Source organism: Ochotona curzoniae, unplaced genomic scaffold (assembly GCF_017591425.1).
Source record: "Ochotona curzoniae isolate NIBS_2020 unplaced genomic scaffold, NIBS_Ocur_1.0 scaffold_2683, whole genome shotgun sequence".
NCBI classification, from domain to species: domain Eukaryota; kingdom Metazoa; phylum Chordata; class Mammalia; order Lagomorpha; family Ochotonidae; genus Ochotona; species Ochotona curzoniae.
The window spans coordinates 1,466,328-1,609,542 of record NW_024467100.1 but is presented as its reverse complement, the minus strand read 5'-3'; the positions used below and the strand labels follow the sequence as shown (position 1 = coordinate 1,609,542).

The 143,215-nt window shown below is 47.9% G+C and overlaps 1 protein-coding gene across 1 annotated transcript; it reads left to right on the top strand.

Moving 5' to 3' along the window:
• Positions 1 to 45,088: 45,088 nt before the first annotated feature.
• Positions 45,089 to 116,076, top strand: UCK2 (uridine-cytidine kinase 2). Its single transcript, XM_041003184.1, has 7 exons — positions 45,089 to 45,490; positions 105,293 to 105,452; positions 106,135 to 106,231; positions 107,196 to 107,338; positions 112,544 to 112,641; positions 114,556 to 114,604; positions 115,642 to 116,076. The coding sequence occupies exons 1-7, from the start codon at positions 45,392 to 45,394 to the stop codon at positions 115,779 to 115,781; spliced, it is 786 nt and encodes a 261-aa protein (XP_040859118.1). The 5' UTR covers positions 45,089 to 45,391; the 3' UTR covers positions 115,782 to 116,076.
• Positions 116,077 to 143,215: the final 27,139 nt, after the last annotated feature.

Here is a 143,215-nt window from a genome sequence, read left to right as displayed (position 1 = left end):
GTCCCATCAGGTGCCACTCTCTGTCTAGCCATGTCTGCCCCAGTCCTGATTCTCATGCTTACCAGTCAAAGTGGTAAGAGGTGCCATCTGTTTCCCTAATGGGCCCACTTCCACTCCTGGGTCCTGCATTCTCCAGGTGGTTCTGCAGTTTAACATGACAGAATTAGCCCTCCATGCCAGCATCTACCAGATGATGCTGCGCCAAAGCCCAACCAACCCACACCCACTTTGACTTATACATGCACCAGTAGGAACAGAGAACCCCGCTTAGCTTTTTTGTAATCCAGCCCACATGCAGGCCAACAGGTGTTGTAGCCCTGCCCAGCCTAGTCTACCCCCATCCCAACTCTGATGCTCACTAGATGGTCCAGCAGGAAAGTCCCTCCCCATGCGTCCCACATGTGCTGGTTGGGTGCTGTGGCCTGGCCTGGCATGGCCCAACTCACCTCTGCATTTGCCAGTGGGTGCTGTAGCCTAGCTAGGCTCGGCCCACCCCCAATTGCAGCTCAAGCTGGTGGGGACTACAGCCTATCCTAGCCCAGCCAGCCCCAAGTCCCGGCCCTCATGTGAACTGACATGTGTGTTTTTTTTTAAGATTTATTTTTTTATTTTTATTGGAAAGTCAGATATACAGAAAGGAGAGACAGAGAGGAAGATCTTCTGTCCCATGATTCATTCACCCAACGGGTGCAATAGTCGATGCTGGGTGCAGGGTCCCAAAGCTTTGGGCCGTCCTTGACTGCTTTCCCGGGCCACAGGCAGGGAGCTGGATGGGCAGCGGGGCTGCTGGGATTAGAACCGGCGCCCATATGGGATCCTGGGCTTGCAAGGCGAGGACCTTAACCACTGCGCCATCGCGCTGGGCCCATGACATGTGTTTTGACTGAACCCATTCTGACCCAAACTCCATTATACTGCTCAGATTCATCAGCAGATAATATAAACTGGCCCAGCTTGGTTCGTCCTTGACCTGCACCAAATGTATGCCAGTGGGTACCATTCCCTGGCCTGGTCTGGGATTCTCCCTTTCTTGGTTCTTGCACATACCTACAGGGACTATGTCCCAACAGAGGAGTTGCCCAAGCTCCTCCAACAGCTTTTTTCAATGCCAGATCTTGTGCACACTGATGGATCCTTGGCCCAGCGCATCTGCATCCTGTCCTAGCAGGAACAGTGACCTTTCCAGACTGGTCTTCACTCATACAGGTTTATACTGTTGGGTGTTACAGCTCTGCTAAGCCTGATCCTTCTCTCTGCAAATTTAACTTTCTGATTAAAAAAAAAGTTAACAACAACAACAACAAAAAAAGCACAGCACATCAAAGGGTAAAAGAGGGAAGGAAGGAATAGGTTCGTCCTTAATCTTCATCTTATTGCAATAACATATCTCAGAATACCAACTTAGCCTTCCCCCCAAAATAATTTGTTCTTGGCTTTTAAACATCTTGTGCATTTGATTTAAGCAGGGCAAAAAATGTTTCTTAATGAGGCAAATATCTCTATTTTGAGATAGAATATTCTTCACAATATACGGATCTCCCCCATCTGCAGGTAATGGCCTCGGTTGCCTTGTAATGTACGCTAGTGTTGCAATGCTGGCAGAAAAGTGGCCAAAGGCTGTTAAGCATTCTGGGCCTGGTTAATGCCAATTCTGTGTTAACTCTGCCAGTGTGCTAACATAATTGCCTATTCTATCCTAATTTCTCCTTCCTTTTTCTTTTTTTTTTTTCATGCTATCCTCCTTGTCAAAAGGGTCTTCTTCTCATTACAACCCAGCAAAACGGAAATCGTAACTGGATCATTCACACAATTTTTTTCCTTCGTATAACACCTAAACATTTTTTTTTGTACCTCTGAATATTCTGTCTTGAAAAACATTTTCTTCTCCAACACTAAAAGTGAAACCCTTCAGGATAATAGATAGCTTGGTATATTTGCATCCATCCTAGAGCCTAGAATCATGAAAAAATTTGCTGGGTTGTAATGAGAAGAAGGCCCTTTTGGCACGGAAGCATCAGGGTTATTTAAATGGTTGGGCTCCCATCATCCATACGAGATCTGAATTGAGTTCTTGACTCCTGGCTTCCCCCTGGCCTAACCCCACATGTCAAGTGCTTCCTGTTATACACATAAGCAGCAAGCAGAGTTTAAACATAGAACCTGGACTGAAACCCTGCTACTCAAAATGGGATGCAGTTATCCCAAGGGCCAGCTTAACTCCTACACCCAAGACCTGCCCCCCCATCCAGCCAAATATTTTCAAAGTGTTACATATATAAATGCATGCCACATATCCATATTTAAATAATTTTGAGACTGACACCATCGTGTGGAGGCCTAAACCTCTGACTGCAGCACCAGCATCCCTTAAGGCTACTGGTTGGAGATCCGGTTACTCTGCTTCCAATCCAACTCCCTGCCGATGCACATGGAAATGCAGTGGGAGATGTCCCAAGTGCTTGGAGCCACTGCACCCAAGTGGAAGACCTGGAACAAACCCCTGGATTCTTGCTTTGGCCTGACCCAGTCCCAGCTATTGTAGCTATTTTGGGAGTGAACAGCGGATGGAAAAACTCTGTCTTCCCCTTTCAATAACTCTGCCTTTCTTATTAATTAATTAATTAATCTTTGAAAAATATATTCACATAAATATATGCAAATATATGTGTATATATACATGTTATCCTTTAAAATTTTTTTTATAATAGACTTTAAAAAAAGATTTATTTTATTTTTATTGGAAAGTCAGATATACAGAGAGGAGGAGAGACAGAGGAAAACTTTCCGTCCAATGATTCACTCCCCAAGCAGCTTTTGCATATCCGAAGCCAGGAGCCAGGAGTCTCCTCCAGTACCCCACGTGGGTGCAGGGTCCCCGGGCTTTGGACCATCCTCGACTGCTTTCCCAGGCCACAAGCAGTGAGCTGGATGGGAAGTGGAGCCACCAGGGTTAGAACCAGTGCCCATATGGGATCTTGGTACCTGCAAGGCGAGGACTTTACCCACAAGGTTACTGCTCTAGGCCCATCTATTCTTTTTCTTTAAGATTTATTTTATTGTTATTGGAAAATCAGATATACAGAGAGGAAGAGAGACAGAGAGGAAGATCTTCCATCCGTTAATTCACTCTCCAAGCAGCCACAACAGCCGGAGCTGTGCCAATCCAAAGCCAGGAGCCAGGAGCATTTTTTGGGTCTCCCACACAGGTGCAGGGTCCCAAGGCTTTGGGCCATCCTCAACTGCTTTCCCAGGCCACAAGCAGGGAGCTGGAGGGGAATCAGGGTTGGCAGGACACGAACTGGTGCCCATATGGGAGCCCAGTGAGGACTTTATCTGCTAGACTACCGTGCCATGTCTTTTTTTCTTTTTTTTCCCCAAGATTTATTTACATATTATATAAAAAGCAAAGTGACAACAAAAGAAAGGGAAAGAGAGAGGGAGAGAGAGAGAGCGAGATCTTCCATCTATTGGTTCTCTCCCTAAATGTTGGCAGTAACTTTGTCTGGACCAGGTTGCCTCCAGGAGCTTTGGATGCCATCTGCTGTCCCACATGGATGGCAGGAACCCAAGTAATTGGGCCATTTTCTACTGTCTTCCTAGGAGCATCAGCACGAAAGCTAGATTTGATGCAGAATAGATAGTATTCAAACTTGGAGGTGGTGGACTAATCTAGTGCACTATATTTCCCACCTCATGATTTGCTAGTTTTTTTTTTTTAATACTCAGGACTTATTTATTTTTATTTACATAAACTAAATAATTTTCATATATTTCACAATACAGATTATAGTAACGTAGTTATATCCACCCACTCAAACTCCTAACCTCCCTCCTAAGCTCATTTCCCATTAACCCTTCTCTCGTTCATTTGGGGAGATCCCCCAAGAAACCTCTTCTGAAGTCATCTCAGATCTGAGTCTTGTGTGTGCTAGCCAATACAGGCTCCGGCTCAGTCCATCACCCACATCAGCCTACACACACAGGGATGGTTGCAGTTGCTGGGTCAGTTCCATCCCCAGCCCCATCTCTTATGTAAACCAATGGGTGCTAGTGTCCTGCCCAACCCTGCCCACCACACACTCGACCCTTATGTGCACCAGCAGGATCTGCAGCCTAGTCAGAGTGAAATCCAATAGCCCCCACTAGGCCTGCCCCCATCCCTGGTTTCTGTGCATGTCGGTATGTGCAGCAGACTGGTCCAGTATGTCTCACATCCCATTCAGCTCTCGTACACATCAATGGTCATTGAAGCCTAGCTCAACGGAACCAATCCCATTATCCAGCCCACACTCATGTTGGGAGATGCCACCTCTTATCTAGCCAGGCCTGCTCCCAGTCCCAGTTCTTATGCTCACCAGTGGGAATTGCAGACCATCAGACAGGTGCCTACAGTTTCCCTGCTGGGCCCACTCCTGGCCCTGGATCTCGCACTTTCCAGGTGATGCTTCAGTTTAGCTTGATACGATTTGCCCCCTAATCCCAGCACTTGCCAGCTAATGCTGTGGCAAAGCCCAATCAGCCTGCACTTACTCTGGCTCATGCATGTACCAGTGGGTATAGTTGGCTAGCCCAGCCTGGCTCTCCCCTTAACCCAGCTCACATGCAGGCCTATGGATTTTGTAGCCTTGCCTTGCCTGTCCTCCTCCAGTCCCAGCTCTCATGCTCACCAGTGGGAGCCCACACTGTTCCTTTCTACTGGACTTGCACCCCCAACTTCCAGGTCTCGTGTGTGCTGGTGGGTGCTGCAGCCTGGCCTGGCCCAGTCTGTCCCCAGTTCCAGCTCATACTATGGGTGCTACAGCCTAGCCCAGCCCAGCCAGCTCCCAGTCCAGGCCCTCATGTGAACTAACTGATATTGTGGGCCAATCTGTCCTGTCCTGCACCTCATCCTGGTTCTTATATCTGCCAGTGGATATTATAAACTGGCCAAGCCTGGCCTTGCCCCAGACCTGATTCACACATATGCCTAAGGGTACCATAACCTGGCCTGGTCTGGGCTGCTGACCACATTGATTCTTGCGCTCACCTGAATGGGGTGTGTCCTGACAGAAGAGTTCCCTAAGCTCCTCTGTCAGGTCTCCTCTCATTTGGCAGATCTCATGCACACTGGTGGGTCAGCCTGACTTGGCTCTCTTCCTGTCCTGGCAGAAACAGTGACCTTACCTGACTGGCCCACACTCATTCCGGTTATTACTGTTGGCTGCTACAGACCAGTCATCATGTTTGGCCCACATCCAGACTCAGCTTTTGCGTGGGTCAGCAGGGACAGAAACCTAGCCCAACTATCCTACATGCACCTTGGCTCTCACAAGCACCAGTGGGTGCTGGAACCTAGGCCTGTCTGACAAGCCCAGACCCAGCCTACATCTATGTTGAGGCACACTGCAGTCATGCCCAGCCTAGATTGCCACCCCCATTCAGGCTCTCATGCTCAGAAGTAGGAACTACAACCAAGCCAGGGCATCCCCTTAGCACCCCAACTAGGCCTGTTTCAAGTCACAGATCATACACATGCTAGTGGTTTCTTTGACCCAGCCTGGTGTGACCATCGCCCATTTTGGCCTTTGCCATCAGATGCGGCAGTCTGGCCTGGCCTGACCTGGCCTGGCCTGCCCCGAGTCCTAATTCTCGCTGATGAGTGTAAGCTAGCCTTTTCCCATCCCTGGCTCATGATAACTGATAGATGTGATAGCCTAGCTCAGCATGACCTGCACTCCAACCTGGCTCCTTTACCTGCCACTGAGCCCAAGGTTGGCCAGATCCCGCCCTGTCTGCCCCTCCTCCACCCCCAGGAACAACCCACACACTTGCCAACAGATGGAGCTGCCTTCCCAGACCTGATCAACATCAGGCCTGAATCATGTGCTCGCCAGATGGAGCTAGGGTCCACCAGGGGAGTTTCCCAAGTTCCTCCACCATGCCCACTCCCAGACACAGATCTCACATTGCCAGTGAGTGCTATAGCCTTACCAGCATAGTTTGCCCGCTCTATCTCGACACTTGTATGAGCTGGTGGATGTTGTGGTTGGGCCTGCCCTGTACCCTGTTCTTGGCTGTGCCTGTGGGTGCTTCAGTCTGGACCAGCCCAGCCTGATCCAACCCTAGTGCCCATGAGTATCGGAGGGCTCCTTAGTCATGCCCTGCTCAGCCATTTGCTACCCCCAGCTTTTGAGCAAACCAGTGGAAATTGTACTACAGGAGTGAGCCCACATATCCCCCGTAGTATCTGCCTCCAGACCTGACTCTTGCATGATGGCTTTTCTTGGCAAGCCTAATTAATGTATCCATTCCCTGCTACAATACTCACTGGCGGGTAGTGTGATGTAGCCCTGCCAGGTAGGCCCCCAACCCTAGCTTTAGTGTGTACCAGTGGCTGGTGGGTGGTGGTAGTCCATACTAACTAGCCCAGATCAGGTCTCCCACGTGGGTGGGCGCATCAGTCTGACCCAAAATGGTCCTCCAGCTTCCTCCATCCAAACGGTGCAGTCTCTGCCCCCTTGCTTACCTGCAAATACTGTAGCCTTGTCAGTGGAAATCCCTCAGAAATCATTCCTCACCTGTGACACACAGTCCTCCCTCCCACACATCCTCTTCCCCCCTTCCCTGGGCAGTCCACAGTCCCTGCCCCTGGGAATGCATGGGTTCCCCAGCCCAGTCTTCTGAAGCCCTGTCTTCTAGTTGGGTAGTATGCTGTCCTGCAGCTCAGCCCACTCATTCGTGTCCCAAGCTTCTGACCTGGGGACTTCACCCCTCCTCCCACTCAAGTTCCAAGCCCATTCAAAATTCCCCAAGCCTGAGTCACCAGCACACCATACCAGCATGCTAACCTAAGGCTCTCCCCTCCCCTCCCCCACCTTACCTGGGAACAAGCACTTGGGGGAATCCCCAGGCTCATTATGCTTGCCTGAGTGTGATCTCCCAGGACCTTTCACCCCTGCTGGTGCAATCACCCATGCCCTCTGTAAGTCTGCACCCCCATCCTCTACTGCTTTCCCATGAGCCCACCCAGCACCGGCTCCAAGGCAGGCACCTGTGCCAGTGCAAAATGGTATAGTTTCATTTCACTTCACAATCACAGTCTTTTTTTTTTTTTAAGATTTATTTGTTTATTGGAAAGTCAGACATACAAAGAGGAGGAGAGACAGAGAGGAAGATCTTCCGTCCGATCATTCACTCCCCAAGTGAGCACAATGGCCAATGCTATGCCGATCCGAAGCCGGGAACCAGGAACCTCTTCCAGGTCTCCCACATAGGTGCAGGGTCCCAAAGTTTTGGGCCATCCTTGACTGCTTTCCCAGGATACAAGCAGGGAGCTGGATGGGAAAAGGAGCTGCCGGGATTAGAACCGGCACCCATATGGGATCCCAGGCGTTCAAGGCAAGGACTTTAGCCACTAGGTCACGCCACTGGGCCCCAGAATCACAGTCTTAACATTCCATTAGGTAAAGATATTAACACAAAGCAAGTAGAAAAATAATCCTGCTATTTCTCTGTAGTGTAGACAAAGGCTATAAAGAATGATCAAATTCCAGGATGCCTGTATCACTCATGTATATTATATTTTTATATTCTGTGTATTGAAAATCAAAGATCAGGGAAAACATATGATACTTGTCTTGCTATGATTGGCATATTTCACAAAGCATGATGGTGTTTATTGGAATCATTTAGTCTCAAAAGACAAGATTTCATTCTTTTCATTACTGAATAGTATTCCATAGTGTATATATATATAACATATTTTCTTTTTTTTTTTTCTTTTTAAGATTTACTTATTTTCATTGGAGGGTAGGATTTACAGAGAAAAGGAGATACGGAGAGAAAAACCTCCCTCCCACCTGCTGGTTCACTCCCCATCTGGCCGCAGTGGTTGGAGATGAGCGAGTCTGAAACCAGGAGCCAGGAGCTTCCTCTGGGTCTCCCACATGGGTGTAAGGTCCCAAGACCTTGGCAATCCTGTACTGCTTTCCCAGGCCATTGCTAAAATTACCACCACAGGACCCAGTTACCACCCATTCTTATTAACCCTGAATGTAAATGGCCTAAACTCACCGATCAAACATCACAGATTAGTAGACTGGATTAAAAAGCAAAACCCACCTATTTCTTAACTACAAACATCTCACCAACAAAGATCAGCAGAAACTATATCTCATGGATTTTGATTTTTTTTTGTTAGTTTCATCTCTTCAAAATACTTTCTTATTAAATTCTTCACTGACTCAGATCATACAGAAGTATCATTTTCTGCAAGAAGGCTCCTGCTTTTCTTTTTCATTTCTTCAGGGACACTTTAGTCATTCAGTAGCACGTTATTTAACTTCATGATGTTATTAATTTCTTTTTTTCTTGTTGATTTTGATTTGTGGCTTTTCATTTAAGGGCATGTATAGTAACTATGTAATGGAGACTGTCATATCCAGATGTGAGGATACAATGCATTATGCATCTCTACTTCCAGATCAAAGATGGACTCCCAATGAAACTGTTAACTATGTCTTGACAATAGGATGCTGGACTTTCTGCCATTGTCCATGCCGAAAATGATGGACATATGACTGTGTATGAAGAACTATACTACAGTAATTATATAGGGAACTCAGTCAAGGGGAAAGGACTTGGGGAGGGGGTAAGGGAAAATCTTAAGGCCTATGGAACTGTATCTCAAAATAATAATAATAATATTAATAATAAAGTAAGACCACTTGAGCAGGACTCTCAGAGCATGCCACATTGGGGATCCTGGCATGGTTGGGAAGCTGGGTGTGGCTTCTTCCCTTATCTCTCTCCTTCCCCCAGATACAGGAAGGAAAGAAGAGAATGTCAAAACAGTGGTTTCACCCACTTTCCTCTAGTCCTTGACCCTCATACCCTAATCAAATGTGTAAAAATTATCAAAAGTAAAATTTATACAAATTTAAAAAATGAAAAAAGAAAGATACCTATTCATGTCCTTTGCCCATTTTTTTTTTTTGGTTGTTGTTTTAAAGATTTACTTATTCTTATTACAAAGTCAAGTATACAGAGGAGGAGAGACAGAGAGGAAGATCTTCCGTCCGAAGATTCACTCCCTAAGTGAGCGCAACGGCTGGTGCTGAGCTGATCTGAAGCCAGGAGCACAGATCATGTTCCAGGTCTCCCACATGGGTGCAGGATCCCAAGGCTTTGGGCCATCCTTGACTGCCCTCCCAGGCCACAAGCAGGAAGCTGGATGGGCAGCGGGGCTGCCGCGATTAGAACCAATGCCTATATGGGATCCTGGTGCTTTCAAGACAAGGACTTTAGCTGCGAGGCTCTGGCACCGGGCCCCTTTGCCCATTTCTTAACTAGATTTTTTGCTTTGTTGCTGTTGGATTTCTAGAGCCCTTTATACTAAGCTCCTGCTTGTTAATCTTCTATCAGTTGCATAGTTTGCAAATCTCTTATCACATTCTCTTGGTTATCTGTTCACTTTGTTAAGGGTTTTCTTTGCTTGATGTAATCTCATTTGTTCATTTTTGCTTTAGTTGCCTATGCTTCTGTAGTCTTTTTTGAGAAGTCTTTGCCTACACCCATGCCTTGCAGATTGTCCCTAAGGTTTTCCTCTAGTATTTTGATATTGTCAGGTCATAGACTTAGATCCTTGATTCATTTAGAGATGATTTTTATATAAGGTGTAAGTTAAAGTTAGTGATACCGTGTCATACTTTGGCACTTGTGGATCCATTTTTTTCCCAGCACCCTTGGTTGGTTTTGGTTCGCTTGTCAATATTAATTAACTGTAGACGTGTGAGTCCATTCCTGGCCTCTCTATGCTGGTCCATTGATGTATGTCCATTTTTGTGCCAAGACCAGACTGTTAGATTAATGTTGGCCTTCGGTACAGCTTGAAGTCTGGTATTGTGATGCCTCCAGCTTTGTTAAGTTTGCTTTAGCTATTTGGGGTCTCCTGTTTCTCCACATGAATTTTAGCATTTTTTCCCTTGGTCTGAGAAGAATGTTGTAGGTATTTTCATTGGGATCACACTGAATCTGTAAACTGTCTTGGTCGGATGGATGTTTTTATATTAATTCTACCAATCCATGAACAAGGAAACGTTTTCCCTGTTTTGATGTCCTCTTCTCTTTCTTTGTCTAATATTTTATAATTTTAATGGTAGAGATCCCTCACATTCTTCGTCAAATTTATTGATTAGGTTTATTCTTTCTCAGCCATAGCGCTTTTTGTTTGTATCAAGCCTGTTGGTTTTTGTGTGTTAATTTTGTATCCTGCAATGTTATCGAACTCGTATGAGTTCAGTAGTCTTGTTAGTGGAGTCTTCGAGTTCTCCTTGTGTAGAGAATCATGTCATCTGCAAAAAGGGGTAGGCTGACTTCCCCCTTTCGACTTATATCCTTTCGATTTCTTTGTCTTGCCTAATGGTTCTGGGTTAAAACTTCTAGGATTATATGGAAAATCAGTGGTGAGAGTGGACATCCTTGCCTGGTTCCAGATCTTAGTGCAATGCTCCAACTTTTCCCCATTCGATATGATGCTGGCTGTTTTCTCAAGTATTGTTTTGATTGTATTAAGGAGTGTACCTTCTAAACCCAATGTTCTCAAGATATTTAATCACAAAATAGTATGTTTTCTTTAAAGATTTATTTTATTTACATTGCAAAGTCAGATATACACAGAGAGAAGAGACAGAGAGGAAAATCTTGCATCCAATGATTCACTCCCCAAGGGATTGCAATAGCTGGTGCTGTGCCGATCCGAAGGAGAATCCAGGAACTTCTTCCAGGTCTCCCACGCAGGTGCAGGGTTCCAAGGCTTTGGTAGGTCCTCGACTGCTTTCCCAGGCCACAAGCAGGGAGCTGGATGGGAAGCAGAGCGGCTGGGATTAGAACCGGCTGCCATATGGGATCCTGACGCTTTCAAGACAAGGACTTTAGCCACTAGGCTCTGGTGCTGGGCCCTGTTGTTGTTTTTAATTTATTCTTATCATCCATTACATACTATGTATAGTACTTCCTTTCCCTTCCTGTTCTCCTTCCCTCTTTTCTAGCATTTGTCCCCTCCCTGTGTTTTACAATAATACAGTTCTGCTCTTTATGTGTGTAATGACATTGTAGGTATAGGCAATGGTAAAACGTCTAGTATCTTATTCTCAAGTATACATATAATATATTATCAGGGCCGAGTACAATAGCATAGCGGCTAAAGTCCTCACATTGAATGCGCCAGGATTTCATGTGGATGCCAGTTCTAATCCCGGCAGCTCCACTTCCCATCCAGCTCCCAGCTGTGGCCTGGGAAAGCAGTCGAGGATGGCCCAAAGCCTTGGGACCCTGCACCTGCGTGGGAGACCTGGATGAAGCTCCTGGCTCCTGGCTTTGGATTATTTCAGCTCCAGCTGTTACAGCCACTTGGGGAGTGGCTCTCTGCAAAACTCTTGGGGAGTTCCTCTGTCTCTCCTCCTCTATGTATATCTGATTATCCAATAAAAATAAATGAATCTTAAAAAAAAAATGAAACATTATTTGGTGCCAAAAAATGTGTGAAATTCATGTATACTTTTTGTATTACATAGATTTGGCATGTTTTTTTTTTTTTGTTTTAAAGATTTATTTATTGGAATGTCAGATGTATAGAGAAGAGACAGAGAAGATCTGCCATCCACTGATTCACTCCCCAACTGGCCCCAAAAGGCAGAGCTGAGTCAATCTGAAGTCAGGAGCCAGGAGCTCTTCTGAGTCTCCCACATGGGTGCAGGGTCCCAACGTTTTGGACCATCCTCCACTGCTTTCCTAAGCCACAAGTAGGGAACTAAATGGGAAGTGGGGCACTGGGACATGAACTGGCACCCATATGGGATCCTGGCCTGTGTATGGTTAGAACATTAGCCACCAGGCTATCGTATATGGCCCTGCAAGAATTTTTAAAATGTGTTGCATATTCACAAGAACTGAAAAAAAAATCTTCAAAAGACCTATTCGTATAACGATATTGGTAATAGCACTGTTTACAATAGCAAAGAGGGAGAAGCAGACAGATGTCCACCTGAAGATGAAAGGGTAAATATGATAATGAAACATGATTCAGCTTTCCTAACGAAAGGCATGTTTTAAAGGTATATCTCTCTTATTGATTTGAAATGGAAATAGACTGAAAGACAGAAAGACATCTTCCACAATCTGGTTTACTCCCTAAATGCCTGCAACAATCAGGGCGGGGCCAGGCTGAAGCCAGGAGCCAGGAGTCCCACCTGGATTTCCCCATGGATGGTGAGGGCCTTAATATTTGAGTCATCAATCTGCTGCCTTCAGGCGCTTCAGCTGGAAGCTGGATGAGAAGTGAAGCCGTGATGGCGAGCCAGGCATTCCGTGCAAGATGTGGGCGTCCCATGTGGCAGCTGAACTTTTTTGTTGTTGCTTTGCTTTTTTTTTTTTTTTTCTTATTTGTTTTTAAAACATCCACTGTTAAAACAGAAGGGAGTCCTAATACATGCCTTCACCAGGAGGCTCCTTGAGGATATTATGCTAAGGGTAATAATCAGCCACAAAAAAAAGACACATTCTGTGTCTTTCCACTTATAGGTGATAGCTACAGTGGTAAAAAGTTTACAAAAATAGAAAGTAGAATCGTGGTTTCCAGGGTCTGGAGGAGGGGGAGAAAGAAAAGTTGTCATCTAATGGGCACAGACATTCAAATACACAATATGAAGAAACTCTACAGATCTGTTTCACAGTAATATGAAAATAACAGTACTCATATGGACTCAGAAAGCTGGCTTGCTAAGTTTTATGATACTTGATTTTTGCTAACACACACAGAAAAAAATTTTAATGTTATGTTTGTGGGGTTTTATTTTGTGGCTCTCAAAGACTTTCAATATTTATAAAATTGCTGGAAAACCACGCACAATGTTGACAATAATCTACAATTTATCTCAACTTCTAGATTTTTGCATAGGTCATATATTCATTGGTTTAGAAACGGTGTAAAGAAGGTCAATGATGAATGTGAATTTAAAAATAAGGACTATTATTGCTTCCAATCTGCTACTGAAGTTCATTTAAAATGTCAAGAAAGAGGAAGAGCCAGCAGGTGGCTCAGCTGGCTAATGCTCTGGCCACAGGTGCTGGCATCCCACAGGAGCGCTGGTTCAGGTCTCAGCTGCTCCACTTCCCATCCAGCTCTCTGGTATTGGGCTGAGAAAGCAGCGGAGGGTGTCCCAGGACCCTGGGCCTTTGTACCCATATGGGAGAGCCAGAAGAAGTTTCTGGCTCCTGGCCTCAGATCACCTCAGTTCTGGCAATTGCAGCCTTTTGGGAAATGAACTAGCAGATGGAAGATATTTCTCTGTCTGTCCTTCTCTTTGTAAATATGCCTTTCAAATAAAAATAAGAAGTCAAACCACATAGCCTGGTAGTTAAGATGTCCATGTCCCATATTAGAATGCCCGAATTCAGTGCCTGGCGCTGGCTCCTTACACCAGCTTCTGAGCAGTGCAGTCCTTGGCAGGTAGCAGCGATGCCTCAAATCACTGGGTTCCTGCCACACGTGGAAGAGACCTTCATCATGTTCTGATTTCCAGGTTCAGCCATTGCTACCATTTGGGAAGTGAACCAGCATTTGTGAGCTCTGGAAGTCTAGTCTGTCTTTCTGTCTCTGAAATTAACAACAATAAATCAAAGAAGCAAAGGGCTAACCACTCAGGTGATTATGCTGAAGTGTATTCTCTGCCCAAAGATAGTTAGGGTGATTGTATCTCTTACTGTTTTTTCTTACACAAAGTTTCTAATTTTTGTTTTTTATTTCAAGATAAATTTATTTTTATTGGAAAGTTGGATATATAGTGAGGAGGAGAGACAGAGAGGAAGATCTTCCATCCATTGATTCACTCCCCAAGCAGCTGCAACTGTCGGAGCTGAGCAATCCAAATCCAGGAGCCCTGAGCCTGCTCCAGGTCTCCCACACAGGTACAAGGTTCCAAGGCTTTGGGCCGTCTTCCAGTGGTTTCCTAGGCCACAAGGAAGAGCTGGATGGGAAGCAAGGCCACCGGGACATGAACCGGCAGCCATATGGGATCCCAGTGCGTACAAGGCAAGGACTCTACCTGCCGGGCTACTACACTGGGCTCCTTCCCTTTTTTAAAAAATAAATTTTATTTTTGATAATGATTACATAGTGGATCAGGTGGGAAGGATCGAGGTTTAAGGAACATTGGGTGTACCCATTGCTTCCAAATTACTATTTCTTCTTGTTGTTTCTGGGGGGAGGGGAGAGACAAAGGGGGAAATCACTCATGCCGATTTCACCAATCCAAGGATGATGTACCCTCCCAATGTCCATTGACTCCATTCACTGAGATTTTTTGCGATCATTGTTTGTTTGGGGTAGTTGTCCAGTTAGTTCTGTTCTGCTACAGCACCAAATGAGTTGGCATAATCTCTTTTTACAACAGGGCCTGTGTCCACTGCCCTGCCTTTTTCATTAAGTAGGGCATGTTGTTGCAGGCAAGTCCAAGGACCTGGGCAAGGCATCCCAAGCCTCACTGAATTCCCCAACCCTTGGGCTTACAAACCCAAACCTAGTAGTTGGGCCCCAGGACCTGGGCCAGGAGGCCCAAGCCCTGCCGGATCTCCCACCCCTGGGACTCACAAACCTGATACCCACCTCACATGCAGGCCCCAGGACCCGGGACAGGCGACCGAAGCCCACCAGATCCCCACCCCTGGGACACATGAAACCAACACCCACCAAAAAGGCGGGCCACAGGATCTGGGACAGACAACCCAAGCCCCACCAGTTACCCCATCCTTGGAGCTCAGGAACCCGGCTCCCACCACACAGCTGGACCCCAGGACCTGAGTAAGATGCCTGAGCCCTGCCAGATCCCTGTCCCTGGAACCATGAACTTGGTACCCACTGGGTCCAGGCTGGCATGACTTACCTCACCTCAGGGTTTACAATCTTAGTCTAGTCTGTGCCCTGTTCCAGCTCCTGTTGGTGGGTGCTGCAGCCTGATCGCTGTCCTGGTCCTAATGTGAACTGGCTGGCATTGTGGCCTGATCTGGCTCCTCTTGCCTCCTTCCTGGTTCTCAGATCTCCCACTGGGTGTTATGTGCTGGCCCAGACTGGTCTGTCCCCAGACCTGACGCACATGTGAAACAGCGGGTACTGTAACCTGGCATGGTCTGGGATGCTTCTTGCCTTGCTTCTTGGGCTCACCTGTAGGGTTGTGTCCCAATGAAGGAGTTTCCCAAGCTCCTCTATCGAGTCTCCTCCCAGTGGCAGTTGCACACACCGATGTGTCCTTGGAGCAGGTTGACTTTGTCCACCTCCTGCCCTGGCAAGAACAGTGACCTTGCTCAAATGACCTCACCCATTCTGGTTCTTGTTGTTGGTTGTTGTAGCCCAGTGATAGCAGGTCTGTGCCCAGACACAGCTTTCATGTAGTGGGAATCAAGACGAGCCCAGCCTATTCTACACCCAACCTGGCTTTCTCGCAGGAATCTAACCCAATCCGCCTCTCCCTAGACCCAGGGCACACACCCGGTGGAGGCTGTAGCCATGTCCACCCAGCTTGCTGCCCCTAATCCTACTCTCGTCCTCAGCAGTGGGAAGCCCATCCCAGCTGGTGTGCTCCCTTAGCTCCCCAGCTATGCCTGACTCCGTCCACAGACCTTGGGCGAGCCAGCAGAGATTGCGATTCCATACGGTGAGCCCACACTTCCCTCACAGATTCTGCTATCAGACTCACTCTCTTGCTCTTGTTCTCTCCTCCAAACCAAATTGGTATAGTCCCCTACACATACTGTGAACTTGTTTATACAATTCCCTCAGTTGTAATGCCTAACCCGGGCATAAAACCACAGGTCATCACGCACTACCACCTGTGTGATCCCGTCATTCCCGTGTCAAACAAGACCCCTGAAACCACTAGGGAGTGCCGCTGGGTGGCCTGAGGGGCTTCTCCCAGGACTTTTGGAACCCAGGTTGTCCAAGGGCCTTTGTGGCGGTAGCCATGCAGCCCGGCTACAGGTACCCGTGCGGGTCAAAAAAAAAAAAGCAACTTCCAGGATGTGGTGTTCCCAGAAGCCTGATAGCCATCCTTTTTCCCACAGTGAGCCAGTGTGCTCTGTTGTGTGTGCCTGTGTCAGTTAGAAAAGCCTCCAGGGCCTGGCACCATGGCTTAGTGGCTAAAGTCCTCGCCTTGAGCTCTCTGGGATGCCATATGGGTGCCAGGTCTAATCCCGATGGCCCCACTTCCCATCCAGCTCCCTGCTTGTGGCCTGGGAAAGCAGTCGAGGATGGCCCAAAGTCTTGGGACCCTGCACCCGCGTGGGAGACCCAGAGGAAGAAGTTCCTGGATCCTTCTTCAGATCAGCGCAGCACCAGCTGTTGCAGTCACTTGGGGAGTGAATCATGGGACGGAAGATATTTCTCTCTGTTTCTCTTCCTCTCTGTATTTATCTGACTTTGCAATAAAAATAAATAAATCTTTTAAAAGAAAAATGCCTCCAAGCAGGGGATCCTGAAGGCCAGCTGCAAGTGGCCTAAAGTTTCTAATTTTTCTACAATTCTGTGTTACATTTATACTAGGGAAGTAATGGAATCCAAAATGATAAAACTTAAGATTAAAAGAAAAACAACATTAAGGACAGTGGAGGTTTGGTCTTTTAAATTCAAAAGACTATTGTTTGTACTGGCCAATTATGGTTCTTTGTAGAGCATTCCATTGATTTATTGAAAATTCCTGGTAGAATACATCTCAAACACTTCTGTGAACAATGGATAAATTACATTATGTTTGGACTACTTTCATTTATGCCAAGCCACTTTTCCAGAATACGTGGAGAAATTATTAAGTTATTATTTCCCAACTACTGTAGAAAAGGAAGGAGGTAGTTCCTCCCAACTACTAGGAAACACTTAGCCACTTGGCAAATATTCTTGGTTATAATGTGTTATTTTACAAAGAGGTGTTTGAATATATATGCTTTTTTAGGGAAAGGAGAATTCTTAATTATTATTCGTTAATTGTTTTAATTGAAGGAACATTGTAGATTAATTTATCTAAAATGTTCCTGTCAACTAGCCAACCCAAAAAGCTTATTATTTTTCTAAGATTTATCTATTTTTATTGGAAAGTCAGATATACAGAGAGAGGGAAGACAGAGAGGAAGGTCTTCCATCTGATGATTCAGGAGCCAGGAGCTCCTCTGGGTCTCCCATGTGAATGCAGGGTCCCAAAGCTTTGGGCCGTGCTCCACTGCTTTCTCAGGCCACAAGCAGAGAACTGGATGGGAAGTGGAGCTGCCAGGATTAGAACAGGCACCCATATGGGATCCCAGTGCATTCAAGGTGAGAACTTTGGCCACTAGGCTACCATGGGACCCACCCGAAAGCTTATTTTTGAACATTCAGAGATGTGTGGGCATTTGGCACAGTGGTCAAGCTGCCACCTGGGATGACTATACTACGTATCAGAGGGCCTGGTTAAAGTCCTGGCTTTGCTTCCAGTATTAGCTTCCTGTTCATGTATACTCAGAGAAGCCACATTCCATGACTCATGTACTCAGCTTCTTGCCTCGTGGAAACAGAATGAAGTTCCAAGTTCCTAGCTTCAGCCAGGGACAGACTCAACTATATGGGCAATTAGAAAGTGAAAGAGCAGATAGAAGATTTCTGCCTCTTAGATTTTCACAAAAATAAATAAAATGGCAGATAAGTTACAATGTCCTTATCGTATAAATTCAGAGCTTGTCAGGACTCTAACACCTGAAAGTCAACCGCATGATTTTATAAATGATTAAGTCGCAGACAAAACCATTTAAATCATTTATAAGGTCACAAACTAGTTATTGGCAGAACCAGCCCTTGTGGACTTGCTGGTCTAGTGCTCTTTGTGCCAGACTTAATGGACTGGCCATTCCCAGCATCTAGGAAAGCAGGTTCAACTGGTCCAGATCTTTCTGCTGCCACAAAGAGCAGCACCAATTGGGATCATCAAGAACGACACTGGAATGGAAACACTGAAAAAGAGCCACAACTTAAGTACTGTCTGCATTTCTATGACCATACCTGAGGAAAGATAAGCTACAGCTAGAGAGGGGCCACAGAGGAAATGAAACTGAGCTGAACCCTGAAAGAACTGAGAACAGAAAAGGGGCAGCCTGTTTTATCAGCAGATGGTGAAAAAATGCTTTAGCTGGGACTGCATCTGAGCCTTCTGAAACTGTCCCTGGGAGGAGAGCTCTTGTTTCATTGCATTGTGAGTAAAATACCCCTAAGACTGACCAGGATCGTAGTGTGGGAAGCCTTATTTTTCACAACTCTTTGTCTTGTACTTTCCAACTCTTCTTGTTCCTGAGAAACACCACTGAAGCAGAAGGGAAACTTCTACTCATTTCCTCTGCTCACGGACCCACAGGAGGACAGCTTTCCGGAGCCCCTCTCTGATGATGCTGACTTCATCCCTAATTCCGGACTGGGGCAGATGGCACGGATGTCCAACTCATTACCAACCAGTGATGAATTTCACTCACTTTTTCTTTTTTAAAGATTTATTTAATTTTGATTGGAAAGTTAGATATATAGAGAGGAAGAAAGATAGGAAGATCCGTCCAATGATTCACTCCCCAAGTGACCACAATGGCCAGAGCTGAGCCGATCTGAAGCAAAGAGCCAGGAGCCTCTTCTGGGTCTCCCATGAGGGTCCAGTGTACCAAAGCTTTGGACTGTACTCGACTGCTTTCCAGGCCACAAGCAGGGAGCTGGATGGGAAATGGGGCCATCGGGATTAGAAGCGGCGCCCATATGGGACCTGGTATGTGCAAGGCGAGGACTTTAGCCACTAGACTATTGCAGCTACCGCCCGAATTTTTCTTTGTATACTTAATGACAGTTTTGTGCCTGTGAATGTTTTCCTTGACAAGTAGATTTTAAAAAAAACATTTTATTTATTTTGATTGGAAAGCTAGATATACAGAGAGGAAGAGAGACAGACAGGAAGATCTTGTATCCATTGATTCACTCCCCACGTGACCACAACGGCTGGAGCTGAGCCAATCTGAAGCCAGGAGCCAGGAGCCTCTTCCAGTTCTCCCATGTGGGTTCAGGATCCCAAGGCTTTGGGCCATTCTCAGCTGCCTTCCCAGGCCACAAGTAGGGAGATGGATGAGAAATGGGGTGTCAGGATTAGAAATGGCGCACACGTAGGATTCCCACGCACACACAGAAAGGACTTTAGCCACTAGGCTACTGCGCCAGGCTCACATTAGTTTTTTATTTACAATAACCATAGAGAGAACTGCTTTTTATGATAATTACAAAACATTCAATGGAAATGAATTTTATCCCTTTGCTTCATATCTTTGTTGAGTCCTATTGCATGCTTGGGATTATCAGATTTCGATTATCAACTCTCTGTAACTAACCTTTCTTTTTAAATCTTTTATGTTTAACTTTAAAAAAAAAAAGATTTATTCATTTTTATTGGAAAGTTAGATATACAGAGAGGAAGAGCAACAGAGAGGAAGATCTTCTGTCCACGGATTCATTCCCCAAGTGGCTGCAGTGGTGAGAGCTGAGCTGATCTGAAGCCAGGAGCCAGGAGCTTGTTTCCCAGTCTCCAGTGTGGGTGCAGTGTCCTAAGGCTTTGGGCTGTCTTCTGGTGCCTTCCCAGGCCACAAGCAAGGAACTGGAATGGAAGTGGGGCTGCTGGCATAAGAACTAGTGCCCATATGGGAACCTCATGCATGCAAGACGAGGACTTTAGTCACTAAGCTACTGCACCAGACCCTTTTATGTTTAACTTTAAAAGTATATATATTTAGGGCCCAGTGTGGTAGCCTAGCAGCTGAGGTCTTGCCTTTTACGTTCTGGACTCACCAGTTCATGTCCCAGTGGCCCTGCTTCCCATCCAGCTCCCTGCTTATGGCCTGGGAAAGCAGTAGAAGACCCTGCACCCGCATGGGAGACCAGGAAGAGGCTCCTTGTTGCTAACTTTGGATAGGCGCAGTTCCCAGCCCTTGTCTCTCTCCTCCTCTGTATATCTGACTTTCTAATAAAACAATAAATAAATCTTTTTAAGACTTTATATATATTAGAAAGCTAGAGTTACAAAGAGAGATTCTGGGGGAGAGAGAGAGAGAGAGATCTTCTATTTAGTGGCTAACTTCCAGAGTGGCCACCCATAGCTGTGATGGAATCAGGCTGAAGTCAGGAGCTAGGAATGCCATCCAGATCTCTCGCCTGGGTAGCAGGGATGCAAATACTTAGGTCACCATTTACTGTCTTCTCATGCAAATTAGCAAGATGCTAGGTTGGAAGTAGGTTAGCTGGGAGTTGTCACCACATGTATCAACAAACACATCCTCCCTTCAAGAGCTGGCAATCCATACATGCACCAGTTCATGTTCTGGCTGTTCCTTTGTCTAAGGCCTGGGACAGCTGCCTTTGGGACCCTAGACCTTCACAGAATACCTGGAAGAACTCCTGGTTCCTGGTTTTGGATCGGCTCAGCTCCGATCCTTGCGGCCACTCGGTGATTGAACCAGCACATGGAAGATCTTTCTCTCTGTTCTTGTCTCTGTAAATCTGCCTTTGTAATACAAATAAATAAAGCCTTAAAAGAAGGCTTTAAAAGAGTAGGTGGGATTTGAGTGCAGGGACATTGCACGATGCCTGCCACATATTTTTAACTTTTGATATTTACTTTTCTCAAACAGTTTTTACATACTAATAGATATTTACCAGCTTAAGTGTTTTCATATTATTAATATACGCATATTTTGTTGATAGCAAAACTGACCCAATTCTTCTATTTGTGAGCAGTTATTACAGAAAAAAACTTTGGCAAATGTGAGATATTAGCAACTGAATAATTTGGGTGGGCATTTGCTCCACTCGTTAAGATCCTGCCTGAGATTCTTGCATCTCAAATCAGATTGTCTGTTCAAAATTGCCTCCACTTCAGATCCAGCTTCCTGCTAATGCACACCCTGCTAATCGATTTGCTGAAAGTACAAGTACTTGAGTCACTGCTACCCACAGAAGATCTGGATTAAATTCTTTGTCTTTGAAAATGAAAAAAAAAAATGTTTCACAGTAAAGAAAAACTCCAAGAATTCGCATCCTCTAAATCTGTCCTACAAATAATACTCAAAGATGTTCTCGTGAAAGGAAAGGAATAGCAGCTGCCAAAACCAAAGGCAAATGTGGAGAACATCCCATTAAAAGGCTAACAGAAGACTCAAAGAACAACCCATTGATGACATGACAGGATCATATTGCCACCTATCCATATTAACATTGAATGTAAATGGTTTAAATTCATCAACCAAATGCCATAGATTAGAGGACTGGATCAAAAACAAAATGCATCTATCTGCTGCTTCCAGGAGACACATCTCACTAACCAAGATCAGAAGAAGCTGAAAGTGAAAGGATGGAAAAAGATATTCTAAGCAAATGGTAAGGAAACACATGTGGGGGTAGCCATTCTTATATCAAATTGTATAGACATTGACATGAAAACCATTAAAAGACATGCAGAAGGACACCATTCAGCCAGAAGAGATCACCATAATAAATATATATGCAATAAATGTCAAGGAATCCAGCTACATGAACCAACCATTAATGGATTTAAAAGGAGAAACAGACTCCAAATACCCAAATGCCAGCAACATTCTAAATGGGGAAAGATTGCAAGCCTTTCCACTAAAATCTGGGATTAGACAGGGATGTCCACTGTCACCACTACTTTTTTTTTTTAAAGATTTATTTTTATTATTTTTTTATTGGAAAGGCGGATATACAGAGAGGAGAGACAGAGAGGAAGATCTTCCCTCCCATGATTCACTCCCTAAGTGAGTGCAACAGCTGATGCTATGCTGATCCGAAGCCAGGAGCCTCTTCCAGGTCTCCCACGCAGGTGCAGGGTCCCAAAGCCTTGGGCCGTCCTCGACTGCTTTCCCAGGCCACAGGCAGGGAGCTGGAAGGGAAGCGGGGCCGCCGGGATAGAACCGGCGCCCATATGGGATCCTGGGCATGCAAGGCGAGGACCTTAACCACTGCGCCACCGCACCGGGCCCCACCACTACTCTTCAATATAGTATTGGAAGTCCTTGCCAGAGCTATTAGGCAAGAAAAAGCAATTAAAGGAGTACAAATTGGAAATGAGGAATTGAAATGACCTCTCTTTTCAGATGACATGATTCTCTGTGTAGGAGAACCAAAAGACTCAGTCAAGAGACTATTGGAACTCACAAGAGACTTTGGCAGAGTAGCAGGATACAAAATTAATGAACACAAATTGATAGCACGAGTGTACACACATAATTCCATGAATGAGAAAGAACTTGTAAGTACAGTCCCCTTTAAAACAGCGGAGAGGAATATTAAGCTAACTAAATAGGAATTAAGCTAGCTAAATATGTAGAAGACCTCTATGATGAAAACTATAAGACATTAAAAAAGGAAATAGAAGATATTGAAAAATGGAGAAACTTTCCATGTTCCTGGATTGGCAGGATCAACATCACCAAAATGACCATATTACCAAAAGAAATGTACAGATTCACTGCAATCTCAATCAAAATCCCAATAACATTCTTTTCAGATATAGAAAAGAAGATACAAAAGTTCATCTGGAAACACAAGAGAGCATGAGTAGCTAAAGCTATTCTGAAAAATAAATCAAGCTCAAGGAATCACAATTCCAGACCTCAAGACATACTACAGAGCAGTTGTCATCAAAACAGTTGGGTACTGGTACAGAAACAGAGAAGAAAATGAATGGAATAAAGTAGAAACACCAGAAAGGATCCCACACATGTATAGCCAACTAATCTTTGACAAGAAAACTGAAAACAATCCAGGGGAAAAGCTTGGACTATTCAACAAATCCTGTTGGGACAATTGGATAGCTGTCTGCAGAATTAAGAAGCAGGACCATACCTGTCACATTATACAAAAATCAGCTCTGAATGGTTCAAGAACTAAATCTACATCCAGAAACCATCAAACTATTAGAGAAAAACATAGGTAGCACTCCATAAGATATAGGAATGGGGAAAGATTTCTTAGAAAAGACACCAAAAGCACAGGCAGTCAAGGACAAAATAAACAAATGAGACTACATCAAACTAAAAAGCTTCTGTACAGCAAAGGAAGCGATTAACAAAGTGAAGAAGCAACCAACAGAATGGGAGAAAATTTTTGCATACTACACATGATAGGGGACTAATATCCAAGATTTTTAAAAGCTTCAGAAATCCAGGGAAAATTAACAACAATAAAAAAAAGCTCTGTAGAAAACATGGGCAAAGGAAATGAACAGACATTTTTCAAAAGAACAGATTCAAATGGCTAACAGACATATGAAAAGATGCTTAGGCTCTCTAGCCATCAGTGAGATACAAATGAAAACCACATTGAGGGCTTGGTGCGGTGACCTAGGGACTGAAGTCCTCGCCTTGAACATGCCTGGGATCCCATATGGTCGCCGGTTCTAATCCCAACAGCTCCACTTCCCATCCAGCTCCCTGCTTGTGGCCTGGGAAAGGAATCGAGGACGGCCCAAAGCTTTGGGAACCTGCACCCGCGTGGGAGACCCGAAAGAGGCTCCGGGCTTCGGATCGGCATAGCATCGGCTGTTGCGCTCACTTGGGGAGTGAATCATGGGAGGGAAGATCTTCCTCTCTGTCTCTCCTCTCTGTATATCCGCCTTTCCAATTAAAACACACACACACACACACACACACACACACACACACACACACACACACATTGAGTACCACCTAACTCCAGTCAGATTGGCCTACATTCAGAACTCAACTAACAACACATGCTGGCGTGGATGTGGGAAGAAAGGTACCCTCCTTCACTGCTGCTGGGAGTGCAGGCTAGTACAACCAACATGGAAAACAGTATGGAAAGTTCTTAAGAGAATTGCAAATAAATCTGCTATATAACCCAGCTATCCCACTCCTAGGAAGATACCCAAAGGAAATGAGAACTGCATATGAGAAGGGGATCTGTAATCCTATATTTACAGTAGCACAATGTACAATAGCAAAGACATGGAAACAATTCCAATGCCAGTCTAAAGAGGAGTGGCTTAAGAAACTGGTACATCTACCTGATGGTATATTATTAGGCCATTAAAAAGAATGAAATTATACCATTTTCAGCTAGATGGTCTCAACTAGAAACCATTATGCTCAGTGAAAATAGGTCAATCCTAAAAAGAAAAGTACCATCTGTTCTCTCTAATATAGGAAAGCCATCATGCAAATTGGAATGTATAGTGATAGAGTAATGCAGACTACCATATCCAGATGTGAAGCCACAATGCAACATGCATCCTTACTTCCAAACAAAAGATGGACTCCCAGTGAAAGTGTTGGACATATCTAGACAATGGGATGATGGACTGTATGACATTGTCTGTATCAGTATTGTTGGGGTACACTTACATAACAGACTGATGGAATTGTAACTCTTTATGAAAAAATGTACTGTTTTGATTATGGAAAAAATCAGTCAGGGGGTGGAATTTGAGGGGAAGGGAATCCCAGACTACACAGAATTGTATGGTAACATTCAAAAGTTTAGATAGAAAGTTGAAAGAGAGAGAGAGAGGATCTGGTGTATGGATATTTGGTGAATCTAGAGAAACATTCCTTAGTGTGAGTGCCATGCAACACTATAGTGCTTTGTTGTTGGGTAACAGGATAACAACACAAGATTCTGTGGCTCATGAACTCTGGGAAAATATGTTAATGTCTTTACTGCAGTATATTCCAGGATACTTACTACCTTAATACATGCTGTAGCTCTCAAAAAAATCAAAGTGAGGGTGAAGGTTTTCTCAAATTTATTTGCTCCAAGCCCTTTGTTTCCATGTCGGATCATTGTTCAAAGTCACATATGTTGGGAAACATTGCTTCAGGGAATTTAAGAAAGAGTATTTTAAATAGAGAAGGGTTTCACCTCTTTTTGTCCCAGAAGCAATCCATTTCTACAGACACAGGATTCGTTGCACAGAACTTTACAGCCATCTCAGAATATTTAATGTGTGGAGTTAAAAAATACTGATGCAAACTTGGGGCCCGGTGCCGTGGCCTAACGGCTACAATCCTCACCTTGAACGCCCCGGGATTCCATATGGGCGCCAGTTCTAATCCTGGCAGCTCCACTTCCCATCCAGCTCCCTGCTTGTGGCCTGGGAAAGCAGGCCACAAAGCCTTGGGACCCTGCACCCATGTGGGAGACCTGGAAGAAGTTTCTGGATCCTGGCTTTGGATTAGCATAGCATCGGCCGTTGCACTCACTTAGGGAGTTAATCATCGGACGGAAGATCTTCCTCTCTGTCTCTCCTCTTCTCTGTATATCTGACTTTCCAATAAATAAATAAATCTTAAAAAAATAATACTGACGCAAACTTGCATTTTTGAATAAGCAAATCTTTCTTGTGATATCCTTTTTGTATATTGCCAGGTTTTGTTGAAATTGTGTCCAGGATTTTTGCATTTCATCTTCATAAGAGATGTTGATCTCAGAGTTGCTACTTTATAATGTGCTGTAAGTCTTTGATATTAAAGTTAAGATGATCTCATAAAATGAAATGTATGATGTTCCATATTTTTCCCCCTCTGATGAAGTTATAATCTTGGCATCAACTCTTTTTTTCCATATTAGTTTAAATACACCAATAGGGCCTGGAAGATTCTCTGTCCTATCTGTAACTCAGCTTTTCATACAAATGGGAGATAATTCTTAAGAAAAAACAATTTGGATATGAAATTTTCATTTGTTGGAGAATTTTCAGTTTTGGGTTTCACTTCTGCAAAAGGTGCATACTGCATGCACTGTGGGGATGAAATGGCATGGACTTTCCAGCAGTTAGCAGGGCACTGAGCTGAGGACATCGGGAATTCACGGTTTGCCAGCATGCCATGGAGCTTCTGGGGCAGAGTAAGTTGCACAGCAGCAGACAATTTGTTCTACCATATTGTTGCTTTTTTCAAAGAAAAAGATTTATTTACTTTTGATTGGAAAGTGAGATATACAGAGAGGAGGAGAGACAAAGAGGAAGATCTTCTGTCCAATGATTCACTCCTCAAGTGGTCACAACAGCGGGAGTGAGCCTATCTGAAGCCAGGAGCCCAGAGCCTCTTCCAAGTCTCCCACATGGGTGCAGGGTCCCAAGGCTTTGGGCCGTCCTTGACTGCTTTCCCAGGCCACAAGCAGGGAGAAGGATGGGAAGTAGGGCTGCCAGGACTAGAATCAGCGCCCATATGGGATCCCGGCACATCCAAGGTGAAGACTTTAGCCGCTGAGCTACCATGCCTGGCACAGTTGCTGTTGCTTTTTAGCAGTGAGAGATTTAACGGTGAGATTCTACAATGGAATAGCTGAGACACCTCACATAGTAGCTGATGAGGACACAGTACATGGGTGGAGGAAAACCAAGAAATCTGAGAAAGCTCAACAACAACCACAAAAAAACAAAAAACAAAACAAAAGAATAAAGGAAAAGAGACTTGAGACCTGCCTCAAACTTGAAATTCTTTTCCCGATGCATGCACAGACCAATCAACAGAAGTTGAAAGTCCAGTTATCTCGTGGTGTCTGGGCATAGCTTCTACCCAGATCATTGGCCACTAAGCTTTCCAGTCACGGAAACAAGACAAGGGATCAAGAAAAAACAAACACAGCAAATATACAAAGATACGCGCATGCAGAATGCAATGTAAATCTACACATTATTAGAGAGCAAAACAAAAGCAATAACCACCGAAAATATAAAGCACTATTCGAAATTGCTTTTATCTTAAATGTCCAGTTTTTCTTTAAAACATAATTCATTTCTTATTGGAAAGTCAGATTTCAAATAGAAATAGAAACAGAGATAAAGACCTTCCATCTACTGGTTCACTCCTCTAGTGGCGGCAATGGCCAGAGCTGAACCAAACCGAAGCCAGAAGCTTCTTCTGGGTCTCCCACGTGAGTGCAAGGACCTACGGCTTTAGACTGTCCTTCACTGCTTTCTCAAGCCACAAGCAAGGAAGCTGGATAATAAGAGGCAGGGCAGCCAGGACAAGTACCGTTGCCCCTATGGGATCCTGGCACATGCAAGGCAAGGACTTTAGCCATAAGCTACCACACTGGACCCAAATGTCCAGCTTAAAGCAAGCAAACAAATAAAAACAAAACCTAAAGATTGCCATATATGCAAATAAATTGCCATATATGCAAATGACTCATATATTTGGAAAAAGGTCATTACTGGAAACTGACTTTGGGTGGGTTCAGATTATAGCTTATGTGGATCAATACTGCAAAGCCCTGATAAATATGTACCAATAAATTACTAAAGCACTTGTTATGTACTACCAGAAAGTGAGAGAGAATGCACTTTTTTATACATTGTTTCACTAACCAAAAGCCCAGAGTAGACAGTGTTGTGAGGTAGGCAGCTAATTCAGGTCAGCTTGGAAGCCACTCGCCTGTCACTACCTAGGTGTTCTGTCCTGCCCACCTGTGACGCTCTCCTATCATCACCTGAAATCTGAGGGGGTGATATTGCATTATTGTCTAATCACTCCCCTCACAAACCCCCATAATGGCTCATGATAGGGAGGGTCATTGCTCTTGGCCTCCCCAGTACCTGCTTGCTCTCTGGCTTCCTGCAGACCTACTCTGAGGACAGGTAGCCCCTGAGCATGGCCCCTGTATGTTTGTATTTCTCACCCTCTATTCACTGCTTGGGTGGGACGGTGAAGATAGCAATGCTAAGATTCTTTGTATTTCTAATTTGTGTACTTTCAAGAGTTCCAGGAGAGATGAGGCTAGCAGTAATGGAATGTGGGCAGAGAAGTCAGCTTTGTAAGCAGTTTTGTATTCAGGATATTTGTTGCATGTCTCTTAAGATAACTTATATTGCTGGGGAAGCTAGGGCATAGGAATTTAGCTTAATGGGTGGGCTTCAGGGTAGTGGCCATTTGTTTCTCTTGGGGTTTCAATTGACTGGACTGCCATATGGACTTGGGATTTGCTATTTCTAGAGGGCTCTGTTATCACCAAGCTTGGTTAATAAGGACTCCTTAATACATCCTAGACTTGTCTGGCGTGATCTCGCTCATATCCTGCAGCAGTCAGGGCTGGGTAAGATAAAAGATTCTAGGAAGGAACTCATTCCAGGTTTCTCACAGAGGTGACAGGGTCTCAGGCACCTGACCTGTCACTTGGTGTTTCCAGGGTGTACACGAACAGGAAACTGGAGTGCAGAGTGAAGCTGGGATTTGAACCCAGGTACTCCAGCATGGATGTAACATTCCAACCAAATGTCAACCACTGGACCAAACATCCATTCCTCAAATGATTTTTAAATGTTAACAAAGAATCAACAAAAAGGGATAAAATAAATGAAAAAATACCATGAAGAAGAATGACATAATGATTTAACTGGCTAATCCTCCACCTCCAAAGACAGCTTCCCATATGGGCACCAGTTTGTAACCCAGATGCTCCATTTCCCATCCAGCTCCCTGCTTGTGATTTAGGAAAGCAGTAGAGGATGGCCCAAGGCCTTGGGACCCTGCACCCACATGGTAGAGCAGGAAAAAGCTGGCTTTGGATTGGCTCAGCTCCAGCCATTATAGGTATTTGGGGGGTGAACCAGTGTGGATGAAAGATCTTTCTCTCTGGCTCTCCTCTCTGCAAATCTACTTTTCTAATAATAATGATAATAATAATATGCCTGGCTTTCCTCCTCAGCCTTTATTAGAGAGTGCCAGCCATGGTTCTGTGCTGCCACATGGCCGTGGGCCTCAACAAGGGCCACGAGGTGACCAAGAACATGAGCAAGCCAAGGCACCACTGCTGCCACAAGCACCTGAGCAAGCACACTGACTTTGTGTGAGACATGATTTAGGGGGTGTGCAGCTTCGCCCCAGCAGCACTGCACCATGGAGCTATCAAGGTGTCCAAGGACAGGTGAGCGCACAAGTTCATCAAAAGGCTGGGCATGCACATCCAAATTGTTCATGTGGATGTGATCAACAGCAAACTTAAGTGACTGAAAAAACATTAAATTTGAAGATAGACTGATGGAAATGATTCAATCCAAAGAATTGTGTTTTTTTTAAGATTTATTTTTATTGGATAATCAGATATATAGAGAGGAGGAAAGACAGGAAGATCTTCTGTCTGCTGATTCACTCCCCAAGTGGCTGCAACAGCTGGAGATGATCCCATCTGAAGCCTGGAGCCCAGAGTCTCTTCTGGGTCTCCCACATGGGTGCAGGGTCCCAAGGCTTTGGGCCACCCTCGACTGCTTTCCCAGACCACAAGTAGGGAGCTGGATGGGAAGTGAGCTGCCGGGATATAAACCAGCGCCCATGTGGGATTCCAGTGCATTCAGGGTCAGGACTTTCGCCACTACATTGTTGTACCGGACCCCTGAAAAATAGATTTTAAAATCAAATAAAAAATAGAGGTTTGGAGGCCTTTGAGTTAGGCACTGCAGTTTATGTGCAATGAAAATTTCAAAATTATTGGAGAAAAAAAGATAGGGAAAGTTTTAAAGTAAGGAAACAATAAGAAAACTTCAAATTCTGGGAAAAATTTGATTTCCATAAAGTTCAGGGAAACTTAATTTGAATAAAGAAAAGGAGAACCATACCTAGACATATCATAAATGAATCTTAAGGTCAGAGATGAAGAATAAACAATCTTGAAAGCAACAAGAAAAAATGATTCATTGTTGTTAAGGAAACAGCACAATTACAAGCTAAATTGGAACAATGGAGTCCTAATGGACAGTGAATGACAAATCCAAGATGCTGAAAACAAAATAAAGTCAAACAGACTCTCAAAAAGAAATCCACATCAATACACCTATTTTTGGGAAAAAAAAAAATTTGAGAACTACATTGCCAGATACCAGATCCCAGGTAGAGGCTGCACCTCCAAGGTATTATATAAGGCCCAGCGTGGTGGCCTAGTGGCTGAACTCCTCGCCTTGAACATGCTGGGATCCCATATGGGTGCTGATTCTAATCCCGGCAGCTCCACTTCGCATCCAGCTCCCTGCTTGTGGCCTGGAAAAGCAGTCAAGGACGGCCCAAAGCCTTGGGACCTTGCACCCGCATGGGAGACCTGGAGGGTGTTCCTGGCTCCTGATTGGCTTTGGATCGGTGCAGCACTGGCCGTTGCGGCCAGTTGGGGAGTGGATCATCAGACAAGAGATCTTCCTGTCTTTCCTCCTCTCTGTATATCTGACTTTGCAGTAAAAAATAAATAAATCTTAAAAAAAAGAATCTATAAATATATGCTAATTATAAATATGCACATCACATTAAAAGGCCTTGAGATACAAAAGTTTAAAAAATGAGGACCCGGGGCCTGGCGCAGTGGCGCAGTGGTTAAGTTCCTCGCCTTGCACACGCTGGCATCCCATATGGGCGCCGGTTCTAATCCTGGCAGCCCCGCTTCCCTTCCAGCTCCCTGCCTGTGGCCCGGGAAAGCAGTCGAGGACTGCCCAAAACTTTGGGACCCTGCACCTGCGTGGGAGACCCAGAAGAGTCTCCTGGCTTCGGATCGGCATAGCATCGGCCGTTGCGCTCACTTGGGGAGTGAATCATGGGAGGGAAGATCTTCCTCTCTGTCTCTCCTCTCTGTATATCCGCCTTTCCAATAAAAAATAATAAAAATAAATCTCTAAAAAAAAAAAATGAGGACCCAGTGCGATAGTGTAATGGTTAAAGTCCTTGTCTTGAATGTCCCAGCATCCCATACGGGTGCCGGTTCTAATCCCAGCAGCCCCATTTCCCATTAAGCTCCCTGTGGCCTGGGAAAGCAGTCCAGGGTATCCCCAAACCTTGGGACCTGCACTCACGTGAGAGACGCTGAGGAAGCTCCTGGCTCCTGGTTCGGATTGGCTCAGCTCCAGCCATTGGGGCTGCTTGGGCCATGAATCAGCTTTGGAGGGAAGATCTTCCTCTTTTTCCTACTGTCTGTATATCTGCCTTTCCAATAAAAACAAATAAATCTTTTAATAAATGACATAACTGGAAGGACTACAAAACTCAACTGTCTTGCTTGGAGATTTCAGTACTTCACATTTAGTGGGTGCTGGCTAAGGAAAATGCCTCAGAGACTTCCATCTAGAAGAAATACACTTAACCAAATTCTTGGGCCATCATCTGCTGTTTTCCCAGGCTCATTAATAAAGAGCTGAGTTGGAATTAGAACAGCCAGAACTGGAGCCGAGACTCTGAGAAGGGATGCTGGCATCTCACGCACTGCCTTAATCTGCTGTTCCACAACCCTGGCTCCATAGGTGGGCATTTCACCTAGTAGTCAGGAAACTGGTTAAGATGCACATGTACCATATCACAGTTATGGGAGTACTTGGTTCCCATTCCCAGTTCCAGATCTTTTTTTTTTTTTTAATTTTCCCAACATTTCTTTTGAAAAACTTACATAATCCTAAAGAAAAAAATGTGGTTTTTTTTTATTATATTTTGACAATCTTTACATAGTTAATTAGGGTAAAAAGGTTCAAGGGCTATAGGAAAGTGGGTAAGACTATTATTTTTTTCCATATTGTTTCCTTCATGTTTAAAGGGGGATATTAAGGGAGAAGGCCCACCCAATTTCTCACCCTCCCCAGGTCCCAGATGTAGGGTATGCTCTGAGGTTATTGCTCAAGTGGTTTTGTTATTGCAACAGTTATGAATTGCTGCCAATCTTGCCACTCCAATCACTATGAGGTCCTTGAGGAATCCACTGATTGACATAGTCCATCATAGAGTCTCTGTTTGCCCCATATTTCGCTGCCAAGATATACCCAGCTCCAGATCTTAACTCCAGCTTCTTGCTCATGCAGACCCTGCAAGGCAGCAGGTGGAATGGCTCAAGTGATTGGGGTTCCATATGGTAGAACTCGGATTCTAATTTTAGCCCTGTTCCTGTCCCAGTCCTGTGGGCATTTGGGGAGTCTGTCTCTCAAATAAATAAGTAATAAGATGGGAGCATTGGACCCAGCTCACCTACTGTCCTGTTTTATACTGTCCAGGTTTGGAAGAATGTCATGGCACATTGTGGCAGTTTGATTGCTGGAGATTTCACAAGTGGTGACCTGGGAAAATGTCACCACTGGACGGAAATCCTGTGGAAGGGTATGTTGTGGCAGATGCAGTGTTTCAGGTCTTTCCAAAATGTGGGGAGGGGACCATTGCCTTGGAGTAGGCTGCTCCGCTTCCAATCCCTCTTCCTGTAAGGTACCCAGGAAAGCAGTGGAAGTTAGCCCAAGTACTGAGGCCCCTGCTACCCACATTGGATAACTGGAAGAAGCCTCTCGCTCAAGGGTTTCGACCAGTCCAGCTCTGGTTGTTATAGTCATTTGGAGAGCAAACCAACAGCTGAAACGTCTCTATTCTTTCAAGTAAGTAAATAAATCTTTTTAAAAAAAATTACAGAAACTGTGGAGTTGGCTGGCTGCTGAGTTGTGATACTGCTCAACAGAAGGGGTCATATGTGATGGAGCACTGCCAACAAGGAGTTAAATGATAAAAAGGAGTTAAATGGTTAAGTGTGTAATTCAGAGAATGTACCTTGTAGCTTCCATAGAGGCCCTGGTCTTTTGCAGTAAAAAGACAGACATATGTGAGCAACAAGCTGAAGAGCTGACTGTTCACAGTCTTAGGGCTTCAGAGGTATTAGATTGGTGTTAAATGAACATCGGGGACCTGATGCTGAAAACGAAGCATCTCAAAACACCAATGGGACATCTGGACTAATGTCTTAAAGATATTGGCTCTGTAACCACTGTGCTCCTGGGTCCTCTGGGCTTTTAGAGGTAGCATATCTTTAGCAAGAGCTAACATTTTCACTGTGCTGGTGACAGGAGTAACCTCTCCCAGCTACCAAGCTAATAATTCTGGCTGTGCTGGGCTGAACAAGGGAGAGCAACATTACACACTTAAGGAATTGCAACACATAGGAGCAGTTAGGGAAGGACTGTTGGAATTAATATTTATTTTATAATTTATTTACTCTTTGTCTTTCCCCATGTAGATGGTAAAAGCCTGGTACTTTGGCCATCTCCCACGGCCTTCTATGTTAGTAGGGAGCTGGACTGCAAGTGGAGCGGCTGGGAACTTGAACCAGTGCTCATATGGGAAACCAACATTTCAGGTAACAGCTTAAGTTGCTGGGCCATAAAATGCCAGCCCCTCCCTGGGATTAATACTTAAAGATGCTTAATCAAGGGATTCAGAATAGAAGATTGAGTCAGCAAGAATTCAGCAATGTGAGAGCACTTGCTCAATACAGAAAATCTAATGCCCCACCCTACCCCCAGGATTCCAGGGACTAGGATAAACTCGCTGCAGCATTTTAAGAATCTGGGAAAGCTAATGGCCAACGCTTATAAAAGTGGAAAGACGTGACTAATCCTAACAGACAGTACAGGGAGGTGGGTGTGCTAATTGATATAAGACAACCCACTAGGAGGAGTTGTTTTATGTCTTAAAAGTTGAATAGAAAAAAAAAAAAGAAAATCTGTGGAAAAATATTTTTTTCTAAGAGGTGTTAAACATTTGACTAGAACCGATTAGGCTATTGATTACCTGTTCAAAATGTCATTCTCTCATCCCATTGTAGCCCTATTATAATTTAACAGCATATTGAATTTGTGTACACTTGTATTCTGCTTTATGGATTCACAGCCTGAAACAAAGCAAAACACTATGTCCAAGAGTTTTTATTTGGAGATTGAAGGGTATGTGTAAGATTCAGCAGTTGAGATATTGCTTAGGACAGCTGCATTCCGTGTTGGAGTGTCTGGGTTTGAGTTCTGGCTTCATTTCCCATTCCAGATGCTATAGGTGATGACGCTCCTGCCATTCATGAGGATGCCCTGGATTGTATTCTAAGCTCCATGATTTGGTCTGAGCCAGACCTGGCTATTGTGTATTTTTAGGGAGTGAACGAGCAGATGGGAGATCTCTCTCTAGATTTCTGTTGTTCTGTCTCTAGAATAAATTAAAAAATAACAAAGCAAACAAATAAAACATGGACTGACCTTGTGGTGCAGCAGGTTGAGCCACTGCTGTGATGCTTGTATCCCATGGCAGATAGCCAGTCCTGGCAGCGCTGCTTTGGATCCAGCTTCTTGTGGATGTGCATGGGAGACAGCAAATGATGCCCCAAGTACTTGGGTCCCTGCCGCTCATGTAAGAGGCCAGGACAGAGTTCCCAGCTCCTGACTTCAGCCTGGCCCAGACATAGTTTTTGAGGCCATCTAGGGAATGCATTGCTAGAAGAAGATCTTCAATGAGACTTTTCTTTACAAATAAATACACAAAGTTAACTGTAATAAACATTCTTTTCACCTGTAACAAGTGAACATTTTAATAATATACCTTTTAAAAATTTTTGCCCATTTAATCTATTGATATTAAGATACAAAATATTTTTTGTCTATATAAGAACTGAAGTATATGTACCATTGTCAGAAGGCCTTGGGAAGTTCTTCCATGTGAGCTCTTACATGATATATACATCTATCTATACAGAGATGCATGCCTTTTTCACTGCTCTTGACCTTCGTAATTCCCTGGCCCTGACGATCTGCGCAAGAGTCTCAGGAGTGGCACTAGGAATCAAGCCAGCCTCTTCCATGACCCTGAAAGGAGAACTTGCATAACTGTACTCTTCTCCATGCAGTTCTGGGTTCTTCTAGTTACATCAGGATTTCTTAACCTCTGTAGCACTGCATAGATGGATTTTTGGTGATCTCTGAACCCTTCCTCAATAAAACTTACAATACTCCTGTGTAAAACATGCAGATGCATTCTCCCAGAGGGAGGCAAGCTGCCCTCCTTGGCTGCCAGGCTCAAGGACACTCACCAGGTGATGTAACTATTGCTCTGAAGTGGACGCCACCAGCAGCATTGACCTCTGTTTCTATTGACGAAAAATTACTAGGGCTGGGACCAAGGTGAGGCTACGGAAATATCTAGAGCTTAACATTGAAGGAGGTGCTCCTTTTAAACATCTATTGGAAAGGGGACAAAGAGAAGACTCGCAGCTGCTAAATACCTCAAACGTCCACAAAGAACCAAGAACTCAATTCAGGTCTCCCAGGCAAGTGGCAGGAATCTTACTACTCAAACCTTTACTGCTTGGGATGCAGCCTTTGAAGGCCTATCCTGCATTTGCACTTCCTTGCCTCTTTTAAAAAGTTTTTAAATATATTTTTCTTGGAAAGGCAGATATACAGAGATAAGAAGGCAGATTTACAGAGAGAAAAGACGGAAAAATTTTCCCTTGGGTGGTTCACTTCCCAAGTGTCCATAATGTCTGGATCTGAGCCAATCAGAAGCCAGGAGGTTCTTCTGGGTTTCCATGTGGCTGCAGGGTCTCAAGGCCTTGGGCAATCCTCTGCTGCTTTCCCAAGCCACAAGAGAGCTGGAGGGGAAGCAGAGCTACCTGGGTTAGAACCAGTGCCCATACGGCATCCCAGTGCATGCAAAGCGAAGATTTAGCCACTGAGTCATCATGCCCCATCCCTCCCCACCTTTTTATTTTACTAAGATTTATTATTTATTTGGAAAGGAGATGTACAAGGAGATGGAGTTACAGATGGAGGGGGGAGAAAGGGGAGAGAGAGAGAGAACTTCCATCTGGTGGGCCATTTGCTTCCCAAATGTCCTCAATGACCAGCACTGGGCCAGGCTGAAGCCAAGAGCCTGGAACTCTATTTAGGTCTTTCATGTGGGTGCAGGGGCCCAAGCACTTGAGACATACTCTGCTTCTGTCCCAAGCTCATTAGCAGGGAGCTAGATCAGAAACAGAGCAGCCAGGCTGCAACCGGAGTCCACATGGGAAGCCATTACAGGCTGCCGCTCTACCAGCTGAGCTGCAATACTGGATTTCACTTCCTCACTTTTTGTACCTTAGGTACCTCCTTTGTCTCCCTCTAGTCAGACTGGTACCACCTGCTTTAATATATCCCTAGGGATGTGATGGGGTGTCAGTCCAAAGCAGCGGGAGGAGGTAGATTATTTGTAGGGAAGGTGACTCTGGAACAAATTGGGAAAGGTCATGCGAGTCACTGGGGACAAGTGCAACACTGGAGATTCAGTTTGGGAATTGGAAAAGAATCAAAGGGTGAGACAAGAGTCTAGAGTAAGACCTGTTAACAGCACAAAGCTAAACAGCTTTGCACACAGTGACTAAAACAGCCTTGAGGTCTGACACCAGGGTGCAGTAGGTTAATCTGTACCTTGCAATGCTGGCATCCTGTGCTGAAACGCTGACTTAAGTCCCAGCTGCTCTGCTTCCAATCCAGCTCCCTGTTAATGTTCCTGAGATGGCACAGAAGATGTTCCAAGTACTTGGGCCCCTGACACCCATGGGAGGAATGGAGCTCTTGGTTACCAACTTTGGCTTGGTCCGGCCCAAGCTGATGTGGTCATTTGCAGAGTGAACCAGTGGATGAAAGACCTTTTTCTTCTTTCTCTCACTCTGCCTTTGGAACAACAAACACAAATAAACTGCTGCGAATTACTCTAATTGGATGCAGATTAAATAATTGACTTTATCTCAGCTTTTTTTCATAATCACAGAAGAAGGTATAGGGATAGGAAGCAGAAAAAAGAAAAAAAAAGACCTTCATTGAGGTAAAATTTATCTGTTAACTTTTTTTTTTTTTAAAGATTTATTTATTTTTATCAGAAAGGCAGATATACAGACAGGAGGAGAGACAGAGAGGAAGATCTTCCATCCGATGGTTCACTCGCCAAGTGAGCGCAACGGCTGGAGCTGAGCCAATCAGGAGCCAGGAACTTCTTCTGGGTCTCCCTCGCAGGTACAGGGTTCCAAGGCTTTGGGCTGTCCTCGACTGCTTTGCCAGGCCACAGGCAAGGAGCTGGAAGGGAAGTGGGGCTGCTGGGATTAGAACCAGAAACTATATGGAATCCTGGTGTGTTCAAGGTGAGGACTTTAGCCGCTACACTATGACACTGGGCCCTCATTTTTTAAACTCTTAATGGTCCTGAAGGCTTCCTGAGGCATGCGGAATTTCTAAGAATCAACTAAGATTGAAGAACTATTCATATGAGTATTATCAACTCCCTTTTATTGTTATTTTTTAAAATTTGTTTTTTATTAGAAAGATATACAGAGAGAAGGAGAGAGAAAAAAAGCTCTTCTATCTGCTGGTTCACTCTCCAAGTGGCCACAACGGCTGGAGCTGAGCTGATCCAAAGCCAGGAGCCAGGAACTTCTTCAGGGTCTTCTACATGGGTTCAGGGTCCCAAGACTTTGGGTTGTCCTCAACTGCTTTTCCAGGCCACAAGCAGAAAGCTAGATGGGACGTGGGGCTGCTGGGACATGAACCAGCACCCATATGGGATGCCAGCGTGTGCAAGGCAAGGACGTCAACCCCTAGGCTAACACGCCAGGCCTTATTGTTTGTTTTTAAGATTTATTTATTTTTAATTGGAAAGGCAGATTTACAGAGAAAAGGAGAGACAAAGAAGAGACAGAGAGAAGGATCTTCTATCCACTGGTTTACTCCTCATGTGGCCTCAAGGGCCGGAGCTGAGCCGATCTGAAGCCAGGAGCTTTTTCCAGGTATCCCATGTAGGTACAGGATCCCAAGGCTTTGGGTTATCCCTATTGCCTTCCCAGACCACAAACAGGGTGCTGGAAGGGAAGTGGGGCTGCCGGGATTAGAACCGGCACCCATATGGGATACTGGCACATGCCAAGGAACGAAGGAGCTAGCTACTAGGCTATCATGCCTGGCCTCCCTTTTATTGTTTAAATATTTGTTTATTTATTTGAAAGGCAGACTTACAGAGCATGAGAGAGAGAGAGAGAGAAAGAATATCTTCCATATGCTGGTTCCCTTCCCAGATGGATGCAATGGATGGGTGTGGGCCACACTAAAACCAGAAGTTTGGGTCTCCACGTGGGCCTCCTAGCTGCTTACAGGGGCTCAAGCATTTTAGACATCCCAGGTGCATCAGGAGGGAGCTAGACAGGAAATGGAGTAACAAGGATTTGAATGGGGTCCTTGTGGATGCCAGCCTTGAAGGCAGCTGCTTAGCCCTCTGCGCCACATTGCATGCCCACACTATTATCTTTTTTTGAGGGAGGGTGTGTAAATTCAACAAAATTACTAATTTGCATTTATAAAATGTTTTGTAGGGTTACAAAACTCTGTGTCATTGTCTTTTAAGTTCGCAGTCTTTCTCAAGTGTTTTTGTCCATTTCTTGTTCCCTGTTCCTAAAATTTTCTTGTGGCTAGTGCTGTGACACAGTGAGTTCAACCACAGCCTGCTGTGCTGGTGTTCCATATGGCTGCTGGATAGTGCCTTGGCTAATGCTCTCATAGAGTTTTTTCAAGTATTTATTTTTATTTTATTTTGCTTTTATTGGAAAAGCAGATTTACAGATAGAAGGAGAAACAGATAGGAAAGATCTTCTATCTGCTGGTTCACTCTCCAAATAGCCACAATGGCCAGAGCTGAGCCAGGAGTTAGCAGGTTCTTCTGAATCCCCATGAAGCTGCTGGATTCCAAGGCCTCAAGCCACCCTCCACTGTTCTCCTAGACTATAAGCAGAGAGCTGGATGAGCAGTGGAGTTGTGTGCCTCTTGTGACGGCTCAGTGGCTAAATTCTCACATTGCAAGTACTGAGATCCCATATGTTGCTGGTTCATGTCCTGGCTGCTCTACTTCCCATCCAACTCCCTGCTTATGACTTGGGAAGGCAGTGGAGGATGGGCACCTATACCTGTGTAGGAGACTTGGAGGAAGCTCCTGGCTCCTGGTTTCAGATCTGCTCAGTTCCAATCCAATGTGGCCACTTTGGGAGCGAACCAACAGATGAAAGATGTATCCCTCCATTTCTCCTTCTCTCTGTAAATCTGCTTTCCAGTTAAAAATAAAACAAACAGACAAAAAACATGGAGCTGTGACATGAACCAGTGTTCATATGGGATGCTGGTACTTACAGGCAAATTAGGCAGTTGAGCCCTAATGATGGCCTTTTCTAATTCAGCTCCCGCTAATATGTCTGGAAGAGAAGTGGAAGATGGCCAAAGTGCTTGGACCTTTGCACCTACATGGGAGTCTTGGAAGAAGCTCCTGGACCCTGCCGTTAGCCTGGCCTACTCTGGCCCTTTGTGGTCATTCAGGGAGTGTACGGTGGATGGAAGATCTCTCTTCCTCCGTAACCCTGCCTTTCAAAAAGTGAATCTTAAAAACAAACAAAATAAATTCTTTCTTCTCCTAGCCTACTAGTTCATCATTTTAAAAAAGATAAAAGAAAGTAAAATTACAAAATTTTTGTTTGGAAGGTAGAGAGATAGATCTTTCATCCACTGGTGGACTCCCTAAATGTCCACAACAGTCAGGAATGGCCCAGGCCAGAATCAGGAACCCAGAACTCTCTCTCTCTCTTTTTAATATTGGAAAACTAGATATGCAGAGAGGAGAGACAGAAAGATCTTCCATCCACTGATTCACTCCTCAAGTGGCCACAACAGCCAGAGCTGAGCTGATATGAAGCCAGGAGTCAGCAGCTTCCTCCAGGTCTCCCACGTGGGTGCAGGGTCCCAAGGGCAGGTGCGGGGTCCCAAGGCTTTGGACCGTCTTTGACTGCTTTGCCAGGCCACATGCAGAGAGCTGGATGGGAAGTGGGGCCGCAAGGATGTGAACCAGTGCCCATATGGGATTCTAGGCATGCAAGGAGAGGACTTTAGCTAGGCTTATTGTGCGGGCCTGGAACCCAGAACTCTTATCTGGGTCTCCCATGTTGGTGGTAGGAACTCAAATTCTTGGGCCTTAATCTGCCTCGTAGGAGGTACATCAGCCAGGACCTGGATAGGAAGCACAGTAATCCTGCAGAGAAAACCCAGGCGTTACAGTGGGGATTTAGTGGTCTCATGTGGCAATGCAGGCTGCTGGGCCAAATGCCCACCCTGACACCTATTTTTGTATACTTCTTTGAGAGAGCGCGTTACCACAGCTTTCTGAGGCTACAATTCACAAATCATATAATCCACTGTTTAAATTGTACACATCAGTGGCTTTCTCTACATTAGAAAGCTGTACAATCATTCTGACATTCCATTCTAGAACACTTCCTTTATCACGGGAAGACAACCTGAACCAGATTAAGCCATTACTTGGCACACTATCATTCAATAAGGGAGCTGCTTTAAGTCTCACTATTCCATTTTTTTTAAGTTATTTTTTTAAATAAGTGAATTTTAAAATTTATTTTTATTGGAAAGGCAGATATACAGAGAGGAGGAGAGACAGAGAGGAAGATCTTCCATCCAATGGTTCACTCCCCAAGCGGCTGCAATGGCTGGAGTTGAGCCAATCTGAAGCCAGGAGCCAGGAGCCTCTACCGGGTCTCCCACATGGGTACAGGGTCCCAAGGCTTTGGGTCATCCTCTGTTGCTTTCCCAAGCAACAGCCAGGGAGCTGGATGGGAAGTGGGGCTGCTGGGACTAGAACCAGCTCCTATATGGGATCTCAGCGTGTTCAAGGTAACGACTTTAACCACTATGCGATTGCACCGGGCTCTAAAGATTTATTTTATTTTTATTGGAAAGTCAGATATTCAGGGAGGAGAAGAGACAAAGAGAAAGATCTTCCGTCTGATGATTCACTCCCCAAGTAACTGCAATGGCTGGTGCTGAGCTGATCCGAACCCAGGAGCCAGGAACTCTTCCCAGGCTCCCCCATGGGTGCAGGGTCCCAAGGCTTTGGGCTGTCCTCAACTGCTTTCCCAGGTTACAAGCAGGGAGCTGGATGGGAAGTGGAGCTGCCGGGAATATGAATCAGCACCCATGTGGAATCCTGGCACGTTAAAAGAGAGGACTTTAGCCGCTAGGCTACGGTGCCAAGGGCCCACTATTCCACTTTTGATGCAACTCCTTACTAATGTGCCTGCGAAAGCAACAGAGGATGATCCAAATATTTGGGTTCCTGTCACCAATGTTGTTGGAGATGTAGATAAAGGTGTGGATTCCTGGCTTCGGTCATGTGCAGCCTCCTGCTGGGAAGTGAAGTCAATGGATGGAAGATCTCTATCTCTCTGACTCCTCCTCTCTCTCTAAATAAACAACAACAACAACAAAAAAACCCTCTGAGTGTTTTTTGCAGTCATCCCCTTTTCCTCACCCACTAACTAGGTTGCTACTAAGCTCTTTCTGACTCTATTGATTTGCCTACTCTGGATAAAATTATTCTTTCATTTTCATTTGAAAGTGACTTTGAAGGGTCCGGCACCATAGCTTAGTGGGTAAAATACTCACTTTGCATCCACCGCAATCTGGGATATGGGCTCCAGTTTATATCCTGCCTCCTCCACTTTCCCATCCAGCTTCCTGCCTGTGGCCTGGGAAAGCAGTTGAGGACGGCCCAAAGCCTTGGGACCCTGCACCTGCGTGGGAGACCCGGAGGAGGTTCCTGGCTCCTGGCTTCAGAGTGGCTCATCTCCTGCCGTTGTGGCCACTTGGCGGGTGAATCATCGGACGGAGAATCTTTCTCTTTGTCTCTCCACCTCTCTGTATATCTGCCTTCCCAATAAAAAAAGAAATCAACCTTCAAAAAAAAAGTGACTTTGAGGATTAGTAGTTCATACTTTGGGAACCAGTGAACCCTAAATGGTGGAACAAAGTACTGTGCTAGAAATAGGAGGTAGGGGAAAGGATACTTAACAAGTCATCCCAGATGCTAAGTATCATTTCATAGTTAGAGAAACTGAAATCAAGTTGACTTCCCTAAGATTGCGAATTAATGGTAAATAGTTGTTTTCGTTTTCTGACTTGAGTGTACTTCTCCTCTGTGTAGTAGGTCAGTGGTTCTCAGACTCTGCTGGGCACCAGAATCACCTGGAAAGCTGATAAAGCGCAGACTGCTGAGCCCTCGCTTAGAGTTTCAGATTCACTTGGTCTAGGGTGGAGCCCAGGCCGACATCCCTGCTGCTTACTGAAACTAGATGAGAGTTGCATTGTGCTAAGCGCATCGGAGAGTGTGACTGATAAGATGCCAGAGCTAGCTGTGGAAGTGGCTTTAATACCATCTGGTCATCTTTACAGAGCAGCACTGAGGATCTGTCAAAGCAGCTGCTGATTGATAAAAGCTGGGAAGTAATGGAAAGGCAACACAGAGAAAACGCTTTGGAAACATGCTGAAGTGTGATAGTTGGGAAATGAGATGAACAGAGAATTGATCATGATGCTTGAAGCACTCAGAGGTAGTGCGTTTCTGTTGGATGCAAAGGCAGTGGTCCTTGTCTAGCTCTGGTTCAGACCATGGCCATGACAGGCAGGCCGACAGAAAGACATTCCTCTGCCACAGTTGCATACTCATGCTGACTTCACTGCCAAACGTCAACCAGTCTAGATTTGATCAGGCTGAGATCTGTATTTAAAAAAAAATAATAAGAATAAAAAGAAAGATCACAGACACTGAGAAAACCTATTTCCTCAAGTTTGTCCTGACTCTGGATTTATTTTAAAACAGTTGATTTTTTTATTTTTCTCTTTTACTGGGAAGGGGAAGGAAGACAGTTTAAAATCACTTACTTCAGAATCTGCAGTGTAATTGCTCCGCAGGCTCCAGTGTGATCTGAACATCTCTAGCCATGGGATTTGGTGATCAGGCTCCCAAGAGAGGATGACACAGCATGGGGAATAGCACAGGCAGCTTGCCTTGTAGAGAGCGGACATGCAAAAGCCCTTGTTGAGGTCACCGGTGCTGAGTGTTGAGTGTTCTTAATCATTGAAACGTGCACCGTAACTTCCTTCTAGGCAAGGCAAGCCAGCTCTGGGGAGAAGAGAAGACAGCAGAGCGAAAACAAAGAGCTGGGAGTGCAGAGGGCTGTCATTGGCTGATTAGGCCCGACCTTGCTTTAGAAGGCTTTTTGTTTTTGTCACAGCACTCTACTGTATATTAACTCATGCAGAGATCAATTATTATTAAGGGGCAGGGGACTATTGAGTTAGTTCAACTAGTTACTAGACACACCAGGACTAGATGCAGGCACATATTCTGGAATGGCAGAAAAGCCAAGTATTTAGAAATGCAGTAGTAGCTGCATGAATATAATCAAAGGAACACCACCTTTCTTAATGGTGAAAACACTGTTTCCTTGTTGGTGCCTTAGTACTTCCTTGCTTGGTCATTCATTTATTTAATAATCCTATATTGAGCGCTTCGTTCTTGACTGCCATTCTGCTGAACGGGCCTGGAAAATGTAGAAATGAGACGCAGTGTCTCTTAACTCACTCAGCAAATAGTTATTGAGGTCCCAGCAGAAACTGTTCTAGCTGTTGGGAATATAGTCATTAAAACATAAATACACATACATCAGTTGGGAGGAAGCCAATTAAAGGTAACATAGCAGGGCTGGCACCATAGCACTGCAGGCTAAGTGACATCCCATCCAGCTCAACTTCTCATCCAGCTCCCTGCTTAGGGCCTGAGAAAGCAGTGGAGGACAGCCCAAGTCCTTGGGCCCCTGCACATGCATCAGAGACCTGAAAGAAGCTCTTGACTCCTGGCTTTGACTTTAGCTCCCTCTGGAGAATGAACCAGCAGACAGAATATCTTGATCTCTCTGTAACTGTGCCTTTAAAATAAAAATAAATTAAAAAAAAAAAAAGCTAGAAGAAGGACTAGCTGCAGGTCATGGAGCTCCTGGCATTCTCTCCTCCACTTCTTTCAGCTACTGAATAGCCCCATGCTAATCCTTGGCTGTGGGTTCAAATTCCAGCAGGCCATATTTTGGGGTATAGAGAGTTCTGCAAAGGTCGGATAAGTCCTTTAGATGTTTTATATGGGGAAGTGATTTTTTTTGAGAGAAGAGATATTCTCAAGGACCAGCTAAAGCCCCCCCACTCGCCAGGTGGGTGGTGCGACATGCCACTTGCGACACGCCACTGCTTCCACTGTCCTTTTCACACAGCTGCCTCTGGGTACCAGGCTCTCCCATCTCAGCTCGAGTCTCAGCTGCTGGGGAGTCTGGCATTGGATGGCAATCTAATATAGTTCAAAAGTGAAAAGAATGCTTGCATTTGATGATGGCTTTAATTTTCTTCAGTGAGGTTTTTCCAGGAAAGTAACTTAGTAAGAGAACCCTCACCAGTTCATTGTTACCAATGCCAAGTTCACAGAAGCAGGGCCTGGAAGTTACCAGTCTGGTCCTGCCCCAGCCAAACTTCTCTTTCCAGTTTCCGCCCCAGCACTGACACCAGGTCTAGCCTGTATGGACAACTCACCAGAGACTTTACACAGAGTGATTCATATAATCCTTAACCTGGGGCTTAACTGCCATTATTCTTCCCATTTCACAGATGTGAGCACCGAGGCCCAGGGAGACCAAGTATTGGTGCTCATAGACATGGATGTGGGCGCAGAAACTCGGTTCCAGAGCCACAAGCTGTTCCATCACTAGAGCTGGTTCTGTAATTCTAATAAAGTAATGAATCGTTAGTCTCTGAGAAACTAGTTGGATTAAGATATTCACAACAACGCAACCAAACAGCATTAGGTGTTTGGGATGGGAGACGGTGGCTTGGGTTTCCAGACAGGGCACAGTTGGGATAAACGCCGTGCAGTCACCCTTCTCTTGGAGTCACACGAGGACAGGCCAGTTGCAGCCAACGGCGTTTGGGGGTTTCCAAGGCTGGAAATCTCTAAAGCCAACGGCTGACAAATTATTTTGGCGAATGAGGGAAAAGATCTCATCTACTGAAAAACGAGCAGATGGCATTAACTCTGTTTCTGTCTCACCTTCGAAGCTTGCTCTAATTCAGCGTCTCAGGCCTGGGGTAGCCTTCTCCATTATCTGCGCTGCCCACGAAGCCCCCTGCTCGCTATGTATCCCTTCGGAACTAGGCGGTGGCGCGCCGGCACAGGATCACGTAGCAGCCGGTCGCTTTTCCTGCGTTGGGGGAGGGGGAACCGCCCGAGGGCGACGGAGAAAGGGTTAATTCGGGGCGGGTAGGGAGGAGGCTGGGCTCGCACCTTTCCCAGAGACCGCGGGCGGCGGCACGGCCGGGAGGGGCGGAGGCTGAGGCCGCCGCCTCGCCGCCTCCGCCTCGGCGAATAGCAGCGCGCTGCCCGCCGGATTGGAGCAGCAGCATCACGCTGACCTCTGCCTGGGATGTAAACCGGGCCGGCCGCTGCGGGCAGAAGGAGGACTCGTGGCTCCTGCGGGAAACCCAGCGCCACCAGCGGGCTCCGAGCGGCTAGCAGGGGTCGGGCGGCGGCAGCCTTGGCCCAGGCAGCGGAGGCAGCCGGCGCGGGCGCGGGCGGGGAGCGTGCGTCCGTTCGTACAGCAGCGGGAGGAGGGGCGGCGCGAGCCATGGCCGGGGACAGCGAGCAGACCCTCCAGAACCACCAGCAGCCCAACGGCGGGGAACCCTTCCTGATCGGCGTCAGTGGGGGCACGGCAAGCGGCAAGGTATGGCAGGCATGGCAGGCATGGCAGGCCGCGGTCGCGCACCCTCCCTGTCCGGGCCCGGCGGCCCATGTGGCCGCGGCCGTGTCGTTTTGCTGCAGCCACCGCGTGGTCCGCGCGCCTCCTCCGCGAACCGCCAGGCTCCAGCACCGTGCCAGCCTCGCGCGAGCCGGGAGGCGCCGTGGTAGGGCGACCGGGCAGCCAGGATTCCCTAGCCACGGTGGCAGAGCTGGCGCGCTCCCTTCCGCTACCCCCCCCCCCGGCCGCTGGGCGACTCGTGGCCCGAGTCCTATGGGGGAGGGGCCGGGAGAGCGGATTCTTATTGTCTTGTAAGTGTAGTATTGGGGGAGAGGGCGTCTCGCAGGGTCCCCCTCACCAGCTCCCGGGGCACCCCCTCCCCCGGTCTCACGCGGACGTGCGCGCCCCGCGGCGCAGCCCGGGCGCTAAGGGCGGAGCGAACCGGGGACGCCCGCCCGGGAGGGCTGCGAGCGTGGCGCGCGAATGCGCGAGGAATCGGAGCTCCATCTGGGGAAGGCTGCTTTTTGACCCTAGAGGGAAAAAGGGAGGAGAGGGTGTAATAGGTGCAGAGGTATCAATGGGGGCTTCCGCTATTGGCGCCTCTCAAGGAAAACGTGCTCGGTTCCAATGAGAAAGTTGGGCCAGCTCCTTGCACTCATCCCGGTCGTGCGCGTCTTTCGTCCGCAGCCGAGGGGCTTGGTACGGGGTCTGAATCCCCTCAGTGTCAGTTTTCTTTGTTTCTTAAGCTCGGACAGGCCCGAAAGCCCTCTTATCTTTGCCCGGGGCGCTCTCCGCAGATGGAGCTGGGTGGAGCCCCCAACCCCCCTGCAATCCTGATGGTGCCTTCTTTGCGCCCGTAACTGCTTTTTAAGATGCGGCACCTTCTCCTGCGGTGGAATAACCTCCAGTTTGGCTCGGATCCCGGCTCCTCCAGGGAAGCGCGTTGAGGCGGGAGGTGCTGCCGCGCCTGGGAGAGCAGAGCAGAGCAGGGCAGGAAGGCGGATTGGCGCCATGAGGCGCGCCACGAGGTTTTCGCTGCGGGCGACTCTGCCCGAGCCCCACCTCCATTTTGCTTTTACGCGCGCTCCAGGGGCACAGGCGGCGCGGGCGCGGGGGAACTTCTTTCTGGACCAAGTTAGCCTCGTGCCCTGCTTCCAGGGCTAGGAGCCCCTTGTGCTTAAGGTCTTCGGAGTATGTGCTGTGTTTGCTCCGTGGTGGATCTCTAGTTTTCTCTAATTGGTGATTTTGTTTTCCAGTGCATTCTTTACTAACACATCTAGTAATTGCCTGTCGGGAAGCTTTACCTGGGCCTGTAGAAGTGTAGAAAATGCCCTCGTGTTTCTGTGGCATTATCCTGTTGCACTGGACCTCTTTTGGTCCCTGGCTCTGTCCCCAGTGCTGCTAGCGCGATGCCCAGTATACACTGGGGATCTAGATAGTGACCGGAAGGTCACCTCTCCTGGGGAGGAACGAGGTTTAAACTTGCAGATGAGGGGGACATTTAGAAATGAAATGACCTTGAAAACCAGCTGAGTAAGCGTTAGACATCACACTTGAAAACAGACCCCGGGCCATGTGATAACTCGGTTCTTATTCTTTTTCTCAATAGTCACCTGTTTCCAGTTAATAATTAGTATATACGTTTTAAATGTTAATTGAATCTTTATGGGGGCAGCCAATCCTTTGCCAGTCATACTTCCGGAGGAATAATATGGAACGACCCCAGAAAGGATGAATCTATTTTCACGTCATTTCCAAAGTACATTTGAAGCATATGGTACCTTGTTATTTTGTGTATATGTTCTTAAAGTCCACAGGCTTACTGGGATTCTAAAATTCCACGTGGTAGACGGTTTGCTACAATTACATCTTGATTTTATTATTCCAATCTTTGGTCCTTTTTCTGTGAGGAATTCAGTGTTCTTTGTTTATTAATGGCTAGCCTCTGCCATCCTCCTTGGGAAATTTCACGTTGGAATATTGGTCCAGGAGTGTCTGGCTGCTCTGTCAGACATTTTGGATTAGATGAAGTGTTGAAAAGTCATGGACGTTTTTATAGCGCTGGAAGGACCCCTGGGGCCCCTGGAGTTCAAAAGAGGTGAGAAGAATGAGGCCTGAAGTTAATAATGTCTTTAAGTAAGTCGTATTTGTAGTGGTGGGACTGAGATCAGATCAGTGGCTGCTGGTGCTGTGAGAGGTGACTAAGGCAAGGAGAGGGCAGGAGCTTGCACTGTCAGTTTGGAAACCCGCAGGAAAGAATGTTGCATTTCCCAGGCTCCTCACCTTAACACCCTGTAGCCCCAACAGTGCAGAGCCTGCTGGTTTTCCCTCCCCTGTCCCTCATTGGTTTGGAAACACAGCTTCTCTGGAGAGATGAGTCTTTTCCTGTGTGGGTCCCCCATGTTGTGGCTGCCCAGAGTACAGATGCTTTATCTGAGACTACATTATTTGGGTTGGGAAAGGTAACGGCGATGAGCGCAGTTCCTTGCACCAGATTTTGCAGTTTGGTTTATAAATGGGAATGAATTAGATCTTGAGTGTAAAGTTGGCTGGGCCCATGTGGCTGGTCTGTGAAAAATTCACCTTCACAGTGTGGTGGGTTGAGAAAGCTGCAGTGACTGGGATACTGCAAGGTGCTTGAATTTCCTTCTGAGGGACAGGACTGGATGCAAGAAGTTTTAATCCTGGAAGGAGAAACACACACACACACACACACACACACACAGCAGTTTGAATTTCTGTGCCTGCTTGTATGTCTGTGACTTTAGGTGCCATTTCTTCTCCTTGTGTCATTTTTCTCTTGCTGCCTTCTTACAAAGCTCCTTCGCACTACCCTCGGAAGGGTCTTTTTTGGGCTAGCTCCAGGTGTGTCTTCCTCCTTCGTGGAAACCTTAGATGTCAGCCCCCAAGAGAATGGGTCAGATATTCAGCATTGTACAGATTCCCCCAAAGGAACCCCAGGCTGTTCATTTTTCCCCCACTGCCAGCTGCACCCTGGCTGTTATCTTCCAGAGATGCTTGCTTTTTTATTTTTATTGGAAAGTCAGATTTACAGAGAGAAGGAGAGACAGAAAGATCTTCTCCATCCACTGGTTCACTGCCTTGGGGTGAAGCTAAAACTCCACAAGGGCTGAAGCTAAACCGATCTGAAGCCAGGAGCCTCTTCTGCATCTCCCATGAGGGTACGGGGTCCCAAGGCCTTGGGCTGTCCTCGACTGCTTTCCCAGACTGCAAGCAGGGAGCTGGATGGGAAGCGGGGCTGCCGGGATTAGAACCAGCGCCCAAATGGGATCCCTGCGCGTGCAAGGCGAGGATTTAAGCCACTAGGCTACTGGGCCAGGACCCCCAGTGATGCTTTCATGGACCGGCTGTTGCTCAGAATCTCCAGGGACCTTCAGTTCTTTCAAGGTTCAGCTTTGTTAGTACTTCCTCCAGGAAGCTTAACCAGATTTAGTTTTTCCCTCTGTCTCTTCCGTGAATTGGCCATGCTTGTGCCCTGCCTGCCTGTTTTCTTCCCCCAGCAGAGTGTACATTCCGTAAGAGTGCTGTATTGAGGACATCACGTTGAGGGGAAATCAGAATTTAGGGAGATACGAAAGAGAGCTGTCTTGAGAGCTTTCACTGCTTACAAGCTGCTTGAGCTGCTTTTCTCATCAATCCAGTTAATCACCTAAGAATGTGATGAGCTGTTTCCTTTGAAGTCCCTGGGACAGGTGTCTTCCTTATTTGGTGGATGACAGTGGAGGATGAGGTTGCAGTTAGAACTGGGTACCCAGGTTTTTTCTTTTTCCTTTGTCTAAACCTGTGCCTTCTGTGAACTTTCCCCATGAGCCGCAGCCACTTGCTGTAGGTATTTTTAGGGAGGTTGTCTGGATGAGTAATACAGGACAAGGGAAGCAGTTGCAGCCCTCAGAGGTGTGGGCTGGCACCTCAGCTCAGCTTGACCGTGAGTCAGCAGCTGCTTTTGGAGTGCCTGAGCATATGCCCTGGACCATGCAACCCGTGGCTCATCTCTCTGCTCCTGGAGCCTCACATTCCGTCTTTGTCCTCCAGGTTCACTTATTCCAGCACCCTCCCCATCAGGTGCTCCCAGAACTGGGCTTCTGGTTGGTTCCCTTCGCTCTGTTTTCCTGAGCTGACCTTCCAAGTTTTCCATTGCTTGAACCTGAAGGCCTCATCTGATCTGGCCATGCCACCTGCCTACAGCTCTACCCGGTGCTCACCCAGGCCAAGCCACACCCACCGCCGGCTGGCTGTGCTTTCTCGCTCTCTTTCCTTGTGCCCCGCCTGTCACTGTGCCTAGTGAAATGAAGCAGCAGCAGCAGCAGCGACGGGTCCAAGGCATCCTTTCCTGCTGCTGCTGCTACCTTGAGGCTGCGTTCCTTGTTTGGCTGCCAGTGCAGTTTCTGTTGCTTGCCTTGTCAGACCAAGCACACAGCCCACGCTCACGGAATGGCATGTGCTGAGCTCTTCTGTGTGGTGCTGTGGCTTTAGAAAGGCTGGCCTTGATGAGCATCTGTGTTGCAGATTGTATTTGGGAATTGTACTGCTGAAGGCCTCACCTTGTTTTGCTAAAGGTCTCTGTGTGATGGTGCTGTTAGAACTGCTTAAGGTCTTGAAATCTTACACCTCTGTCTCAATTTTTAGACTCAGCACAGTTTCCGAGTATATCCCTACAAGGGTGTATATGTTTTATTACCTTTTAAAACATTTATATCATTAATCCATCAGTCTGACAGCATTAAAACATGTATTTGAATTCTATATAAATATACCCACATATTAATTGTGAAATATAAAAGTAACATTTCTAAAAGGATGATAAAGATGAAACATTTAGAAAGACTGATTTCCTAAATGACTTAAAACCTTTTGGTTTTTAACAAAATATTTGTGATTAAAAAGTGTTTTCGTTTTTAAGTGTTTTATTTATTTTAAAAATCTTGTTTGTGAGTGTTGGATGACCTTACTGAGCCTAGTTTTGGCTGCAAGTTTGGATCTTGGTTTGGTCTTTTGATATAGTCAATATCATGTATGAAAAAGTTATACCATAAAAAGATCCAAGTGGAAGAAAATTATCATTTGAAGCACTTATGAAATCATGATATCCCTTCCTCCAGTTATGCAGTAGCTTTTGCTAAAAGCCATTCGGAAACTCTAACTCCTGTTATCTATCGCTTGTTTCATAAACCAAGGTGCTGTCTAAGGTTTTCTAGATTTAAAAAAAATCCATTCAAAACATTTGCATGTAGGTTAGAAATGACAAGCTTTTGAAAATTGTTTGTTTTGAATGACAGAGAGATCTCTCATCTGCTTGTTCACTCCCCAGTTGCTCACAACAGCTCTGGGGCTGGATCGGGCACAAGCTGGGCGCTGGGAGCCTTGTCCAGGTTTCTGCATGGGCAGCAGGGTTCCAGCTGCTGGAGTTGCCCATCACAGCTTCTTCCCAGGATGTGCACCAACAGAAGGCTGCAACTGGGAGTGGAGCCAGAACTTGAATCTGGGCACTCTGATATGGATGCAGGCAGCCCAAGGATGCTCCACTTTTTCTCTTTCTTTGTCTTGTCTTTTCTCTTTCCTTCCTTCCTTCCTTCTCTCTCTCTCTCTCTCTCCTTCCTTCCTTCCTTCCTTCCTTCCTTCCTTCTCTCTCTCTCTTTCTTTAATATTTGCAGTGCATACATAGTTTTTGACAACAGAGGTGTCACGTAAGAAAGCCAGACCTTGTAGAGTCATGAAATGTTTGTAGGTGGTTTGAGACAGTGACCTGAATAAGAGCTACCTAAAGTCCCCCAGCTCTGAGCTTTGACACTTTTTTTTTAAAGATTTATTTATTTTTATTGCAAAGTCAGATATACAGAGAAGAGGAGAGACAGAGGAAAATCTTCGTCCAATGATTCACTCCCCAAGTGAGCACAATGGCCGGTGCTGTGCTGATCCGGAGCCAGGAGCCCAGAGCTTCCTCCAGGTCTCCCAAGTGGGTACGTGGTCCCAAGGCTTTGGACCATCCTCGACTGCTTTCCCAGGCCACAAGCAGGGAGCTGGATGGGAAGTGGAGCTTCTGGGATTAGAACCAGCTCCCTTATGGGATCCTGGCACATTCAAGGCGAGGACTTTAGGCCCTCTGCGCTGGGCCCAGTTTTGACGCTTCTAAGCAATCATTCAATGAGCTGTGGAGACAATGGTTGCTAAGGTACACTGAGAATTTACAACATTGGGTAAGTGTGATAATTCTGGGAAAATGAGCTTGCTTTGCCAATTGACTGTTTAAAATGCTCTTTCGTTTATTTAAAAGTCAGAGTGAACAGAGAGAAGGAGAGAGAGAGACAGCTTCCATTTGTTGCTTTACTCATCAAATGGCAGCAACAGCCAGAGCTGGGCCAGGCTGAAGCCAGGAGCCTAGAGCTCCATCTGTGTCGCCTACACTGTGAGGGGCCAAGCACTTGGACCATCTACTTTTCCTAGGTATATCAGAAGGGCACTGGATTGGAAATGGATTAGCCAGGATTCGAACCAGTGCCCATATGGTCTGCTGGCCAATACGGGCAGTGGCTTTTACCTGCTGTGGCACAGCATTAGCCCTGGCGTGTGTGTGATTTATTTATAATATAATATAATATAATATAATATAATATAATATAATATAATATAATATAATATAATATAGATTGGGAATGGATTAGCCAGTACTCGAACCAGTGCCCATATGGTCTGCTGGCCAGTATGGGCAGTGGCTTTTACCTGTTGTGGCACAGCATTAGCCCTGGCGTATGTGTGATTTATTTATTTATAATATAATATAATATAATATCACAATATAATAATATAAATATATATATAATATAAAGGATTTATTTATATATAAAAGATTTATTTGTTTAACTTGAAAGAATTACAAGGAGAAAGACACAGAGATAAATATCTTCCGTCTGCTGGTCTACTTCCCAGATTGCTTCAGCGGCCAGCTGATCAGATGTCGGGAGCCAGAAGCTTCTTCTTGGTCTTTTATGTGAGTGCAGGAGCCCAAGGACTTGAACCACCTTTCTTTACCTTTGCAGGCCATAAGCAGGGAGCTGTATTGGTAAATGGAGCAGCCAGGTCTAGAACTGGTGCCCATATGGGAGACTGGCTATGACAGGTGGTAATTTTACCCACATATGTGTGTATTTTGAAGCACTTATCTCCCTGGGATCATTCCTCTAGAACTGCGGGTGAAGCGTCGAGTGTTTCTGTGAATTCCCACACTTTGAGCCTTCAGAACCCTAAGGGACAGATAACTAGTGGTACCTTCTCTTTCTGTCCGTCCTGGTATTTGATAAGAATTCTACCTGGCGCCTGCTTGGCAGAAGCAGAATATTTGGTTGTCTTACTGTGGCGTTGAGCTTCGTTGCCTTCAATGACCCACAGGTGAGCTCTCTGGTCTCATGTTTTGCCGCTTTCCCGGCTGTGGCTGAAGAACGGGGAGCAATGGCGTTTGTGGAGACTTGGCCAGTATGCCGTTTGGCCTGACCTGTCACCGAGATTTCAGAGCAGTTGACTCCAGGATTGCCGCCGCCTCCTCAGTGAGCATGTGCACTGTCCTGGGTCCTTGAAGTCTGACTGTGTGCTAGCATGAGGGACAGGAGGGCTGATACTAGAGCATGACCTTAAAGCATGTTTGTGCCCATGACTGCTGAGGGATCTTGGAAAATTCTGGATGCAGTTGCACCTGTTTGACATTAGGAAGTATATTCTGATGTATTGTAAATATTGATATTCTAGAACTGTTACATTATTCCTTTGAATGTACCCAGCAGGATCCGAGCAATTTGATCCACTGTCATCCTCTTGAGAAAACATTAACAAGCTTACAAGTTGTTATTTCAGTCAGAAATGTTTGTGTTTTCCTTTTTCCTTTTTGAAATAATTTCAATTCCACTTCCCCCCACAAAAATGTTAATTTTATTTGATTTATTTTTATGTATGGATCTTCTATTGATCATTCTCATAGTTGATTTCCTGTTTAAGTCACTAAGTGTCAATTTCTTTTGGGTTGTAGCACATATCTACTACACTCATTAATCATTACAAAATTAATCAAAATGATAGATATGAGATTATCCTTTTTTAATTAATTAATTTATTTGAAAAGCAGAGTTAGAGAGAGAGGAAGGGGGAGAGGGGAAGGGAGAAAGGTCTTGGTTGAGAAATGAACCAGCAGGTGGAAGACAGCTCAGGTGATTCTGATGCTAGAGCGAGGCCAAAGCCAAGGGGCCAGAATTCCATCTGGGTCTCCAGTGTAGAGGCAGGGGCCCAAGCCCCTGGGCCATCCCTTGCGGCTTTTCCTGGATCATCAGCAGGGAGTTGGATCAGAAAGAGAGAACCTGGCCTTGAATCAATGCCTATGGGGGATATTAGAGTCAAGTAGCTGTTGGCTTAACCCGGGCCCCAAGATTATCCATTCTGTAGAAAACTGCCTTTATCTCTTGATAAGGTAGATGGTCTCTGCACCCCCAAGTATTTTGAGTCTGTGAATGACACTAAATAGTAGAATAAAAATTTTCGGTTATGTAGACCTAAATTCTGAGGAACCCTGTTGGCTTGAGTAAGTTGATGGTCACTCAGTTTTCACCTTTCGAATTGTGTATTAGAACCCATGGTGTCTTGTGAGTTTTACCAGTTTGTCCTGTAGTTTTGTGGAAGGCTGGAACCTGGGAACCTCTAGACTTGTAAAAGTGATTTGTTATCCTGCCATTATTTGTTTTCTAGGGGCTGGCATTGGGGCTCAGTGTGTTGCTTATGCTGCTGCTTGCATCCTGTATCGAAGTGCAGGTCCAAGTCCTGGCTGTTCTTCTTCCTGTCCAGCTTCCTGCTAATGTACCACTTGAGCCTCTGCCAGAGATGTTAGAGACCCAGGTGGAGTTCTTGGCTTGTGACTATGGCCTGGCCCAGCCCTGGGTGCTATAACTGTTTAGGGAATGACCCAGTGGATGGAAAGATACATGTCCCTGTCTATTGCTTCGACTTTTTTAAAAGATTTTTTTTTCTTGGAAAGGGAGATTTACAGAAAAAAAGGAGATGCAAAAAGAGAAAGGTCTTCTGTCTGCAAATTCACTCCCCAAATGGTCTCAATGGCCTGAGCTGAGCTGATCTGAAGCCAGGAGCTTCTTCTTGGTCTCCCATGTGGGCACAGAGTCCCAAGGCTTTGGGCCATCCTACACTCTTTCCCCAGGCCATAAGCAGTGAGCTGGAGGGAAGTAGAGAAGCTGGGACACAAACTGGTCCCCGGCACTGCAGGTGGAGGAAAAGCCAATTGAACCATCATGCTGGCCATCCCAGTTCAATACATCTCCTATAAAAAGTCATCATTTCTATTATGAACACTAGTATTTTCACCCCCCCCCCCCCTTTTTTTTAATGGAATCAGGAGAGAGGATACATGGAAAGGGGAAAAGCATGATTGTGAAAAGTAAAGACTGCAAGGGAAATCCTTTCAGGGGAGCTGAAGATGACGACCTCGTTACTGATTCCTTGAAAGCTGCCTGTGCCTTGGGAAACCTTGTTACCCAGCTTTGAAGTGGAGGAAGTGGTTTCCAGCTTAGCTTTGTCAGTTATTTTCAGGGTGTCTGTGTTACCATCTACTACAGAAAGTGCATTCAGCCCTTACCATTTCACAGTTTTATAGCTAGCATTGAGGAACAACCCAAACACTGGTTCTCGCGCTGGTCAAACATCCCTGGTACTGTGTGAGGGGTTGCATCTGTAAGCTCCTTTGGCAGGCTTCTGGCCTCCTGCTGCCCCCTGCCACTTGCCTGATGGATAGCAGACATGTTGCCTGGGACCTGTGTGCCTCCTGTCGCTTCCTTGCCTTTTTACACTTGGGTTGTTTTTCCTGGAGCCCCACCCCCCCCACCCCATCTTCATACACCTTCCTTTTCCTCACCTAGATAAGCGCCTGCTAATGTTGCCATACACGTTTGTGTCATGACCTGACCCATCCTGGGAGGACTGTTTGTGGCGTGATTGCTTTTCTGCCCTGTGCGTCCTGGCTGATTGAGTCTGTCTGCTTCTCTATCCCAGGTTTTTAGGATCAAGGACTTTGTTTTCTTTAAAGACTTATTTTTATTGGAAAGGTAGATTTTCAGAGAAGAGATAACAGAAAGATCTTCCATCCACTGGTTCACTCCCCAAGTGGCTGCAACAGCTGGAGCCAGGAGTTTCCTCCAGTTCTCCTATGCAGGTGCAGGATCCCAACGCTTTGGGCCGTCCTCAGCTGCTTTCCCTGGCCACAAGCAGGGAGCTGGATGGGAAGTGGAGCAGCCAGCATATGAACCTGGAATGTATAAGATGAGGATTTAACCAAAGGGCCAATGTGTCGGATCCAAGGACTATGTTTTCTCTCTGTGTTGTCTTAGGTTAACCCATGACAAGTGAGTTTCTCGGATGTTTGCCAGATAGCCAACTCTGCAGGTCTTCCTGCTCCAGTTGCATGTAGGAAAGGAGTCTGAACATGTCCATCTCCAACTCCTGACTGCGTGCTCAGTGTGTATTCAGCCATGTCCATCTCAGTGGATCATCTTTCCACTGGCTCAGGCCTAAAGCCTCGTGGCCATTCTTGTCCACTCCTTGCTTGTATCCAGTTTACCAGGCATCCTTGCTGGCCCTCCCTCATCATCTCCCACTGCCACTGCACCTGCCCTGACTCATGCTGACATCACCTCGAGTAGGGTCTTTGCGACAGGTCCCTTCTGTCACCTCTCTTCTGCCTTTCCTAGATGTCCTGTGCTCTTCAGGGCAATATCAGAGTGATATTTTTCCCTTTTGAAGGGGAAAGTTGGATGAGTCCTTGCCCTGCTGAGAATCCTGCCCGTTGCAAATCAAAGCCCCAGAGAGCTACAAGGCCCTGCAGGAAGTCCCTTTCACTGGCTTTTAACTCTGCCACATGTTTTGTCCCACACATGGAATTAGATACCTCAGTTCCCAAAGTCCTTACACTACTGATAGTACACCCACGGTGATTCATTCTCATGCCACCTTCAGAATGTTGGCTTGCATGTGTTCTCACCAACCCTATTGATAAAATGGCACACATAGACATACCTGTTGCATGCATGGTTGAAGGATGTGTTACTTCTGTGCTCGCTCTTATTGTTCCCTATTCGGTATTTAATCCTGGTTGCTCTGAGTCATTAGTTATCACCTCCTTGTTGGGGTCTGCTCATGGGATGTAATGGCAGTACCTGCTACATGTATGGCTTAGATGCTCCTTTTACAGTGCATTTAAAAATATATACAAAATTAGCCAGAATGACTGTAGTAATTCTTGTAATAGAGCTGACAGCTTTTTTATTTAAAAAGCTTAATTGAATGCTTATTGCTGTGAATTACACCTCAAAACTTAGGAATTACTGTTCTGGAATGCTTGTGATCGGTGAAAGAGCTTGGGTGCAGCGGGTTGAAAGGCCTCCTGGAATTCTCACATCCTATGTCGGAAGACAAGTGTGAGTGGTGGCTTTGCTTTCCGGTCCAGTTTCCTGCTGATGCATGCCCTCAGGGGCAGCAGGTGCTGCCTACAGCGCTTAAGTTGCTGTCACCCATGCAGGAGACCCACATCCAACTCCAGGCCCCCCCCCCCCCCCCGGGCCTCCATCTGGCCCAACCTTGGCAGTAATGGGTATTTTGGAAGTAAGCTAGCAGATGGAAGATTGCCCTGTTATTCTGCCTTTCCATATGAAATGAAGAATAATAAATAAAAGTCTTGAGAAATACAGTAAAACCTTAAAAAGTTATCTGAGGTCCTGGCGGCGTGGCTTAGCGGCTGACGTTCTCGCCTTGAACGCGTCAGGATCCCATATAGGCGCCTGTTCTAATCCCGGCAGCTCCACTTCCCATCCAGCTTCCTGCTTGTGGCCTGGGAAAACAGTGGAGGATGGCCCAAAGCCTTGGGACCCTGCACCCGTGTGCGAGACCCAGAAGAAGTTCCTGGCTCCTGGCTTCGGATCAGCATAGCATCGGCTGTTGTGGTCACTTGGGGAGTGAGTCATCGGATGGAAGATCTTCCTCTCTGTCTCTCCTCCTGTCTGTATATCTGACTTTGTAATAAATAAAACAAATCTTTTTTTTTTTTAAAGTTATCTGAAAGGCAGTTAAGAAAGAGACTGTGTACTTCCATCTGCTGGTTCACTTCCCAGATGTCTGAGAGCCTGAACTCCATCTGGTCTCCCATGTGAGTGCAGGAACCCAAGAACTTGGGGCCATTTTATGCTGCTTTTCCAGTTACATTAGCAGAGAGCCAGATCGGAAATGGAACAGCCAGGATGCTGGCTCCCATAATAAAACATTTGAACCAGAAGGATTATCTTCCCTGCCTTAGGGAAAGATAACTGCCAAGAGTTTGGAGAAAACCGTGTCTGCTTTGGGCATCTTGCCACAGTCTCATACCTAGGCCTTGTGTAGCATGCATTGAAATTGAAAGAGGGCCAAGCAGAGTGGGAAAGCCTGACCCCTTTGTAGCTGAGCTCTACTGGCTGGTTGGGAATAGAGCATGTCCTGAGTCAGAGATTACACAGATGTGACAGACTTGGAAGGCTGTGTGCAAACTGCGTTGCCTTTTTTAGTTGATTTGTGTCTTTTCATCGACATAGATGATCTGTGATTACTTGTACTGCAAACTTTTTAAAGTTTTGTCACAATACAACAGTGCTGAGATCACAAACATCACTACCTAAAACTTCTTTTTAAAGATTTATTTATTTTTATTGGAAAGGCAGATATACAGAGAGGAGGAGAGACAGAGAGGAAGATCTTCCATCCGATGATTCACTCCCCAAGTGACCGCAATAGCTGATGCTGCGCCGACCTGAACCCAAGAACCTAGAGTCTCATCCAGGTCTTGCATGCGGTTGCACAGTCCCAAGGCTTTGGGCCATCCTCAGCTGCTTTCCCAGGCCACAAGCAGGGAGCTGAATGGGAAGTGGAGCTGCTGGGACATGAACCGGTGCCTATATGGGATATGGGTGTCTGCAAGGTGAGGACTTTAGGCACTATGCTACCGTGCTGGCCCTGCTAGTTATTTTTTAAACAGGATTGAGATGAAGCTCTGAGCAGAACTAACACTCAGAATCCATTGCAAGTATTCTGGTAGCCTGCCCTTATGTATGTGCTCACAGGGTAGCATCTTTGCCAGCAGATGCATTGGGTCGGCTGATGCGGGGCTGCCCTGAAACAGTAGTTTTTCGGGGACTCTTGTTATATTCTCTTTTATGGCACATGCAAAGCAGTGGTTGGAGGGGACTTTGTCTGGAATTTCTTCAGAAGGTTGGCTGAGAGTCCTACTGTGACACACATCAGTGGGTGGTGACCTATTGATTTTTCTGTTGAAGCAAGACAGGCTTTTCTGATTAGTCAGCGTCTGCATTCTTTTCCACCTCCTTTGTAGTGAAAGAATTTCAGAGTAGAAGAGGCTAGGGAGTGCTACTCAGTGTCTGACCAGAGGAGGCAGAGCACAAACAGGAAGGAAACAGGAGTCAAGGGTAGACTCTGGGTCTGAATAGAGAGGGTGCAAACTGAGGTGCTCCTTGGGTTGACTCTTTGGCTTCTGGATGAAAGGGGGTCAGGAGGCATCCCTGCTGGAGCTGGCAGAGCTTGTGGCCTCTGGGGAGAGCTTTGTCGCAGGTCTGTCACAGGGCTCCCTTGGTGAGGTTTCAGTTCTTCCATGGGACAGCACCTAAGTGTCCCGTGATGTCTCTCCCTCAGTTAGACTTGAGAATCTCAGATTTGTTCTGAAAATGCTGCTTTTTTTTAAAGGGGGGCGGGGCTGGATTGCCTAGGATTAAATCCCATTTGCACTTCTGATCCAGCTTCCTGCTCAGTAATAGACCTGAGAGGCAGCAGGTGGTGGCCCAAGACTTGGAGTCTTGACACCCATTTGGGAGGCCTGACTCTTGCCTTTGGCTGATCCACTATGGCTGTTATGGGCATTCCACGAGTAAACCAGTAGAAAGCTCTCTGTCTGCCTGGCAAGTAAATCTTTTAAAGGTGTTCTTGAGTTTTCAAGAGCACAGTACATTACAGCCAGCATGGTGTTCAATGGGTCTCTTGAACTCTTCCTGTCTTTGGCCATCCCTCATGTGTACCACTGTCTTCCAGGCATGCTGGCATTGGTAACAATAAGGACCCATTAGTTCCAATTTGATTGCCACTGATTAGTGTGATGTCAGTTGTTAAAGACAGCTGTCTTTATTCTTTGCTAATAAGCCCATAACTGATCAGATTGAGAACCCTCTGTCAGAGTCGGCCTTCTGAATTCCTTATTCCCTCATCTAGCTTGCTGTAGGCGTTTGTTATCCTTTTCTGTAGAAGAATTTTGTCTTTAAAAGTGTAAAGATGACTTGTTTTATGATGGGTAGCTGGAGGACAGAAAAAAATGTTTTATTACTGCATTAAAATTTTAAGACATTCATTTTGTTTGAAAAGTCAGAGTTACAGGGAGAGAGGGAGAGACAGGGAGATCTTCCATCCACTGGTTCATTCTCCAAATGGCCACAATGACTAGAGTTTAACCAGTGCTAAGCCAGGAACCAGGAGCCTCTTCTGAGTCTCCCATGCAGGTGCAGGCTCCAAGGACTTGAGCCATCCACTGCTGCTTTCCCAGGCCTTAAACAGAGAGCTGGATGGGAGAAGTGGAGCAGCTGCGACATGAACAGGCACGCAAGCCAGTGTGGCAGGTGGAGGATTAGCTTGTTCAATCGCTGCACCGGCCCCAACATTTAAACAAATTTTAAAGAATTTTTATTTATTTATTTGAAAGTGAGAGAGGGGGACAGAGATCCTCCATCCACTAATTTATTCCCTGAATTTCCACAGTAGCTAGGACCCAGCCATCCAGAAGCCAGTGACTGGAACTCTGGGGCTCCCTTTTGAGTGGCAGGGACCCAAGTACTTGAGCCATTTTCTCCTGCTGCCTCCCAGGGTATACATGGACAGGAAGCTGGGTCAGATGCTGAGCAGCTAGGATTTGAACCTAGACACTCCAGTATAGGATGGAAACAGCCTATGTGGAAGCTTAGCCATGATGTCACAATATCCACCTCATTCAAGTCTTTTAATGGACAGTGGAACGCATAACAAATTGTGCAGGCTACAAGCTTAGATTTAAATGAATTAAGTCACAAGGTGAATGCAGGTTTTAATGAATAGAGAAGACCAACTGACACCAGAGATCTGGTGTCCCTATTGTAGAGGTGTCGTGGCAGGAGCGGTGTGTCTTCAGCACAGCCTTCATGGTGCAGTTTTTGGTGTTGCAGCTTTGTGCTTCTCTCTGCTGGATCCTGCAAGTGTTGTGTTGCGTGCTACAGCTTCTCTGCTGGCTTTTTTGTTTCATGACTGCCAAAAATGACATGCACAGACAAGGAAGAAGCTAATAAAACTCTGGCACCGGGGAGGGCTTGCCCTGGAAGGGGCTGCCTGTCCTGAGCTGTTTTTCAAGAATGTGTGGCGCAGACTTTTATGCGATTCTGAAACAGGAAGTTCTGTGGGATTGATTGGGATGTATGCTGATGAGGTGTTTTATGTGGAGCCATCAGGAGACTGACATTGGAGTAGCCTGTATTATGAAGCTTGTATTATGCGCAATCAAGTGGGTTATACAGAAGCAACATCATCTGAAGATTCCATGGTAAATGTCTTTTTTTCCCCAGGCTCCAGGAGAGTTATGTCATGTATGTTGTTTTCTTGCCTATGTTCTTTCCTTTGCAGGTGCCCCTAGCGTCCCTGACATAACTTGTGCCCATGCCCATCCCTTACTCTCCTCTCAGCTGTTTCTGGATTATTACTAGAGAGGCAGGCAGTGTGGCAAGGCGGTTGCGTACCAAGACCCCTGTGACTCTGTAGGAGACACATAAGGAAGAGAAGGAAGGCTCCACAGGCTCAGCGGAAATCCCACTGCTCCTTTAATGCAGACCTCAGATTGCCTTCTCAGAAGCTTTCCCCCTTCTCTGCTCCTGAAAAGTGAAAATCCTTGCCCTCATTCATTCGCTAAGTATGTGTCAAGCCCGAGAGCACTTACCAGCATTTGAGGCCAGGGGAACCTAGCTGACCATGACAACTTGGGGTTAATCCATCCCTGTTAACCCGGTGCACCACAGGCTTCCCGCCCACAGACAGGTGTATCACTGAAGAGAACACTCCCTTTGGTGGTTGACTGGAGCACTCATCCCTTGCGTAGGGGTTGGCTGGCCGTTTTTCACGCCTTGCTTGCAGCTTCCAGGATTCCCTGTATCTGGTTGTGTGGATCTTTTGTGTGGAAAGGACTTCAGTCTGTCGCTGTGGGGCCAACATTGCTGAGCGCGTCTAAGTGCTGCTGTGGGTCAAGAACGATTGGGACATGATTGTGGCTCTGGGGGAGCTTTCCTGGCTCAACTTCTTCACCATCCTCATGGCCCACATCCTCTGTGCGCCTCCCACGTGGCTGTCTCAGAACCCACAGCTTGGGCTCCTCCCTCCCAGGGCCCCGCCTGCTTTTGTCACCGACTATCCCATTGCTGGCTCCCTAGCCTCATTCTCCTTCATGCAGAGGGCATTTCCTCTTGATGCTTGAAGTCCCACTTAGCCAGTTTATCCGGACCCAGACTCCTGATAATCTCCATTCCCCTCCGGCTCCCAGCCACAGACCTGCAGCACTGCTTGTAGTTCTTGCCCCCTCCTCTTCCCAATTGCACAGGCCAGAGGCCCCAGAGGACTCTCCGTCACTTACCTGCCCTGCCACACCGTATGCAGTCACTCCTGATGTAGTGTGCCCTCCATTGCCCTTGATGCTTCTTCCCCTTCCAACCTGCGCCTCTTACTTCTCTCCTGGGTGGCTCCCCAGTCAGACCCTCCTCCAGTGCATTCTGCACATTGCTGCTGCAGTGATCTTTTTAAAAATTTATTTTATTTTTATTGGAAAGGCAGATATACAGAGAGGAGGAGAGACAGAAGATCCTCCGTCCGATAATTCACTCCCCAAGTGACCGCAATAGCTGGTGCTAAGCTGATCTGAAACCAGGAGCCAGGAAGTTCCTCCAGGTCTTGCATGCGGGTGCAGGGTCCCAAGCTTTGGGCCATCCTGACTGCCTTCCCAGGCCACAAGCAGGGAGCTGGATGGGAAGCTGGGATTAGAACTGGTGCTTATGTGGGATCCTGGTGCATTCAAGGCTAGGTCTTTAGCCACTAGGCCACCACGTTGGGCCCTGGAGTGATCTTTGACAGAAATGCAGCTTATGTCTTGGCCTGTCACCCCGCTAGAATTCTTGTGGCTCTCCTTCCCTCAGCGCTGCTGTCCTGAGGCCACCTTTCCTCCCCGCTAAGCCATGCACTGGAGGAATGGGGGCTCCACCCTTAATTCTTGGCGCTCCCACACCACTCCCACGGGGCATACCTGTCCTTTCCACCCTGAATGTCAGTCAACTGCTTCTCCTTCCTGAATCTCACAGTGCCCATCCCCCCACCTTCGCAGAGTGCCCCTCCCTCCAAGTCTTCCCTGTGTTTTTATTGTGGTCTGAGTTAAAGACCTCATGCCATTTGAGGGCCACTATCTTTGGGGCCTGACACTGTGGTGTAGTGGGGAGAGCCATCATTTGCAATATCAGCACAAGTTCAAGTCCCAGCTACTCTACTTCACATCCCGCTTCCTACCAATGTGCCCGGGAAAGCAGCATGTTAGCTTGGACCTCCTCACCCACAAGGAAGGAGCTCTTGGCTTCAGATAGCCCATTGTGGCCATTTAGAGAGTGAACCAGATTGTTATTTTGCCTTTTAAATAGTTTTTTTTTAAGCCTCTCTTTTTTTTTTTTTTTTTTCTCTCTCTGTGATGCCTGGAATATAGCAGATGGTCAGAAATACTTGAAAATGTATCCAGATACTTTTTGGGGGAGTGGGTTATGTTCTGGGTTCATCTGAGTATTTTTTTCCCTTTTTGCAACATCCGAGCTTGTGATCTGAAAAGTTGGTCTCACTGTGCAGTTCTTGGGAAAATCGGCTGTAAGTGAACTCTATCTTTGAAGCAAAGTCCATTCCTTTTTGTTAAGCACTTGAGTGGTTGTTTACATTTCAAGATGACATAGTTTTTTTGGGAGGTGCTTCAGGGTTTCAGTTTGTTACAAAGAACAAGTTGTTTCAGGTTTTGTCACCCTTTAAGAAAAATGTTTTTGTTGGCAAGGCCGAGTTACAGAGAGACCAAGGCAGGGCATCTTCTGTCTGCTGATTCACTCCCCAGACGGCTGCAGGAGGCGGTCTGGAGTCAGGAGCCAGGAGCTTCTTCTAACCTCTCACCTGGATGCAAGTACCCAAGCACTTGGGCCATCCTCTGCTGCTTCTCCCAACCTTTGGTAGGGAGTCAGATGGGAGTAGAGCAACCGGACTTGAACCAGCACCTATGTGTGATGCCATCTGTGAAGGTGGAAGCTTAGCCTGCTGTGCCATGGCTCTGAAGCTGAGGCTTAGCTTGCTATGCCACAGCACCAGCTCTGCTGCCACATTTTTCTTAACTAAAAGTCATGTACACCCCTATAAATCACTGACTTAATACTATTAGAGTGCTCAGGTGTAGTACTTCTCCCCATCCCTACTCTTCCCCCCATTTGAAAGGCAGAGAGGCAGAGAAATATCCCATCCCATGTTCTCCCTGAGTGGTTGCAATGGTGGGGATTGGTTCCGGCCGAAGCCAGGAGCCTAGAGTTTCATTCAGGTCTACTGTGTGGGTACAGGAGTCCAAGCACTTGGATCATCTTCCACTGCTTTCCCAAGCACATTAGCAGGGAGCTGGATGGGAAGAGGAGCATCTAGGACTCAAAGCAGTGCCCATGTGCCATGTTGCAATGCAGGCCCTGGTAGAGTACCTTGCTTGCATGATTCTTTGGGGATCACATCCCTTGGGAAAGAACATTATCCTGGATATGTAACAGTGACCTGGACTTGAGGCTGTGGTCAGTCTCTCCGAGGCTTGAGGCAGCATTATAGTGTGTTCAACAGGATACTGGGGTTCTGGGGTTCCTGTGCTCCCGCAGGTGCCTGCTGCCATCTGTTGTCCATTGGTTCTTGATGGAAGAGGTCATTGCTGGTCAAGGGATGTCACTGTCCCTAAATTCCTGATAATGACCTTAGCATTGTGAGTCTTCTGGGAATGATTGCATGTGGCTGTTTTCTCTGCCTCTGGAACTGCTGATGAGGGAGAGACGGCCCCTCCCCTTTTAGGGTGCATGGATTCCGTGGATTCGTGCAAAGTCTTGTCTCATCCCTTCCTACCCTCTAATGGGAACCTACAGTGTCCCCGGAGGCAGTGGCTCTTCTCTGGGTAGGTTTTGAGAAAGGGCGTTTCATTGCCTGAAACTGTGTGGGTCTGTGTTAAGTGTGCACTTGTTCCTAAGGCCCACATTCCATCCCAGATCTCAGGATGCAGGCAGGGTGTTGGTACAGTTCCTGTCTCCGTGGCAACAGGATCCTGGAGCTGACTGGATTTGGGAATTCTGGTTTTTTTTTCTTGTCTCAGAAATGAGGTGGGTGGGAATGAGAGAGGGCAGTTGTGACTGTTCTTATAATGTAAACATTCTCTCATCTGGTAATGTGTGGGACCAGTTAGACCAGATTATCACAATATGATTATTTAGTTATAATCTGTGATGACGATGTCACTACCTGCTCTTGTGCCCTTCTGAGACTTTATATCTTGTTCTGTGCAAATGGCTCACAGCCTTTTATGTAGCTGACCATTTTTATTCCCAGATGCTGCGACTACAGGATGTGCATGCACATACATGATTAATTTTTTTTGAGAAAAAAATGTATTTATTTATTTGAAAGGCAGAAAGGTTGTGCGATTGAATTCTTCCATCTGCTGATTGATTCTCCAAATGGCTGCAACAGCCCTTGGGTGCCATCTGGGTCTCCCAAGTGGATGGCATTAGGCTATCTTCTGCTGTTTTCCCAGGCACATCATAGGGAACTGGAACAGAGGTGGAGCAGCTGAGACTTGAACCAGTGCTCAGACGTGGGGTGCTGGCCATTGATGTACAACAATGCCATGCCCCATATTAAGCAATTAATCTATGAATTATGACTATAGCAGAGTTAAAAGAGCATATTGTATAAAAAGACAATTTCTGCTATCTCAGAACCCACTTTCTTAGGATGGTGATCTGGGGCAAAGTTGCTAGCCATTCCTTGTTTTCTTCATGTGAAAATTGGGTCTGAGTTAATGTTTATCTTGATTATGAAGGTTTCTAAGTGGATGTAGTCATTTGTAAGTGGAATTGGAGAGCTTCCAGCTCCTGGTTCATTCTCCAACTGGCCATAATGGTTGAGGTTGGGTCATGCCTGTAACTGCATTCAGTTCTCCCACATGGGCAGCAGGGGCCATCTTCTGCTGTGTTCCTAGGCACATAACAGGGAGTTGGATTAGAAACAGAGTGGCCAAGACTCTGTAGATACAGGGTGCTAGTGTTGCAAGTGGTGGCTAAATGTGCTGTGCCACAATGCTGGCCCTGTAGATGAGGTGGTTTTTTTTTTTAACCCCCAAAAGGGTTGTTGTTGTTATTATTATTATTATTAAATTGAAAAGTCAGATTTACAAAGAGGAGAGAAGGATCTTTTGTCTGCTGGGTCACTCTCCAAGTGGCTGCAATGGCCAGAGTAAGCCAGTCTGGAGCTAGGAGCTTCTGCTGGGTCTTCCACCAGGGTACAGGATCGCAAGGCTTTGGGCCATTCTCGACTGCTTTCCCAAGCCACAAGCAGGGAACTGGATGGGAAGTGGAGCAGCTGGGACATGAACTGTTGCCCATATGGGATCCCAGCACTTGCAAGGCGAGGACTTTAGTCACTAGTCTTCCATGCTGGGCCAGATGGTGAGAGTTTTAAAGATAATATCAGGTAAGGTTGAAAAGGCAGCTGGAATGCTGCCTTGCACATGCTGAGCAGTGAGTGCTAGCTGTTAGGAGATGCTGGTGATAGGGTAACAAACTACCTCTGTGTGAGACCACAGTCCAGCCAGCAGCGCAGTTCATCCGCTTGTTTGGAATCAGCCACTTTGAGCCTCTTTGCTTGTTTCACCTGCTATTTGTCTCCAAAGTTTGAAAAAAAAATTATATGTGCCTTGCTGTTTCCCAGTCTCCCCTTCCTATATTAGGCATTCTCTATTCAGTTCTAATGTAGATAATTTTTGCCAAATAGTCTCTTTTCCTACATCCAGTTATATCGTTTTGAGTAAATTGCCATCTAGTTGTTTTTTAAGATTTTTTCATTTCATTGAATTATGCTAATTTAAAGCTTTATTGATTTGATTTGGAAGGCAGAGATATGTAACCAGTTACAGCCCTCCCTCCCCTGCCTCAGGCAAGAGAAAGCAGTGTCTTCTATGCATTGATTTACACTCTATCTGTGACATGACAGCCCAGACTGGGCTGGTGGAAGACAGGCAGCTAGACCTCAGTACATACAGTGTAAGTCTTAACAAGCCGCTGGATCCCAGAAGTGGAGTTGCTAGGGCTGAACCAAGATCTCTGATATGGGATGTTGGTATTTCAAGTAACATTTTAACCACTGCTCAAATGCTTGTCCCAGATATATACTGTTTTAAATAAGGACACTTCAAAAAAGTTCATGGATAATGGAATTGAAAGGTAATGGCAATTTTCAGGGAAAATTTTGAATGCCTCCCATATTGTCATGAGCACATGAACTTTTTTTTTAAAGATTTATTTTTTTAATTGCAAAGTCAGATATATAGAGAGGAGGAGAGACAGAGAGGAAGATCTTCCATCCGATAATTCACTCCCAAGTGAGTGCAGTGGCTGGTACTACGCTGATCCAAAGCCAGGAGCCAGGAACTTCTTCCAGGTCTCCCACGCAGGTGCAGGGTCCCAAAGCTTTGGGCCGTCCTCAACTGCTTTCCCAGGCCACAAGCAGGGAGCTGGATGGGAAGTGGAGCCGGGATTAGAACCAGCACCCATATGGGATCCTGGCACATTCAAGGCGAGGACTTTAACCGCTAGGCCATGCTGCCGGGCCCGAGCACATGAACTTTTAAAAAACATTTATGTATGCATATCTATCTATCTATCTATCTATCTATCTATCTATCTATCTATCTATCTATCTATCTATCTATGTATCTATCTGAAAAGCACAGCTCCAAGAGAGGTTGTTCATCCATTGCTTCATACCCTGAATGGCCACAACAGCTGAAGCTGGGCTGATTTGAAGCCGGGAGCCTGGGGTTTCTTCCAGGTCTTCCACGTGGGTGCAGGGTTCCAAGGACGTTGGCCATCATTTGCTATGCTTTCCCAGTTATGTTAGTATGGGACTGGATCACGAATGGAGCAGCTGGATTTGAACCAGTGCTGATACAGGATGCCAGCACGGCAGGTGAAGGCTTAACCTATTCCATCACAGCAGCAGCCCCTAACACATGAGCATTCTGACTGGTAACCCGAGTTGAAGGAAACATGTGGGCTCTTGTTGGCTGGCCTTTCGTTGTATGAGTAAACATCCTGTGGTTGCTGTCTGGGTTTATTTGTGATTTGCTCAACACTTCTCAGCTGCTCGGTTACACCTCTGTGGTTTGTAGAACAGCCTGGAATCTGAAGAAGAATCTGTAGAGAGTAAACTTCTTTGGGAACCATTAGGTTTCACAGATAAAGGAGGAACTTGGGTCAGCTTTTGGCCACCAGCTGCCCTTCATGTCCTTATCCGCCGGTTCATGTCTCCTGTGGCCAGAAAAGTTTCCGTGGGTCACAGGGATGCAACACTGGTGTAAAATGTGCCCAGTGTGGGAAAAGGCAAAGTAGTAAGACCATGGAAAGTTCGCAGAAATGATGGAGGGATTGGGTAGTGTTTCCTTAAAAGCACACTGCGGGAGAGTGTGAGTCTCAAGGTTGGAATGCCAGTGTTGAAATCCAGGGTGAGGTTGGGGCAGGGGATTGGTAAAAGGACGGTGTGGTTCTGTGTGTCGCAAGTGTTTACCAACAAGCCGGAGAGGGAGGACAGGTGGCAAAGTGTGTCCACTCTGGGAATCACAGCAAAGGCAGCTGTTGGCTGTTTGCGGTGCCTGGTATGACTGTGGGTGCAGATCAGGGAAAGGTTGCCGGCACCCAGAACCTGACCTGGCTTTCTCTCTCTGACTGCAGGGCATGCACCTGTTGAGGCAATCCTAGTAGGGGGCTCTCTGGCCTGAACAACTGGAAGGGATGGGGCAGAGGTGAGTTGAGGGATAGAGGGATGGAGGACAAGGCTGTTTTCCTGGGGAACCCATTACTAATAATTTGAGTCAAAATGACAAGCCAGCAGGGATAGAGAAACATGTCATCCATTAACTTCCTTTCTTATTCATTCCTAAGATTTATTTTTATTTATTTGAAAGGCAGAGTTAGGGAACAAGAGGATCTTCCCTCTGCTGATTCACTCTTCAGATCGTTGCAATAGCCAGGGTTAGTCTTCCACAGGGGTGGAAAGTGCCCAAGCACTTGGCCATTTTCCTGCTAGCTACATAAGCACAGAGCTGGAGCAAAAGTAGAGCAAGCAGGACTTAAGCCAGCACTTAAATGAGTTGTTGGCTTCAAAGGTGGCATTAACCCCCTGGGCCACAGTGCTGGATGGGAGAAACACACAGATCATTTCTGCTTGAAAGAGAAGGCTCCAGGCCCGGCGGCGTTCTCGCCTTGAACGTGCTGGGATCTCATATGGGTGCCTGTTCTAATCCCGGTAGCTCCACTTCCCATCCAGCTCCCTGCTTGTGGCCTGGGAAAGCAGTGGAGGACAGCCCAAAGCTTTGGGACCCTGCACCCGTGTGGGATACCCGGAAGAAGTTCCTGGCTCCTGGCTTTGGATCAGCATAGCATCGGCTGTTGTGCTCACTTGGGGAGTGAATGATCGGACGGAAGATCTTCCTCTCTGTCTCCTCCTCTCTGTATATCTGCCTTCCAATAAATAAATAAATCTTTAATAAAAAGAAAAAAAAAAAAAGAAAGAGAAGGTTCCTTCTTCCAGATTTGGCTCTCATTGTCCAGGCGCGTCATTGCCCTATGGTGGATAGTGTAGTGAGCGACTCGGAATCCTGTGAATGTGGAGCAGCAACCTGGCTTTAGAGAGGATACCTGTCCATGGGGATGTGTAACTGAGGAGGCTTTTTTTTTTTTTTAAGATTTATTTATTTTGATTAGAAAGGCAGATATACAGAGAGAAAGATCTTCCTGTTTGCTGATTCACCAGCGCCCATATGGGATTCCTGCCTGTCGAAAGCAAAGACTTGGGCCACTAGGCTACCACGCCCCCAAGGGTTTTCACATTTGAAGTGGTTTCTTTTTTCTTCTCTGGTTTTGCTGTGGTGCCTCAAGCCATGTTTTCCATGCACCCTTGGCCAAGGTGTGGCTGGGAAAGCATCCCCACCTCTGACCTCTGGTCATCTTCTGGATAAAGGAGGCAGAATTCATGGCAGGCAGAGACAGGCTGAAGAGGTAACCTGACTGGGCTGGCCCAGAAAGAGTGTGAGGCAGCCAGAGGTTTTTACAGGTGTGAAGTGAGGGGACTGACTGGGCGCAGCAGCCTCAGAGTCCTTCCCAGGTCCCAGGGTCTGAGCTACTGGAGGGGCCTGCTCGAACTTTTGTCCTCTCCTTTCTCTCGGTCTCCTCTTCGGAGCTGGCCCAGTCTATGTGCTGTATCCTATTTGTCCTCTTGCCCTCAACCCTACTCTCCAACCAGGTTTGGGGATGAGGGTTGCATGTCAGAGGGTAGTTTTTCTCTGTGTGGTTTATCTTCTTGTCTCCTGGCTTGGCTCCTCAGCCCGGTGCTTCCCTTTGAACATTTGGGAACCCTCGGTGGGTGCCTCTGGGTGAGGTTTCCAGTGGTGGCCTCAGAGCCCTAGCTGGGTATCCAGTGTGGTCTGGCTCAGTCTGAGCATTTGCAAAGGTCCTCTAGCAGAGCGATGAGAACCAAATCAAATGAGAGTGCAGCCGCCTTGCCTTGCCTCAGATAGGGCTGCCCTCCCTGCTTATATGCATCATCATCATCATCATCATTTTCCAAAGAGTTATTTATTGAAAGAGAGAGGGTGAGATCTTCCATCTGCTGATTCATTTTCCCAGTGCTGACAATAGCCAAGCTATTCAGCTCTCCCTTGTGGGGACAGGGGCCCAATCACTTGAGCTATCTTCTGCTGCTTTTCCCAGGTCATTAGCAAGGAGCTGGATTGAAAGTGGAGCTGTTGGGACTGGAACCAGTGCTGAAATTGGATGTTGGTGTTGTCTGTGTGGTTTTGTGCTCCACACTACAGGACTGGCCCCTTTTTTTGAGGAGGGTGGTGGTGGTGCAAGTGAGATGCCTAAGGTTTATTATGGAGTCTTTATTAACCAAGCTTGGTGATAACAGGGCCCACTAGAAATAGCAAATCACAAGTTCATATGGCAATCCAGTCAATCAACCCCAAGAGAAACAAATGGTCATTACCCTGAAAGTCCATTCGTTAAGCTGAATACCTGTGTCCCATCTTCCCCAGCAATATAAGTTATCTTAAGCGACATGCAACGAATATCCTGAACACACTTACAAAGCTGCATTTACCTTTCCCTGGCTTTTCTGCCTACATTCTACTAGGCCTCATCTCTCCTAGAACTCTCAGGTAGAAATCCAAAGAAAGAATCTTAGCATTGCTATCTTCACTGTCCCACCCAAGCAGTGAATAGAGGGTGAGGAATACAGACACACAGGAGCCATTCTCAGGGCCTACCTGTCCTCAGAGTTCGTGGGAAGCCAGAGAGCAAGCAGGTAGTGGGGAGGTCAAGAGTCCAGTGCTAGAGCAAAGGAAGCACACGACCAAGAGAGTGAGTGAGCCCCTCCTTATCATGAGCCTTTATAGGGGCTTTGTGAGGGGAGTGGTTGTACAATAGTGCAATACCACCCCCTCTGAGGATCCAGATGATGATAGGTGAGCATCACTGGCGGGCAGGAGGGAACATGTAGGTGGGTGATGGGGGAGTGGTTTCCAAGCTCATGACCCTGACCTAGCTGCCTACTTCACTACAAAAGACACCTGCATCAGGGGGCTCACACTGAGGCCCATTGGCTCTTAGTTCTCTCTTCCTCTGTGTTAGCTTTTCTTTCCTCCCACGCCCTTGCTCCTGAACTCTTTATGTTGACAGGAAGGGCAGAGTACATGCACGTGTGGACAGACTGAACTGGGAAGTATCATGCAGCGTGACCACAGCTCTGTGGAAATTGCTGGGATACTGTACATGATCAGTGGATCAGTAAATGACAGAGAAGTTATCCTCTTGAAGCTTGCTGTTTCCAGGGCTGTGCTCTCCTGCTGCCCTGATGCTAGTTTTTCCTAAGTTGTTTAGGAGTTGCTTGTCATGCCTGTACTAATGTTTGTCCTGCCTGAGAACTCTAGGGGCCAGGATCTTCGAGTGCAGTTTAAAGGCCCACATGGTTCCTGCAGAACGGGCTGGCAGGCTGAGCTGGAGTCAGACTCTCCTCTGATGGTGTCTCTGCCCCAGTTCTGTTGACACACATGATGTGAGATGCTCAGGTGCTGGGGAGCGTCTCTGTGTAGAACAGATGGCCTCCGTGATTTTAAAGTCCTCTTGTATTGGTGCAGTAAAAGCTCGATGCGTCCCTGATTGCATTACCTGCTCTTAACTTGTCAAGTGCATTTGAGATTTCTGTCTTTGTGAAAACCAATCAACCCATGCCAGCTCTGCCTAATAGTTCTTTCTTTTCTTTTTATTTGTATTTTATTTTATTTGTATCGGAGATGCAGAGGCAGATTAATGGGAGAGATAGAAAGGACTTCTATTCACTGATTCACTCAACTGGCTGCAGCAGCCAGAACTGAGCTGATCTGATGCCAGGAGCCTCTTCCAGGTCTCCACTGTGCATACAGGGCCAAGGCTTTGGATCATCCTCTCCTGTTTTTCCAAGCTACAAACAGAACTGGCCTGGAAATGGAGCATCTGGAACACGAACTGGCACTACGTGGGATACTGACTCTTGCAGGCAGGGAATTAGCCAGTTCAGCCATCTTGCAGGCCCTAATACTTATTTCTTGAAAAGTACACAAAATGTTGGGTGTGCCTGTATAATCCAGTGGTTTCTAACTCCTCTTTCCCTTCTCCAGCCAGGTGTCTGCAACAAGGAATTAAGTTTGGCTTGACTTCATTGTGGTCGCCTTCCTTGAGTGTGTGTCTAAAGGAAGTGCTTTTTTTATTCCCCCCTCCCCTCCCTTGATGCTGTAATTATCCAAGGCTATATGATGGACAGGATTTGTCTGTTCTGCCCAGTAGTATCAGACTTAGTGATACCTGGAACTCTTCCCTGCCCTTCTCTCCACACCTTAGTGTGTCTTCCTCCCGGAGTATTTCCCAAACTGAGATAAGTGAATGACCGTCCTGGGCACCTGTAACTTTGATGTGGTAGATAAACATGCAGGGCTTTTGGAACGTCCACTCCCTGGGTAGTTGTGTTTCCTGACTTAAACAGGAAGCTGTCACCTGTCAAGGTTTCTTCCTTTATAGTTGTGGAGTCTCAGACGCTGAACTTTGCCCAGCCTTTTCAGAAAGTCCACGCTCTGAGGAAGCCTGGAAATCAAGGCACCATTCACATCCCTCTTTTTTTTTAAAAAAAAAAAAATAATATTTATTTGCTTGAAAAGCAGGTTTATGGTGAGATAGGGAGAGACAGAGATCTTCCACACACTGCTTCATTCCTCAGATGGCCACAGCGATTCAGGCCGGTCTGGGTTAAAGCCAAGAGCCTGGACCTCCTTCCAGGTCTCTGAAGTGAGTGGAGAGGTCCTTCTCGTGATTTCCATAACACATGAACAGAAAGCTGGATCAGAAATAGAGCAGCCAGACCCCTCACATTCCTCTTTGTTCTGGGGGTCAGGCTGGGAAGTAGAAAGTCCTGTGAGCTTCTGAGGGAGGAGGCTCTGCAGTGGTTTGTCCAGGCCCGTGGGAGCATCCTGCAAGCCTGAGCATGCCTGCAGGAGCCCACAGGAAAAGACGGGTTGCAGGACAGGTTAGCTTGTCTCTCCCTTATCATCAAGGCATCTGGCTTGGATTCCAGGCTCGTACTTGGAATCCTGCTAGTGCAGAGTGTAGGAATGAGCAGTGAGGACTCCAGGTGATTGGATCCCTGCCACCTGTGGGTGACCGGGATTGAGTTCCTGGTTCTGGCTCAGCCTAGGCATACATTTGGGGAGTAGAGCAGCAAATAGAAACATAAGCTTTGGGTCCCAGAAACAGCTCCTGTTCCTGTTGGTGGAAGTGCGAGTGGCATTTGGTGCAACTACCATAGGGAGGGGTGGAGACCATGTGGTGTCTGGACCTTGGGTCTTCCCAATTTCATTCTGGAGGTTCCCATGGATCCTTGGGTTTCCCTGTAGGACCTGATGAACCAGTAGCCTAGTTTGAGGCCTGTCATTTTACAGTACAGCAGGGAGCCTGGCCCTCTGCTTCCAGCCCCAGTGTTAAAATACTGGAGTTTCCTAATTTGGCCTTTTTTTTTAAAAAATGCAAAATATCTTTAACCTCTTTAGATTCAAACAGCAACAATAAATTGTGCATTTGACTTCCCATTTTTACTTTGGTTTTGTCCATCCTTTTCTCTTTGAAGCAGCTCTCCCCAGCCATTCTATACTACCTTGCGCTCTTCATTCCTCTTATTGTCTGCTTCTGCCTGCAGACACCAGCACTCACAGCAGTCTGTGTTAGTAGAACGCAGCTGAGAGTATTTTAAGTGGACTTGAAAAGTCGGTCTGCTTCCAGAAATGTTACCAGTACTTGCAAGGTGCTTTACTCACGGTTGAGAATTCCCACTTCCGCTTGTCCAGTCCCCAGCAACTGAAGCTCAGGAGCCTTCCCTTATCCGTGCTTTCACTTTATGTGGTTGCAGTTACTTGCAGTTAGCTGGAGTCAGAAAATGTTCAATGGAAAACTCTAGAAATAAACAACTCATAAGTTTGACATCATGTGCTACCCTGAGTGGTGTGATGAGCTCGCCTCTCTTCCAGCCAGGTTGTGAATCACCCATGATTGTCCTCCTCCTTACGTTGCTTCATCAGGCAGGCGTTCTATCATCTCATATAGTCCCAGGAGGAGATAGGTTGAAGAGACCACATCACTTCTATTGCAAAATATTTTTGTGCTATTTCAGTGGCTATTGTTACTCTCTTAACCATGTCTAATGTATGCATTAAATTAAAAAAAAAATTTGGATTTATTTTCATTTTTATTAGAAAGAGATTTTCTACTTGTTTTAAATGCCCACGATAGACAAGGCTGGGCTGGGTTGAAGCCTGGAACACAGAACTCAATTTGGGTCTGTCAGGTGGGTGACAGACACCTAAGTGCTCGAGCCACCCCCTCCCAGGTGTGCACGGCCAGGAGGCTGCCCGAGCAGGATCCCTGGGCCAACCACCTGCCCCGTGAATGGATCTGTATCATAGAAGTATGTATAGGGGAAAAGCTACATAGTGTTGTAGAGACCTAGAGCTCTCTGAGATTTCAGGTGTCTCCTGAGGATCCTGGGACATTATTGCCTTATGCTCACTCCCCTATCCTTGGGGTTGGGGAACCAGTGTATTGCAGAATATTCACTAGCCTGTTATTTTTCTCCACCTGTGTCTTTTTTTTCCCCACCCTGGAGGAATGAAAGCTAGTAAAATAAGCACAAAGCACTTCCTATATCTCTGAGCTGCGATAGGGCGTGATTTTCATGGTGCAAGGAAAGCAGAAGGCGTGTGTATGTGCAAGGTAGGTGCAATTTGTTGAGCTTTCTGAATTCGTTCCGTCAACACTGATTTCCCAGTTCCTGTTTGAATCTTTTTGTTTTTTGCAGCAGAAGTGTCCCCAAATAAGGTGTTTATATATAGCAAAGGCTCCTGCTTCCTTACATCTTGTTTCAGAACAGTTTACACCATGTAATGCGTTTCAGCAAGCACAAAATCCCCCATGATAGGAAGTAGAAATCTGTCTTTACATATGTACATAAATGCACTCACTTCCTACTTTGCTTTTCGTCTGGCAAGTTCGTTTTGCCCCAGCTGCTTGTGAACTGACTTGCATGTCCAGGATTTGCAGTGAGGTCTGAATGCGTGCAGGGTGGTTGAGCAAGTGCTGTTTGGATCTTGCTTGGAAGACCTGCTCTAAGCCACTGTCGTCCAACAGTTGTAATGTATGGAGGCTATGCACCTGCGCTGTAGAACTCGTTGGTTCCGGGATTATGTGTGGTTTATGGGGTGCAGCAGTGTCTCAGAGCCAGCAGGGCAGGGTGGAGACTGGCACCTCTACTTCCTTGTCCTCGTCGGTGTGGAGCATTGGGAAGAGTTGCGGAATAGGGAGGTTGAGATACCCTCGATCTGCTCTCTGCTGTGCTTCTGTGTGCTCTGATTGAGGGGGACTAAGCTCTGATTTTTTTTTCCATCTGTTCAGTGGCCGGGAATCTATCATGTCTGTCTCACTTAGTTGTTATTGAGAATAAAGTATGTAGATGCTTTTACTTTTTGCAAGACAGCTTTCATTTGCTGATTCACTCCCTGGATGTCCACAGTGGCTGGGTCTGAGTCAGATGTCAATCGGGAGCCCGGATCTCTATCAAGGTCATCCCCATATGGTGGCAGGGACCCAAGAGTGTGAGCCATCCATGGTGCCCCCAAGTTACCTATTAGCAGGAAGCTCTGCAGTCAGGAATGAAGCTGAGACTGAACCCCAGCCACTAACGTGGAATGTCATATCTCAGCTGGCAGGTAACCACTAGACCAAACACCCACTCCTGAAAGCCTTCGAGAAGTCTCCAAAATATGAGTTACATGTGTCTTTTAGTATAGAAGGTATTATGTATTGTATTTTTAAATGCTATCATTCTATATATAAATTCGAAAATACTTGCATATAAGTTGTCAAGGTTTGTAAAAAAATGCCTATTGTTAAATATTCATGAATTTCCAAAGATTTAAAAATTCTTATTTTTTAAAAAGTTATTGACTATTTCACAGGCAGAGTTGTAGATAGAACAATGGAGAGATCGAGGGAAAGATCTTCTACTCACTGGTTCATTGCACAGATGGCTCCAATGGCCAGGGGCGGGCTGGTGCAAGGCCAGAACTTTTTCCAGGTCTCCCAGATGGGTGTGGTGGCCCCAAGGACTTAGGCCATCTTTTGCTGCTTTCACAAGTGCATTAGCAGGGAGCTGGATTGGAAGTGGAGCAGCCATTTTTTTTTTCTTTGCATCAAAATAAACTTACGTTTGTTTCTGTGTTCCGCCTGTGTCTGTAACATGCCCTCAAATAATGCAGTTGTCCCTTGGCATCCAAGGGCCCTCCTCCACGGATACTGAAGTGTGAGAATGCCTAAGCCCTTTATGTAAATAGTTAATATTTCTATACACGTGTCTTCCAGTATAGTTTAGCTGCCTGTTTAGGTCATTTTTAGCACCTAATAGGATGTGAATGCTACATACACGATTGTTACGCTGTCTTGCTTAGGGAATCATGACGAGGAACGAAATCATGCCTGTTGAGTACAGATGCATTTATGCTTCCCAGCTTCCGTCTGTGGTATGGCTGTGGACTCCGGGCACATGGGGCCGAGAGCTCCACATTCCGCATCGTGTAAATTATGTATCTTCCTCCATTTATAATCGATGAGAAAACTAAGCCTTTTTCACAAGAAATAATGGCAGCAGTGGATGTTTGTTGCAGTAGTTAAGCCTCTGAGACCCTTGCTCCCTGTAACGGCGTTCCTGGGTTTGAATCCTGGCTCTGACTTCTAATTCCAGCTTCCTGCTAGTGGGTACTCCTGGCAGGCAGCAGTGAAACTCAGATATTTGGTTCCTGCCACCCATATGGGAAGCCCAGGTTGAATTCCTACCTTCAGCCTGGCCCAGCTCTGACTGCTGCAGGCAAATGAGGAATAAACCAGTGGTTGGGAAATTTCTCTGTTTCTCTCTGCCTCTTCAATAAATAAAATAAATCATGAAAAAAGTCTTCCCTGAATTCATGTGGCTAGTCAACAGAACGCCTAGTACTCCTGTGAAACTTGGTTTCTGCTAACTGTTCAGGGCCCACGAAGACAGGAGGGTGTTCGTGATACTATGCTGGTTAGCTGATGTACTGATTTATTCAACAGACTCAAGGTGTATTGCATCCCGTGTCTGGTATTTCATGTATCAGGTGCATTGTATGTGCTGTCTTTCAAGTTTTCTTTTCCCCAAGTAACTTGTAATGGAAGTCAAAGGCACTGAACAGTATAGAACGTTGTCCCCTCATTCTTTTTTTTTTTTTTTTAAAGATTTATTTTTATTATTTTTTCATTGGAAAGGCGGATATACAGAGAGGAGAGACAGGGAGGAAGATCTTCCGTCCGATGATTCACTCCCCAAGTGAGCGCAACGGGCCGATACTATGCCGATCCGAAGCCAGGAGCCTCTTCCGGGTCTCCCATGCGGGTGCAGAGTCCCAAAGCTTTGGGCCGTCCTTGACTGCTTTCCCAGGCCACAGGCAGGGAGCTGGAAGGGAAGCGGGGCTGCTGGGATTAGAACCGGCGCCCATATGGGATCCTGGGCGTGCAAGGTGAGGACCTTTTACCACTTGCGCCACCGCGCCGGGCCCTGTCCCCTCATTCTAATCATGCCGCCTGTTTCCTCTTAAATTCTCAGCTGCCCTGCCTGTGTATATCTTGCCATTGGCTAGAGCGGCATCTCCTAGGAAATGAGGCCAAGAGTGATTTTAGCAGGTGGGCTGTGAGCTGTGACATGTGATCCTGGTGGGTCACTTGTTTGCTTTGCCAGGAGTTGATGTCACTGCTAGACATCCAGAGGGTCCAGTGTTGGGCTCGTCAAGTGGGAGCTGCAAAGTGCTAATAGATGAGTTAGTGGGAACACCTCAGGATCTGAGTGCTGCTTCTTTGGCAGCTGTTGGTGTCAGCTGGGGCCAGCATTCAGAGCCCAAGAATTGAGGCCATCCCCTCCACCTTCCCAGGCCTCGGGGACTTCCTCTGTTCCCCTGGATGACATGCTGTCACTGGTGGGACTAAGAAGGACGTCACCCGTGAGCGGTCACTCTGAGAACGGGCAAGGGCCTGGGCAAGTGTCCTGACTCTGGAGAGCGCTCACAGCTGCTGGGGAGTTCTCCAGTGTGTGCGACAGACATCCACACACACCACTCTCGATTTCACAGGTGGTAAAGTGAAGGCTCAGAAAGGAGAGGGTCCAGAGTTCCAGGGGTACTGAACATCCTGCCTGCATGCCATACAGGGCCTACCGAATCATGTGGTCTGACCCTGCCAAGGCAGCCACAGGTGGGTCTGGAGATTCGGACAACCTGTAGTGGGCTAACTTACAAGTTGACAATTTCATTCGGGCTGCAGATGAGATTATGCAGATCAAGGTGGTCCTTGGTGGGAAAAAGGTTTCTTGCCCCTTATCCAGACAGTGGTTGTTTCCTCCCAGATCCTGCTTTCTCTGCCAAGACTAACAGGGTCTGTCAAGCCCCAGCGGGTAGCGGTAGGTACTAAATAGCACTTGAGTCATTGACTTATTAACACCTAGCCCCTGGCATCTAAAGATGAGTAAGGCCCCAGACAGCTGACACTGCTGATGACAGTGCACTTGAGGAAGTGGCGTAATTTGGAGCACAGAGTGCAGTGGAAACACGCAGGGGGGAGGCATAACTGCTGGCGCTGGAGAGTTGAGAAGGTAGGCAACAGGAAGTGACTGAGCTGGAGTTAGCGAGGGTGGGGGTGCGGGTGGTTTGTGGAGATGCTTGGGGTTGTGTGCAGATGACAGCACAGGGCATGGCAGCTGCTGCTGGGGCTTGGTTCCTAGCTAGCGGGGGGGCGAGGTGGGGAAGGAGGCAGGAAGAGCAGCCTGAGGCCAGCTGGACAGCCATGTGGCAAGGGAGGCCTCTGAACGGTGTCCTGTTATCACCATGTGCCCTGCAGTTCTGGCTGACACCTGCCTGTCTTTCTGCCCAGTCCTCTTGCCTTACCATCTCCTCGTTATACCTCTCAGCTTTGGCCTTATGCCGTCAGTGTTGACTGCCAGCCTAAAAAGTGTAGATGCACCCACCAGGCGCAGTCACAGTCCTTTGTGGTGGAGAGACTTGCTGATGCTGGTGATGTGCTGGGGGTGGGGAAAGGCTGGGGGGTGGCTTGAGAGTGCTCCTGGAACGCTGCACTGGCTGGTGTGTTGAAGTAGCACTGAGAATGTAGATGAGAGCATGGTTGAATTGTCCCTCTGCAGCCACTCTGAAAATTCTCAAGTTCAGGACAGATCGGCTATGTGTGTGTGAGGTGGGCTTGAGTGGCACCAGCAGCATGTACTAGGTGCAAGGCACGCCAGCCACTGTTGAAGGTGTGCATCAAGATGATAAACCATGGGTTTCCATGTGGAAGTGTGAGCGCCTGGACTTCGGTTGCAGGGGAAAGACTAGAGCTCAGAGAGGTTAGTAACCTACCCAGTGTTGCTCAGCCATTAATGGATGTGACCAACGATCCACACATAGGTCTGTCGGGCTCTTTCTGTACCTCCCACACAAGCAAGTGAATGTGTTTGTTAGTAAGCTGAGTATCCTGCATGATGGCTGTGGTTCCCAGTCTGCCCCCTCTGGCAGCCTTGCTGGCATTTGCTTGATTCACTGACAGGTGAATAAAGCAGCTGCCAGCATCTCTCACAGGCCTGGGAATGGGCCCTGGCGTGAGTGGCCAAGTCCAGGAAGGTTATGCCAGGCCTTACAGCAGAAGCGTCTGGATGTTCTCCCAGAGTCGGCTGAGCCAGCGGTGGCTGCTTCACCTCCTCTTCGGGAGGCCCTTCACGGACTCCCTGCCCACTCCTTGTCCCTCAGGCCAGCAAAGAGGCCCTGTCAACTGAGACAGAGTTTTAGCAACTTGGACACCTGTGCTATGGGAGCTCCCCTTCTCCTTTGTTCCTCATCTCCATACAAGGCACTTTATTTTTCCTGTCTCTGAGTGGGTGTTCACAGTGGCTTGGTGAGGGCTGCTTCTTGCAAGGACAGGTAGGAGTTGCTGATGAGGCGGGGTGACCAGGAGGCCAGGCTCTTGCAGGCATAGCATCTGTCACTGATGAGCAGCTACTGTCTTAGGTATCCCAAGCAGCGTGAGTTTTGGGCTGCTGGGTAAACTGTGAGTCCAGCTTCTCTAGATTGGCATCTGCAGGGCACATCCTCTGCTGGGATTGCTTGTGTTATTATAGGTCTAATGACCATGTGAGAAAGATGAGCAAGTTCACTGAATTGCAGCATTTGTGACATGGGGGTATAATTAAATCTACATAAAAGGGCACCTTGTTATCCTTGCGTACTTTGAACTTCGTGGGACAGGTGTTCTCAGCAGGTGCCATCTTCCCAGCCTTCCCTACAGAGGGAGTGGCAACCTGGGAGTGGAGAAAGGTGCCAGTTGTCACCCCTGCATCTTCCAGCTGACTGTAGGACGTCCTCTCATCCAGAGCCCCCTGTGTTTCTCCCGTGTTGGAGCTCAGCTGCTCTGCTCGCTTCTTCCTGGCTGCTGGCTTGGCAGGCTTTGAGCAAACCCCTGCTGAGGTCTCGCGTGTACTCCTTGTTCTAAATGTGTTCCAGCTCACTGGGAAATGACCTACTGCTACCCTCTGGGCCCAGATCCCTGAACCTTTGCCTGCATGGCAGGCCGAGAGAGTTCCATGTCAACATCAGCTTGATTCTAAGTGAAAAGTCCAGTCCCAACTTGAATTTGGGGAAGAGGCCTGGCCCTCCCTTTTGGACATTGTTCCCCTTGCCTGTGCACCCTGTCATGCCCATCACAGCAGATCTCCTCCTGCAGCACTGTCTCACCCCCTTAAGGGAGGACAGTTGTCTAACTTGTGTTCATTACTCACTGCTTTGAAGTGGCCTGGAATTCCTGTCATGTCTTGCTGTAGTCCAGACCCTGGGCTTTGATCGGGTCCTCAATTCTTGCCCTGCCTGTGAGCACAGCTGTTCTACAAAGGAGATGGGAGAGGTTTTACCCATATCCCACTGCCAATTTTCATATTGATGCAGAAAGAGACTGAGGTCTTTGTTGGTTCATTCTCCATGTATCCATAATTTAAACTGGGGCTGGGCCAGGTCGAAACCAGGAGCCAGGAACTCCATCTGGATCTCCCTTGTGGGTGCAGAGATTCAAGTACTTGAGTCATCAGCTGCTGATTGGAATGGTGTGAGTTAGCAGGAAGCTGGACTGGAATCAGAGTTGGGATTTAATATTCATTGCAATATGGAATGTGGGCATTTCAAGTTGAGGCTTGACCTGCTTGCCAGGCCCACCCAGTTTCTTGCTGTTTTTTTTTTTTTTTTAATTTAAGATTTATATTATTATTGGAAAGGCAGATATACAGAGAGAGAAGGGATGGAAAGTTTTTCCATCTGGTGATTCACTTCCATAATGGCCCAATAGCTGGAGCTGAGCTGATATGAAGCCAGAAGCCAGGAGGCAGGAGTTTCTTCCAGGTCCCCCAACACGGATTCAGGGTCCCAACGCTTCGAGCCATCCGCTACTGCTTTCCCAGGCTACAAGCAGGGAAGTGGAACAACCAGGACATAAACCGGCACCTGTATGGGATTAGGCTACCATATGGGGCCCAGACCCACCTCTATTTAGTTGCCCTTTTCTCTGTGGAAACCTTCCCTTGTGCCCTTCTGTTAATAAAACAGAGTTAAGGATGTTGACAAAAGGATGCTAGCTCCCCTTGCTGTAATTTTTCATGGTGTTTATGTAGAGTAAATTCTGAATCTTAGCCATTATCTTTTCACCATTTTTCACTCTCTTGTTTCTGTTGGTGTCCTTGGAACTGAGACGTCAGACTCCGTTAAAGCAGGGAACTAGTCTGCATGTATATATTGTCTCAAATGCTTGATACGTTGCCAGAATAAAGAAGATACCTGAAACTGATTTTGATTGGGGGTAGGGGGAAGAAAAATCCTTCAGAGTATGTAAGGTAGACAACAGGAACGAAGCACTCGTGATCCTGAAGGCTGTGTAGGCCCTGGTGAGGTCCCAGCACACTAGGTGTCCAGTGAGGACTAGTTTCCTGGATCCTCGCTGGTACCTGCCTTGTATCCTCTCGTGGCAGAAGAGCAAGAGGGCCTCTTCCAATCTCCTAGGACCCTAACCACAAGCACAGAGTGCTCAGGAGATAATGAGCCCATTGGCTGCCCCGTCTTATTCCCAAGGCATAGGCATAGATTTTCACGTAGGAATTCCACGGAGCACAGACCTACAGACCAGTACAGCAGCTCATCAAGTCTGCTAGCTAACCCCAGACAGGTGTCCCCCAGACACCTGGCCCCCTTACAGATGATGTAGCTTGGGCTAACGGAGGTCAGCCACCTTGTCCAATGTCCAGACTCAGAAGCAGGCTTGTGCAACTCAGGACTGGTTTTTTCTCTTGGTCATGTCCTCGTGCCTCCTGCAAAACACATACCAGTTTCATGATGCCACTTTTTGTAACCTCCACAAGATCTTTTCTCATTTTCCTTAAGTGGTTGAAAATTCCTGAGCAGTCTGGAGACAGCTGGGTTCCAGCAGAGGTCCTTGTCTTTGGGTTCTTTGTTTCCTGCCTCCCTGCCCCAGGTCCTTGCTCGTTGGAGCGAAAATCCTCAGTGCTCTTACTTGTCACCCTTCTGGAAAGCCTGGGTAATGACTTCATTGAGAACATTTATAGTCACCTGGTTTCACTCTCATCTGTCTTTTAATCTCCACTTTCCTCCCCTTTCAATATACAGCCTCAGATGACAGAATCCTCTGAGGTTAATTCCTTTGCCCTGCCCTGGAATGTCTCTCTGTGTGTTGTATCACAAACAGTTTAAGAGCAAAGCCGCTCTTGCGAAAGCAGCCGGGACAGTGCTACTTCCAGACCAAAAAAAAAAAAAAAAAAGAAAATAGCCAGAGGGTACAGTCTGGCTCAGCCTTGGTGCACCAGACAGTGGTGACTGAAGGGGGCTGGAGGTCCAGAGGTGCAAAAGCCCCATCCATCTGCATGCTACAAGGAAGTCACAGCTCAGTCGGCCTTTTGGAGGTCCCAGCACTTTAATTAAGAGAGCCTTGGTTGTAGAGACTAAGTTAGGGGACACTATTCCGAGAACCGCCTTGTTTACTTAGGGAGCAGTGAGTGAATAGAGGCACCCCAGGCTGACTGTCTCAAGCCTTTCACTTCCTCAGTGGCATGGTCAGGTGGCTTGCTGGCTGCTGGCATTGGGGACCTTGCCTCTGCTGCCTTCAGAGCCAGCCAGGTGGGTTCTGGTTTGAGCTTACAGGTCTCAGGTTGATTCTGAGTGACCTTGAGAAGACACCGGAAGCTTCTGTTTGCCTTTGTGCCAAGGTCGGAGAGAGACACATAACCAGTGTTAGGCTCCTTATCTTTCACATCCCTTCTCTAGGCTTTTTAAAATCTGAAAATGAAGCTTGGGTTTGGTTGAATTGCAGAATAATGGGGCTGTCCTGTGTAGAAAAGCAGCATTTTACATTTCCGTCGGGGAATGTGTGATGGAGATTGTTTTCACCATCTGGTGCCAACCTGTTGCCCAGTCTGAAGAGAAAATTTAGGAAGCCCTGGGTCTGGGGAAGAGGTGCCCAGGTGCTGCAGGGCTGTTTCAGAGGGCTTGGCAAACCCACTGCCAGGTAGGTATGGTAGGGTAGGGGGCGCAGAGGAACAGGGGTGCTAATGATTTGCTTTGCTGATACCCCCCAAGAGGGGTTTGTGCACCTGCAGGCTTCTCTCTGAGGACAGCCTCCTGTCTCCTCCTGTCTCCCAAGCAGAGAGTGGAAAGTGGGATGTGTGATGAAGAACTGGCTGTGCTAGCCATTAGCTATTGATCCAGGAAAGTGGCTTGAGGTCTTTAGCACATCTGTAAGCATGCCCATTTTGCTGTTCCTGCCTTAGTGATGTCTTTTTCTCTCTTTAGTTAAGGAATCAGCAGGGAAGGTTGAGTCCACTTCAGAAGTTAACACAGGGAGCCAGACCTCACTCTTCAGTGTGGGAAGATGCACTACTAGGTCTGCAGAGCCAGGAAACTTTCCAGGAGTGAGGTGTGTGTGAGTCTCAGGGTATTGCGTAAAGAAGGAAACATTCGTTGTGAGCCAGAGGCTCTTGTGGGAAAGGGGAGCTAACGTTAGACTCAGATGCTAGGAGAGCTTGCTGGAAATGCGTTTTGACTTGGCCTTAGCACAGCTGAGCCTCCATAACCTTCCGCATTTCAGAGTATAAGTGGTTGGGCCTGGCCATCATCGAGTATGCTGCCTGGTGGCTCGTCAGCTGGCTGCTTTGAGTCAGGACAGAGATTCTGTTTCTTTGCAATTGCTGTAGAATGCATCTGTGGTGTGTGTTAATTCTTTGCTATGTTTCATAAGAAGTTTTATCTAGTTGTCTGCAGTTCACCATTTTTTATCCAGGTTAAGTGAACTTATGTGGATCTGCCACCTGTTGGTGTCTGCTGACTTCTCCACCGTTTTCTATCCCTACTTCCCTTTAATTAAAAAACAAAACAAAACAAAACAAAACAAAACACTTATTTAAGGGCTAGCATTGTGGCACTGCAGGTTAAGCCACCACTGGCATTCTGCATTGGAGCGTGAGTTTGAATCCTGGTTGCTCCGCTTCTAATCCAGCTTCTTGTGAAAGCATATGGGAAAGTAGCAGCAGATGGCCTAAGTTCTTGTGCTTCTGCCACCCCACGTGGATGGAGCTCCTGGCTTCAGATTGGCCCCACCACAGTTCTTGTAGCCATTTGGGAAGTGAACTAGCAGGTGGAAGAATGTCTTCTCTCTCGCTCTCCTTTTGTCATCTTGCCTTTCAGATAAATACTTTTAAAAAGCTCATTGAGAGGTGTAGAGCATACACGTGAGAAATCACTCCCAGTTACTGGTTCACTGCCCCCAGAGATCTGCAACAGCCAGGACTTGGTGTCCAGCTAATCCAGTTAATTGAGCCATCTCGGCTTCATCACCAGTAACTGTTATTATCAGGAAGACAGCGTTAGGAGGAGCTGGAGCTGGGAATCCAATTAAGGCCATGTCATGTGTGATGTCAATGTCTTAACCACCGGCCAAATGCTACTTTAGCTTTTGGCGTAGTCACCAACCATGATGTCACTTCACAAATTGCTTTTTTTTTTTTAAACATTTATTTAGCTGAAAGGCAGAGTTACACTGAGAAAGGAACACACACACACACACACATACACACACACAAAGAGCTTCTACCTTCTGGAGTTATTACCAAATGGGGGTAATAACTAGTGCTGGGCCAGGCTGAATCGGGAGACAGGAACTTCATCTGTGGTCCCAGGGGCCCAAGCACTTGGGCAGCCTTTCACTATTTTCCTGTATGCATCTCCAAGGAACTGGATTGGAAGTGAAACAGCTAGTATTTGAAAGGAAGTGTTTTCTACCTGTGCTCATGTGGGATGATGATGTTATAGGTGACAGCTTAATCCACTGTGCTACAGTGCCAGACCCCCCCCCCCAACAGTTCTAAAATGTCTAGAACTGACATTTTAGAAACAACGTTGTATTATTTTTGTGAACATTGGCCTATGGAGTCAGGGTTTGACTCAGCAGCCACATGCCCTGATGAGTGAGTTTGGAAAAGGAAGGGGTGGCACTCACTTGGGATACCCATGCCCTGTTGACCAAGTAGAGACGACTGCTGGAGAGGCCTGCCCTTGGCGCGCAGGGGCACAGTGCAGACATGGTACCATCCTGGTCTTACCTCCTGCCTGAAAGGTTTCATTGCTCTTCCTAAATCTGGACTTTGTTCCTTAGCTGTGTGTGGCTGGAGACGGGGTTGGGGCTGCGTGCAGCTGATAGGTGGTTAGTGTGGGAATTGGAGAGAGGAAGGAAAGGGAGGAGTAGAGGGCAACACACCTTTGTGCAGAGCAATCTTCTAGGTCTTCCTGGAAGAGGTTGGTAACTCTGGGAGATTGGCGCATGTGCTGTTTGTTTGTTTGTTTTAAGCCTCTGACAGGAAGCAGACACTTTAAGAGGACTTGAAGGTGGTAATTAGTCATGCAGGCTATTTTCTTTGTGTGTGTGTGTGTGTGTGTGTGTGTGTCCGCCACCAGAGAGAGAGATCCTATCCATTGCTCACTCTGCAGAGGCCCATTACTGCACTTCTAGGGTCTGAAGTCAGGAGCCGGAGCTGGGCATTGAACCCAGCTGGTGTGTTCTTTCCCCCTCCCCCTCACTCCTTACCCCTTTAAATAGTTGCCATCCCAATGGATAGGAAGGGCTGTCTCATTATGGTTCTGATTTATTCATCCGTAACGGAATCTGATGTTCAACTTAATTAGGTGTCTGTCCATTTCTGTGTCTTTTGGTGAAATATCTGCCCAAGTCCTGCCCGTTTTGCCACTGGTTTGGTTTGTTTGGTTTTTAAACAGCAGGAGTCCTTTATTCAGACTCCAGCGAGATACAACTTAGAAATAGTTTCTCCCTTTGCATTGAGTCTTGAATAGTGCTCCTTGATATACAAAGTTTCTTAATTAAATGAACCCCCTCCTTTTTTTTTTTTTTAACCCATTTTCCTTCCTCTTGCTCTACATGCTCTTTGCATCACTCAAGGAGTCATTGTCATGCAGTGTCATCATGCTTCACTTTGTTGTCTCAGGGTTTTAATAGTTTTAACTCTGAGATTTAGGCCTTCAGTCCACTTGAGGTTAATTTTTGTCTGTGTGTAAGGTCAGGGAGGGTGCAGCTTCATTGTTACACACGGACATACCCGGGTTGAAGGATGATGTAGTAATAGATAACAAGGCACACTTGGTCACTGGTCTCAGGAGCTTAGGAGCTGCAGGTGTGGCCTGATGGCTTTTGCTGGAGTAAAGTTGGGGGAAGGGATTCTGGTTGCATCCCCCTCTCAAACTGTGGGTGGACAGCAGGCAGGGAGCCTCCCGGGGGGTGGGAGTGGGGTGTGTGTGTGTGTGTGTGTGTGTGTGTGTGTGTTTAACAAGGTAAGATTAGAAACCCATGGTATCTCTTGTGCTTATTCATGTTTTCAGTTACCTATGCATTATTCTGTGGCAAGTTTGCAAAGAAATTCCCCAGTAATACTGGTCCTGTGGGAAGAGCTCTGTCTCTGTGCATATGTGTACTTGCATGTACTTTTATTTTCATCATGTGTGGTGACAGAAAGAAAGAGGATTCCCCGTTTGGAGGGAAAGCACACCTTGTACTGACAGAGCTTTACAAATGGCCTTCGTGCGTGGGGTGGTGCTGCACATGTGCTGCTGGCTCCCCCAGATGTACCAAAGCCCTGCCCCATAATGGGTGTGCAGCTGTGGGCCAGGGGGTGCTCGGGGGAAGGCAGATCCGCCTGCATCTGACGAATTCCAGAGGGCCACAGCTGCACACCCTCTGTACCTCTTTGTGTGTACAGGAAGTGCCTTACCACCCACTCCCTGGAGCTCATTTCCTTTCACTTGCACTCCCTCATGTGTGCCCCATCATTTCAGGGTTCAGAGAATCGCTGGCTTAGTGCCCTCTTGTGGTCTTCTGATCCGTTTGGGAGCTTGGGAGAGCAAGGCAAAGAGGGTGAGAGAGGGAGCTACCTCATCATGAAGGCCTGACTTTGAGGGAAAATAAAAGAAAACTCAAGGGAATTTACATCTTTGGTGAGGGAGCCATTGCGAAGAGAAACATGACACATACAAAGTCAGCCTAGTTACATCACTTAAAGCCTAGGAAACGTTTCTTCAACGTGAAAAGATAGCTGGAAGGAATTTGTGATACAAGTCAGAAGTAGTTTGCTTAAAATGTAAAGGCTTTTATAAATCAGTGAAGCTAATAACAGAAGGGAAGTTAGGATGCCATCAGAGGAGTTCAGAAAAACAGAAGCCTTTTCAGAATATAAGAGATGTTTATCTTTATTTAAAACAGGAAGGCAAAATTAAACACCAAGAAGATAGATAGTAAGAGCATGGACAAGTAGTATGTGTAGATTGTTGATGGTGGCGGTTATCTGGAATTATTCATGCATGGAAGTAAAATAAAAAGTTCTTTGCCCTGGCAAATACGCTACTGGAAATGTATCTTGTGATATTTCCGTATGACTACACATAATGTTTGTTTTAGGAAAAGATGCTGGCCTGGCTAAATCCTCTCCTAACACATGCTGGGATCCCGTATGGGCACTGGTTCATGTCTTGGCTGTGCCACTTCCATTCCAGCTCCTTGCTTGTGGCCTTGGAAAGCAGTCAGGATGGCCAAAAGCTTTGGGATGCTGCACTCATGTGGGAGACCTGGAAGAAACTCCTGGATCCTGGCTTCGGACTGGCTCAGCTCCATCATTATGATTACTTTGGGAATAAATCAGTGGACAGTAGATCTTTCTGTCTCTTGTTCTCTCTGTAAATCTGCGTTTGCAATAAAAATATAAGTAAATCTTAAGAAAAAAAAAAAGGAAAAGGTAGACTCAATTACGGTTTCCAGGGGAGAACCAATCATGGTGTCTTCATGAAATACCTTGAAGCGCTTCAAAAGACAAAGCATTCTTGGGGCAGGTGTTGAACCTAGTAGTTCAAGTGCTGGAGTTGCCTGGGTGTGATGGCTGACTCCACCTTCCCTCTCATGCATACTCTGGAAGCTGCAGTGCTGATCCAGGTGTTTGGGTTTCTGCCACCCCGGGGGAGATCTGGATTCAGCTGCTGGCTCCCTGCTCCAGCCTGGCCCATCCCTAACAACTGCAAACAACTGGGGCAGTGAGCCAGTATGTGGGAGCTCTGCCTGTGTGTCTGCCCTTCTCAGTGGGGAAATACACAGTGTAAAGGTATCGAAGGCTCTCTGTGAGGGGTGATGGCGTGGACAGCAGGTGTGGATGGGTTTAAAAGGTTGCACACAACTCATGATTTTATTTAGAATTTAAAAAAAATTTTTTTTTTTGAAAATGACATTGACAGAGAAAGCTCTTAATCTACTGGTTCAATCCTCAAATGTTATTTTATCATCTGCTTGAAAGAGCAATAGTGAGACAGGGTTGGAGGAAAAGGAGAACTCTTCCACTCTCTGGTTTGCTCCCTAAAAGCCCACAGTGCTTGGGGCTGGGCCAACCAAAGCCAGCAGTCTGAAACTCAGTGCAGACTTTCCGTAGGGGTGGCAGGGACCAAGTACTTGAGCCATGGTAAGCCCACTCACAGTGTGCGTTAGCAGAAAGCTAGAGTTAGGAGTGAAGCCACAAACAGGACCCAGTGGGGCCTGGCTGCTGTGCCAAATACTTAGTTGCCTTGTATCAGCTGAAAGCGTGTGTGTGCAGGAACCCAGTTGTTGACGTCAGCAAGGTGGCTAGGAGATGGGAGAGGGAGGGAGATGAGTTTTATGTTCTGTGAATCTCATGTCATGTTAGACGTTTTGAAAAGCTATCTGCCTTGATGGGGCCAGTACCATGGCATAATAGGATAAGCCTCCACCTGTGTAGGAACATCATTTACAGTTTTGAGTCGCGGCTGCTCCACTTCCCATCCAGCTCCCTGCTTATGGCCTTGAGAAAGCCCTGCAGGACAGTTCAAGGGGGAGAACCAGAAGAAGCTCCGGCCTTGGAGCCCTCAGTTGCAACCATTGTAGCTGTTAGGGGAGTGAACCAGCGGACAGATGACCCAGTGGACAGATGACCTCTCTGTGTCCATCTCACTACTGCTCTTTCAAGTAGATAAAAATAAGATAAGCATTAAAAAAAAGATCAGGATTTCCTGACTGGTTTTAGATCTGTAGGGACTGATGACAGAATTCTGACGCAAAGAGACAAAACCGCTCTCTTGAAGGAAATTGGTACGTGACGGCTTGCACAGACTTGGCCCATTGCTGGAGGGATGGTTTGCTGGGGAAGGGAGTGGGGGCAGTCCAGGAGACAGGCTGCCAATATTCTCTGGGGTCCAAAAACACATCTCATGCCTATCATGAAAAAACTATGTGGGGATTAAAAGAAAAAAGTGCCAAAACATACTTCCCTTCAGGAAGTTTCTAGGAACTTGCTGAAATTCTATAAAGATGTCAGGGAAAAGAGCTTATATCAAAGTGGCTTATCTCTGGTGCTGTGCCGTAGCCAGCTGAGTGTGTGTGTTTTAAATTTGTCTTACTTGTTTGTATTTTTTCTAATAAAGGCATCATTTTAATGAAGAGTAAAGCTTGTGGCTCTCCAGGGTGTTCTTTGCATCTGCCTGACCTCTTCCTGATCTCTTCCTTCACCTCTTCTATGCACAACTTGCTCCTTCTTCACTTTCCTCTCTCACCTGCGGGCACAGCAGCGCCTGGAGAAGAGTCTGGGCTCCCTGCTCCATTTGCACTTGCCAACCCAACTCACCTGCCCGGCACACTCAGCTTTGGCTCTCCCTGAGGAACCCGCTCACCACTCCTGAATCTGTCCCGCCTTCTTACTTGGTTTTCTCTGCAGTGTCACTTCCTGCTAATTTATTTGGTCACAGGAGAACTGCTAGTGTTCTGTAACCTTAATCTCATACATTTCATCTTGGGAGAGCAAATTTATGGATTCCCTTTCTCCTGTCTTTAGTTGAAAGCAGAGCACGGATGGCTGAATTGGATTTCTGCCTTCTGTAGAGTTCTGCCTGCTTCTAAGGATTCAGAACCCGTCCACCATTCCCCCAAGCCCCGGGCCATTTTCCTGACTGCCCAGCCTGCTCCTCCACTGAACACTTTGTGACTTGAGGAACAGAGAGATCTCCCTTTATCCTCCTGTCAATTGTCCATTGGGAGGTTTTTTTTTTTAACTGAACAGGTGGCCTTGCTATGGTCCGGTAGGAGGGGTCGCCCAAGGGCAGGTGCTGGCTCCTGCCCAGGTGCTCTGGTGGCCAGGCCAAGAGAAACTCTGGCTATCAGGAAGTAGTTACCTTCTCTTTCCTGGAACCTAATGTGTCATCCTTGGTTTACTGTTTTCATTGTGTAGGGTGGTCCAGCAGTATGCCACTGCAGTTTGAGCCAAATATATATTAGTGGTTGTAATTCATGGCAAAGTTTTTAAACTGTCTTATAGAGAGAGAGAAAGAGAGAGAGAGAGAAAAGGATGCTTCCTAATGATTCTTCAGGAAAGATTTGAATAGAATTTGAAGCATCTTTAAGAAGAGAACATCATTCACTGGATATGTTATTTTGGTCTGGTCTTCTCTGTATAAGCCGGTGAACTCTCAAGTCCACTTATGGACTGGATACCATTGTTCACAGTTAGGGCAAGGATACCACTGCTAGCAGGTCAAATTGCAAGAGGTGTCAGCTGTGTGGTAGAGTTGGGCTGCCTGCCAGTCCTGGGTGCTTGTTTCTAAAAGGAGCCCTGTTTTGCTTTGGAGAGGCCTTGTGCTGGGTGGGTGCTCTATATAATTCTTGTCCAGAGGAATCTCTGGAAATGCAAAGGCTCTCTCGGAGACCTTGACCCAGGGTGGCCCGGGAGCTGCTGTTGATGGTGGACACACTGCCGCAGGATCTGGAGGCAACCTCTTGGGTCTCTGGGGAGCGGTGGATCCTCCCGTCTGGTGCTTAGGAAGCTTTTCTGCTTTTGAGTCTGTTTATTTAGCAGGCATGAATAATTATTAACCAGGATATTTGATGAAGTAGCCACTCCTATGATAGAGATAGCAAAAGTTTATTATTACAGCAAACAGAAAATGCCAAGAAGAAATGTGCAAGAAAAAGATTATAACATGAAACGCTCCATCATAGCCTCTGGAAGGAGGGAAGAGAAGCACCAAATCTGTGTATGGTACTGAGCGGTACTGAGCATAAACAGAAGGCGGAGAAAGCTTTCCCAGCCATTGTGACACAAAGTGATTGAGATCAAACCTGAAAGAAAAAAGATAGGTGTATTAGTTTCCTGGGCTGGCAGAAATAAATGATCGCAAACTGGGTGACATGAAGCGAGGCTGCATTTCTGGAGAAGAAGAAAAGGCAAACAGCATTCATTTTTCCTCATCTCTTTTTTTTAGATTAAATTCTTACGTTGATCTTTGTGGAATCCCATGTACTTATCAGAAATAATGCAGATTCCACACGTTTTTTGGTCAGCTTCCTGCGTGGGAATATCTTACGGAACATACTGTGAAGGTATTGATTTTTTTAAAAAGATCTATTTTTTTTAAAGATTAATTTTATTTTTATTGGAAAGGTGGATATACAGAGAGGAGAGACAGAGAGGAAGCTCTTCCGTCCGATGATTCACTCCCCAAGTGAGCGCAACGGCTCATGCTATGCTGATCTGAAGCCAGGAGCCAGGAGCCTCTTCCAGGTCTCCCACACGGGTGCAGGGTCCCAAAGCTTTGGGCCATCCTCAACTGCTTTCCCAGGCCACAGGCAGGGAGCTGGAAGGGCAGCGGGGATATGGGATCCTGGGTGTGCAAGGCGAGGACCTTAACCGCTGCACCATCGCGCCAGGCCCAGATCTATTTATTTTTATCAGAAAATCAAATATGCAGAGGAGGAGAGACAGAGAGGGAGATCTTCTATCTGCTGATTCACTCCCCAAGTGACCGCAATGTCCCAAGTTGTGCCAGTCTGAAGCCAGGGGCCCATCTGCCATCACAGTGTCACTCAGAGCAGTTTCTCTGTCCTCAGAAGCCCTCTCTGCTCTGTCTGTCCACTGCTTCCTTGTCGCTGACCCCCCCTGCTGACTTCTGGTCTCTGTGCTCTCCATAGTTTTGCCTTTTCCAGAAGGTGATTTTTTTCTGTAAAACACAGGTTTAGGCTGAGCTTCATACGTTTCCTCTGTGACTATGCCACAGTGCTAGTTTTGGGAGTTCTTTTCTTTTGCACAATTTTTTGTTACTCCAGGAGGGGTTTTGGGCCCCTTGAGTTGGTGACAAAATACAAGTCCAGCAAAATCTGGAAGGAAATAGAGATACTGATAAATCCTATTTCTTCAAGTACTCTGTGGAGTAAAAAAAAAAAAAAAAAAGTTAAAATGGAGGGCCCAGCAAGGCTAAAGTCCTCACTTTGCATGTGCCAGGATCCCATATGGACATCGTTTCTAATCCTGGTGGGCCTGCTTCCCATCCAACACCCTGTTTGTGGTCTTGGAAGGCAGATGAGGATGGCCTAAGTCCTTGGGACCCTGCACCTGTGTGGGAAACCCAGAAGAAGCTCCTGGCTCTTGGCTTTGGATCAACTCAGCTCTAGCTGTTGCAGCCAACTGGGGAGTTGACCAGTGGGTGGAAGATCTCTGTCTCTCCTTTTCTCTATAAAAGTCTGACTTGCCAATAAGAATTAAAACAAACAAAAAAATCTTTAAAAAAAAATGAATGGAGTTTTCATTGGCAGTAAAAGACTCAGAACAGAAGGGAAGTGGGTTCCAGGCACATGCTTTCTGCTTTCCTTCCCCAGCTGCTGTTGACTGGGTGTTGTTAGATGCAGGGCTAGAGGAGAACTAACAAGGAACCTGAACGAACTTTGTGGTAATCACACAGTCTGATACCTGGTTTCCAATGGGTTAGACTGGGATTATAGGATGTGCACAGCGCTGTGCTGCCTTGGGCTTGCAAGGATTATGCAGAGAAGCTGGCTGGACCTTGTGCCTGCCTTTATCCAGTCATTGTTGTAAAGAGGGAAAGCAGAGCCAGCTTTCTTTGAGTGTCCATAGGACTTGGAGTCCATCCTTCAACCCATAATTTCTGTGTCTGGGATACTGTCTTTGCTGAATAGCTCACTGCAGCAAGTGGGTGGGGTTTGTGTGCCTCCCTGGACATTCTACCATGTGGCTCTGTATTTAACCATCCTGAGCTGCTTCCTGACTCCTCCAATATATACAGTAGGAAATCAGCCTTGTGTATTCCCATAGGCCCGTCCCAGCCAGTCTTCTCTTTGCTTGTCTCCTGCGGTGGGCTTTGCAGTAACCTGATCAAAACCACCAGCAAGTTGAGAGCCATTTAGTTTTGGGGGGGTGGGCAGGTGGGGGCAGGGGTGGGGTGGAGGGTGTTGCATTTTATGGTTGTCCCATAGAGGTAGATCCGGAACAGAATCTACAGATTGCATATTTGGGCTTAGGAGAAGCAGGCAGTGGTTGCAATTCATCAGTGTTTTGCAGGAGGTGATTTTTTTTAAATATTTATTTTTCATTTTTATTGGAAAGTCGGATATACAGAGAGGAGGAGAGACAGAGAGGAAGATCTTCCATCCGTTGATTCTCTCCGCAAGGGTTTGCAATGGCTGGAGCTGCGCCAATTCAAAGCCAGGAAAAGGTGCAAGTGCAGGCTCCCAAGGCTTTGGGCCATCCTCAACTGCTTTCCCAGGCCAAGGGAGACAGGGAGCTGGATGGGAAGCGGGGCTGCTGGGATTAGAACTGGTGCTCATATGGGATCCTGGCGTACGCAAGGCAAAGACTTTAGCTGCTAGGGTATGGCACCATACCCTGCAGGGGACAATGCTGAGTCATTTGTGAGGGCTATGCTGTCATTGGAGTCCCAAATCCAGCCCTCTTTTTGCCTTTGCTTGGTGGCAGCTGTTAACCAGGCTGTGGCCCAGTTGAGACCTTCACTGCAGTGATGGGTGTGTGATACGGACGAGTGGCAGCAATTGTCATTTCTGACCCGTTTATCCCCTGTATTTCCACCCCACCCACCACAGCAGTCCTACTGTTTGCTCCAGCCCTCCTACAGGATGCTGACATGTGTTCCTTTGACCCTCCGTGATCTCACTGTAAGGCTGTGTCGTGGTGGGCAGGTGCCCTTAGGAGTCTCCCTCCGGGCTGCTTTCTTCAGAGGTTGCCAGTGCAGTGCTTAGCAGGCAGCCTGTGTAAGGACCCTCTTGTGATGAAGCCCTGGGCCGTGTCAAGCTTTCCAGCAGTGGGACAGACACGATGGGAGCTCACCAGTTTCCCAGAGTGTCAACATCTGCCACCTTAAGCATATGGTTAGCCACAGAACACTTAATCAGAAGTCACTCATTTTTCTCTTTTCCTGGTAAAATATTTGTCAGAAACACTGAGTTCCCAGGAAGCTTAGTCAGTCTCTTAGCAGAGCCAGCAGAGCTTTCCTGGGATGGCACTGGCTTTGAATTGGGTTTAAATGTGTTGGCACCGCATACCTGTTTGTGGGACCACTGTGGGTCTTGGGAAACTTTTTTTTCCAAATGTATGAGTCTGGGCCAAGTTATTGAATCTGCTGCTCAGTGACTTGGTTGTTGTGTAAGAGAGGGATTACACATGGTTAAACATGTTATCTGCAAATACTGTCATTTTTACACAAGGCTGTCAAGCATTCTTTTAAACTGGAAAGGCAGATTTTCATACAAACAAACACAGAGAGAAATATCTTCTGTATGCTGGTTCATTCCCCAAGTGTCGGCAGAGCTGAGCTAATCTGAAGATAGGAGCCAGGAGACTCCTGCGGGTCTCCCACGCAGGTGCAGGATCCTAAGGCTTTCGGCCATCCTCCACTGCTTTCCCAGGCCACAAGCAGGGAACTGGTGGAAAGTGAAGCAGCTGGGATATGAACTAGTGCCCAGGCACGTGCAAGGCAAGGATTTAGCCACTGGGCTGTTGTGCTGGGCCTTGTCTAGTATTTTGATCCCAATGCCCAATGGAAACTGAGGGACAGCTGGGTGGGTAAAGTCCCGAGGCATCTTCTGGCATGTAGCAGGTCACGTATTGCTGACCATACACATTAGGCATTTTATGACTCCAGAAGTGAAATTCTAAGATGTTTTTTTTTTCTAGAATTTAATGAGCTAGGCCATTTACTGCAAAGCCCTGGGAACCTGTCTGTATTGGTGACTGCTGAGTGGCCAGAATGTTCTCTGAGATGTAACCTCCCTGCGCTCAGTGTCTACCTGCCCTGGACCCCCATGGTAGTCTCAGCATGTGGACCCAGCAGCTCCTCTGGGGGAAGGGTCTCATCTCCTGTGTGTGGTTCTTGGGGTTCCCCTCAGGGCTCCCTCTTGTGTGGTCTGTGGCACAGGCAGGAGCTGGAAGCAGAGAGGACGAAGTTGAGGTCTGTTCTGACTCCCTCTGGATTAACACAGGCTGGCAGGGAGCAGAGCGGGTCCAGGGGATCTGCAGACCCCGGTCCAGACCAATGCTCTCCCACGCACCTCCTAGTATTTAGGTGGAAATGGCCAGGGTCCTGGGCTCCTGGTGTTCTGTGATGATGAAAGGGCTCTTTGGGGCCAGGATAAGAGGATTTTCTTAGCTGTCAGGGGGACGTTTACAGCAGATGCCTTACCCTAAGATGGGCGGGGCAGATCTGTAGGTGTTGACATCAGTGTTAGAGTTCCTGCTGCCCCAAGTCAGCAAAACCCTCAAAAACCAGGAGTCAGGTGTCAGTGTTGTGGCATAGCTTGTAACGCTCCTGTTTGTGATGTCAGCATCACATAGGGGCACCGGTCTATTTTCCAGCTGTCCATTTCCAATCCAGCTCCACCCACATGGGGGGACCTGAACAAAGCTCCTGGCTTTGACTGTTGAGCTCACTTTGGAAATGAACCAGCAGGTGGACGATCTCTCTCCTTTGATTTTCAAATGAATAGACAAAGTCAGCGGTTACACAAGATAATTTTCCTCACTGTCTGCTGAGTTGCTGTCAAAAAATACCTCATGTTGAGCAATTTGTGAAAAACAAACAATTACTTCCCACGCTCTGGAGGCTGGTAGGTTCAAGATCAAGGTACACACAGGTTTGATGTCTGGTGAGGGCTGCGTTAGTTTCCCCCGGGGAAGACAGTGAGGAAACCATCCTCTCGAGCCCTTTTATAAGGGCCCAGGATTAGGACACAGAGCTTATATCTTAATCACCTCCTACACGCCCTGCCTCTTGCTACCCCAGGGGTTAAATTTCAACATGAACTTTAAGGGGCACATTCAGACCTTTGCCCTCACTCTTAGCCTTCTCTCAGCTCTGTGATCATTTCCATCTTGGGCCTCCTGTATTTAGCTACTCTGTGTCCCTTAGGTAGCTGAGCTCCTGCTCTCAAGCTTTCATTCCAGCCGACAGGAAGGAGGGCTCAAAGAGGGAACAGCTGTTTCTTTGAGGCGATTCCTGGAAGTTGCCCCTAACACTTGTACTTCATCTAAACCATATCTTAGTGTGGTCACAGGGAGTTGTGAAGGAGACTGGGAAATAGGGTCATGACCCTGGGGGAAAGGCGGGTTGTGTGTGTTAGGTGCATAACCAGTTGTGTCTGTTGAGTATGTCATGCATGTTGGGGTGGAGGCCTGGGGAGAGTAACCCAAGTTGAGGCTGATCATTAACAGGGATCCAGGCCAGTGCTGCCTTTGAAGTTCCAGATCTGAGGTCATATTGTTAGCAGTTACTCAGATGAGCCCCAGCCCCATCCCCGTCCCCAGACCCTGGGAGCAAAATGTTGAGTCACTGCTGTGCTTGTCTTCTAGGAGCTCCAGGGTTATTGGGCGGACTTGCAGCTGCGGATGTGTGTGGGTGTGTGTGTGTGTGTGTGTGGGGGGGGGGTAGCTGGCAGGGCCTGCTCTGCAGGGTCAGAGGTTGGAGGCTGAACAGGATGCCCAGTCTCAGGCAGCCTTGAGCTGCCTCCCAGGAAACCCCACCCTGTTGCTGCCGCAGTCCGGCGGTCAGTAGGTTTGAACTTTGTTCTCAGCTCACCCAGAGCAAATGACTGGTGCTTTGGTTTTCCCGCGACTTCAAATTAGAGCCTCTGCAGCACGTGGGGAGCACCCCTGCTCCTCAGAGGAGTGACATGACGTCTGGAGGCCCTTCTGGCCGCTTGGCAATGGACACAGCCTAAGTTAGTGGTGCACTTCTTACTTCGCGAAGGAGCCAGTGCTGTCGAGTGTCACAGGACACAGTCCCAGGGCCAGGGAGCCGTGGGGGCTCTTTCTGCCAAGGAGGATTACCGTCGGCCTTCTTGGCCTATTCCCTGCAGGGGCGCCAAGTGTTGCCAAGGGGCAAGTGTTCGCTGCAAGTCAGTGGCCCATTGCTGAGTGGGAGGAAGTGATTGGTGGGTCTGGGCTCCCTGTGCTGGGTGCTTTGCTGTGTTTTCTGCCCTCTCTCATTCTAGAACAGTTTACTCAGAGTGACCCTTGACTTGAACATTGCCAGCCCAGCAATGGACTGGGGTGTCCCTTGGACACCCCAACTGCAGCCAGGTTCTGAGCATTTCAGTGCTGGGGGATGTGGACGGGCAGCGTGACTAAGAAGCCTGGACAGATCAGTCTGTCTTACTCATTCAGCAGTATCAAAATGGGGTGGGAGGGTCTGAAGCATTACAGCCTGGAAGACACATACCAGAAATAGCACAGCAAGAAAGGGCCCTATCAGAAGCCACCTGCTGTGAAGGCTTGACCCTGGCAGCTGCAGGGGGTTGCTCATCAGCTGTGGACCACTCCTGGGGCTTCCTGAGTGGGCAGGCAGTCTCAGAAAGGAGTTTGTTGTTCAGAACATCTGGTGCCCTGTGACTCTGAACAGCTGGGCTGTTTGGAACTTCATCAACGTTTCTGGAGTATTTTTTTTTTTACCCCTGGGAGGGGGTTGGAGTTTGATTTCTTTTGATGTGTACATCACTTGCCTGCTGCTACTAACAGGAAATGCTGTGGTGCAATGGGATAAAAGTTTACCGTTTCTAACACCTGCCCAGAGCACTGCCCGCCCCCCCCCCCAGTAGACTTACAGAGCATGTGCGGGAGAACTCCAAAGCAAAGCAAAAATTGCAATTCTGGCATAGCGAAAAGAGCTGTGCATTTTGAGTGAGATGCTGATAGTTTGGAATTCAGCCCTTGTGGCTATGAGCAAGTCATTTAACTTGATGAGTTCTCTTTATCTTTCACCTCATCAGAAAATAAACAATGATATCTTGTAAGGAGTTTAATGAAATAATGCCTTCAGAGTGTTATACCAGTAAAGAAATTGCAAATCACTGTCACGGATCCTTCTATGTGGTTTTCTCTTTCTGCTTTTAAAAGCGTTCCTGGACATCTGTTGACCTGATTTTAGCTTTGCATTTAGACAGCAGCCAGTAGTCTTAGCAGGGGCATCCCTCTGCTAAGTGGTATAGGCAGACTATATGCTGGGTACTCTGTACCAGATAGGGAGGTCTTGTGTGAAGGTAACCTGAGCCAGGTTCCAGTGGGCAGTGGCCAGCTTGCCTGCAAGGTGGAATCTGGCACTGGACGGTGAGGGCGCTGACTCCGCTTGGCACATCCTGTAACCTCTCTTTCAGTGTTCACCACACACCTACAGTTGATGCGGTAATCATTTCTGTTGGTTAGGTTGTAACAGTGTAACAATAGGAAGCTCCCATTATTTAACCATGTTGACACATACACACAGCAGCACTGTTAAGTGTATTTGCACAGTTGGACAGCCAATCTCCAGAATGTTCTTTTTATGCAAATTGAAACTGTATTCACTCAGTAATGCGTATTTCCTCCTTCCCCTATTTCCTGGCAGCCTCCATCCAACTTTCTAAGAATGACTACTGATGCACTAGTTAAGTGGAATCCTCCCAGGATTGTCTTATTGCTCCTATAATTAAGTCTCAGTCCACCTGCAATAATTACTCCACCTCTAGTTTTTCCCTTTCTGTAGGCTCATCATTGTCTGCCTTTTCAAACTTTGGCATGGACGAATTATTCTTTTTCTTAAAGGAACAAGGTGACATCTTGAAACTTTATTTTATTCTTATGAAGAGGGGGCAAAATAGAAAAAAAAAAAAGGAAACCTAAAGGAGCTCTAAAGAAGTGGGAATTAGACAACAAAGAGAATATTCACTCATGGCAGAATGGAACCCACAAAGATCTTTGCTCAGAGAACACTACTTTCAGCCCCTATTTACCTGCTCATCCAAGTGTGGCAGTTCTCTTTTTTAAAATTATTAAATATTTTTATTTCTGAAGGTTTTTACATAGTTGATTAGGGTGATTAGCGTCAAGGGCTACAGGAAGGTGAGCAAAATCGCCACTTCCACATTCTGTTTTCTTTTCCTCCCTATATCTGGAGGAAGAGGGGGGATGAGGAGAGAAGTCACGCCCAGCCTTCCAGATGCCTCTGCCCCTGGGATGGAGGGCAGCCACCTGACACCGCCCAGGGTCCCCAAGGGTCTTGCTCATGAGGTTTCAGTAGTTCAGTAGTTTGGAATTACTGCCAATCTTGCCACTCCAAGCATGATGAAATCTCTCTAGAATCCAACGGTTGACATAGTCCACCTTAGAGTCTCTGTTTGCCCAGTAATTCACTGCCAACTTGGCTGGGGTAGTTGATTGATTTGTTCTGTCCTCTTTTGTGGTACTAGGTGTCCTCTGCAGACTCCAATGTACTGTCATATCCTCCATGTGCACCTGGATATGCTGTGCACTGCTCCATTGAAGCCACTGAGGAGGCCCAGCTCTGACTCATGTGTTCCACAGCTTGAACCTGCAATTCTCTCTGTGGTTGGGGTTCTGAGTCCAGCAATTCAGTTGGGGGGATCCCCATAGAAAGTGAGGTGGTCCTAGGCCTGATTCTTGTGTGTGCTTGCCAATACAGGGTCCAGCACAATCCATTGCCCCAAATCTGCTTATGCACATGCTGGTGGTTGCAATTGTTGGGTCAGTTCTGTCTCCAGCCCTATCTTCTATACAAACCAATGGGTGTTTGAACCTAGCCCAATCCTGCCCACCACATACTTGGCTTTCATGACACTAGTGGGGGCGACCCACAATAACCCCCACCAGGCCCGCGCCCTACCCTGGTTCATGTGCTTGCCAGTATGTACAGCAGATTGGTCCAGTCTTTCTCACATCCCATTCAACTCTCATACATGTCAATGGTCATTGAAGCCTAGTTCAATCTGACTAACCCCACTATCCAGCCCACACATATGCCGGCAGTGCCGCTCTCTGTCTAGCCATGCCTGCTCCAGTCCTGGTAGGTGTGACAGCATAGCCCAGCATGATCTGTACCCCAATCTGGTTTCTGCACTTGCTGGTGAGCTAAGGTTTGCTTGGCCCTGCCTGGTCCGCCCTTCTCCAAAACCAACCCACACATTAGTCAACAGTTGGAGCTACCTTACCTAGCTTGCCTGACTCCTAGGCCAGGACCATGTGCTCATCAGTGGGAGCTATGACTCTGTAGGAGAGCTTCCCAAGTTCCTCTACCCTGCCCATTCCCAGACCCAGATCTCATGCGTGCCAGTGGGTGCTAGGCCCTTGCCCAGTATAGTCTGCTCCTCCATCTTTGCCTTGTATTAGCTGGTGATTATTGTGGCCTGGCCCACCCTACCCCCTGTTTTAGGATGCACATGCAGGTGCTGCAGCCTGGACATGCCCAGGTTATATTCTCTGTCCTTGTACCCATGAGTTGTTGATAGGTTGCACGATCACACCTAGCTCAGCCCATCACCTCCCCAGCTTTTGAGCTAACCAGCAGGATTTCCACAGGGTTTGGCCCACACATCCCTCACAGAATCTACCCTCAGACATGGTTCTTGTGCGTGCTAGTTAATGTTATGGCCCTGTCTGATGTGTACCATCCCCTGTTCCGGCATTCAGTCAGGTACTGGGATTTAGTTCTGCTAGACAGGCCCCTAGTCCTAGCTTTAGTGTGTACTGGTATGTGGTAGTCAGCAATGTTCTATGCTAACAAGCCCAACTCCAGATTCCCATGTATGCTGGTGCATGAGTCTGACCCATACAGATCCTCCAAGCTCTCCCCTCCAAACCACCAGGTCTCAGTCCTCTTGCTTAACTGCAAGTACAGTGACCCTGTTGGTGAGTGTCCCTCAGGATTCATTCCTCACCTACCCCTTTTCCTTGGATGTCCCTAGGCAGTAATTCCAGACCCCAAAGACCCCAGAGCTTGCTGCCAGGTGGCCAGCAGGCGAAGCCTGGCTCCATTGGCGCTTTGGTCATCTACCAGCCCAGGATTCTCCCAATGCTTGGCAGTGGGGCAGGAAGCTAGGATCCTTAGCAGGAAGTCTGGCTCAGCATGGGTTCTTCCAGCTGCAGCTACGTGACTGGGAAATTCAGACACACGCACCTCTGAGCAGACTTGACTGTGCCGTGGCAGTGCCTTAGTGTTTTTCAAAATTCCATTTGTAACTTGATCTATGAGTAAAGAAATGGCTTAAATTACAGATGACTTTAGAGGCAAATTTATTTTACTTGTTCACTTGATATGATGCTTGTTGGTGTTACAGCTTTTTTTCTGGGTTGTGATTTCTTACACTCTACTGCAGGAGTGAGGACCACGTGGTTGTAGGGCTCCTCTTCCGTAATAGAGGGCACAGTACCTGCGATTTCTGCAGGGGGGCTGGAATGGTGCACTTGCTGTGGGGCCAGCCAGCTACTAGGTAGTTGGCTACATTGCTAGTAATTGGCGGTGGTATGACTGTTGGCAAAGCTGAGTGATGTGACTTTAGTATATACTTTTCCAGAAGTGATGAGGTTGCCGCGCATATGAACAGTATTTCTTGAGTTTTCAGTATAAGTGGGAAAATACTATGATTCAAATATACAAAATAGATTACATGTTTAGAAGTTCTGCTAGTAAAGGTTAGAGACTTTACTCTCCTAGAGCCTTAGGATATAAGAAACATACATCAAGAGTCAGGGACTGAAGTTGGGAGCCTGGAACTCAGCTGCTTGCATGGCCACCACAGCCTCCCAGGATCTGCAGCAGCAGCAATATGGACGTGATCTGGTGCCAGCCACTGTGATGTGGGATGCAAGTGTCTTAGCTGGCTTCCTAACCACCAAGACAAATGCCATTCCATATTTTCATTTTGAATTAGGTGGTATGCAAGCTTTGCCTTGTTCCCAGAGAAAATCTGTAGTCTAGAGAGTAGCTTTTAAGTGCTTTTCCAAGTTAACACGCAGAAGTATGTCAGGCAAAGAAATGATGTTCAAAAAAGTGATAATGAACATTTCCCAAAGATCCTGGGTGGGTGTGTGCAGCTCGTACCTCAAAGCATGTTGTAGAAACAGCTTCTGGCGGGTTGGCTAGGACAACAGGAATGGCTGGTGTCCTTATGTTCAGACCCTTCAAATGATTTTAGACTTAAAATATCTTCATGTCTGTCTGGTTAAAATCATTTGGCAAAATAAGTTCGATTGTAAGGCATCTAAAATTGAGCCCAAGAAAGCCAAATACATCCATTTTTTTTTTTAAGATTTATTTTTATTATTTTCTTATTGGAAAGGCGGATATACAGAGAGGAGAGACAGACAGGAAGATCTTCCGTCAGATGATTCACTCCCCAAGTGAGCACAATGGGCCGATACTATGCCGATCCAAAGCCAGGAGCCTCTTCCGGGTCTCCCATGCGGGTGCAGGGTCCCAAAGCTTTGGGCCGTCCTCGACTGCTCTCCCGGGCCACAGGCAGGGAGCTGGAAGGGAAGCGGGGCTGCTGGGATTAGAACCGGCGCCCATATGGGATCCCGGGTGTGCAAGGCGAGGACCTTTAACCACTTGCGCCACCGCGCCGGGCCCCATCCATTTTTTTTTATAATAAAATCCTCATAGTTAATACCATGGAGACTGAAGTTACAACTTCTAGAATTTAAATCTCAGCATATTTTGTAGTATCAAATTTAAGTGAGTTACTTAAAACCTTTGTTTTGAATTATTTTTATACTTTTTTTTCTTTTATAAAGGATATGTGTCATTGGAGAGAAAAATGTAGATGTCTCAAGGGACTTTAAAACTCATGGAAATTTTGGAAAGCCGTATAATTCATCCATACATTCTTCCTTCCTTACAAGGGACAGAGTGTGGAGAGACAGCAAGATCTCCTATCTGTTGATTCACTTCTCAATCACGTTTTCCAGAGCTGGGCCAAGCCGAAACCAGGAGCCTGGAATTCCAGATAGGTCCTCCTAGTTGCGCCATTATCAGCAGCCTTCCAGACACATTAACAAGTAGGTCGGACTCAAACTGGCTATCCAGTATGGGGCGCACTTATTGCAAGCAATAAGTAGTTCAGTTTACTGAACCCCAATGGCTACCCCAGTGTATGGATTTAAAGTCTTTTAAAATTTATTTTTATTGTTTCAATTGGAAAGGCAGACTCACAGAGAGAAGGAGAGAGAAAATTCTTCTGTCTGCCAGTTCACTCCCCAAATGGCTGCAATGATAGAGCTGAACTGAGTTGAGCTGAAGCCAGGAGTTAGGAGCTTCTTCCAGGTCTCCCATGCAGATCCAGGATTCCATCCTCCACTGTTTCCCAGGCCATAAGCAGGGATCTGGTTCAGAAGTGGAGCAGCCGGGATATGAACCAGCTGTGGAATGCTGGTGCCTGCAGACAGAGGACTAGCCAATTGAGCTCTCACAGTGGTCCTTCTGGAACAGGCCTCCCTGCTCTTGGTTAGCAGGTGTTGTAGACATTGATGCTGTATGCGTCACTCTGAAGATGAAATAAACTACAGCCAAGAAACCAACAGAAATGGGGGCTAAAGCCTTGATTTTGGTCTCACCCTAACTGAACTCTGTGACTTTTGATTCGTTCTTGTGTCCCATGGGTAGTGCAGCTGCCTCTTGACTCCCGGGACCTTCTGCCCACTTGGTGCTGTCTTTCCTCTCCATCTATACTGGGGAGCAGGCAAGCAGAGTCATGCAAATCACGCAGTGTCATCTTGTATTGGTGACTTTGGGGAGGGCTCTTAGGGAAGAGGAGGTGCTGCCTACTGCTCTCTGTCACTGCAGGTGCCTGACAGGAGTGGCTTGTGCTAAGGAACAGGCTCTCGGGGTCCTCACCCTGCCATGTCTCCCCACCGTCTGTCCTTCCTGAGCCTCGTAACTCACCATCCTTCAATTAGCCCTCCTGAACATGCGTTAGCTCAGTGGCCCCACTCCCCACAGCCCTGCTTCTTACTCCTCGGTGCTTTCTTCTTTCCACACAGTCCTCCGTCTGTGCCAAGATCGTGCAGCTCCTGGGTCAGAACGAAGTGGACTATCGCCAGAAGCAGGTGGTCATCCTAAGCCAGGACAGCTTCTATCGTGTCCTCACGTCCGAGCAGAAGGCCAAGGCCCTCAAGGGCCAGTTCAACTTTGATCACCCGGGTGAGTGTGTGTGTGTGTGTGTGTGTGTTTGTGGACAGACATGGACGTGGTAGGCTGGGGGAAGGGGGAATCTTTTAGTCCTGTTCATGAGGAAGTCGCTTTGCTTTTCTGGAGCCATCTCAATGTATATAATAAGACATCATAACTAACTCTGAGGATCATGGAGGGACTTGTAGGAGAGGAGTTTTGAAATGCTCTGTGTGGTCCTTAGCTCCTGTCTGACCGAGTCTGCATCTAAGCCAGACCCTACATGGAGTACACACACCCTTGTCTGGGTGCTCGCTCTGACTGTGATGCATGCACGCACTGTGTGGGTTCAGCCCACTGGAGGGCAAACAGGCAGAGAGCTAGCCATCTTGGGGGTCTCCCCAGCAGCTTGAATCAATACTCCTTTTCGCTGGTTTGGGTTTTTCTCTTAGTGGTTTAGCATGGTACCTGAAGAACGTACCCGCCAGCTTTGATTCTGCTTTCCAGGCTGCTGGATGCCTGTCCCGGGACAGCAGCTGAAGCTCCAGGCAGGAGAGAGCTGCCTGAGGCCAGGGTCGGGATGGCATAGGGGAAGAGCTTGGCTTCTCTGGGGGTGCGGCAGGGGGTTTATAGGTGGGTGGAGATGCCAGGCCAGGGTCGTAGGAGAGAGCAATTTAAAGCTGAGGACTCTCTGTAACAGCATGTTTTCCTCCAGATGCCTTTGACAATGAACTCATCTTCAAGACGCTCAAAGAAATCACAGAAGGAAAAACGGTCCAGATTCCCGTGTACGACTTTGTCTCCCATTCCCGGTAGGTAAGCGGTTCAGGAGCAGGGATTGCTACCACTTGCAGCCCGGAATGTTCCTAGCCTGTGCTGTACCCGTTTCCCCGTCCTATGTATTAGCCTTCTACCCTGGCTCTGCGCAAAGCCCCCACTGCAGTGAGTTTCAGAGCGGTGGCTGCACTGCAGGTGGCACGCTGGGCGAGTATATCCAGGCCCTTCCTGGAACTGCCCAGCCATCCTGTTTTGTTAACTCTAAAGGAAAGGATCATGACTGGGGCTTGAGTGAAGGACCACATGTTTATTCTGTTGACATCCCTGAGTTGCTGTTTCTGGAATGTGCAAGGAGCTGGGACAGAAGAGGGCCAGGAAGATGAATAAAGAAAACTGTTCTTTCTGCTCCCCAACTCTCTTGGGCATGGACCCAGTTGGTAAGGTCCATGAGCTTAAGGGCATTGCATGCTGCTGTCAGAATTCATTGTTGCCTCCAGGAGGCTCCTTGGTCCTGTCATGCCACCCCTTCTCCAGTGGACCTCGTGTTCCTGTGCCCCACCTTAGTGTCTGCCTTGGAGGCACTGATAAGGACAGCTGCCCCGAGGGGTTCTGACCCGTGACTTTGACACTGGCCTGTGGTACAGTCAGATCAGACACAACTAAGGCCTTTACCTCCGCACAGATGCTCTCTCTGTCATGTCTCCTCTTGGTCAAAGCCTTGAGGACTTGATCCAGGTGTCTCTTCTTTTCCTCCCTCCTTCAATTGGCCTTAGGACTTGTGGGGAAGAGAATTGAGCTTCTGCATTTAAATGGTCACATTATGAGGCTCCCTAAATCTAGACACGAGGGCTTTTCTGCAGAGGAACGCTGGCCATGTCTGCTTTGTGGCCAGAGCTCAGGAGAAGCTGGGAAGCCTTTTCTTTCTTGACACTTAGAGGCCATGGAGGGCTCTCTAAGGCCTCTGGCCCCAGCTGGCGCTCACGTGCCCTCTGCCTGCAGGAAGGAGGAGACGGTTACTGTCTACCCTGCCGACGTGGTGCTCTTTGAAGGGATCCTGGCCTTCTACTCCCAGGAGGTCCGAGACCTGTTCCAGATGAAGCTGTTCGTGGACACAGATGCCGACACCCGGCTCTCCCGCAGAGGTGCGTTCTCCAGGCTGCAGGTTGCTGCGGGGTTTGGGGTGGGAGAGCCTGTGGTGGGCCCTGAACCTGAAACGCATGCGTGTGCCTTCCCTGAGGTTGCCTTGTGGCCCAGCCCAGCCCAGCCCAGCCCAGCCCCAGGATATCCTCGTGCCCAAACTTTGATGACATTTGAGAAGGGATTAGTCACTTAACTGTTTTTGTTAAGGCCTGTGAGGTCACTGAGATAAAATAAGAACTTGACATTCTGGTTTTGCTGGGAAAAAAGTTTGGCATAATGCTTCAGTGCCTTGTGATTCCTCCTCCCCCCCCCCCCGCCCCCCCGCCCCTGCTATAAAGGCTTCAAAATCAGAATGCCTTGATTTGGGGAACTAGCTGTAGTTGTGGGGACAGGAGCCCACTGTGCTTGCAGTGCCCGGTAGCTCGTCCTCCCAGCCTAGTTCCCTAGGCCTGCCTATGGAAGGGCTTTTATCTTCCTGAGAGCTTGGAGGAGGCTTTGCCAGCTAGCAGCCCTGATCCTTCTGTAGGCATTTGTGAGTTGCGCACCTGTGCCCTGCTGAGCCTATGCCTGGGGCCCAAAGGTGCAAGCACTCGGGCTGGGGAGCCGGCCTGTGAATTCAGTAGGATCTACTTCTTCCAGAAGAGATCCAGAGGCTTCGCGGTGGGAGTGGGTGGGGGACGTGGACGCAGGGCAAGGGGGTGTGGACAGAAGTGGCTGGGGTATGCAGAAGGCTGTTTGGGGGGAAGAGCTGTGAAGTGGGTCAGGGCCGGGCTGTGGCAGGGTAGAGCTTCCCCAGGGTTTTGAGTGGGCTAATGGAGTGACCACTGCCCTGTGTTGGACTATTATTGTGGCAGAGGAGACATGAGTGAAGACAGACTCGAATCCAGGTGACCATTTCTCGGGCTGTGAGACATGTCTGCAGTGGTCTGTGTCCGTACTGTCCTCACAGAGGCTCCTCTGGGAGCTGGCAGAGCAGACAGGAACCCGTCCTGGAGGTTGCCCTCCCTGTGGTCATGAATGAATCGGGGTGGGAACAGGCCGTGGCTGCGAGCTGAGTGCTGTGAAGGCCTGTGACTTAGTCTCAGAGGGTCTGTGACATCTCTGGCTTGGGTTTCTTTGTGGGGAACCCGAGGGGCGCAGGCCTTTCGGGGACTGGGTTGGTGGGGAAGGCTCTAGACGAGTAAAAGTTGTGTGTTCATCTTTGAATAAAGGAAGCCCCAGCCCAGCAACCCCCGAAGTCTGGCTTGTCCCTTCCCCCCTCCCCCAGCGGGTTCATCTCCAGGTTGGTGTGCTCAGTGTCCCCATTCATTGCCAAGTTCAGAGAGGGAGCAAGATGCATCAGAAACTACATTTCGCAGTCCAGGGAGCTAGGCTGAGGTCCCACTTCCTAGAAATATGACCCTGGGCAAGTGCTGTGTTAGCCTCTTTGTGTCTCACTTCCTTGCCGGGCCATCTCCAGCGTAGATAAGCTGCCAGGTGGAATGGGCAGTGTTTGCGTGGCAGATAAGGAATCTGCTTCCGGCTGAAGCCACCCGTGTCTGCTGATTTGCCACTGGGACTTGTCAGGGCCTGGGGAGCTGTGCCAGCGCTTGCTTGGCCAGCAGGAGAGCCCAGGGAATTAGAACCACGTCAGGAGTAGTGGAAAGTCAGTGAGTCATGTTCTGTACATACGCAGAACATTCTCGTCCCCGTTTCTCACCTGGGAACCATAGGAACATCTGGGGGTAATCCCCAGGGTGATGGGACTCTCCCGGGGTGGGGGGTTCTGAGGGTCGGGTCTGGCAGTCACTGCCTTCCCTAGCGGTGTCTGGTCACCTCCCCCCGCCCGACGAGACGCACTGTTTACACAGATCCCTTCTCTCTCCATGTAGGACAGGAAGCATGACTGGCATGTGCTTGCGGCGGGTTGCAGGATGAGGGAACAGGGTGGGTTCGTCAGGAGCAGCTGTTGAACTTGAGAGCATTCTTGGAGACATGAGTTGCTCCAGGATTTCAGCCATCTGTCACCCTCCTGGGCGTGGGACCGTCGCAGGAGAGGGGTCTGCTCTTGAGCAGTGGGCCTTTGAGGGGTCCCTCCTTGCACTGTGAGGGATTTAGCAGTGCCTGCCTCTGCCTCCCACCTCACTTGCTCTTCACCCTGCCCTGCCTTTGGCTGTGCGAATGGACTGGGGCTCGGGAGTGCTTAGCACCACTGATGACTGCCCCGCTCTGTATCATTCTTTGTGCCCAGGTCACATAGAATTAAGACTGCAGCGGCCTGGGCGATATTCGGTCTGTTCGTTTACTGGGGGGCGCACTTTTGCCACTGAGGAATCTTCCCCTGTGTTTTGAGTTCTTCTGAAGTTGTCCTTGGGCCTGGGCTGACCAGAAGGGGCCCTGCTGTGTTCGGAAGGGCTGAAGCCAAAGGCTGGGCGAGGGATGCCGTTGCCCCTGTAGCTGCCTGCTCTTGTCTCCCTTCTCAGAAAGGGCCTGTGCTGGTGCAGCAAGCGTACTGGTTTCTGAGTAAGGACGGGGGAGCTGCTTTGTGCCCTCTGCTTACCATGTTCTTGTTCAGGCTCTGCCCTGGGCTTGGCTACTCTTTACTGGCTGTGTCTGAGGGGCAGTACATTCCAGTCCAGAGAACTGCCTGGTGCCGTGTTGTCCTTGGCTCAAGAAGGGGTCCCAGGAGGCCCAGAGTGGTTACTGTCTCAAGTTTTGGGGGGCAGAAATGGGCAGTGACCTTTGCTTTTTGTGTGTTCCCTCTGGTGGGACCCATTTTCTGTGTCCTTATCCTAAGGGGAATCTTCCCCTCTTCCTTATTTCTTTTTCCTGCTGTCATGGTGTCTGTGTCCCCTCCCGGGCCACAGCACCACCCGGCCTGCTGCTCTGTAGGACTTGGGGTTCAGTCTGCTGCCTGGGCAGCTGAGCCTGTCCTGCCTGCCTGCCCGAGATCACGGCTGCTGTGCTGCCACTCTGGGGTGTCACAGAGCCAGGGCTCTGCAGAGGGAAGTGTCCTCATAGGAACATGTGGGCCAGGAGCACTTGCTGTGTCCCGCTCCCCGTGTGGAAGAGTGTTGCCCCCTCCCTGTGTCCCTGCATAGCAAGCTCCTGTTTTTGTCCCCATGTTACAACTAAGGAAATTGAGATTCAGAGAGGATAACTTGCCCGGGATCACAGAGGAGGAGTTAACTGAGGTCAGAATTCACATCAGTGCCGCCCACAGCACGGAGGACCAGAAGCAGGGTTTGGGCTGTACGGTAGAGTTCCCATTGGTTACCTCTTCCCCTGCTCCTGCAGGGCCACCTGATTCTAACCAGTGACATAACAGAAGAAGCCACCAGGTCCGCCAGACACAGGGAAGCCAGCAGCTGACACTGAGGCCGTGTCAGGGTGAGGGGAAGGGAGAAGTTCGTGTGAAAGAGTAGGTGCGTGCCCAGAGAATGGCAAAGATCCCCACAAGTGCCAGATCCTTCAGAAGTTGTGCGACAAAAGCACGTCCTGTAAAACAAACTTGGCATTGGGCTATTTGCAGGGACGTGTGTGCTGCCCGTGTGCGTGTGTGCGTGTGTGCGTGTGTGCGCTCTGACCCTAACCCTGATACCCTTCTGATCTGGCTTCCTTTTTTCCTGACCTTTCTTTGGAAGCATGTGAAGAACTGGAGACTGCACTCTGTGTATTTTGGCCATGTTGTAGTCTTTAGTTACGTGCGCCAGAGCTTGCAGGACTTCTGGGTGCAGGCCACGTGGCAGCTCCTTCTGCCTCCCTGCTGCCCGAGTATTCCCAGCCAATCCCTGTGTGACAGTGCAGCAGAAAGCCATTCCCCGGCCAGGCGGGGCTGGGCAGGTCGGGCAGGCAGTCGGAAGTCCTGGCACATTAGGGACTAACCGAGCGTTTTATTGCCAGGACGCTTGACGAGCTGCCTTGAAAGACTGTGGTGGCTCTCTGGAATGTGGACTCCCCGGCACTTTTCTAGCCTGATGATCTTGTAAACTTACGTCAGCACTCTCCTTCCCCATCCCTGAGTGCGCGTGTGGGCATGCGCACGTGCGGTATTGGAGACCGCTGCTTTCCAGAAAATTCACAGCTGTTCCTGGGTGTTTGCTGATGTGGAACTGATTGTTACACTGGAGTCTGATAGCCAAGGGATGGTTGCGAATGAGCCGAGGGGCCGTTGCCAATGGCTGTGGGTCTGGTAACTTTTGCAGGTGGTGGTGAAAGACTTGGTGGATGACGGCGGCCGAGAGAGGCCATTTTCATTGAGGGCACCTCCGTACCTATCAGCTCCTAGGGGGAAACCGAGGCTGTAAGAGCCTAATGTGTCGTGGCACCATCAGGATTCACCACTTGTTCTGTTTGTTTATTTCTGCCCTCCATTAAGAAAAAAAAATAAAACGGGTGAAAAGCCCCTGAGTAAATCTGTCCAGGAAGATGGTTCACCCAGCCCCAACTCATAGTTTCCTAGTGTACAATATTCTCTTCTTCACAATGTGGCTTTTCCTGCCTGCAAACCTGTGTGCGCAAGGATGGTGGGCCTGGCTACTGCGACGGGCCACCCCGCCTCCCTTCCCCGCTATTGCGAGGACTGTGGGTGGGATCCGGGCTTAGCAGGTCAGCAGACTTCCAAACACAGGCAAGTGCGGGGGACAGCAGGAACCCCCACCACCTGTCTGGCCTGCACTGCTTCCTGTTGTCCCCCCACCTTTTTTTTTTTTAAACCTTCCTCCTCCTCTTTATTGTGAAATCACATTTTTATTGGAGTCAAATTCAATTAGAGACAAGAAGGCTGTTGATCCTGGCCAGGCAACACTTTGTTTCAGAACTATCAAGGACCCTCGGAGCGCGCCTCCTGTTGGGGATCGGGGATGGGTGGGAGGTAGGATGGGGCTTTTCCCTTTGTTACTCCCCTAACCCCAGATACAGGGCAAAATGATTATATTAGTGTGGAAACAATGATATTACCCACTTTCACCCTGTAGCCTTGACCCTTGGTACCCTAATAAACTAAGATTATTTAAAAAAAAAAAAACAGAAAACATTTTGTCACAGCAGAATCTGACTCCAGTAAAACAAGAAGCATGGAACTCTTTGTTTGTGTAGCTGCTGCTGCTGCTGCTGAGCTGCCCTGTGTCAGGTCGCTCGGGACGCCAGCTCATCCCGAGCACTCGCGAGGGGCGGGCGTGCTGGCTCCTGCGCCGCGTTCTTGACCGCCGTCTCTCCTTGTCTTGCAGTATTAAGGGACATCAGTGAGCGAGGGCGGGACCTGGAGCAGATCCTCTCTCAGTACATTACATTCGTCAAGCCCGCCTTCGAAGAGTTCTGCTTACCAGTGAGTGTTTCTTGTTTCGTTGGCACTGAGTATGGGTTCTAGACCTGAACCAAGCACGGGGAGGCCTTTTCATGGCCCTGCACAGAGCACTGATGCGGGGAGCCACAGGTGCGCTCTTTGGCACTTGTCTTTGACCCCAGAGAGGTCATGCAGGACACAAGCTTCCTTACCGAAGCCCTGACACAGACTTCACAGGTCTTCCTTGTAGTCCTACCCACGGCGGTGGCTGAGAATCCTCTAGGAAGGTCGCTTTCAGAGAAAGAAGTGGGGAAGGAGGGCTGAGCCCCTCAGCTTTTAGTGAAACGGTGCTCTCGGCTTGGGAGACAGCATCCACTTCCTAGGGAAGGGACAGAAAGGTTCAGGTTCAGGTGCAGGGAAGCCCGCTGGAGATCAAAGCATGTGGTGTAGCAAGGTTGTAAGAGAGGAGGGCAAGCAGATGGCCTGGTTTCAGAAGCGAGGCCTACACCCCAGTCATTGTGTCTTCTGCAGCTTGGCCATACCACGATTAGATCCCTCAATTAAGTTAAACTCCAAAGAGGATTTGAGGGCAGGGCGGGCGAGTTTGGGACTTGTTCTTGGATAAGGTCCTCTGAGGAGCCTGTCTTTGGGAAGGCCTTGGGAACAGGTTCAGAGTTAAGCCGGGTGTGGGGAATTTTTCTTAACAAACAACAGTCTTAACAATTAACTTTTTTCTTTTTCCTCTCTTGGAAAAAAATGTATTCCCAACCTGCCTTTGTTTCTTTACGTCAATCTTGTATTTCAGATCAGATACAGGTAAATTTTGAGTTTGCTGAGAAACCTTCAGGCCCCCATTCATTGCCCTGGAGACAGTTGGGTTACAAGATTAGGTTTCTGGAAGGAGGCCAGAGAGTGCCAAGGAGCTGGGAGATCCCTTCCTGCCTTCTGTCATCCATTTCTCTCCCAAGGACGTGCCTGCTCTAACTTGATAACACAACGTGAGTTTATTACTAGATGGTGAATAGAATTAACTGCCAACTTCCTGCCATCTGACTTAGTTATAGTGGAGTTCAAAGTTCTAGACAGACACTTTGTGGGTGATTTCCGCTGATGACTTTGTTCAGGCTAGATGTGGGCCTGTTGCAACAGCTTCGGCATGATGGAGGCACAGGGAGAGGCCTGTGCACCTAATTTTTGTTTGTGTTGCATTGTATCTAGGCAATGCTTTTGTAGTCTTTTGCTAGACTGAGGTCGTATGTTAGGACATGGGAACTTTTAAAATGGTCCACAAAAATCTAAGATCACTCACTAAAAATGAAAGGAATATGACTAATGGTGCACTTTATTAAAAAAAAAAAAACCTTACATGGTATAATAATAGGCCGTGGCACTTGCCATGGGTGTGGACAGCTTTTCTGTGCCTGGGGGTCAGTGGTACACCGTCTCATCCTGAGCATGAAGGTCCGAGGTGAACTGCTCCGCTTTCACATTTGGACTTTTCTAATTCAAGTTTTTCTCAGTGGCGACAAAACAAGCTTGCACTTCAAAGACCAAATGTCCTTTGTGCAGGCGGAGACAGACATTGCTAACAAGAACTTAAGCAAAAGCAGGTTTATTGTCATTGAGAGTAGATGAATATATATTTTTGAATTAGCCACCCAATTGATTCACTTCCTTTGTTGGTACAGAAAAGCCCTCATTCCTTGTTCTTTATCCCTTTTCCCTCGCTTCTTCTCCCATTGCTTTCCAGTTAAATAAGGTCCCTTTTGGGTTTGCTGAAGTCTCTAGATGCCTCCACCATGAAATGGCACACACTACCCTATTGGAAGCCTCTTGCCTTGCCCTCTGGGGTTGGTAGCAGGAAGACTGGCACTTTCCCATGATTCCTTGGAGGAGGAGTTCAGGCCAGTTTAACCTCTGGATTTTCCCTTTAATATCCTATGCTTTTCTCCACAGACGAAGAAATATGCCGATGTGATTATTCCTAGAGGTGCAGATAATCTCGGTGAGTGAGTCCGGGTGGGGTGCCATCCTTTGGTATGAAATCTCTGCCTGTTGTTAGTCCTGCTTTGGAGCCAGTGTGGGCACCACAGCAGGTCCCTTCAGTGGTGTCTGAATCCTGGGCAGGATGGCACCATTGTGTTAGTTGCCGACTGTGTGTTCCTGTGGGCAAGGACAGGCATGATCCCTTGCTTCACGCTGCAGGGCCGTCGACCACCTGCTGCCTTCGCCTTCTAACGATATTGGGAGCTTTGCATCTGAGGCTGTTGCAAAAGCAGCTTTCCTCCTTAATCTCATTTAGGATGATTTGCAGTCATTCTCATCCACAGCCGCAGTGCAGTCATGGTGCAGAAAACCTTCCATTGACACATTCTCTCAACCTTGACATGTACCTCAAGTCTTCCGGTTTTCCTGACACATCTTTGGGGTGTGTGCCCATTAGTCATTAGACTGGTCCTGAATATGGGCGCATCCTTTGCTTCCTCACAAATGAGATCAGTTTATGTGATCAGGAGGAGTGCTGTGTCACATCAGAAAAGACTGGATGTGTCTTCCATTTCTGGGAGATGTTAGCATTGATTGCTTGGTTGAGAAGTTGAATTTATCTTTGAGGACGACAGAGAGGAGGGATGGGGGGTGTGGGGGGTGTCTTCCAGGAGATTGCTTATCATAGTGGAAGGATCTCCTGACCAGTGGTGTCAGAGCCACAGCCAGGCCTTGGGCCTGCGAAATGTTGGTGGACTGTTTGCTCCAGCGCTGGCTCTCGATCCTCTGCTGGTGAGAAGCCCATTCATTAAGGGCTGATGAATGCCAGGTATTGTCCCCCTTGCTCCTTCGCACTCTGCTGCGAGAGGGAGGTCGTTCCCCGGCCAGAGGTTCTGGGAAGTGAAATGGCTTGGCCCTTACGTGGCAGGCAACTTCCTTGGAAGTCTTGTCCCTGCTTCTTGGCGTGTGTCACAGACCCAGATAGCAGCCACAGCCCTGCACTTGCTCTCACGCCTCCCTCCCCCATCCCTAACGCTGCTGGTCTCTGCCCCACAGTGGCCATCAACCTCATCGTCCAACACATCCAGGACATCCTCAACGGAGGACTCTCCAAACGGCAGACCAACGGCTGTCTGAATGGCTACACTCCTTCACGCAAGAGGCAGGCGTCAGAGTCCAGCAGCCGGCCGCACTGACCCCTGCCTCCTTCAGAACCCAGCGCCTCTCTCCAGGAGACAGAGGAGGGGTCAGGAGGCACTGTTCATCTGTACATACCGTTTCCTATGACATTACTATATTTAAGAAAACACCATGGAGAGGAAATGCCTTTGATTTTTTTTTTTTTCTTTTTCTTTTTGTACTCTGGAACGGCGAAACAAAAACAGAACTTGACCCTGAGCTTAAATGACAAACTGTGCCAACTACTACTGGTGATGCCTAATTATGACTCCAACATGTAACCAGTTATAAATACATACATATATATATATATATATATATAAAAGGATCTATTTTTGTGTAAATGTACAAATACTGTAAAGCTGTTTGCCGTAAGTATTTTGCAGGAGGGCCTGTAATGAGAGTTTGGGGTCTGGAGTTGGAATTCCTCCAAGGGGAAACGGCCTCATGTATTCTAGGTGGGGCAGAGTCCGGCACCTGCAGGGTGTGTGCAAGGAGGAGGGTGGCTAGCCCCGGGTTCCTGGAAATGATCCGGAATGGGGTTCAAAGCCCTTGACCTGTTCCCTTCCCATCAGAGGCCTCCCCCTCCCCCACTCCTCGCCGTGGAGCTGGATATGTGGGTTTGAGAGACTCCTGTCTTTTATTTTAGTTTAGTTTATTTTGGTTTAAATTAGTTAAGATCAACTCAAAAAGTCAAACTCAGGGAAGAAGCCCATTGAGAACAGCCAGAGCCTGCTTTGCCACCTGCCTCTGGCTGCCGGGATGGCCCCAGCGCCCCCTCCTCGCTGCCTCTCTTGCTGGGTCACCTTGTGAGTGCAGTGGGGTAGCAGCACCTTGCCTCCCGTGGTGTCTGGGCCAGTGCTGGCTCCTTCCGGGAAACAGCTGGTCAGAGCCCAGACTTTTTTTTTTTCCCAGAGAGCAGAAATGTGTGGCAGCCTCTTGGCAGCCTGTGTTTTGGTGAAGGACTTGTGGTCCCAGGTTGGCAAGACCGTGCGGCCAGTGTGGGGGTGGTTGTTCGTGTACTCTGTGTCCGTGAGGGGGAACAGGCAGGCACCTTGGCCACCAGGAAGCTCACCAGTGACCCCGACTCTGGGTGATTTTGGGTTTGATGGCATCCCGGCAGCTGTGGGGCCAGTGGGGCCTGAGTGGATTGAAGAGGGAAGGTTTTGAGTTACAGACACCTCTTAAGTTGACAGCTGGGTTGAGAGAAGGTTCAAGTGCTGATTCTTCACCTTACATGTATGGAGTGGAGCATGTGACCACAGAGTCCCAGGCCTCAGTAGCCCCGGCGCTTCTTTTTTTTGCTTGGTTTGCTCAGTGCCTGGGAGGCCAGGCCTTCAATGTCTGCGGTGTGTGGGATATTCGTTTGCTGGTGATCTGGGCCATGCCCTTGGTGATGGATGGGCCTGTGCCACCTGCCCTCGCCTGATACCTTGGAAAGTTATTGTCAGAGCCGTTCAGGTAAACTCAACTCCATTGACTCTCAACACCAGATCTCCCCTTGGACTCAGGGCCGTCTGAGACCGGCTAAGTGCTGTTTTTCGGGACTTAAAATTTAGACTCCATATCCTTTGGGCTATGTAAAAGGAAAATTCACACATAGCACGCCATGACAGAGTTTGGCCACCTCTGAGACCTCAGGAGACCATGTCACCAGCCCTGAGGGTAGCTCCTGGTGCTGCCTTTGGTGGGACTGGGCTGGGAAGGCTGCCCAGGTGCCTCCCGGAAGGGCTCAGGCGCGTCCCTCTTGGGCCTTGTGGTTTGACTGCTTCCTGCACGGTTCCGGGATGCAGGGTAGATGGCAGGCCTGGGTTAGAAGCTTGAGGACCCAAGGGCTAGCGGCCTGGAAGGGGGCTCGTTTGTGCTAGGGGATGCCTCGGCCATTCAGTGGGGTAGCACGCTCAACTTTACTTGAAGAAGCTCCCAGGTGCCAAACCATTTAGTGCCTTGGCTATCTATCCCACTGCCTTGGAAGAGGAATTCTCATCTCTGAGCCCTAACTACCTTAGCTGCTGCTTCGTTTGCCTGTGGTATTGGGACCAAGCCCCTAGGATGTCTGAGCAGTTCACTCTGCTGCGCTGCCCCTGCTCCTGGTATAAAGTGACCACTGTAGTGTGGCTGGGACCCCGGGCAGTGACACCCCGTGTCCGTGCCAAAGGAATGGAAGGCTCTGCCGCTGTCCATGGCAGCTCATCATGTACCGATTGTATTCTCAACTGGAACATACTGCCGTAGGGCAGACTGTGGTCTTCTTTTTAAAAAGCTTTTGGCTCTCTGATTCCGTTGGAGACACGGGAGCAGAACTAAGACTTACTAGACCCAAGCCATCGCATCTGCCATCTGGGTCCCTCTGCTCCTCAGGGAGAGGCACGGAGGAGCAGTGGGGTGAGGGTGCTCACAGGGGCATGGGAGTCCCCTAGCTTCAGAGCCACCCCACGGTGCTTGCTTCTCTCCCCTGCTCAGGTATTGTTGTGGACCAGGTGTTATGTGCCCTGGAAGGTTGGGCCTCACACCCTGTCACACCAATGGAACTCCTGCTGTCCCAAGTTCGTTCTTTCCTTCAGGATGGTCTGAGGCCACCACAGGGTCCGAGGATGAAAACGCCATGATTTCCAAGATTCTTTGATGTGGAGTGGACGGGGTGGGCCCTTAAAGGGGCAATGGATGCACTAGCGGGATCTTCAACAAAATAGGCCAGAGAAAAGTGGGCAAGACTGTGCCCAGAACTAACCTAATCATGCCCGATTCTGCTTGTGGCCACCCAGTCAGGAGGAGGCTGGCTGCTGTGCTGGAGACTGGATGCTTGTCGCAGTGTGTGGACTGGTTGGTAGCATCTCCTGGGACCCCTGGGGTGGGTCACCAGCCTGTGGGCTCCTCTGAGCAGTTGGGAAGCAGTGGGAGTTGAGCAGGGTTGGTTTGTACCTTCCATCCCTTGCTGCCCTTGTAGTTTCCTGTTTAGCAACCTTGACCTGTGCTAGCACCCAAGGCTGTGGGAAGGAAGTCGCCTCTTGCAGGCAAGTGTTTCCCCTCGCCCAGGTCTCCTAGGGGCTGGGAGACTTCTGGCAAGGCCAGGGCAGGCTCTGAGGTACAGCACGGTGCTTATGGGAAAGCTGGGCTTTTGCCACCCTCGTCCTTCACATTCGGCTCAGGGTGGAGGTGGCAGGGAGCATTCCAGGCATCCGACCAAGCAAGGGGAGTGGGTTGGCAAAGGCACAATTGGGCTACATTTGGAGCTCCGAGTCCCTGTAAGTCATGTGTGTGGATCTTGTGCCCTGCCAGGGCCTGCTGGCTGGTCCTTTGCCACCCTCTAGAGGCGCTGAGTACCTGCTGGGTCCTGCCTCAGAACGGAGTTAGCAGCTGAACTTTAGACTGAGTCTTTTGTTTTCCTTGAAGATGCTTGCTCTTACTCCTTTTCTTTTTACTGCCCCCCCCTTATTGTTAGCAGTTACAAAAGTGACATGCGTTATGTACTTTACTGTTAATAAACATGAACAAAAATGACCCAACTCTCGCCTGCTTTGTGGTGCTTGCAGAGCAGTGACGGAGACCTGCTGGCTGTGAGGCTCGAGGGAGGGCGGTGGGTGTGCTGAGCCTAACGGGGGCAGGGATGGCATCACCGAGCCTGTCTGGCTGGGCGTGTGAGTGGGCAGACCCCAGGCTTCAGCTGGGCTCGGGCCGCTGGACTTGGATTTCTCTTGGGAAGCCTGGGCCAGGGTTTCTGTGAGACCTCGGTTCTTTGAACTTTCTGGTTCTTTGCTCCCTCTTATGTCATCCAGTTTATGCATTTCCCTCACCCACCACCTTCCCTGAGCTGGTCATCCGGCCTGTGCCTCCCCTTTGACAAAGTAAGAGCAAAATCTAAGTAAGCATTTGAGTGGGGAGAAAAGAAACGTGGACGGTTTGCCAGTGCAGACCAGGCCCTGTTGCATCCATAGCCGCTGTTTGCTCTGGGATGAGTGGCCATGTAGGACAGTCGCTGCTTTTAAAAAGACAGGGTATGGGCCCGATGCAGTGCCCTGTGGCTAAATCCTTGCCTTGCATGTGCCTGTTCGTACCCCAGCTGTTCCACTTCCCATCCAGCTCCCTGCTTGTGGCCTGGGAAAATAGTAGAGGATGACCCAAGGTGTTAGGACCCTGCACCCGTGTGGGAGGCCTGGAAGAGATTCCTGGCTTCAGCACAGCTCAGCTCTGGCCATTGTGGCCACTTGAGGAGTGAAGCAGTGGGACGGAAGATCTTTCTGTGTCTCCTCTGTAATTCTGCCTTTCCAATAAAAAGAAAAAATATATATTTTAAAGACATAGATCAGCCATTACCCAGGATTTAATCATAAGTGGCTTTGGGGGTCGTGATAGCATCTGGAAGTTGTTCGCTTCTTTCGCCGGTCCCCTTTGCCCCCTGCCACCTGCCAGACACCAGAAGGCCATTACCCTGTGAGCAGAGCAGACCAGGTCTTCACTCGCTGCTCTAGGACAGCCGCAATCTCATCTGAGCACTGAGCATCTCTCTGACCAGATGTGCCCTTAGAAGGCCATTGTGTGTTTTGAATAACCCCTTAGTCTCCCCAAGAAATGCAATTGGCAGGTATCCCTGTCCCCAGAAGTGAGGCACCAAGTGCTTGATGCCGCACAGCAGCTGTGAGGCAAGCTCAAGCTTCTCTGCCCCACGGTGACCAAATCGGCATCCCACTCTTCTGTGTAGGGCGCCCCTGGACTCGCGCTTTGCTCTGCTGCCGTTGAAGGCACAGCTGGTGCAGGCCAACAAAGCTCACAGCGTCCTCTGTGCCAGCCTTCTGCACACCTGGGAGACACCTGTTTAACCAGTGCTGCTTCAGTCATAGCATGAATGGGTGATGAAGAGGCCTGTTAGAACCTGCGTCGAGGTTTTAGAGAAAAGGTGTGGACGGAGGTTGGGGAGATAGACAAGTATGCTGTGAGAGGATGGACTCAGAGGTGGCTTTCTGATAGTTGTTGCTGACTGGTGTTTAGAGTTCTATGTTAGACCAAATTTGCAATAATTTAAGAAAACTATTTGAAAGTTAATAGCAGAAAAAATCTATTAGCTGGTTCATTCCCAATTGCCCCAACAGCTGGTGTTGGACCAGGCTGAAGCCAGATGTTAGAATTAAATCCACATCTCTTCTGGTGACAAGAATGCTTAGTACTTGACACATGACTTCTGTGTTCTGCCACAAGCTTAAGCAGGAAGTTGGAGTGGAAAGTGGAGCTGGGGCTTGAACCTGGGCACTTTGATGTGGGACGCAGGCATCTCAAGAGGCATATTAACGGCTGTGTCAAGTAGCTGCCTTTGGACATGATGGAGTAAACTCACACGTAGCTTTTCATCTACGTGTTTACAGGGGTCCATAGCAGCCAGAGCTGGGACACCTTGAAACCGGGACCCGGGATCTCCAGCTGGGTTTCCCCGCTGGCTGGCAGGTGCTCAGACACTTGGTCTAGCATTTCCTTCCCACAGTTGTATTAGCAGAAGTGCTAGATTGGAAGTGGGATAACCAGGACTCAAGCCAGTGTTGACAGGGGACCTGGGACTCCCAAGTGCAGGTTAATTCGTCATACACAAAGCCTACCTCACTTGGTAGACTGTAGACAAATGCCTATATGTGTGCTAAGATATTGTTGCAACAAACAATGAGCTAAAATCACAAAGTCGCCACATCCAGACGTTTTGAGTTAATGGATTGGTGGCAAGGAGCAGGAAAGCACGGATTCACACCTGTCCAGGTCGTGTTCACACGGCCAGGTTGAGGCTCAGGTTTTATCTTACGTTGAGGATTGTCCTGGACTAGACTTGGCAGTACCCAGAATGTTTTGCTCAGGATGGAGTTGTCCTGGAGAGTGTCCTGGCTCAGGGAAAGCCAGCAGTGCCTCTGAAGAGCCTGCTGGTGCAGCCGGGCTTTGCTTGTGTCTGTGTAATTGACCTTTTGTTCCTAACTTTTCAATAGCCACATTTGGCTTTCCATATCAGTATTACACTCTCACTTTACTTGATTTTATCCTTAAAGCATCCCTGCACAGCAGGACAGGCTTGTGGTCATGCTTTATTTACTGAAGAGGAAATTGCTTAACCCAAAAGATTGCTAGATAGTACGACTGTCCAGATGGTGGGCAGGTTATTTGGTGCATGTCTGCCACCTAGTGGTCAAATTCGGGTCATAGCATGTCCTTTGCTTGTCTTGCCTCGGTTCTGTAGAAGTCTAGCTACTAAGACTTTAGTTATTTGTAAATAGCGACTCCTTCATGAGGAAAGATAAAGGCCCACACTGGAGTCCCCAGGTGGGCCTGTATCCCACACTGGAGTCCCCGAGTTCAGGTCCTGGCTTAGCTCCTTGCTAATAAGCATCGTAGGAGGCAGGTAAAGGCTCAGGTGAGTGGGTTCCTGCCACCTGTGTGTGGGAACGGCCTGGATTGAGTTCCAAGCGCTCAGTGTTGGCCATACCCCTCTCACCTCCCCACGTCCCTAACTCTGTGGGCATTTGGAATGTGAGCCAGCAAGTGGCGTCTCCACCTCTTACATAAGTAAATAACTCCAAACAAAAATCCTGGATGCACTCCCAATAATTCTGTTTCTATGTAGTTCTGTGGGGACAGTCTTACTCCAAACTGTGCAGTAAATCGGATCCGTACGGTTGGAAACCCAGGAGCCTTGTGTGTTTAATCAGGAAGACCTTGAAGCCTGTACTGTTGATGGCTCTGCGGGGCCCATCTCTCCCATGTGTAGCTGAACACCTCTCTACCTTGCTTGGAGATGCAACGCGGCTTGTGAGGTTTTTTTTTCCCCCCCTCAAGCCTATGCATGGCCAGGGCTGTTCTCTGGCCAGAACGCAGCAGATCCAGGGCTGTGTCTGTCCTGGCAGTGTTCCTTGGGTGCCTGCCAGGGTTGGCTGGGGCTTTAGACACACACACAGTCAAGGAGCCTTCAGGTGCACCTGTGTTGTGGAGCCCGTCACAGATGCTTGCTTCAAATCTCCGTGTAGAAATTAGAGACAAGAAGGGCAAGTGTCTGGCACAGTGGTTTAGCTGCTGCTTGGGACGCCTGCGTCCTGGTCAGGAATGGACTGAGTTCAGTACCTGTCTTTGTTCTCTGCTCCGGTTTCTGTCGAACGCACATCCTGAGAGTCATGGCTCAAGCACTGAAGCCCTTGCTATCCATGTGGCTTACCCTGCTTGAGTCCCTGACTCCTGGCTCAGGTCAGGCCCTGCCCTGGCTGACACAGGCATTTAGGGAATGACCCAGAAGATGGATGGGAATCTGTCTTTGTCTTTTAGATAAATAGAAATTAAGCATATAAATAAACAATTAAAACAATATCAAACTTCATTTTAAAACTAGAAAAAAAAAAGATGGACCCAGTGTGGTAGCGTAGTAGCTAAAGTCCTTGCCTTCATGCACAGGGATCCTATATGGGCACTGGTTTGTGTCCCAGTAGCCCCACTTCCCATCCAGCTCCCTGCTTGTGGCCTGGGAAAGCAGTTCAGGACAACTCAAAGGCTTGGAACCCTGCACCCATGTGGGAGACCCCAAAGAAGCTCCTGGCTCCTGACTTCGGATTGGCACAGCTCTGGTCGTTACAGCCACCTGGGGAGTGAATCAGGAAACAGAAGATCTTCCTCTCTGTCTCTTATCCTCTCTTTATATCTAACTTTCCAATAAAATAAAATAAATCTTTTTTTAAAAAATAGGATTAGAGTTGGCAACAAGTGTCACCCAGCCTCTGTCAAGAATTCTCAGAATTTTCTTTGCAAACCTGAAAGTCTAGGCTTCTTATCTCACAGGAAATAAGGTCCAGGGGAAATGGGCCCAGAGGCAAAGTGACTGGGGCTGCAGACTGGCAGAGACGGAGGAAAAAAGAGAGATGCTGGTTCACTCCCCAAATGACTGCACTGGCCAGGCTGGGACTGTGGAAGACTATAGCCAGGGACCTGGAACTCCAGCTGGGTCTCCATGCTTGGACCATCTTCCACTGCTTTCCTTGGCACGTTAGCAGAGAGCTGGATTGGAAGTGGAGCAACGAGGAACTCAAACCAGTGGTTTGATGCAGAATGCCCGTCTTGTAGGCAGTGAGTTAACTCATTGTGTCACACTGCCTTCTGGATCAGCGTTTTAATAAGAGACTTGAACACCTCCAAAATTTACATTTGCAAGTTGACATCAGCTGAGTGCTGTGAGAAGCATTCTGTCATTTTGGGGGTTTTCAGCTAAACACAGCTAGCCTCAGTTCAACACGGAAGCCTTCTGTTTGAGGAAATAATCCTGGGTTAAGCAGACCTAGAGTATGAGCTACGCTCCCTCACCCACTAGCTTGGCTCTTGGGCCTCAGCATCTGCACCTCCACCCCGGTGCCACCCTGCCTTGCCTTGCGTGTTGAAGGGGACATGTAGGCAATGTGGCAGGACAGTCCCCATCCTGGGTGTAACGCGTGCACCTTGCTGGTGCTTCTGTGTTCCTAGTACGGCCCCAGTGTTGGGCTGGTGTGGATGAGACTGTTTTCCTGGATGTAGGCCCAGGCTTGGGGAGGAATCCTTCCCCTAGATTGCTCAGCACTTGCTGCTCAGCACAATGTCTCGGGTCAGAGACATCCAGTGCATTTCAGAGCTGGCCTACCCCTGAGCTACCCAGGCCTGAGACCCACCCACTTCCAGGCCCATCCTGACGCCTCTACTGGAGTGACATTCAGAGGTGGAGGTTGGGCTACGGGATGGAGTCAGGAGAAATATGAACTGCATATATTATTCATTCATTTTAAGTGGTGTGTGTGTTTGGGGACCTCAGAAAAAGGAAGGTTAAAAAGTGCTGGCGTCCAAACCAAGGGGATGGATGCTGTGGTCTCTGGTGCTGCAGCTGGGAAGGTCTGCCTGGTGATCACTCCCCCAGGAGGTGGACACTGGCATCAGCAGTAAGGTGACCAATGTTCCTGAGTCCCTTTGGGACCAGGGTCTGACACCTCTGAGATGTGCCTGGCTGATGACAAACCTTTGTTGGTTTGTTTTACCATTACTTTTGATGCTACAGACCTTGTGGGAGAGGGGGCCTCTCGCAGTGATGTCTTTACATGAATGTAAATCCAGTAACCATCATCAAAGGAAAGAAATTGTATTGAAATAGGAATCCTCAAATGTAAGTATAAGTCTGTGGTCAAGGGGTGTGCATGTGGCTTCCTTAAGTGCCCACCAGTCGTGGGCACTTGACTCCACTGGAAGTCTGAAACTCCACATTCACTCTGTTGAAAACGCTCGTGTCTCCCGTGGTTGACACATAAGGGCACCTAACACTCTGGTGATTTGTTGCCTACAAATTGCCTTCCTAATGCAAGGAAATGTTCGGTTTCATATTGAGACTCCAGGAAATGAAATGGCATTTGTCAAGTACATGGATTGATCTGGATTCTGCTCAAGATATTTTTGTCTCGAATCAGATGAACAGCCACTGATACGATCCGGTGGGCCTGTTCATCTGGGACGCTGGGGAAGTGTGGTAGAACTGAGGTGCTTCCTCAACTCAGTGTTCTTGAATGGTGCCGAGTTGCTTGTAGGGCCACTGTACTGTCCCTGACCAGGACCCACAAAATGATCACACATACAGCTTGACTGAAAGTGTGGAAAGCAGGCAGCATTAATTTTAATACTTTATATATGAAAGCACTATTATCTCAATATATAATCAAGTTCAATTATTTATGGAATATTTTCTATTCTTTCATTGTGCCAAGCCCTTGATGTCAATGTGGCACTCAGAGGACATCACAATCGGGACTAGCCATGCGTAGCCGGGTGGCTGGTGGCTAGGTCGTTGCACAGCATAGGTCAATAAGTTACAATTATATTGTGTCAGGATCCTGATTGGATGCTCCCTTTTCTTTTTTTTTTTTTTTTTTAAAGATTTATTTTTATTATTTTTTTATTGGAAAGGCGGATATACAGAGAGGAGAGACAGAGAGGAAGATCTTCCGTCCGATGATTCACTCCCCAGGTGAGCGCAACGGGCCGATACTATGCCGATCCGAAGCCAGGAGCCTCTTCCGGGTCTCCCACGCGGGTGCAGGTTCCCAAAGCTTTGGGCCGTCCTCGACTGCTTTCCCAGGCCACAGGCAGGGAGCTGGAAGGGAAGCGGGGCTGCCGGGATTAGAACCGGCGCCCATATGGGATCCCGGGCGTGCAAAGCGAGGGCCTTTAACCACTTGCGCCACCGCGCCGGGCCCGGATGCTCCCTTTTCTCAAAAAAAGGACAGTAGGGCCAGAGACAGGAAGTGACTGGAGGACCCCAGGCTTTGGTAATGTCCCCTCTGAATGCCCAGAGAAGAGCCACATTGGGACAACACTGAGGAGCCACGGAGAAGAAGGCCTGGGAGGGTCAGAGTCTTGGGGTGGAAGATGGGCGGTAGGGTCCCCTCCGAGAAAGCAGAAGTGCTGGTGGCACAGTGGGTGAAGACAAGAGGCGTGCTTTACAAGGAAATCCAGGCACCTAGGAAAACAACCGTTATGAATAAGAGACATGGTGAGAGAATGTTGTGATCATGTTCAATGAGTGGGAATGCGGTAAGAATTCATGATTCCACGATGACTGGATGAAATGATTATAACAAGGAAGGTGGAAATGACTGGTAATCAATGGAAAAGAGGAAATACCAGAATGTTTTTGGTTCTTTCCTAAGTGGGGAGGGAAGACACCGTGGAGTATCAGGGCTCAGGGACATGCAGAGATGGTTTCGTGTGTGTGTGTGTGTGTGTGTGTGTGTGTGTGTGTTGTTTCCTGGGCTGGCATCTCCACGATGATGGAGAGCGTAGTTGGTGGTGGTAGTCCCAACGCATGGCCAGGCACAGTTGCTGCCCCTCTGTCAGGCGCTGGGCAAATGAGGATCAGGAGTGGGTGATGATGCCTGGGAAGAGCTGTGCCCAGCTGCAGTCCTGCACATCCCACTCTCAGCCTGCGGTGGTGGCTGGCAACCCACTCGTGCCAGGCCCTTCTGCAGAGAGAACTGAGAACATAACCCCGACACTCCTCACCCCGAGGGCTCAGTGGAATCTCTCGTGAAGTCACAGACAACATCACGAATTAGAAACAATGAAATAAGTCATGCAAACCTGAAGGGTGTTGTTCATTGTTAGTACAAAGTGCAAGCTAGGCCGAAGTAGTGTGAAGAATGCCACAGGTCACAGCTGTGAACTGAAGAAGCCGTGCAGGCAAAGCCAGGCGACAGAACAGATAGCAGATGAGAACGGCAAAGCGGATCCAAGGGGTATCAGCCAGGCTTGGGGCAGTGCCAGCCCAAGTGCCAGTTTGTCATAGATCTTCCCCACTACGTCCGAGGGGGCTCCTCCAGTTAGGCCTAGTTTCTGTTGCATATCATTGAAAAACTAACACAGACCCCAAATAACTGGCTGAATCCCGGAAGAGTTCTAGGGCTGGAAGCCCAGGGCTGATGCAGTGTCTTCATCGTGTTGTCAGAGACTCGAGCTATGATGTTTCTATTATCTGCACTTGGTTTATATATCTTTGTAAATTGTTTTGAAAGATAATTATTTTTATTGTTGAATTTTATATAGTTGATTAGGATGCAAAGGGTCAAGGGCTACAGGAAAATGGTGAGACCATTATTTCTACATTTTGTTTTCCTTCCTGTATCTGGGACGGGGAGAAAAGAGCAGAAGCTACACCCAGCTCCCAAACAGCTCTGCACCCTGGGATGGAGGGCAGCCACCTGACGTCATTCCAGGGACCCCAGTGGGGGGTGTGTTCTGAGGGTCCTGCTCAAGAGGTTTTGATAGTTCAACAGTTCTCTATTGCTGCCAATCTCACTACTCCAAGCACGATGAAATCTCTCCAGAATCCACTGGTTGACGTAGTTCACCTCGGAGTCTCCGTTTGCCAAACACTGGTCCATTTATTTATTTATTATTATTTTTAAAGATTTATTTATTTTTACTGGAAAGTCAGGTTTACAGAGAGAAAGAGAGATGGAGAGAAAGATCTTCTATCCTCTGATTCACTTCCCAAGTAGCTGCAATGGCCAAAGTTGAGCTAATCCGAAGCCAGGAGCTCCCTTCAGGTCTTCCATGTGGGTACAAGGTCCCAAGGTTTTGGGCCGTCCTCTACTTTTATCCCAGGCCACCAGCAGGCAGCTGGAAGGGAAGTGGGGCAGCAGGGTCATGAACCAGTGCCCATATGGGGTCCTGGTGCATGCAATGCGAGAACTTTAGCCTCTAAGCTATTGGCCCATTTAATTTTATCTTTTAAAAGGAGGAGAGGAAGAGGGAGAATAAGGGAGGGAGAGAGAGAGAGAGAGAGAGAGAGAGAGAGAGGAAATTCCATCACAGACCTCTGCTTGCAATGGCAGGGATTGGGCCAGGCTGAGGCTAGGCATCAGCTCTGGAGTCTCCCACGTGGGTGGTAAGGATGCAGGTAGTTGAGCTGCCTCTCAGAATTTGCATTAGCTGGAAGCTGGAGGTAGGATTGGCACCTGGGCTCAAAGCTGAGCACTCTGATGTGCCTGTGCCGTGCAAGTATCCCACATGGCGACTTAATTGATGTCCCAAATGCCTGGCATATATACAAACAAAAGAATCAGTTTGGGGACCAGCATTGTGACATAGTGGGTAAAGTCGTTGCCTGCAGAGGCTGGCTTCCCATAGGTGTGCTGGTTTGCTTCCTGGCTGCTCCAGCTTCATGCTAATGGCCTGGGAAGGCAATGGAAGCTGCCCCAGGGTTTTGGGCTCCTGAACCCACATGGGAGACTCAAGGAGGGTTCCTAACTCCTAGTTTGCATCTGGACCATTGTGGGCACTTTAGGAGTAAACAAGTGGATGGAAGCTCGCTCTCATTCTCTCTCTCTTTCCCTCTGTGACTCTGATTTAACAAATAGATGAATCTTTAAAGAAAAAAAAATAGTGCGGTTCAAAAAGTGTGGTCCGACTGAAAGGTCTTTATTGCGTGTAGATTGAAGAAGAGAAAGGCATGCCTTATCCCGTTAAAGAAGCCTTGTCTCAGACATACCACGTGACACTTCTGTTCACATCTCATTGGCTGGGACCTGGTCTATGGCTACATTCATCTGCTGGGAATATTAAGGAATGTGGTCTTTTTAGCAAAATGCACCCTTCTCTGAAAAAAAGGAAGACATACAGAAGATAACTAACGTGATTTTGTTTTATTTTCTAAAAATTGGCTGTATTGAGGTATAATTGATATTCGAAAAACCAGATTTAAAGTGTGCAATGTCTGCACCTGTGAAACCATTACCTTTCTGAAAGTTCCTGGTGCCCTTTTAATCCTTCCTGCTCCAATACTCTGTCTTCTCATTATGCATTCCCTTGCACTTATTTTTTTTTTTCTCAGTTTTCTGGGGCCAGCCATGTGGCACAGCTCATTAAGCCTCTGATTGGAATGCTGGTGTCCCACATGAGTGCCAGCTGGAATTCCAGGTGCCCTCCTCCGGATCCAGCTCCTTGCCAATGCACCTGGGAGAAGGCAGCACAAGATAACTCCTGTATTTGGGCCCCCTGCCATCAATGGGGAAAGCCTCAGTGAAATTTTAGGCTTCTGGCTCTGGCCTGGTTGAGACCTGGCTGTTCTGGCTGTTTGGGGAGTGAACCACTAGATGGAAGATCTCTCACTCTTGTTTGCCTGTCTTTCAAATAAACAAATCTAACAATAAAACCCCCTGTTTGTTTTTAGTATTTAAAAATTATTTACTTATTTTGTCATTTGAAAGAGAGAGAGAGGGAACTATAATCTGCTGGCTCATTCTCCAGGTGCCTGCAACAGGTGGGGCTAGACTAAGCATCCAGGTGCTTCCTTCATGTCTCCCATGTGCTGGCAGGAACTCAGGCACTTGAGCCATTATGTGCTGCCTCCCCGGATGCAGATTAGCTGGAAGACAGAATAAGGCTGGGCTTGAACTCAGGCACTGCCGCATGGAAGGTGGCCGCTCCCAGCGTGAAATGTGTCCCTCTAGTTTGGATTTTCTGGAATTTCATCATGCAGTATGTACTTCTTCTGTTTGACTTTTTCCACTCAGCTTCATTCTGGACTTCATCCCTGCTGGATGGATCAGTTCTTCTTGTGCATTTTGGGGAAGAGTTGTTTATTTTCTTGCCGAATTTTGAGAGTTTTGAAAAGGGTGTCTGGCATCAATCTTGTGCAGTTACGTTGAGCAAGCTTTCTCTATCTGTGGTTTGGTCATTTTTCTCCTGTGATAGTGTCTTTTGGAGAACCAAGTGTTTAGAATTTTGCTGAAGTATGATTGCCAGATTTGGTCATTTGTTTTTCCTCTATTAGTTGTGATTTTGGTGTCACATCAAGAAGTCCTTGCGTAACCCAATAACAACTATTTTCTCTTGTTTGGACTTCTAGGAGTTCGTGTTGCCTACTTTACATCGTTTAGGTCTATGGTCTCTTTTGAGTTCATCTTGGGGGGTGTGAGGGATAGATGGAAGTGGGTTGTTTTGCAGGTGGTTGCTATGTGTTGTTACGCCACTGCTGGCAAGTCTGTCCTTTCTCTTTTTGGATGCCTTTGTACCATGTCAAAAGTAAAAATTGTTCATTTCTATGGACCTGTTTCCAGGCCATGTTCTATTGACTTTTCTATCTTGGTGACATATCACACTGCCTTCGTTATTAGAGCTTTATTATAAATATTGTTAATAACAAATGTTTACAGTAAATGTTAATAATGTTTATAATAAATGTTAAGAATAAATGTTTATAATAAATGTTGTTAGCTTCCAACTTTATTGCTTTTCAAAATTTGCTCTGGCTGTTGTAGGTTGTTTGTACTTCTGTATGAATTTCAAAGAATCAGCTTGTCAATTTCTACAAAACAACACAAAATCTCTGCTGGGACTTTCTTTGGAATTGCGTTGAATCCAGAAGTCAGTTTGCCTGAGGAATGACATCTTAGCAATGTTGTCTTTTGGCCTATGACCCAGATGTAGCTGTTCAATTATTTTTTTTAAAAGATTTATTTTTATTATTTTTTTTTTATTGGAAAGGCGGATATACAGAGAAGAGAGACAGAGAGGAAGATCTTCCATCCGATGATTCACTCCCCAAGTGAGCACAACGGCCGATGCTATGCCGATCCGAAGCCAGGAACCTCTTCCGGGTCTCCCACGTGCGTGCAGGGTCCCAAAGCTTTGGGCCGTCCTTGACTGCTTTCCCGGGCCACAGGCAGGGAGCTGGAAGGGAAGCGGGGCTGCCGGGATTAGAACTGGCGCCCATATGGGATCCCGGGCATGCAAGGCGAGGACCTTAACCACTTGCGCCACCGCGCCAGGCCCCTGTTCAATTATTTTTAACTTAAAATTTCTATCAACAATGTTTATGGTATACTGAGTACACCAAATGTATAGGTTTTGTATTCCTTATATTAAGTGTATCTATGTATTTATATATATATATATATTTTAAAATTTTAACTTCTTTTTAAATCATTATCATCATTCTATGATACAGTTCCCTAGGCCCTGGGATTTCCCCTGTCCCCACACCGCCCCCTGAATTCCCCTATATTATTACTATAGCATAGCTCTTCATAAACAGTCACATGTTCATCATTGCGGGCATGGACACTGGCAGAGAGTCCAGCATCCTATTGTCAAGATGCAGCTAATAGTTTCATTAGTGGTCCATCTTTGATCTGGAAGCAGAGATGCACCCTGCACTGCATCCTCACATCTGGACATCAGGTTCCATGTTCACTCCTAGTTGAGCCAGTCAACACCCCAACTCTTGAACTAACCAGTGGGACTTGTATTTCCATAGGGTTGGGTCCACTTACCCCCATAGAGTCTACACCCGGGCCTGGTTCTCTTGTGTGCTGGTTAGTGTCATGGCCCTGCCTAACGTGACCTATCCCCTGTTCCCACACTCAGTCAGGTACTTGGGTGTATGTCTGCTAGACAGGCCTCCAGCCATAGCTTTTGTGTGGTATGACGTGTGATGGTCAGTGATGCTCTGCACTAACAAGCCCATCTCAGGACTCCCATGTGGGCTGATGAATCAGTCTGATCTATACAGATCTTCCAATCTCTCCCCATCCATTCCACCAGCTCTCAGTCTCCTCAGTGGCCCTGTTGTTAGGTGTCCCTCAGGATTCATTCTGCACTTGTGCATATGGTGCGTGTATCCATGGATGTCCCCAGACAATATTTCATCACCCCCAAGTCCTCAGAGCTCATCGGCGGGCAGCCAGCGGGCAAAGCCTGGCACCTGATGGGCGCAGTCCTCCCGCAGAATGAAGATGGTGCTGGCTGCTTCCTCTGCTCATCAACCGAGATTGGCCGATGAAGCGGAGTTCCGCTTTGCATGCCTGACCCCAAGGGTACCTATGCATTTCATATTTTATGAAACTACTGTAAGTTTTTAAACCCCCAAATATGTAATAGCTTGTGGCAAGTACACAGACATTTTTAACGTGTTTGGTCTTTTGTGATGTTATCTTGCCAAACTCACTGATGTCACTATATTTTTAAGGATTTATTTATTTTCTTGGAAAGGCAGATTTACAGAGAGAAGGAGATAGAGAGAAAGATCTTCCATCTGCTGGCTCACTCCCCAACTAGCCGCCACGGCCAGAGCTGAGCTGATCTGAAGCACGAACCCAGGAGCTCCTTCTCCAGGTCTCCTACGTGGGTGCAGGGTCCCAAGGCTTTGGGCCATCCTCCACTGCTTTCCCAGGCCACAAGCAGGGAGCTGGATGGGAAGTGGAGCAGCTGGCACATGAACTGGCATCCATATGGGATCCCAGCGCATGCAGGGTGAGGACTTTATCCCCTAGGCTACCGTGCCAGGCCCACTTGTTGGGATTCACCAGCTCGTCACTAGTAACTTTGTTCACTGTTTCGTGGTGCACAGTCAGTCTTGGTTCTAGATTTGCTTTTCATTCTAAAGCACGTTTTAAAGTGATGCTCTGACAGAGGACATTAGCGGGACCCTCTTTGTTGGAAAATGCTTTGATTTTGCCTTCCTTTTCATGCTTGAGTGGCAGTTTGGCAGATTATCACAGTTTGAACACAGTTTTCTATTGCTTCCATCGTTTTTTTTTTTTTCCAGTAACCTATTTTTTGTCTTTGATGTTCTGCAGTTCATGCTGTGGATTTGTTCTGATGTGTTCTGCTTGTGTCTGTGCTTGCTCCTGGGAGGATTCCTATATTTCCTCTGTTCTAGGAAACCTCACACCGATGAGCTTTCCCGGTGTGGTTTCCCTGTGTTCCCCTCCAGACCTGCAGTTAGGCTCATGGCACTGTTCCTTTTCAACTATTTGTGCCCCTCAAGGTTACAGTTTAGTAAAGTTCCCTACACCCATTTCTGATTCCATCCTTCTCAGCCCTGCTCGGTCTAATGTTCAAAACCTACCTTTGAGTTTCATTTAGCTTTGTGCACCCTCACTCTTATAGATAGCTCCTAGAACTGTCTTGTATTCCAATCCTGCTTACCGATCTCTGGAGTGTCTTACTGTTTTGTTTTCAATTTCTATCCTTCGCTCTGAACATTTCTTCCTATCCTTTGTGTTTGGCTACGTGTTAGGCAGGACTTAATGATTAAAAAAAAATCCAGAAACTCCTGGTATTTTCTAGCAGGAGAGGTTTTCTGGTTATCAGATCTTTGATGGTGAAGAAAATACAAGTGTTCCATTGGTATTCTCGAGCCTTTTTTTTCCGCCAGGGAAGTTTGACCTTGACCGTGGCGTTCCTTGTGGCTTGCAGTTGCTGTATGTGAAGCTGGCTGCCTGGGAATGGAACGCCCATCCTTCAGATGAAGTCTCGGGCTCTGCAGGGTCAGGACTGTGCCATGCCCTTCTCTGATGCCCTCGGGCGTCTCTACAGGGTGTCTGTTCACATAATTAATCATTGCCCGATGCTCAGTGGGCCCATTGCCTTGTTCTGCTTTTGTGTTAGAGCCAGACTCTGTTAGCGTGAGATGCATGTGTATATATATTTAAAGATTTATTGTTTATTTTTATTGGAAAGTCAGATATACGGAGGAGGAGAGACAGAGAGGAAGATCTTCTGTCTGTTGATTCATTCCCGAAGTGGCTGCAACAGCTGGAGCTGCGGGAATCCAAGGCCAGGAGCCTCTTCCAGGTCTCCCACGTGGGAGCAGGGTCCCAAGGCTTTGGACCGTCCGCCACTACTTTCTCAGGCTACAAGCAGAGAGACGGATGGGAAACAGGGTTGCTGGGATTAGAACTGGCACCTATATGGGATCCCGGTGTGTACAAAGCGGGAACTTGAGCCACTAGGCTACCACTCTGGTCCCATATTTTTAAAATATGATTTTATTTATTTGCTTCAAATGCAGAATCACAGAAAGGGAGAGACACGGAGATCTCCCATCCACTGGTTCACTCCCCTCAAATGTTGCGAACGAGCAGGGCTGGGCCAGGGCTATGCTAGGTATCAGTATCTCCATCTGGGTCTCCCATATGGAGTGAGAGGGCCCCAGGTTACTAGATCATATTTCACTGCATCCTAGGATGCATTGGTAGGGTGAGACTCGGACTTGTGATCCGAAATGAGAAGTGCATAATGCAAGCGGAAGCCTAAGCTGCTGAGTGTGTATTTATGTAGTCGCGGTCATCTGAGTCTCCCCTAACCAGAAGGGTGCACCGAGCTCCACTAGACCAACTTGCTCAGTTCCCGCGCGATCTGTGTCTCAGGGCTGGTCCACTAGATGGCAGGAGTGAGCCGCAGCACAGTTAAATCGTGTAACCTTCAGACTAGGGGAAGGACAAGGCAATGCAAAGAGCAATCCCCACACTGTGCCAAGGACTGCGCCATGCACCTTCCTGCAGTCAGGGACTCATACACGACCCAGGGTCACTCGGGTGTGGACACAACTCCCATACAAGGCAGAATGGATATTCCCAACTCTCAGACCCAGAGGTGTCCTAGCCAAGGGGCAGCTGTGACATCTGCCCTACCAGCTCAGACTGGGCTGTCTCTAAGAGGTGGGCCTGAGTTGCCCACCTCCAGCCTGACCCAGCCTCTTTCTGTAGCAATTTCTCATGTATATATCTTCTCCTTTCTAACTATTGCTAGCCACCAGCAAGTTTAGCTTTGCAGTTGACAAGTTGCATGGTCCTTATTAACCACTTTCACATCCTTCATCTCCATGTTTAGAGACACTAATACTGCATCCCTACTGTGTCACAGGGTCACGTCAGACTTAACTGAGCCATGCCACAATTCACTGAAAGTTCAAAAGTGCCATGTATTTATGAGGCATGGAAATAATTTTTGATATGAGTTTCCCCAAACTCCTGTAGTCTGTAGAAGTTTGGGGGATGCTGTCGAGTATTTACAGACCCGGTTGGAATGTAAGTGGTTGCGTGATAGGTGTCTGTCTGGTTCATACAAACTTTGGAGCAGAGAGGGTATCAGTGTCATTCAGACATCATCTAAACTCGGGGTGTGTGTGTGCGTGTGTGTGTGTGTGTATGTGTGTGTTTGTGTGTGGTGTGATGTGTGTTTGTGTGTATGTGTGTGTGTGTGTATGTGTGTTTGTGTGTATGTGTGTGTTGTGTGTGTTTGTGTGTGTGATGTGTGTGTGGTGTGTGTTTGTGTGTGTATATATGTGTTTGTATGTGTGTGATGTGTGTATGTGTGTGTTTGTGTGTGTATGTGTTTATGTATGTGTGTGTATGTGTGTGTGTGTGGTGTGTGTATGTGTGTGTGTGGTGTGTGTGTGTAGGCTGATGGGGTGGGTGCCGGAGGAATGGCTGTTTTAGAAGAGCATTTCCTCCCAGAGGGCTGTAACTTGTGGTCTGACGGCTGCTTTGTGTTACAAATGTACTTGTTGTGCAAGGAGCAATGCCATGCAGTTTGCTAATAGATAATGGAGATCTCTGATGTGGCTTCTGGACACATTCTGAGCCGGAGATTTTTTGTTTGTTTGCTTGCATGTGGGTGTGTGAACGCAGGGAGAGGTGCTATTGTGTGGCCATGTCTGCAGCAGCCAGGCGGATCTGGCAGTGCGTGTGCTGTCGGCCATGGCATGTCCTCTGATCACACTATTTCATTCGCTAATACGCAAAACTCCACCAGGGGGCGCAATGGCAACCTCTTCATTTCATTCATCAACCATTTAACGAGCTGATCAGCTGTATGCCTATCTTGAAATGCATTGCTTTGTTTTAAACCTTATTTGAACCCTACGTGGTAGATTACATTACGCCCCTTTCCATAAAGGGAATTGCGGTTTAGGAGAGGTTAAGTAAATTACACCAAGTCAGCAATACCTGGAGAAGCTGAAATGTGAACCTGAGTTTTTTTCTGACTGCAGAGCTTGAAGCCTCATGAACGCTCTTACACCTTGCTGCAGCTTCTGCTGTTTCAGACAGTCTCAAAGACCGAGTCCTGTTCTCCCAGGCTCTGCAGACCCAGGCCCCTGCTCTCCTCTAAGCTACTGCCTGGAAGCTACTATCACCCTTAGCAGGCAACGGTTATCTTGGCCCCAAGTCTCAGCATCCTGTTCCCCTATAATGTCATGGTAACTGGGGGACATCATCATTTTGCAGTCACTGCCACTACACGGACAGGTTTCCAGCTCCGTGGCTTGGCCCGAGCCTCCCTCCCGTGGCTTCTCCCTAAACTCCTGGTGACTTTCGGGGGTGGGGGGGACATTGCTTCAGAGGGAGACAATCAGTAAGCCAGCTCCATCCCACATTCTCAGGACTGTCAGGCGAGGAGAGGAGAATCTGGGGGTGCTCTTTGAGATAGTCAGGGCAGGGGAAAGAAGATTTGCTGGGAGGAGCATGATCAGCAGAGGTCTGCACTAGGGGCTGCATGCAGAGAGCTGGGGCAGCTGTGTCTGCGGTGGGGTGGGAGGCAGCAGGTGTGTCCAGGGTGCAGGACAAACAGTGAGGGCACTTCAGAAAGTTCAGGGAAAATGGAGTCAAGATGAATTTTAAATCCACGCAGGCTTTTTTTTCCCCACCACAATATGCATTGTCTGTGAGCTTTTTCCTGGCTCTCGTATGTACGGGTTTCAAAAATGTTTTGCCCAAGCAAATGTATCTTTTGATTCCATTTTCTATTAATTTTTGAATTACTCTCATATCTTTGGGGAGGACAGAAGAGATTCCGGAGAGGCATGAGAAGAACTTAGATTCTATTAATTTAATAAAAGTTAATTAATTCGAGAGGCAACAGAGAGGGTTCTCCCATCTTCTGATTCACTCCCCAGTGTCCACAATGGCCGGGGCTTGGTTAAGCCAAAGCTGCGGAACCAGGAGCTCAGTCCAGACCTCCCACATGGGTGGCAGCACCCCGACTTCTTGAGTCTGCCTTGCAGGAGGCGCGTTAGCCGGAGCTGGATTAGGGAGCAGATGGAAGGCAAACCCAGGCACTGTGGTGTAGGGTGCAAGGGTGCCCAGCAGTGTCTTCCAGGCTGCGTGTCATCCCAGACTTCTGTTTCTTAAACTGGATGGTGACTGGGTGCGTTCCCTGTGGGATCGCTCGTCAACTCGTGTGCTTAGGATTTGTCATGGTTTTTTTTTTTTATGTGTATATTTCAATAAAAAATATTTGTCTTAAAAAAAATTGAAGCTTCAGCCCAGTTACTGATGGTGGGATTAGATGAGCCGCTCAGGTTCTCTAAGCATCAGCTTCCTCTTCTCGTGGCCATGGCACTGCCTGGTCCCCGGGTTGGGTGAATGCCTACGAGCTTTCTGTGCAGAGCAGATTGCTGTCTGCTGCAGCCCCTGTCCCCTGTCGCCAGCCCCCGGGTGAGACTCCCCTGCATTGGCACTTCGCACTCCCCAGGGCTCTGCTCTCAAGTTCCCCTCCCTGTCGTCCCCAAGTCCTTCCAAGACACTCGTGGGAGCCCTTTTTCTTCGCTCTTGAGTTCATCCTTCACTCCTTCTCTGGTGACCCCTGCCTTGCGATCCCTCAGTTTCCACCTTTCCTCCCGGCAGCTGCTGAAGGACAGGGTGTCCTGCCACACGACTTGGTTCCCCCAACAGACACTTGGCCAGCACGTGCTTCGGAACATGGCTGAGCTGAAGTATCCACAACTCCCCCCACGGGCCGTATGGTGAGGCTTCCTCCATGGGAGGGATTTGGAACACCTTCCCCAAAGTTGTGCCTTTGTTCCACCATCTTGCGTTCAAGTGGCATGCTGTGTTTCTATTCCTGGGAAAATGTCACTGGCAAAATACACAGCAAGTGTTAGATGGCGCATCTGGCCTGCCATCTTGACAGGATAGAACAGCCATGGAAGCCTCAGTAAGCTGGGACTGAGTCTCAGGCTGCACCTGCTGGGCTGTCCCAGGGCATCCGCTGTACAGGTCCTTGGTCAGCAAGCTGTGTGTGGAGTGACTCAGCTCTCATCAGCCGAACTCCTCTCTTACCACACACTCATCCTTCCAACCTACTCTCCAGCCCTTGGTTTCCATCTCTGCTTCTGGGGACAGTGGCCTCCCTGTTGTCTTTGCCACAGACCTTGTATCACCTGTCCATCACTTTATCCCTGTCAGTGAAGCTCAGCAGGGTTTGGGCTGTGCTCCCTGCTTCCAATCTTGTCTTTTCTAGCCTCTTCTGCCATAGTAGCCATTGCTATATTCACAAAATATAAGTCATGGTATGGGCGTGGGGTACCACAGGGTAAGCTGAGCTTGGGATCGCTGAAGTGTGGCCCTGAGTCTCAGCAACGGAACTTGAACCTAGGCACTGAGATGTAGGGTGCAAGGGTCCCAAGGGATGTCCAGTTGCTGCATTGCTTCCAATCCAGCTTCCTGTTAGGGAAGACAGCAGAGGATGATTTGGGTGCTTGGGCCCCAGGTGCCCATGTCGGAGTTCCAGGCTCCTGGCGTCAGCCTGGCACAACTCTGGCGTTTGGGGGCTCAATCAGTGGATGGGAGATTTTGTCTCTGACCCTATCTCTTGTTGCCTTTTAAGTAGTTGAAAATAAAAGCCAATAAGAACTATGAGTCAAATCAAACCACTATTTCAATAACCCTACAGTTCCCTCCATGCTAAAGAATGCGGCTTATAACTGACAAGGCTATAAACCCTGATCTGGCCGATGAGTTTAACACCTGCCGCCCTCTTTCTTGCTTGTCTCAGCCATAATGTCTGGCTTGCTCGTGCTGGCTGGGGCTTCGTGGCAGTATTGTTCTCTTCCAGGGAATTTTGCACCAGCTGGTCTCTCTAGAATGTTCTTCCTCTGACACTCACATTTTCTCACTTTGCTTGGGTGTGTGCTGTTGTGGCCCTCAGAGCAGCCATCCTTGACCAGTCCATCTGCCCCTTAACCCTGATTTAATATTTTTAGTGGATATTTCTATGTCTTCACCTGTGTTCAGGAGGCACACTTCAGGAAAGTCCCCCTGGACCACAAAGTTAACCCATGGTCTCCAAGTCAGATGGATTTCTAAAAACACATGGTTTCATTTTTTTTTTCTCCATTAGTTCTGTCCTCAGAAGGAGAAAACAGAAGCATTATTTCCTTGGCTCTTCTGTGTATGACTTTATTTCCCAATTCTGTCAAGTAGACAGGAGCTCTTATGCTGCCCATTGCTGAGGTGGGTACACTGAGGCTCAGGCATGCTGGGTTACAGGCTGAGTGGCACCTAAATCTCCCGACTCAGAACCTGGACACTTCTCCTGTTCCACGGGTGTGTGTGGGTGCCTGTTTTGCTGTCTTTATATGAGCAGGGCATAGGAGGGGGTGCAGGGTGGGTTAAGCACTTGGCTCTGGAGCTAGGAGGGGTGTGGTGGTCAGAGGCACGGGGCTGAGAGACAGAGGCCAAGGCAGGTGTTGGCTGAGACCAGAAGGGAGGGAGGCACAGACCCCTCCCCAGACTCTGGGAGTGCCCAGGAGCCCATCAGCTAAAGCTCTTGCCTCATCAGGGGCCAATCTGCTGGCTAGAGAGCAGACGGGGGCTGGCAAAGTCAGAGACCCTAACTCACTGCAAGAGATAGGAGATGCAGCTAGGTGGGGAGGTTTGAGGAAGACAGGGGGGAAGCAGCTCTCCAAGAATAACAAGCTTCCAGACCCAACACAGTTCACTCCCATTGTGTTGTCGACAGTGTGGGCATGCTCCCTGCACTGTGGCTGCTCACAGCACGTGGGAACCAAAGGGCTGACCCTTGGAGCAGTTACCTGCAGCCAGGCTGGGCTTCAGCTGCAGTCAGCTGCAGCCCCAGGCTCCGAGGCCAGAGGAGGGTGTGGCTTTGGAGCTCTCCTGCGTGTGCACTGGGGCTCGCATCGGGAAACACCGGAACTGTGCTCACTGCGGTCCTAGCTGCGCCTTGCTGTTTGACATTTGAGGCTGCCAGTGTGTGTGGTGCTGAGGGGGAGGCTTGGGTGGCACTCAGCACAGTGTTAGGGAAGCCTCGTGTCTCCACACCCCTGTTCTCAAGCAGGTCCGGCAACAGCTGCCTGCGTCCTGCTCTTGGTGGATGTCGCAGTTGTTCCTAGTCTCTTGATGGGCTCTGGTCCTGGATTTCAGAGTCAAGATGTCCTTGCTGGGTCTTTCACTAGCTGTGCAGCTCTCAAGAGTTCCTCGAAATTTATTTTACTCAGAGTCCTTGTTTGTAATGATATGTCTGAATATCATCTGCTTCTTAGGACTACTGTGACCTTAGCAGCCCATCACAGCAGGAATTAGGTGTTTAATACATCCCTTGCTTTTAAAAATATTGTTTAGTGTTGAAAGACTTATTTGAAACGCAGAGTTCTGGGTAGAGGGGAGGTCTTTCATCCACTGGTTCATTTGCTCAAATGGCCATAACGACTAGATTTGGTCAAACCAAAGCCAGGAGCTTCTGGGTCTCCCACATGAGTGCAGGGGTCCAATTATTTGAACCATCTTCTGCTGCCTTAGCTGGAATATGTTCCACATTAGCTGGAAACGTGATGAGAAGTCTAACTGCTGGGACTGGAATTGGAGCTCTGATAAGGCATGCTGACATCCTAAGCTGGGTCTTTTTTTTTTTTTTTTAAAGATTTACTTATTTTTATTGGAAAGTCAGATACACAGAGAGGAAGAGAGACAGAGAGGAAGGTCTTCTTTCTGTTGATTCACTCCCCAAGGGGCCACAATGGCCAGAGCTGAACTGATCTGAAGCCTAGAGCTAGGAGCTTCTTCTGGCACTCCCACATGGGTGCAGGGTCCTAAGGCTTTGAGCCATCCTCAGCTGCTTTCTTAGGCCACAGCGGGGAACAGGATGGGAAGCAGGGTGGCTGGGACACAAACTGGCGCACATATGGGATCCTGGTGAGCTCAAGGCGAGGACTTTAGCCACTAGGCTATCGTGTCGGGCCTAGTTTTTTTTAAAAACAATAAATTTATTTTGCTTTTGATGATGTTTACATAGTGGATGCATCACCATGTGGACCACTGATTAGGGTGGAGAGAATCGAGGGAGGGAGAAGGTGGATGCGACAATTGCTTCCAGTCTCCTTTCCTCTGCTGGATCTGAGGAAAATGGAGAGAGAAGGGGAGAGAGCCGCTCCCAGCAACCCAGGAATGGGGGAAAGCCAACTGATGTCATCTCAGGGTTTCCAACGTGGAGCCTGTTCTGAGAACACTGCACAAGTGATTTCGATACTTCTGAGTTGCTGTTGATTTCATTGCTCTGAGTTTCAGGAAATCCTTCCAAAGTTCTTTGGCTGACATAGTGCACCTTAGAGTTTCGATTCGCCTAGCTACTTGTCTGGGACAGCTGTCCAACTTGTTCTGTCCTCCATGATATTAGATGTCCTCTACAGGCCTCAGTGAACTGGTTGTCATGTCCTCCAAGAGCTTCTGGGCATCCATACGCTGCATGGGCCTCAGCAACTGAGGAGACCCAGTTCTGACACATGCACTCCATGGTCACACTACATACCGTGTGATTTTCACGGCTGGAGTTCTGAGTCCAGTGATTCAGTTGTTGGAGAAGGGCGTCTCCAGAGAAATCTCACTAAAAGTGACCTTGAAAGTGACTCCTGCATGTGCCAACCAATGTGGGGTTTGGCTCAATCCATCACCCACATCAACCTACACTCACATTGGTGGTTGCAGTTGTTTGGTCAGTTCTGTCCCCAGTTGCATCTAATATGTAAATCAACAAATGAAATGGATCATTCCAACCCTGACCACCACACACTTGGCCTTCAAGCACACCAGCAGGAACTGCAGCCTGGTTGGAGTAACCCCACTAACTTCCACTAGGCCTTCTCTCAGCCCTGGTTCCTGTGCTTGCAGGTATGTGCGGCAGACTGCTCCAATCTGTCGCATATCCCATTCAGCTCTCATACACATCAATGGGCATTGGAGCCTAGCTCAGGTCACCGAACTCACTATCCAATCCACACTCATGCCAGCAGGTGCTGCCACCTGTCGTGCTAGGCCTGCCCCCAGCCCTGGTTCTCATGCTCATCAGCGGGAGTTGCAAACTAACAGAGAGGTACCCATGGTTTCCCTACTAGGCCCAGGATCTTGCACTTTCCAGGTGATTCTTCAGTCTAGTTGATAGGATTTGCCCCCAGTCCCAGCACTTGCCAGTGATGCTGTGGCAAAGTCCAACCAGCCTGCACTTACTCTGGCTCATGCATGCACCAGTGGGTACAATTGGTTAACCTAGCCTGGCTCTCCCCCTAACCCAGTTCACCTACAGGCCAATGGGTTTTGTAGCCCTACCCAGCCTGCTCTGCCTCCAGCCCCAGTTCTCACACTCTCCAGTGGGATCAAGTAACTCAACAGGGGATCCCCTGCAGTTCTCCTACTGGGATTGCTCCCTAACCTGGGACTTCTGTGTGTTGGTGGGTGCTACAGCCCAGACTAGCATGGCTTACTTCATCTTGGCATTCACCAGTGGGTGCTGCAGCCTGATTTGGCCCAGTCTGCCCCAGTTCCAGCTTATGCTGGCAGGTATTGCAGCCTAGCCTAGCCCAGCCAGCCCCCAGTCCCAGCCCTGATGTGAACTGGCTGGTGTTGTGGTCCTGTCTGTCCTGTCCTGCATCCAATCCTGGTTCTCACCTCTTCCAGTGGTGTTATGAACTTGCCCAGCCTGGCCTGCCCCAGACCTGATTCACACATATGCCAGCTGGTATTTTATTCTGGGTTGTTCCAAGCCTTTGTTCTTGGGCTCACCTGTAGGGAATGTGTCCTGACAGCGAAGTTTCCCAAGCTCCTCTATCAGGTCACTTGGAGTCACAGATCTTGCATACATATTTTTGAATTGGTGGAGTTTTAGCCCAGCCTGACTTGGCCTACCTCCTGTCCTGGTAGGAACAGCTGCCTTGCCTGATCAGCTCATACTTATTCTGGTTCTTACTGTTGGGAGCTGTTGCCCATCCATGCCTGGTCCATCACCAGACCCAGCTCTTGCATGGTTTGGTGGGTGCAGAGACCTATCCCAGCCTGTCCTGTATGTACCCCGATTCTTGTGAGCATCAGTGAGTGCTGGAGCCATGTCCAACCCAGTTCGCTGCCCCATTTCAGCTCCC

Bases quoted from the DNA above. Each gene is read 5' to 3' on its own strand.
- UCK2 (XM_041003184.1), top strand. From the start codon at position 45,392: ATGGCCGGGGACAGCGAGCAGACCCTCCAGAACCACCAGCAGCCCAAC. The intron at 107,339-112,543 runs GTGCGTTCTCCA...CTTGTCTTGCAG, and splicing joins CACCCGGCTCTCCCGCAGAG to TATTAAGGGACATCAGTGAG. The intron at 114,605-115,641 runs GTGAGTGAGTCC...TCTGCCCCACAG, and splicing joins TAGAGGTGCAGATAATCTCG to TGGCCATCAACCTCATCGTC.